At 38.7% G+C, this 144,179-nt stretch overlaps 7 protein-coding genes and 1 non-coding gene across 14 annotated transcripts; 3 read left to right on the top strand and 5 right to left on the bottom strand.

Moving 5' to 3' along the window:
* Positions 1 to 27,708: 27,708 nt before the first annotated feature.
* LOC133797647 (methionine aminopeptidase 1A) lies at positions 27,709 to 32,184 on the top strand. 2 transcript variants are annotated; one of them, XM_062235620.1, is made up of 17 exons: positions 27,709 to 27,854; positions 27,996 to 28,100; positions 28,491 to 28,541; positions 28,681 to 28,866; positions 29,165 to 29,240; positions 29,527 to 29,574; positions 29,673 to 29,717; positions 29,950 to 30,049; positions 30,147 to 30,198; positions 30,290 to 30,331; positions 30,605 to 30,666; positions 30,786 to 30,884; positions 31,007 to 31,080; positions 31,179 to 31,248; positions 31,385 to 31,450; positions 31,636 to 31,724; positions 31,822 to 32,184. In XM_062235620.1, the coding sequence occupies exons 2-17, from the start codon at positions 28,045 to 28,047 to the stop codon at positions 31,897 to 31,899; spliced, it is 1,194 nt and encodes a 397-aa protein (XP_062091604.1). In that variant the 5' UTR covers positions 27,709 to 27,854; positions 27,996 to 28,044; the 3' UTR covers positions 31,900 to 32,184. The 2 variants fall into 2 exon arrangements, with proteins under 2 accessions (XP_062091604.1, XP_062091605.1); XM_062235621.1 differs by having other exon boundaries at positions 27,741 to 27,854; positions 27,988 to 28,100.
* A 460-nt stretch (positions 32,185 to 32,644) lies between these two features.
* Positions 32,645 to 40,132, bottom strand: LOC133797648 (tubulin-folding cofactor D). The gene is made up of 17 exons (XM_062235622.1): positions 39,827 to 40,132; positions 38,767 to 39,314; positions 38,252 to 38,354; positions 37,864 to 38,040; positions 37,437 to 37,628; positions 37,095 to 37,211; positions 36,867 to 36,971; positions 36,446 to 36,616; positions 36,144 to 36,359; positions 35,814 to 36,012; positions 35,256 to 35,461; positions 34,947 to 35,171; positions 34,290 to 34,859; positions 33,927 to 34,196; positions 33,795 to 33,839; positions 33,501 to 33,689; positions 32,645 to 33,292 (listed from the first exon to the last, which is right to left on the bottom strand). Exons 1-17 carry the CDS (start codon positions 40,034 to 40,036, stop codon positions 33,005 to 33,007), a joined length of 3,831 nt encoding a protein of 1,276 aa, XP_062091606.1. The 5' UTR covers positions 40,037 to 40,132; the 3' UTR covers positions 32,645 to 33,004.
* Positions 40,133 to 40,171: 39 nt separating this feature from the next.
* On the bottom strand, positions 40,172 to 40,244 carry TRNAE-CUC (transfer RNA glutamic acid (anticodon CUC)). Its single transcript has one exon. It is a non-coding gene; the product is annotated as a tRNA-Glu (tRNA).
* Positions 40,245 to 43,248: 3,004 nt separating this feature from the next.
* LOC133795549 (uncharacterized) lies at positions 43,249 to 50,481 on the top strand. Its single transcript, XM_062233001.1, has 5 exons — positions 43,249 to 44,898; positions 44,992 to 45,083; positions 45,174 to 45,387; positions 50,254 to 50,350; positions 50,459 to 50,481. The coding sequence occupies exons 1-5, from the start codon at positions 43,249 to 43,251 to the stop codon at positions 50,479 to 50,481; spliced, it is 2,076 nt and encodes a 691-aa protein (XP_062088985.1).
* A 1,302-nt stretch (positions 50,482 to 51,783) lies between these two features.
* Positions 51,784 to 57,165, bottom strand: LOC133795550 (uncharacterized). Its single transcript, XM_062233002.1, has 12 exons — positions 56,968 to 57,165; positions 56,653 to 56,778; positions 55,966 to 56,178; positions 54,714 to 55,532; positions 54,370 to 54,635; positions 54,198 to 54,264; positions 53,796 to 54,107; positions 53,322 to 53,687; positions 52,910 to 53,208; positions 52,706 to 52,829; positions 52,063 to 52,580; positions 51,784 to 51,952 (listed from the first exon to the last, which is right to left on the bottom strand). The coding sequence occupies exons 1-12, from the start codon at positions 57,163 to 57,165 to the stop codon at positions 51,784 to 51,786; spliced, it is 3,477 nt and encodes a 1,158-aa protein (XP_062088986.1).
* Positions 57,166 to 71,913: 14,748 nt separating this feature from the next.
* Positions 71,914 to 72,857, bottom strand: LOC133797650 (pectinesterase inhibitor 11-like). The gene has a single exon (XM_062235630.1). The coding sequence runs from the start codon at positions 72,725 to 72,727 to the stop codon at positions 72,068 to 72,070; it is 660 nt and encodes a 219-aa protein (XP_062091614.1). The 5' UTR covers positions 72,728 to 72,857; the 3' UTR covers positions 71,914 to 72,067.
* A 665-nt stretch (positions 72,858 to 73,522) lies between these two features.
* LOC133797649 (protein GRAVITROPIC IN THE LIGHT 1) lies at positions 73,523 to 76,639 on the bottom strand. 6 transcript variants are annotated; one of them, XM_062235626.1, is made up of 3 exons: positions 76,423 to 76,639; positions 75,615 to 75,671; positions 73,523 to 74,964 (listed from the first exon to the last, which is right to left on the bottom strand). In XM_062235626.1, exon 3 carries the CDS (start codon positions 74,960 to 74,962, stop codon positions 73,694 to 73,696), a length of 1,269 nt encoding a protein of 422 aa, XP_062091610.1. In that variant the 5' UTR covers positions 74,963 to 74,964; positions 75,615 to 75,671; positions 76,423 to 76,639; the 3' UTR covers positions 73,523 to 73,693. The 6 variants fall into 6 exon arrangements, with proteins under 6 accessions (XP_062091610.1, XP_062091607.1, XP_062091611.1 ...); XM_062235623.1 differs by having other exon boundaries at positions 73,523 to 75,027; XM_062235627.1 differs by having other exon boundaries at positions 73,523 to 75,037.
* A 1,903-nt stretch (positions 76,640 to 78,542) lies between these two features.
* On the top strand, positions 78,543 to 81,553 carry LOC133797651 (arginase 1, mitochondrial). The gene is made up of 6 exons (XM_062235631.1): positions 78,543 to 79,020; positions 79,126 to 79,285; positions 79,429 to 79,562; positions 79,787 to 79,996; positions 80,714 to 80,824; positions 80,911 to 81,553. Exons 1-6 carry the CDS (start codon positions 78,874 to 78,876, stop codon positions 81,169 to 81,171), a joined length of 1,023 nt encoding a protein of 340 aa, XP_062091615.1. The 5' UTR covers positions 78,543 to 78,873; the 3' UTR covers positions 81,172 to 81,553.
* Positions 81,554 to 144,179: the final 62,626 nt, after the last annotated feature.

A 144,179-nucleotide genomic window follows, 5' to 3' on the forward strand; every position in this document is an offset into this window, starting at 1 on the left:
AGAGAGAAGACGAAGAAAAAAAATACGATAAAAGAGAGAGAAGATCACAACGAAGAAGAAGGAGGATTGTAGGAGACGAAAATCACAAGGAAAAATAAAAGATAAGAAAAGGACGAAAAACTTCCTGTAATTGAAGAATACGAAAAGAAGAACATCCATGGAGTTTTGTAAATATAGAGTGCGAAAACCTGCAGTTGAACGAACCTCTTGGACTCTAGACAACCCAGGTCGTCATTTCTTTACATGCCATAAGATGCAGGTAAGTTTCTAGCTTTAATTTTTTTTTTTTTTTAACAAGAGAATAATTCTATTATTCAAAACCAACAGATACAAAACAGAAACAAAACAAAAGCTACTAAGACAAAGAGAACAGCAGCAAAAGAAACTGCCGCTGAACTCAAGGAGAAGCAGCTACCAGCCCTCTACAATATTGATCAAATAACTGTCCATTTTGCTAGCTCTAGGAAGACCCAAACCCAAGATTCTACATTTAACAACTTTCCTAATTTCAGAACTAACACTACTGGTAGTATAGCAAGCTAACTCAAATATACAATTGTTTCTGTTTTTCCAAATGAAATACAAAGTAGCTGCAAGAACAGCATTGATAATCTGATGCTTCAGACCTCGTGTAGCAGAAAGGCACCAATTCTGGAGCTCCACCTGAGAAGCCGGCCACTTAAAGACCCCAAGCCAGCTGCTAATTTCCCCAAAAAGCCTTCGGGAAAAGAGACAGTCCAAAAAGAGGTGACTATGTGATTCCAAGACCAGATCACAAACTGGGCAAATAGAGGATATGATAGGAATGAAGCGGCTCAAATGATCTCTGGTCGGCAATTGAGAGTTAAAAATCTGCCAATAGATAAATCTATGCTTGGCCACAATGAGTTTATTCCAAACCGTTTCTGCATATATAACTCTTTGAGCAGAAAACATGGACGAATAAAACTTCTTAACTCTAAATTTCCCTCCCTTTTCAGCAAGCTGCAAAGAATGATAGTCAGTGGACTGCCTAACTTTGAGAAGCTTCTTGAAGTACCAACTCATATCTTGCTTAACAGGAATACTCCATATAGTATGATTTTTAAGATAAATGGAATTAATCCATTTAACCCAAAGACAATCTTGCTTACTAGAAGAGGCCCAAATATACTTAGCCATCACAGCTACATTCCACTTCTTGCCTTCACGAAAGCCAATACCACCCAAATTTTTCGAAAGACACACCTTCTCCCAAGACGGGAGATGAAACTTACTCCTATTACCTCTTGAACCCCAAAGGAAATCACGACAACATTTATCAATAGCAGCTGTGACTTTGGAAGGCAGAATGAAGATGCTCATCCAAAAGTTCCGAATACCAAGCAGCACTGAATGAATAAGCTGAGCCCGCCCTGCAAAGGAAAGGTTCCTACTCGCCCAGCAGTTAAGATTCTTGTGCAATTTGTCCAAAATCACCCCACAATCAGCAGCCTGCCATTTAGTAGGCCTAAGATGAACACCTAAGTACTTCAAAGGGAAAGTACCTTCATCCATTTGCATAAGATCAAGAATCTTACGTTTAGCTTCATCTTTAACGCCTCCAAAGAAAATATTAGATTTAGATTTATTCGTTGAGAGACCTGATGAATCACAGAATCTCTTGAAGGCATCATGAATGAATCTCACCGAGTTAAAGTTACCTTTACAAAAAAGGATCAAATCATTTGCAAAGCAAAGGTTAGTTAATCTAAGCTGCTTGCACAAAGGGTGGAATCCGAAACCTTTTTTACCAGTGTTGTGAGCCAAAAGTCTAGTTAGGTACTCCATTATTAACACAAATAACAGAGGCGAAATAGGATCACCTTGACGAAGACCTTTTTCCCCTTTAAACGACCCCTGAATCCTACCATTCATGAGAAGGCTGTACCTCGTACCTTCAAGACAAATCATGATCCAATTAATAAATCTAGCAGGGAAACAGAGGCTCTTAAGCAACTTCTCAACAAAGAGCCAATCAACGGTATCATAGGCTTTGCTGAGATCAATCTTCATGATGCACCGAGCTGAAATATTCTTCCTAGTATACCCTTTTAAGAGGTCCTGAAAAATCATGATATTATGAGCAAGGTTCCTATTCTTTATAAAGGCCCCTTGGTTGCTATGAACTAGGAAAGGAAGCACCTCCGAAATCCTAGTACAAAGCAACTTCGAAATACACTTATAAAGGGTATTACAACACGCAATTGGCCTGTAATCACTAGCAGATTTAGGGTCAGCAACCTTAGGGATGAGAGAGATCACCGTTTCATTCAAGGACTTAGGTAAGAAACCATCCTGGAAAAAGCCTAAGACAGCATGCGATATTTCTTCTCCAATGAGACCCCAAAGACCCTTGAAAAAACCTGAACCAAAACCGTCCAATCCAGGACTTTTGGAGGAATGAATGCTAAACATAGCCTTTCTAACATCTCTCTTACTGAAGGGTCTCAATAATCTCACTTGTTGCTCCACTGAAAGAATATTACCCTGGTACATACACTCTAGATCCAGCTCCATGGTAACTGAGCTCCTCCTCCCCATAAATTGCTCAAAATGGGACAAGAAATGATTAACAACTTTCCCATAGTCATCTTCAGTTTTGTCACCAGAAATATAGGATGTAATTCTGTTTTCAAGCCTTCTTTTCCTCATAACAGCATGAAAGTACTTAGAATTCTCATCACTAAAGACCACCCAGTTAACCTTACTCTGTTGCTTAAGGAAACAGGAATATCGTTTCTGTTTGATAAAGAAACTCTGCTGAGCTTGACTAACAGCTAACTGCACTGAAAGATCAGAAGGATTAGTTGCTAAGGCCTCCTGAACCGAACTAAGCTCCTCCTTGGCAAGCTTATAATCCAACACAACATCACCTACCTCCTCCCTGTTAAATCGTTTCAGCACATGTTTCACTCTCAATAGTTTCTTAACTATCTGATTAAGACCCCCTACCGGACCAGGCAAAGAATTCCAGCTACCCATGACTGCCTCTTTAAATCTACTGAAATGAAGCCAGTGATTGCAGAACCTAAATGGCTTGATTCCAACTTTGTTAACCTCCTGGTTTTTTATAATACAATAACTGTGATCAGAGACAAAATCCCATTTAAAACAAGCTTCCGTCTTAGGAAATAAATCCAGCCAAGCTTCATTAGTAAACACCCTATCAAGTTTAGAAAAGATCCGGTCTCCTAACTCTTGCTTATTGGACCACGTATAGTGCGCACCCGAGCATTGAAATTCTTCCACTTGGCCTAAAGCCAGCCAATCTTGAGCATCAACAATATCTTTAGCTAAAATCTGACGACCTCCATTCCTATCCTGAAAGCTAAACATTGCATTGAAGTCCCCAAAAATGATCCAAGGAGAATTCGGATGCCCAATGTTAGCAAGTTTGTCCCAAAGAGATATCCTATCTACCATAGAGTTGCTTCCATACACTACCGTAGCAAGGAACATATCCTTTTGCCCACTGACTTTGACTCTACAATGGACAAGTTGGGGGTCCTCAAACAAAATATCCACCTGCACAAACTTAGCTTGCCATATAATCAATATCCTTCCAGAGATAATGGAACTAGAAAAATAGTCCCAATTGTGACAATTATTCCCAAAAACTTCTTGAATCTTCTCATGCTTCACCTTCGTTTCAAAAAAAGCTCCAAACCCAACCTTGTTCTCCTTACAAACATCTAAGATAGCCATTTGCTTATCTTTTTTATTCATACCCCTCACATTCCACCCTATCAAATTACAAACTTCCATCAAGCTAAGGAGGAAAAATTAGTAACCATAGTCCCTCCCCCTGTTTCCTGTAAAACAGCATAACCATTACTAACAATAGCCTTGCTAGGATCTACCACTGTCTTGTTAAGAGAAGCCACAACCTGTTTAGACCCACGTCTTTTAGGAGTAGACCAGGTACCACCAGTATATGTTTTACTAGATTCAACGAGCTGAGTTGTTCTATGTAAATTCTGTGCGTTATTATTCACCTTCAACTCAATACTCTTATGTAATGGCTCATCCCTTCCTTCCTCATCCGGAACTGCACTGAAAGGTTTACTGTGAACTAAACTAGCAGCACCAGAATCTTGCTGTTTAGCACTTTCAATACCATTATCTATTTGCTCAGATTTGTCTACTTTAACATCAGTTATTTTCTTCATCCAAATACCTCATTTCCCCTTGTTACAATCAGCCACAATATGCCCTAATTGAGCACAAGCAGCACACTTAGATGGGAGCCATTCATACTCAACCGATTGCTCAACTAACTGACCTCGTTCATTGATAAAAGCAATGCTCTTAGGAGGATGATCTGAAATCTCCATGTCAACCAATACCCGAGCATATTTCACCATATCTCTGCTCTGAGTCACCTTGTCCACCATAATAGGTTTGCCAATAGTACTCACCAAAGCACTAAGGCTCTTCTTACCCCAATATTGCAATCCCAACCCATTCAAGCGAATCCAAACCGGGACAGATTTGACCATTCTAACCGAATCCAAATCTGTAGTCCAAGGGCGAAGTACGACTGGTTTTCTATCAAAGTGAATAACCCCTGTTTCCAAAATCAGGTCTCGAGTGGTCTCATCCCTGAAGTTAACCAAAGTAAAGCCTGAGTGCATACGCACAATCTTTTCAATCCCCAGATTTCCCCAAATACGTTTGATGAAACCCTCAAAAACTCGAAAAGGAGGGTTGGCACCTAGAACGATACAGACAATGGCATTCCTCCAGAATGACACCTCGACCTCCACCTCTTCCAGATCAAGCCTAGCTACAACCTGGTCCCCCAACTTTCATAGGTTCAGAAAAATCCAGTCTAGTCGAAGGAGTGCGAACCTGGTTCGATTTGAATTTACTCCAAACTTCTTTAGCAGAGTTCTGAAAGACTTTACCCTCAACCTCCTCCGCCCAATTCACTGTTCGAGATGAAGATCGAATTGTATATCCTTCATCAACCTCCTCAACTCCACGGTCAAACTCTAACTCTGCACATGGTTCATGAAATTCCTCAGCAATGACCGTCTCAACCGTCGTATCAGCATGCGAAGAAAGGACCTCCACTGTAGATTCATCGGAAACCACCGCCGGCTTCAATATAACTTTCCTCCTCTGCCCCATGGGAAGAGAGAGAGAAATATCACACGCCTTAAAATTTACTTTCTAGCTTTAATTTGTGTTAATTATTTTGCCCCATTTTTTCTTTCATCTGTGTTTTTTTGTTTTAAATTTTTCCCTAAGTTTGCTTAGAGAAAAAATTGCAGGATTCAGGAGGTTGAAATTTCTTCAAATGGATTGATTCCCCCATGTGTGCAAGGTCTATTGAAGTGATTCCCAGACTTTTGAAGAAAATACGCGATTTAGAGAGTAAAATCCATGCTTTAGAGAGGGGAATAATTGATGAACTTTGTGAAGAAGTTGATTCATTTTGCCAAAGTTGTGCTGAGAGTAGTAAATTGATTGAATTATCTTGTGAACAATTTGGTTTTTGGAGAAAATATGGAAAAAGAACAATTATGATTTCTTTGCTTGTTTTGTTTCTGTGTTGGTATGTATTTTAAGGTAAAATTGAGATTTTTGTAAAATGTATAGACTTTGTCCCTAATAAAACTTCAGCAATTACCTATTAACTTTGTTGTTATGCATTTTCATTAGTACTCATATATTTATCAAGTATATATTTTAGAATTTAGTTTTTTAATTAAGTATGTAATATATATTGATATGTTTAATAATATAGATGTTGAATTTAATATTATATATGCATGTAAGTACTTACGATTATATATCCATGTTGCCAAAACTTGAGACGACAGCATGTTGAACATCTGATGCAAACATTTGGAAGGGAAAAGCTCCAACTATATTTGGAGTTATAGCCAATTGTGGACAACGGTGGAACAAATCCAATACAATATATGAGAGGTGAATAAGTACATATAATAAACTTAGTCATTGTGAATGATCAATATGGCCATTTTTAGAGGTCAAGGGAAGAATAAAAAAGTATAATCGATATAAACCCTATCAAACAAGAACAATAGATCAAGATCAACAAACATAAATTGTATATGTTTTCATACATAGAACATGTATATTTGTTCTTTTAGATTGCTCAAAAAGGTATTCTTTTAGATTGCTCAAAAAGGTAGACATTACAGAGACTAAGTTCTCAAAACATTGTTCACCTAGACAAGTAATTAAAGAATAAAAAATATAGTACTCTCCTCACATTAAAATATATAAAACCAGCCCTATACTCTCCTCTCAAAAGATTGTTCAATTCTATTGACATCATAATAGAGAAAAACCAACACTGAATAACTCGATACAGTTGTCCAAAGCACATCAAAAAATACATATGAACACAAATTCAGTTAGGAGTATTGCTTGGTTGACTAGTTGAAGAAGCCTCCCTGGCTCTTTGCCTCTTAAGTCTTTCCTTCCTTTTTTATGGTATCCACTTTCGGAGTTTTTGCAAGGGGGTCTGCCCCGCTTCTTCGCTTGTGTAGCCTAAATAATAAAAGCAGTAGTATGAATTGCAACACATAGCCAAACACAAAAATATGTTAAAAACAAGCATTACAAGTTTACCTTTGCTGTGTTTTGACTTGTACAAGAAATTTTGTTATGTCCTTCACCACCACATTTACTACAATGCATTTTTTATCCATGTCTGTTAGATTTTGTGGCACCAGCAGAGGGCTCATCTACCTCCCTCTTCCTATACTTTTTTGGTCTACCAGGAAGTTTGTATTCGGGAGGTGGAAGGATTGGAGCATTGCTTGAAGATGGCCATTTATCCGGACTTGGCATAGGTTGCACAACCCCTTCCTATGCATGTATGAAGCTTTCTTTCTTGTAGTAGTCATGCACATAGTCTAGCATATTGATCCCTCTTTTCCAAATGGCTGCCACTGCATGACTACAAGGCAAAACATTCAACTCAAACTTCCTACAAGTGCATGTGAGAGCAATTAGGTCTACCACAAAGGACCCATAAGTCTCGTGAGTAACCTGAAAGTTAAATGCATCTGATCTATTTGTGTGACATTTTTTTGCGACCTCTTTCTTTTTCTCAAGGAGATCCCATATCCACTTGCTAATCCCATCTCTCCATTTTTTGACGCTTTCCCTCTTTTTTGCAAAATCTAACCATCAACCAGAATCTAATCTTCTCTGGGAGTGTGACAACAGCCTTGTCTCTAGCTTCAAGTATAGCGGACTTGAAACTCTCACACATATTGTTTAACACCATATCACATTTCACAGAGTCATCGAAATGTGATCTTGTCCATTCAGATGCATTCTTAGCCATTAACCAGTTATATGCACTATCATTAACATCCTTAATTGCTTTCATGCATTTCACAAACTCTTCTTTAGTGGAAGCTCGAGCAGCTGCCCATAACAACTGCTTTAACAATAAACCAGAAAAATCTTTCTTAAAATTTGAATGCATGTGGCTCACACAATATCTCACATGTGCCCCATCCCACAAAGATTTCATGGCATTCTCCAACCATTTCTTCCTATCACTCGTTAATGTGAATTTTGATGGATTTTCAACTTGTAAATCTTCCTTTTATATCTCCACAAACCACTTCCATGTCTCTGTGTTCTCCTTCTCCACTATTGCATAAGCTATGGGGAACAATGAGTTCTCCCCATCCACTCCTACAGCTGCAAGCAATACACCCTTACAATATCCTTTAAGGAAACACCCATCCAAGCCTATCAAAGGCCTACACCCTTTTACGAATCCATCCTTGCATGCCTTCAAACATATGTAAACTCTCTGAAAGTACCTCTTACCACCTCTCATGGTGGTCTTCAACAAAGTTGTGCTACCTAAAATAATAAATGTAATGAATTATGACTCTTAAAAACCAAAATAACACTGAAACGCAGAATATTAAATACCCAAACTCAGCAAGGTTACATACCTGGATTAGTTGCCAAAATCTGCTTATAGTAGTCCTCTACAATAGCAAATTGGTCTCTAACACTTCCTTCAAGTATCTTAATAGCTTCTTTCTTTGCTCTGTAAAAATTCCATTCATAAATGTAAGAGTATTTGGTTGTGCAAGTCAACTGTTTCCATTGCTTGTATGACATATCCGGATTCGTCTTGAATTGTTCTAAAAAATTATTTGCTAACCACCCTCCAGTAACGTGTCTATTTTTGAACACCAGGCTCATGAATGCTCATCTACAAGTGTGTTTATCCTGAATGTGCTCTTATCATTAAGTACGCGTGTAACGACCCAAATTCAGTGTTAAGGCTTAAGGGCCTGGAGTAGTATGCCTGGAGGGCATAATGGGATTTTGTGTGTGTGTGTCTTTAATGAGCTTAATGCATGATTACGATTTATTGCACGTTATATGACTATTTGATTATTTGAGATGCACGACTATGTGAATTAGTATGCATATAGACCTGATTGTCTTAGAATGAGCATGATTGTAATTTGGCCATTTTAGAGTACAACTGTGATAATTGTATTATGTAATCGTGCCATGTGAGTGTGATGTTATTATCATGATGCACGCATCGAGACGGTCCTAGCGAGCCAGTTAGTCTAAAGTCACAACGGGATATTGTACCCGGCTCGGGAGGAACCTAGGGGTACTTCGGGAATCTTATAAGTGAGTTGAGAATGAGTGGTTAGTTATTGGTAATTGGGTAACCTGGGTAACCATTTGTAACTGCTTTGGGTAACAAGTTTTAAGATAAAAAGTGATAGAATTGAAATAGAAGTGAAATGACTTAAGTGCCCTTGAAGGTTAGTTAGGAAGGATTATTAGGAAGGGGTAAATCGGTCTTTTGGCAAGGCAAATAGACAAGTTTCAGCTGGGTATATGGGGTGTACAGTTCGGGCATTGGGTCACTTGAGGCTTTGATAAAATTAGAAGAGAAGGAAAAGAAGAGGAGAGAAAGGCTAGGGCAAGAAGAAGAAAGAAGAAGAGGTGTAGAAGGAGCTGAAGTGGGAGCTTGGGAGGAGATCAAGGAAACTTTTAGGGTGGATTCTACTCTTGAGGTAAGGATCTTATGCATATTTAAGTTTGTTTTCTGTGTTTATGTGAGGAATTTAATGCTTGAGTTAAGATTTTCATGGGTTTTGGTTTGAGTTGCTGAATTTGAGATCAAAGGTGTGGATCTTGGGTGTGTTGATGTTTTGATCTTGATCCTAGTGTTTATAGGGTGTTAGATTGTTCATATGAAGTTTGGATTTGAGTTTTGGGGTTTAGGTATTGGTTTGGGGTGATTTGGAGAGGTTGAAGCTCGGGAAAACGCGAAGGAAAAACCCAGAATTCTGGGCTGCGAAGGCGTGCCGCGGCACAGGTTTTTCGTGCCGCGGCGAGGGAGCCCCTGACTGATGGGTGTCGCGGCACAAGAAAGTTGTGCCGCGGCACAAGGCCATTTTCAGGATAGCTTTTTTGGCAATTTTAGGCCTTAGCTCCGGGGGTTCGGGGGATGTCTCCGGGGTGTTGTTTTAAGGTTTTAGAGGTCCCGGGAGTACGGGATTGGTCCCGGGAAGTGGTTTTGGGCTTGGTTAGTATTAAAAGTGTTTTATGTGTGTTGTGACTAGGATTTCGGAGAGGCTCGTGCTAGTGGACCGTGCTCGTGATCGTGGTGCATCGGAAAGCACGGAATACAGGTAAGAAAACCGTAACACCCGAGATTAGGGCATAGGCCCACTGTGTGATTGCAGGGCACGGCCCTAGATTGTATTGTGTGCGAATGTGTAATCTTAGATAAATTATTGTATGTTCGAATGGTTATTTCTGAATGTGTTATATGTGTGATTGTAATGGATTGAACGGCTAAGGCCGAGAGCGACGTAGGCCGGGTACAGCAGCGGGGCCGGAAGTAACGCTCAGCACATGGGATGCTATAGCGAGGGTGGGACCCAAGGGATACATGAGTTATCCTACGGTAATGACCGAGACCCCAAGCTTTGGTAAGGCCTCTGGGGCGGCATGGTCGTGCTTGTTTAAATTGATGAATTTCCTATTTATTAGTGAATTATGCCAGTGATATTATTTGCATATGTTATGTGCTATTTGGGTTTTCTTGCTGGGCTTCGGCTCACGGGTGCTCCGTGTGGCAGGTAAAAGCAAGGAGTCAGTCAACCGGCCATGAGTATGGAGAGCGTGGGGGCGGCGCGTACATGTTCGGCCTGCCCGCCCGACTGCTTTGGTTGGGGGCATTTTGTAAATGGCTGTATTGATCCATTCTTTTGATAGTTAACCTGGTGTAAATCTATTTTTGAGTTGTAAATATTTTGTAAACCTTATTTTGGGATCCCAGATGTTTTATACTTAACGTTTTCAATGAAGTTAAACATTTTAAAAGAATACAGCCTTAAATTCTGATTTATCCACACTTTTGGTTTTAGAAGCCACTTAGAGTCAGTCAAAAGCACGATTTCTAGTTTAAACTCACTATGTAACAGCTCTAAGGTAGTAGGGCGTTACAACGCGTGCATACAATATCCATGGACATCCTTTTCCGTTGCACTTGCCTCTCAATTTTTTACTATTATTGAAGACATAGTTGTACTCCCTTTCAGATTGCATGAAGTATGTTTGGATTGCTTCTCTCAACAATTCCACCGAAGCGAACTCCATCTTAAGCACAAATTTGACATTTTCCATGTGCACCTTAGGGTTGAATTCCCTATGCTTTTGGGAAGGACCATTGCCATCATCATCACTTGGTAAACTTTGTAGTTCATCTTTAGAATTGAAACCAACACTTTCTTCATCACCATCTGCGCACTCTTCAACTACACTAATCCACCATTGAGTGGGGTCATTATACTAATAATTTTCCTCATCCCCATTTCCATTGTCACCCTCATACTCTTCTTCTCTCAACTCAAACGCTTCATCTTCATTCACAACTTCATCCCTTTGCTCACCAACTCCTTCTTTCTCAAAACCCCTCACCAACCCTCTCTGACTCATACTCATGCTCTAAATGAATATCATTTACATCTTCATTTAGATCAAAAAAGGCTTCGGGTAGTGTATTATATTGGGGAGTGGGGTCTGTAAATGGAATCTCTATGTCTTGTTCCTCATATGTACTTGGGGCAGCATGGTCAATATCTATTATGGTGGGATCCTTCTCTCTTAATGGCTCCAAAACAGGTAGGCCCTCCTCAACAAGTGTTTCTTCAATGACCTCATCAGGGAGAACTAAATAAATATCAACTATTCTATTACCCCTCATTTTTTCTAGAACCTCAATAAAATTCAACATTGACTTGTCTCTGTAACGCCCTACTTCCTTAGAGTCATTACTAAGTGAGTTTAAAAACGTGCATTCAACTCGCTAATCGAGGTTTTAGAATAAATAGTGTAATTAAGCCATAAACAGAGGAAAAACTTTAGAAATAATTATATTTCATTGAAAATCATAAAAGTTTGACACCTGGGATCCCAAAATACAGTTAGAAACATTTACATCATATAAATCGAACCAAGTCGACTAAACGACAAAATCTAAGTTTATTACAACCATCTCCCAAAATCCTCTGGCTGTGGCAGCCAGGCAAGCCCAACATGTACACGCCGCCTCACGCCTGCTACACTCATGGTCGGTTGGCTTTCTCCTTACCCTTACCTGCACCACAGAGCATCTGTGAGCCGAAGCCCAGCAAGAAAACCCACAAACAAATAACATATGCAAAATATACACCAAGCATATAAACAGGCCATCAATAGGCTAAACACATACGGCCTAGCCATCCCAGGCGTTTACCAAGTCCTGGGTTTGCGGTCCACACCGTGAGGATATCCCTGGTATCCTTTTAGGGACTACCCTGGCAACTCGCACTCCACGTGCTCAATGCTGCTCCTGGCCCTTGCCGTACTCGGCCTTGCACTCAACATGCCTAACGCCATTCCCAGCCTTTTGCCGCTATCGGCCCCTGCCGACCCCGGTCTACACCGTTTCCGGCTCCTGCCGATCATTCACACAATTGCATTCATAGCATAACAAACATGTATTGAATACTAACCAATTCAATCAAAGGGCTACGCCCTGCAATCTAAACACATTGGGCTCAGCCCTGCATACAAGCTCTATGGGAACAAGTGTAACGCCCCAACTCCAGGGACTGCTATAGTGCACATTGCAAACAGTGCTAAACTCGCTAGTCGAGTAGTTTGGTCATAAACGTGTAACTAAGCATGATTAGCAGTTTAGGGGTTAAAAACTTTGGTTAGGGTATAACGTTTCACTAGAACGTTTACTGTATACATTGGGATCCCAAAAATATAATTTCAGAGTTTATTACAAGAAAGTGTTTACAACAGGCCGTTCTAAGCGGCAAAACAGGGTTCAGCCCTAGTTCCACTTTCAAACCTCGCCCAAGTATTGGTCGAGCAGCTGCATATGTACACATCATCACCTAAGCCCTCCAACTCAAGGATGGCCCAGCTTCATTTTGCCTTTACCTGCACCACAAAGCACCCGTGAGCCGAAGCCCAGCAAGAAAACTCATATGCTCATAAACAGTCATATCATGATATCAAATCATATCTGGCATGCCTAGCACTCATAGCTCTAATCAGCACGCAAATGAATTCAAACAGATGCTGGGGTATCCAGAATAAGAAGTCCTGGCCTTCTGATTGGAGGACTATCAAGTCAATCCTAATCAGATGAGTGTCGCAACACTTGAGGTTCCGATAAACCACGTTGAGTGACCGACAAGCGAGTCACTAACTCAAGTGGAAGGATGGCTGTTGGGTAAGCCTCTAACCTTCAACAGGTTCTGGTAAACCATACTGAGTGACTGACAAGCAAGTCACTAATTCATATGGAAGGCTGGCTGTTGGGTAAGCCTCTAACCTTCAACAGGTACTGGTAAACCATGCTGAGTGACCAACAAGCAAGTCACTGGGGCCTCAGTGCCCAAAGCCATGCATATGATGATCAAAATGATCATACAGAGCTCATAGCTCTGATCAGATGAGTGAATATCACTTTGAGGTCCTGGTAAACCATACTGAGTGACTGACAACCAAGTCACTAGGGGCCCAGTGCCCATAGCCGTGTAACAACACTGTTACCTAGGCTTTCCTGCAATGGTTCTAAATGACTAGCCCTTGGCTAGATAAATGCTTGTTTATATTCATCGAACTTGAGGTCGGTCCTGCATTAATGCTCTTTGAGTCATTCAATGCAGAGGGTCGATTAGGTCCAATCGACATAGCTTGCACTAAACACACTGGGGTTGTCATGACTAGTGAGTTAGCACAACGTGACCAGTGCCCAGTACCATTGCCGAACCTGACTAGTGAGTCACGGCTTCACAGTTGATACTAACACCTTTGCCAATTCTGACTAATGAGTCAGCCCTGTGTGACCAGTGCCCAGTACCACTGCCGAACCTGACTAATGAGTCACAGCTTCACAGTTGATACTAGCACCTTTGCCAAACCTGACTAATTAGTCAGTACCATGCCCAGGTAAGCAATGCTATCAATGTGTATCATATGCCAATTATCCAAGAACAGGGCATTCAGCATGCTTACTAAATAGTTGCTAGCGTAATTATGATCATGCACAAACTCAGAGACTCAAGCCCTGACCAATCTCATATTCATCATTCATGGCATGCCCTAATCACATGTTTCTCGTGCATCACATGCATCACACTTAATCATCCAGCATGCCTCAATAATAATCATATGCAAATGGGCAAGATTGCCAAGCATTCATTATGCTATCAATGTTCACATTCAATATCCAGCATGCATCAATCATAGCCATGCATGTCACATATGGGGTGCAGTTTTCTTACCTTGGGTTCGAGCAAGAATTAATAAAAGATACGACCTTTGAGAACGATCAGTCCTTTGGTCCTTTAACGGTCACTTGGTCATAACCAATTATGGGATTCCATCAATAAAATGAATAATAAAAGGTTCCCAAACCAAAACCTAGCCTCCGGGACCTCAAACACTACTCAACCGAGTAGTAGGTTCAACCCCGAGGCCTTAGGCTTGAATCCCCAAACTAAAAACACTATTCTGGCCAAAATTTCCTTAAGGGCCGTGGCCCTCCCCTGCTGCGCCGCGGCACGCCCTCCACACAGAGAGGGCCTCCCTGCCAGACGCTAAGGGTCGCGGCGCACCACAGCTGCTGTAACGCCCTGGCTACCCCAGAATAGTTACGGTGAACGGTGGACCGGAAATTTGACTCATTGCCTGAGTCCTTTGGTCAAAAACGTGCTCTAAGTGTGATTAACAGGTTAAGGTACAAAACCAATAAAAAAGAAATGGAGATTTTATTACAAACTGCTCTGCAGAGCTAAACAAAACATTTACAAGTGGTTCTCAGTACAAAATGGTCACTATAGTTGTAAAGTTACAGTTCCGCCGACCTAAGCGGCAAAAATAGGGTAAACCCCGTAGTTCCTCTAAGAACACATTGGCCGTGGTGGTCAAGCGGCCGCATATGTACACAACACCACATCAGCTCTCCACTCAAGGCTAGGTGAGCTTCTCTTTCCCTTTAGCTGCACCACATAGCACCCATGATCCAAAGCTCAGCAAGAAAACATAATACTTTTCATAACATCATCAAATGATTATCATTATAATCACACTGAGCATAAAGCTTTCAAACAAATGGATAACACATGATTTTAGCGGGAGAGTGGCTGTTAAGTAAGCCACTAGCCTCCAAGCTCTCTTTTTCAGCGAGAGAGTGGCTGCTAGGTAAGCCACCAGCCTCCAAGCTCTGTTTTGTAGCGGAAGAGTGGCTGATGGGTAAGCCACTAGCCTTCAAGCTCTCTTTTCTAGCGGAAGAGTGGCTGCTAGGTAAACCACTAGCCTTCAAGCTCTGTTTGTTCATCGACCCTCAGGGTCGGTCAGGCATTAATGCTCCTTGAGTCATTCAATGCTAGCAGTCGATTAGATCTAATCTCTGTTGGCTTGCGTGATTCACGCTAAGGCCGTTCTGACAAGTAAGTCGGCGCTTCCTGACCTGTGTCCAGTAACACTGCCGAGCCTGACAAATAAGTCACAGCCTCACAGCTGATACTAACACTTTTGTCGATTCTGTATTCAATCCATGTCCAGATTTATACAATCAACATGCCTCACAAATATCCATGCATGTCACACTTGGGTGCAGTTTTCTTACCTTTGATTCGAGCTAGAATGAGCAAAAGAACAACCTTTGAGAACAGTTTAGCTTTTAGTCCTTTAGCGGTTACCTAATCACAACACATTTGGGATACCATCAATAATCAAGATAATCAAGGGTTCTCAAACCATTATCTAACCTCCAAGAGATCAATCCAAACTAATCCAAGTATCAAGGACACTCCCGAGGCCTAAAACTAGGTTTCCGGGGTCAAAACGAGCAAACGGGGCGAAAACAGGGCAAGGGCTGCGGCCCTAGCACTTTGAGCTGCGGCCCCCAGAATTTCCAAAGGCAAGCGCCGCGGCGCCCCACACAAGGGCCGCAGCGCCCAGCGAAACACAAAGGCCACCTGCTTCATCCAAGAAGGGCCGCGGCACCACAAGAACAGGGCCGCGGCGCTCCACCCTGGGCCATTCCCAACCGCGTTTCTAATACTTCAAAGCCTCCAAAATCATCCCTAAACATTCCCCAATCATCAAAACAAAGTTCCCAAGCTTCCCCATGCATCAAAACCCTCAAAACCCACGGCTCGAACGAACCGAAAACTCAAGAATTCACAAATTCAATTCAAAGCTTAGAAACTCGGAAAAACTCAAAACTTAAACTTCGATTACCTTCAATTGGGTTGTTTTCCGTCGAATCCTTCGGTTAAGAAGCTTCTAATCTTCCCTAGGATCTCTATGCCTCGATCCTCACTTGATTCTAACTCCTAGAACTCAAGATTTCGTCAAAAAGGCTTAAACGGTAAAACGAACTTTGAAAAGGGAGAACGGAAGGTTTTCTTATCGTATGTTCTATCTGATAAGCTACTTAAACCTTAAGTAACCTCAAATAAAACCTAATGCTCGGGGTCCCGAAAACACCCCCGGGGACATTATAGTCAAAACCTCCAAAATTTCACCCTGATCTCAAATATTCCCAATTTATCATCAAATGAACATTTCCATTACCCCAAAATTGACCCCATTATGGTAAAACCGCTAATCCACTAAAAATAACCGTCTCATGTCAAATAGCTCGAATATATCTCCATAATAATGGAATCTCATTCACAAATCACATCATGCACCCAAATACACAAATTACCCTCAACGGGCCAAATTATCATCATACCCCTGTAATTGTAAATATGGACTCATATGCATGCATTTCACATCATATCATAATATAATCAACATATACATGCATTTAATCAATTAATAACATAATTAAGCAAGTATGGCCCTCCCGGCCTACAATTCATGCCGCTAAACTCATCGGAGAATTCGGGGCATTACAGCTGCGCCGCGGCGCCCAGCCCAGATTAGCCAAAACTCAGCACACGAACTCAATTTTTCCCCTGTGTTTTTCCTCTCAAACCAGCCCTTCAAATCAACCCAAAACCTCCTCCAAACACTCATTTAAACCTCCAAACATCACCCATAACTCACCCTCATCAAAACCCAAACTTGTCATCAATCAAAACCTCTTCAAATCCACATTTCCATCAAGAAATCAAAAACTGAAAAACTAAAGAGAAAAACAGAGCATCACCTGAATTCAAGACTAAAACTCACCTCAAAACCAGCTTTGAACCTTCCTCAACAGCTGAACTAAGTCCACAACCTCAGCCTTCAACTAAGAACACCAAAGTGAACTAAGAACACCAAAGCAGAAAATGGAGAGAAGTAACGTACGGGAAGGAGGAGGGATATCTCTGTTTTTGTTCTGTTTCCACAGCCTTCCAAACCCCAAAGCTGATATAAATCCTTAAGGTCAAAAGACCATAATGCCCCTAGGCCAATTTAAAAGCTTCTAAACACTCCCAAGGGTAATTTCGTCATTTCCAACTTATACCGTTAATTATAATTAACGCTCTCCAATTCCCGCTAATCTCAACATTCTCAAATGCCAATAAATCACACCCCATTACCCTTTAATTCCCGGTAATGTTCTAATCATCAAAATGACCCCGAGACTCACCCCGAGCCTCGAACTAAATCCCGTTATGACTAGACCGAAAACGTGCATCTCATGATCGTCTCATGTCGAATGGCTCGAACCAATCCACATATAATGTGGTAAAATTATAATTCACCCATATGCATAAAATTACACAATTACGCCCCCAACGGCCAAATTACCAAAATGCCCTTGCATTTAAAATATGAGGCCATATGCATGCATTCACCATCATATAATAATATAATTCGCATAAACATGCATATAATCATTAAATACCATAATAAATCAATTATGGCCCTCCCGGCCTCCTAATCAAGGTCCTCAACCTTATTAGGAAATTTGGGGCATTACAACTATCCCCTCCTTACAGAAATTTTGTCCTCAAAATTTATCTGATCAGTCCGGAATATGAATTTCCGCACAACTGATTCCAATTTCCCCAAGTCATTCTCTCGACTTCACTGTTTCTTCAACATACCTTAAATCAAGGTATACTTTGTTCCTGAGAATCTCATAACTCAATTCATGAGTTCTTTCAACCCATGTCCACTGCATGGAAATACATAGCACAATGTACAACCATCAGAACCAAAACTATGGTCCAACAAAAGATAATCTGACCAGTCCTATTCAAGACTCAAATCAAACCACCATACCAATCTAGGCTCAACTTGCCTTTACTCATTATTCATTTCCACGGTAATTCTTTTCAACTCAATAACACTTCCCCATTTAATCTGAGAAGTGAGCATTCAAGCTCCAACCTCTAATAAACTCAAACACTTCCCACAAGCACCGCGGCTAACGTCAAAACAGAGGCTAGCACCCCACTGCCACCCACACGGGCCGCAGTGCGCATCACCAAGCGCCGCGGCGCGCCTCAAGCATCTCTGCCTCCCATGGCCGCGCGCGCACACGGGTTGCGGCCCTATCCTCCAAACCCAGAAATCTTCATCTTTTCCTGCATTTTTTCTCAACCCAATTCATCCTATAACCAAGCTAACAGTTCCAGATAATCAACACAAAGTTTCTAGCCCAGTTTCAACATTAAAACCCATCAAAGCCTGCTCCAACAACTCAACTAAAATACCTAAGAACAGATCAACTTCTACTCACATGCATAACCCAAAAACATAGTTGAAATTCAAACTTAATTCCCATGGCTAGAGCTTACCTTTGCTGAGTTTTGATTCAGAGTTGTCTCCCCTAAGTTACAGCTTCAATTCCTCAACCTCCAAGCCCTGGTTTTCTGGTTAGAGTCTCCTAAGCACAGCTCCAATCCTTAGTTCTTGACTATCTTCCTTCCCTTGCCTATTTCCTTGAGTTTATCTTAGAGAGTAAAGAAGAAGGAGTTTAGAAACTATCCTCAGCTGGGAAGGGAACATGTAAGTCGGTTTCTAAATATTCTAAACAATTCCAAGTTTTGTTTTATTCAGCTTAATCTTAAAGGTTACCTCAAGGCTCGGGGTACCAAAACGTCCCCGAGGGCAAAATGGTAAATTTCCCCAATATCCCCTCCTAGACATGCTATCCTCAAATATATCTTCAAATATTTATTTTCATAACCCGATAACCCCATAATATATCTAATACCCAAATTACCCCTCGACTCGCCCCGAGTCGGATTCTCAACCCCGTTGTGACTTCCTGGCTAACCGCTCCCCAAGACTGTCTTGGATCGTGCTGCACAGTCATATCACATATATATAGCATTATCACATATATACCCCTAATATCCAGGCGGGGCCCACATGCACATTTAACTAAACTAAACATGCATCATTATCATATATACACGTTAATTCATATATCAACATATTAAATCATTTATTGCCCTCCAGGCACACTAATCAAGGCCCTAAGCCTGATTAGCAAATTCGGGTTGTTACAGTCTCCATACAACATAAATCCAAAATTCAGATCATTTTCAAGTGGTTTATATAGAAAACCAAAAGGATATTTGTACCCCAAACTCTTACCCATTCTCTCCAATTGAACACTAAGCATATCACAAACACAGTAATCAAAGTATGAAACTCTCCCCCCTTCATATTTCTTATCACCAAATTGATTAACAAATTTTCCCCCATGATGTAAACAAACAAAAAACATATTTAAATCCTTCCCTAAAATACATATACAATAAAAAGCAACAAATTTCACTACATCAAAAACAATAATGCATTCCAATAAAGTGAAGAACAACCATTAATCATTGACCCACAATTTTTAAACCAAGAAAATATAACTTCTTTTATTAAACAATACAAAATAAGATGAGAACATCACTCACCATAATCAGGTAAGTTTTCTCCTTCGAATCTTATAATCATTGTGCTTCCTCTACTCTGAATTCCTGGGTAGTCGGCGTTTATTTGCCGGCGTCTCAGGGTCTTCGTCGGCGTCTCTGGTGGGTGGTGTTCGTGTCGCCGGCGTCTCTGGTGGGTCTTCGTCGGCATCTCAGATGAGTCTTCATCGGCATCTCAGGGTCTTCATCGGCATCTCAAGGGGTTCTTCATTGGGGTTCAAAATTATTTTCTAGGTAATCGGTGTCTCAAGAACGTCTTTTTCTTCGTCTTCTCTCTCTCTCTGATGTTATTTTCTTTTTCTTTTTCTTTTTCAGTTTTTTATTTTAAATGCTTTAATAATAATATAATTAGTTATATTTTTAAATATATTGAGATGGTTTTAAAATACTTTATTTGTTTTATTTTAATTTACAACTTGACTAATTTTGGAGTGTCACTTGTCCTCTTATATGTCAAAACTAACCTCTAACTATGGGTACTAACGGAATGCCAGAAAAAAAAATTAATGGTTGTGTACTTTTGCCACCAAAATATTAGTTTAGGTATTTAAGTGTTAGTAATTTGAAAGTTTGGGTATTTTAGCCGCAAATTTCCCAATAAAAAATCATAAAATAGAGTGCCATATCATTCAAATTATAACGTGAGGAAAATCTCTTCCATTCTCAATATATTATTCCTCCCTTACTATAGGTCATGAGTGCTCTAGAGTAGTTATATGTCTCCAAATTAAGTTCTCTATCCAAGACTTGTTTTGAGTAATTTAGTCAAATTAATAACTAATTAATTAATTGATTACATTTCTTTGTTTTAATAATTGCTTATTCAACATCAAAAGAAAAAAAAATGGGATTCAAAACAGCTAACACAAATTTTGCAATGGCTTGTATTATGAGAAACAAAATTAATAGTAGAAGATAAACGAAAATCATGCATGCACTTATGTTCGAATTATCCTTAATGAATGGGATAATTATGATTAGATATGGTAATTCATATAGGGCATTTTCCTCTAGCAGTTGTAGAAATAATTAACCTACTTTCTGAGTAACAAAAGTTCTAATTAACTAGTGTGCAAAATTGACCTTAATACTATACCTGTGGAAAAATAGATATAGTTTGAAGGGGCCACTTCGGTGTAGCCACTTGTTCGGCTGCACTGGAACAACCATTTTTTATTTTTTACACTTTGATAGTTTTTTTTCTAATTATTTTATACACGATGATGTGTATTGTAGTCATTTAAGACATCTTGCTAATTTTCAAGAAATTTCGAATAATTTACAGTACCGAAAACAAGGTTCAAACAGTTGAATTTTACGTACATATACAAAAAAATAAGAAAGTGTGCAACACGCTGCTTGAATCTTATTTTCGGTACTGTAAATTATTTAAGAATTTTTTAAAAATTTATAAATATCTTAAATGACTACAATGTACACTATCATATAAACAAAATTAAATTATAACTATTTAAATATCGAAAATAACTCAAAAACAAAAGCAGGTTGTACCGGTGCCGTACTTAGCAGGCCCCATAGTTTGAAATGTACTTACATTTTTCTAAAAGTTCAAAATATAGAAATTTCAAAGGGACTACTCTACACCTTCTTAGATATTTCCCTTTGAATTTTCTTTATATTGAACTTTATTGACTTCGATCGTCTTCATATGATTGAGACAATTGCTTTCTCATCAAGTTATCTCTTCTTTCTGATCAAGAAATCTTCAGCTTATATATAGAGCCGAACACTAGACAGTGTTTCATCAATAGACTTTATTAAATATTAGAATCATATATATATATATATATTTATATATAATCACTTGGCTTGGAACTTGTTGCGAGAGCGAGACTACAAAAGAGAAGAGAGAATGGGTGATCACAAGAATACTAAGAAAGTCCAGGAAAGCAGCCATACCTCCACTTCAAAATTCGAGTCGTTTGTATCGTTTTTCAATGGAACGACAACTAAAAATGTGAAGACTAGTGGCAGAGAAGATGCGTCGGTGCCGGAGGCTATGATAGCCACCGCAACAAAATACTTGTCCTCAAAAGTGCGTTTTAATTAGTTAAAGCTGGCTATCTAAGCTTTTTCAGTTCAAAATTTTGTTAATTAATTAGTTTCAATGCTACTTATTTACTAGCTTCATAATTAATATTAAGTTTTTTGTAACATACAAAAACAATCATGTAATGAAATTTTATTTTTTGGATTAAAACTACCATTGTGATGAATATGTATACAAGTATGTATGTTTTAGAGAAATTGGTTTTATATACCAAAACAAGCAAAAATATTAAATTTGAAAGTTTGGGTGTGAATATTGGTACTATTTTATTTTAAGTAAATGGGATTATATTTATTTTTTACCTTGTGTTTTGTCTTACAATCTATTTAGATATTTCGTCTTGACAAATTATTTTTTAGACATTGTGTTTTTGTAAAATGGTTCAAATAGACTTTTAAATTTGATTTTGATCAAAAAAATTTTTTTAACTATAATCACAAATAACTCACAACAAATGACAATTATTCTGCTTAACAATTGTGTTGTTATATTCAAATTTTTTCATCAAAATCGAATTTAGAGATCTATTTGAAATATTTTACAAAACACAATGTTCAAAAAGTAATTTGTCAAAACATAAGATCCAAACACGTAATGTGATAATATAGAGTCGAAACTTTCAAAACATAGAAACTTTTAAGTTATTCATTAAAAATTCCAAGTTTCCTTTGATTAAATATAAATCTTTAGAGTTTCTTTTCAAAATACTCTAAATAAAATTTAAAAACTAAAGCTAAAATTAACAAAATTGAACAAATATATGATAAAAAAAAGTTTACATTTACTAATCACTCCAAAATCTAAAATCCAAAATTAAAAACAACATTTCAAATCACCAACAAATATCATTTAGGTTTTGTTTAGATCTTAGACTTTACCAAGGAAAAAATCTGTTAAAAAAAGTAGAAAAAAGATTAAAGATAATATTTTCTTAATTTTTTTAAATATATTTACAATTTTTTTAAATTTATAAAATTATACTATATTTAAGTTTTATTTATTCTGAAAAATAAATTCTCAATTTTTTTTTGTTTGAATCCAAACTGGTGAAAAGTAAAAAATTTTGGAATTCATTTTTTTCCGTTCTAAAATTCAATGTCTAAATAGAATGTTAAAGTTTAAGATATTGTTCAACCTCGATCTATCAGAGTTTGGGTGGTAGATTTTCAATTGCAATTAGGTCAAAACTCGTCACCTAAGTCGAAGCTTGCACGATTGGGTTGAAGCTTCTTGTGCATTTGCGCTTGGGTTAAAGCTCATCGTATGTGTTTAGTTTCCATCTTGCCCTTAAATCTAGCCATCATTGTCTTGCCCAGCTACCTTCTCGTGTCGCCTGTAACGTCCCAAATTACCTAATAAGACTTAGGGCTTTGATTAGGGGGTCAGAATAATAATTTATGAAAATTATATGCTTATGTGATATATATGTGTGTAATTATGTGATTATGTGAATTATATGATAATATGACTAGATATGCATGTTAAGATGTATTAAATATGCATGTGGACCTGTTTCTTATTAGAATAACAATTTTCGTAATTTGGTCTGTTATGAGTATATTTGATATAAATGTGATATATGTGTGAGACCACATTATTATGTGTATATATTTGGGTTACTCGACACGAGACGATCCTAGGGAGCAAATTAGCGAGAAAGACACAACGGGACCTAATACCCGACTCGGAGTATGTCAAGGGGGTATTTTGGGATTCTAGCACATTATTAGGCTATAGGGTAACGGGAATAAATACTCGAGGATATATTTGGAGTTAGTGAGAATAGGAGGGGATATCAGAGATTTTGACCATTTTGCCATCGGTGACGTTTTTGGGTACGCCAAACCTTGGGAATTGCTTAAGGTTACTTGAACCTTAAGTAAACCACATAAAAGAAAATACAAACACTCAGCTCTCTCTTTCTCTCCCAACCGACTCTCTCACTCTCTCTCAACTTTTGGTGTGGATTTCTTGGGGAATTGAAGGCTTGAATCTAAGATTGGGTTGACTGCAGCTAGAGGATCATTTAAACACAGCTGAGATAAGCTTTAGTTCCTGTTAAGTTGAATTCTGTCATGATTTTCTAGAGTTCTTGAGGTGTTCTTGAGCTTTGTGGCTCAAGTGGTTGATTGTGAGTTTTGGTGAGTTTTTAGTCAAGTTTTAGGTTGGGTTTTATTGCTGGTATTATGCTGATACTATTCGGAGGATTTAATTATGGTTCTAGGAATTATTTGGGAGGATTTTGGTGGGTTTTTAACTAAGGAAAAACAAAGGAATTCTGGGTTCGTAGGGTCGCGCCGCGGCCCTGTTCTTGGGGCGCCGCAACCCATGTGAACCTAGAGCCAGGTGGGGTTTCTGTCTCAGAGGGGTGCAGCGACTGTTAGGGGCAAGTCGCGGCCTGTGTATGGATTTCCAGACAAAGGGCCTTCTGTTCTGGGAGGTGCGCCGCGACCCTTAGGGGCAAGTCGCGACCTGCCTGGGCACTTTGGCCACCTTAGGTCTTGAGTAATGGGAACTCAAACCTAAGGGCTCAGGATCAAATCTACTACCCGATTTAGTAGAATTCGACGTCCCGAAGGCTAGGACTCGATCCAGAAGCCTTTATTTGCTCGTTATTGACAGATCCTATATTATGGTTGTGACTAGGTTGTCACTAGGGGCTTGGAACCACGATCGTGCTCGATGGTCATTCTTATTATACTTTGCACTCGGACCTGAGGTAAGAAAACTGCACCCAATATGTGATATATGTGATTAGGGCTTGACCCGTTGTTGATTATAACTATGAATAGGGCTCGGCCCCTGGGAATGAACGTGATTTAAGTTATGCTTGAATACTTTGTGTCTGGATAATTGTTTAATGAATTCTTGCCTTGTTTGCATAGTTAGGGCTCGACCCCGTTAAGAAACATAATTATTACTGTGTTTGTGTTTGATTGGTTAAGATACCATGATTTATATGTATGCATACTTGTATTGCTTGAAGTATGCTTATCTGTATCTGTATTTGATTGTCTGGTTATCTCAATGTCTGATTAAAGCCTTGATTTATTAGTCAAGGGCGGCAATAGTGCACTATGCGTTGGTCGAGAGGCTTAGGCCCAATCAGGGATGTACTATTACGTTGGCCGACCCTGTGGTCGTTGGAAAACAAAGCGCTTGGCTAGCTCTATGGCTAGTTACTCAAAGCTAAGGGCAAGGGCCCTAGGTGACTCTATGGTCACATAGCTAGGGCATAGGTCCCCGGGTTGGCTCTATAATCAATTATTCAGGGCAGCGGACCCCATTATGATCCAATGATCATTTACTTGTATTTGTTTGCATGCACGAGTTGGTTATTACTATTGGGCATGCTAGATATGTATTTACTGTTCATGCTCATGTTTAAGTTTTCTTGTTGAGTCTTGACTCACAGGTGCTATGTGGTGCAGGTAAGGGAAAAGGAAAGCTAAATCAGCCATGAGTAGGAGAGCTTCGGTGGCGGTGTGTACATATGCGGTTGCTCGTCCACCATAGCTGAGGATATCTCCGAGGAACTAGGGTTGTATCCCTTATTTTGTCGCTTAGGCCGGCTGGTTGTAACTTTTGATTTATATATACCCTTTTAAACACCTGTTTGTAACATTTTTGGATCTCATGTATGTATGAAACTTTTAAATGAAAATTCAACAGTTTATTTGACCAAAATTTTTAATCCTAACTCTTGACATTAACCCTAGTTACATGTTTATAACAAAATAACTTGATTAGCAAGTCTCACACCATTTAAAGTACACAACGTAACAATCTTGGATTAAGAGGACGTTACATCGCCCCTCTCTCGTCTTGCCTATTATCACGTTGCGCCTCTCTTCTCCCTCATTAACTCTAGCAAAAATATACAATTTAGATTTTATAAAACATAAATCTGTCATTGGAATTTTTTAAAACAAAAGGTCATATCGTCTAAAATTTAGCTAAAACATAGAAGACCAAAATAATATTTATTCTTAATTTTATTAAACAAGACTTAATATGATTTTAAATTGATGACAATTTCTTTTGCTATTTTTTCAATTAGCTCATTTCATCTTTGTAGTAAGTTGATAGTGTTATTTTGTATAGATTACTTTTTACCAAAGTAATTATTAAAGTTGATTAAAACCAAGTATATAAACATACAATTTTATTTCATATTTCATGTTTTCCACGTGCATATAAATATTAGTCACGCGTGCAACATGTTTGAACTTAGTTTTCGGTACTGTAAACTATTCAGAATTTTCTGAAAATTTGCAGATGCTCTAAATAGCTACAATATACATGGTCATAAAAAAAATCGCGCCGAAAATTGTTCATCGGTCGAGAACACTGAGAGCCCTACCGGTAGGACTTAAAGTAAAGCCCCTATATGAGAATTCCCCTATATATTTATATATATTTGGGTCAACTCTTAATGGTTACTACACATGGATGATTACTTTAATATTAATCATTGGATTAAGATCAATAGTCTATATTTATAGTTGTTAATTAATATTTCTAAAAATACATTTTGATTTTTTTAAATTTTTGGAAGGGTTACCTGATGAAAAACGTGTATTTATTATGAAAATATAATATTTAAAAATTTTCATTTTTCAAATGCATATCAATTTCTAAATATGACTCGTGTCTCTCATTGGTTGGAAACAACATTAATTATGACAAAAAAAATAACTAAATTCGAAATTAATGTAGAAAAAAATATTTACATGGTGATGACTTGCTATACCAAATCATTATGTTGTCACATCATCATAATTGTTAGTATTCATCTATGTGTAATAACCATTGAGAAGTCTTCCATATATATTTATATAAAAAGAAAAAAACAACTGTTATTTAAATATATATGTATAATAGAATGAATTATAGTTTTATAGGATATATAAATATTTATATCAATAATCTTTATATATATGGCATATAAACACAATTTATAGATATATATATTTACATGACTTCATGACATATATATAAAATATAATAATATTTAAAAAGAAATTAATAATAGAAATAAAATAAGAGAAAAAGTTATAGTGTAGACAGTAGTATACATGCATCAATTATTTTTAGTTTCCAATGTATCTCACAATTTCCTTTGGTGAATTTGATAAAGAAAAAAAAGCTTCAATCACTTGATAAAAAACAAACTATCACACAAATTTATAAAATAAAAAAAATGATATGTATACATTTATTATTTTTAAATAAATATGATTTAATTATTTAAATTATCATAAAATATCTTTAAAATATCATATTTTTATTTATTTATTTTTATTTAAGTTTATGTTTGTTTTAGTTTTTGAATTTGGCAGTGACAAAAAAAAATTATATATATTATATGTTTAATATAATATTAAGTTTAAGTTTAATTAAATTTTATTTAAGTTATAAAATATCTGATTTTGTTATTTTTAAATAATAATCATTGTAAAATATCTCAAAATATCTTATTTTAATTTGTTTAATTATTTATTTATTTAATTTTATTTAAATTTAAGTCATGTTTACAATCTACCGTTAAATATAAGAATATTATGTTTAATATAAAAATATTTCGTTAAAATTAAAGAAAAAAATAAAAAAAACAGTTAAAACCAAGAATTTCCGTTATCTAAACATTTTTTATATATAAGAGATATGACTTGCAAGTTTTTTATTTGTTTAGTTTAGAAATAAGAATATTAAGGATTAGTCTTAACAAAAATTAATCTGTATGGATTATTTATAGATTTATTTATTTTAATTTTTAAGATTTTAATTTATTTCAATTATATTTAAATATTTTTCATTTTTCATTTTAGAAACTATTTTAAAATTTTATATCAATTTTATAAATAAAATTTTGCCATGTATTCCAAATTAGCTTTTTTAGTTAAGGGTGAGAAAGTGATGATGCAACAAAACATAAATGAAAAGAACTAATTTTGTCAAAATATTTTATAAGAATTTTAATTACAATAATGTTCTTAAAAAATATTTGGAACTTTTGTGTTGCCAATCATCAATTTTTTTTATCTTGTTTTTCTAACACCAAACACAAATAATTATTTTTCTCAAAGTTTCAAATTGACCCCTTCAAAAAAAGTTTCAAAATGATCAAGTACAAATTTAATTATTTTAAACAAAATAATATTGATTATGTAATATTGACTTGGTAAAAAAAAAGAATTTTTTAAATAAAAGACTTTTTTTTTTCTTTCCTTCCAAGAATTACCTCCTAAGTCTTTCCCTCTCATAAACCCTAGTTCATCACCCCTTTGCGTCTCTGTCGCTCTCTGCCTTTGTCTAATACTCAGGTAATCATATTCAGAAGTTTCTCGTGAGGTTTTGCCCCCAAAGTCTTTAGTTGTCACAGATGTAAAGCTGCAATTTTTGGCTCTTTAATGGCTATTCAACTGATTGATTGATTGTTTTATTTTCTGAATTGAGCCACACAGGACAGGTCCATAGAAAAGAGGGAAGTTAGCTGTGGCCGGTGGTTCAGATATGGCTGAACTATCTTCTTTGTCATGTGTTCAGTGTGGCAAACCTGCCCACCTTCAGTATGTAATTTTTTCATATTTTGAGCTTTAGAATAGTCTGTCTGGTACTAATAGTTTTGGACTGAATGAGATACATTTCATTTTTAAAAACTTCAAATATCATTTTTTTGTTGGAATTTTTGGTTTGCCTTTGTATCATTTGGGTTAATATTCCTGACTTGTTAATAATAATTACTATCTTGTATGAAATTGCAAAAGTATTGCATAATAGACTTGATGACCTTTCTATTTCTTTTTCATGATTCCTAGGACATAGCTCTCACAAGTTTTGGTTATTGTCTAATTGACTTTTAGCCATTTGGTTAGTTTTAGAGAAGGGACCAATCAATTATCAGGTCATGCTTAAACGTTTGCTATGTTTTTTAAAATTAAGTTTGCTTTTATTTGCAGATGTCCTAAATGCGTGGAATTGAAGCTTCCTCGTGATGGTGCTTCTTTTTGGTTTGTATTATGCGTTAATTTATTACTTATGTGCTAGAAAATATAATTAATTTTGGTGGGATTTAAACTATCCCAATTGTGCTTTACCCAAATGCTAGAACTGTAGAGAATATATTGATGGAATTGTGTATCTTAACAGTACTCAAGATTGTTTCAAAGCTTCTTGGAGCTCTCATAAATCAGTGCATTTGAAGGCGAAGCTATCCTCGTTAGGGGCTGGTGCAACTGGTGATCAAAAGTCTGGTGCAGCTAATGAAGGTTGGCTATATTGCTTAAAGAAAGGACAAGCTCGAACTCCAAAACTTCCCTATTTTGATTGGACAGGGTATTTATCTAGGATTTTTTTGCCATGTATTCAGGTTGATTCACATTTAACATTTGTGTTTATTTAGGCCTGATGCTAAATTTAAGTTAAAAGGTATCAACTTGACTGCATTCTGGCTTAAAGATTTATTTAGTTTGGTGGGCTAAAGTGCTAGAGTTCATAAAGACCTTATTATATTTTCTCCATTGAAATTTGATGTATCAGGATGCAGTTGGATAATCTTAATCTTTTTCTTTATTTTTTATTGGATGTTTCACACTTCCTCTTTCTTATTTTGAAGCCTTTTGATTTCATGTAGGACTCTAAGGCCATATCCTATATCTAGTAAGCGAATTGTACCTACACAAATCGATGTACCTGATTGGGCAAGTGATGTAAGTTAAAAAATCATCTTTATTTCGCTTCCAATCATCAAATTAATTTAATTGCTAAGCATGGATTGTTTAGATTTGTGGATATTTTGAGAGACAGTTAGTAGCCTTTGTCATTGGCTGATTATTACAAGTTCAGTGGAACGTTAAAACTTAATTCCACTATTTCAATTATTACTGCATCAATCTTCTGCTCATTCCAACCCCCTTATCCATTATTTTCTTAATTTCTATTCTCATGTTGTAACAGTCTTTTATTTTATTTTATTTTTCTTTTCCTTACTTGTAGGGAATTCCAAAAATTGAGCCCAACAGTGATCTGCAGCATGTTGTTGAGGTAAGCTTCTGATTAAAACCATTTGGACAAAGTTTAATTCTTCTCTACTTTTTTGTTTATAATTGGAAATCACTAATTGACTTTTGCTCATTTTGAAGATCAAAACTCCAGATCAAATTAAGAGAATGCGAGAAACATGTCGAGTAAGCACTCAAGTCCAAACTGCATTTTTAATTGATTATGGTATAGGAAAGATTGTACACTGCATTCTCATTAGCATTGGTTTTTATTGTCCAAAAATAAAAATTAATAATGTTAAAAGAAAGGGTATTTCTTTTGATAAAGAAAATTAAGTGAATAGTGGGAATTTTTGCTTTGGCACCAAATGCTATTTAGCCTACAGATTTGTAACTTTCTTTTTCTTATTATCCTTAGATTGCAAGGGAGGTTTTGGACGCAGCTGCCCGAGTAATACAACCTGGTATCACCACTGATGAAATTGACAGAGTGGTCCACGATGCAACTATTGCTGCTGGTATTTAACACAAGCTTTTCATTAAGGACTAAGGAGTATATCATTGGTTTACTGGTCCATTTTTTGGTTTAATTGTTTTGGATTTACCTCACTGCAGGAGGATATCCATCTCCGCTCAATTATCATTTCTTCCCAAAGTCTTGCTGCACGTAGGCACTCTTATATGTGTACATTAATTACAATTTTGGTGAAGTGTATTGGTACTGAAGTAAATGTACTTGCTCTCTCTATTTGTTGCAGGTCAGTTAATGAAGTAATTTGCCACGGAATTCCAGATGCCAGGTTTTTGTTATACTCACTTATTAATTTGTACTTTTGGCCTTTTCCTTTTTTACTATAGTTTTGTGCACTCGTTCTTTTTCCCTACCCCTGGATTCTACACGCAACAAATCAGACTTTACATTAATCCATAGTTACTTCCTTCAATTATTTCTACTACAATTTATGCCCTTTTTAAAGTCACTTAGTGATTAGCTTGTACATAATATTGACTATCAATGTCTGCAATGAGCCTGAATGTGATTTTACTGAATATCTGCTCCATAATTACATCAGGAAATTGGAGGATGGTGATATTGTGAATGTGGATGTGACAGTGTACTATAATGGGGTTCACGGTAAGACTTTGTTTTTTAGAATCTTCATTAGCTATACAACTTAAATGATGCCCCCAACAACTTATTTTCCTTTAATTTTACCTAAAATCCAACCCAAAATTATTTGATTCTTAATGCAGGTGATCTAAATGAAACCTTCTTTGTGGGAAATGTTGATGAGGAGTCTAAAAAACTAGTCCAGGTCACATATGAGTGCTTGGAAAAAGCCATATCTATTGGTACGAATTGAACAAAAATATGTGATACTTCAACTTTAAGAAGCCGCTTTTTCTCTTTGCAGAGTCAACTGTCATGGTTTTTAATGGAGATTTTTTGTGATCATGTTCTTCTTTAAATGCAGTTAAACCTGGAGTGAGATTTCGCGAAGTAGGTGAAGTCATCAATCGCCATGCTTCTATGTCAGGGTTCTCTGTGGTAATATTCTATTTCAGTGCAAGCGTACACCAACTTCACTTTTATGTAAGGGCTGATAATGTTAAATGACCATTTTGCCTGCCTTTATGAAACATTAGGTGAAGTCATATTGTGGTCATGGCATTGGAGATCTCTTTCATTGTGCGCCAAATATTCCTCATTATGCTAGTATCCTTAACAAAGTGGTTCTTTTTCAATCATGTTTGGTTTACTATGTTTCTTTTCGAAGACAAATACAGCTGCTTTAAGTGTATATGTGCATGCGATAAATATTCGTCTCATTGCTTGCCTTAACCCCAAGTAGGAAATAAAGCAGTTGGTGTTATGAAGGCAGGACAGACATTTACAATTGAACCAATGATCAATGCAGGTACGTACTGCAATTTTTTTTATAACAAAAGTTGTATTAATTAGAGAGGATAGGGTATCATCTGTCCATATAGCCACCCAAATCTTAACTACATCCCAAATGTTTTCCACATCTTCTTCTACATCATTAAAGTATGAGGTTATTGGATTGGATCAATTTCAATAGTTAATGAAGTTTCTATATAGGAATTTGGCGTGATCGGATGTGGCCTGATGGGTGGACTGCAGTTACAGCCGATGGTAAACGTAGCGCTCAATTTGAACACACTCTTTTGGTAAGTTTTTCTTTCCCCCTCCTAAAGTGGTGAACTTGCATTCGGGTCGAGATGTCTGTTTTGTATATATTTATTGATTTTTCCATTTTGTGGGCAGGTTACCGAGACAGGAGTAGAGGTTCTCACAGCGCGGTTGCCTTCCTCCCCGAATGTGTACCCTTGGCTAAATGCATAGTTGCTGCTGCTTTGGTTTTTGGTGAATATAGGCAGGAAGGGTAAGAGATGTAAGGTAGGGACCCTTTGGGAGAAGTACACAGCAACAATAACAGATAAAGATTTCTGTCGTGACCATTGCCTGCTTTGGTGGATGATAATGTTATTGTAACCTATTAGAAAAGCCTTCTTCAATTTTGGTTTTGAGATGAAAGTGTGACCGATATTCTTATTATAATTTCATTATTTTTGGAAGAATAATGTTCCTGTGTTTTTGTCAAATAAAGTACACAATTTAATGGGCGAACTTTAATGACTGCGCAATTGCAATGTTCACGCTTGTAAAAATATGTTTGCCAATGTTTATATTATCTTCCAATGAAATTCAGGTAGAGTAATTGGCTCATAAGCAGTGTATAGTATTATGCAACAATGTCAATCTAGGGTTGATTATTAGAAATTAGAGCATCAACAATAAATAGTGTCGTAATGTCATATTTTAACATTTTGAGAAAAGCTTGCTCTGTCAAAAATTTGCCAAATTTGGTATACTAGATCTAGATATGGGAATATTCATATATTTTATTTATTTGAAATAGAAAATTAATGAGATAAAAAGATAATTTTAAAAAAGACTCAAGTCAACATTAATGAGTTTGAATTTTAATTCAAATAAAACTTAAAAAATAATTGTGCATTTTGGTTTGGAACACAATGCTGTATCAGATTCAACACTTTTTGGAGATGTTCTCAAAACAAAAATGGCCGAAGGTTGTGAGGTATTATAAATTCTTTTTATCAGAAATTATGCAATACATTTAGCACTTCACAAATTAAATTGGTATGGTCTGAAGATTTTCAAAACTCAAACGTCCCAGCACTCTTGAACTCGAGGAGATATGTTTCATTAGCTTAAACTAATCAAAGCTGGACTCAAAACTGACTCAGACATTCCCATCCCCCTTTTTCTTTAATCTTCCATCATTTTCACAACTATTATGCTTTAACACTACCAAAAACTTGTCCAATTCAAACAACAAAACTCAGATTCAACTTCAAGTGGTATGTGTATAATTTTAAACAAAGGGTTGAGCTAAAAACAAGGAACAGTTAATTGTTTAAAGACACTAGAACCCAGAAGACCCTACCAATGAAGAATATGATGCATTTTCATCAGTAGCTGTGGGCTTCTTCTCACTGTTCTTTTTGGGTCCTCCACTCAACTTTCGAAGAAGCTCAGCTTCAAGACCGGCCATATCATACAACTCTAACCTTTCAAGCCTTGATGCTTCCATGTCACCATCCCAACACGTTTCTGAAATTATTTCAAGAGCCTTCTCAATCTTGTCCTCATTCACAAGATTCCCGTTTTGCAGGAGCACAAGGTACACTTGTTCAGCAGCAGCTTTCCTTATCTAGATTGACACCAAAAATAATAATAATTAGAACCATGTAGCAATTCAGGGATGACAAGCAAAGACCACTTTGCCGGGTATTAATGGCAAAGAGTTGAGAGAGCAAGAATGGAGGTAACATAACTGGGTGACATGAAAATACCACTTCTTATAAAGGGGCAGAAAGTGGGTTTTATCTTATTAGTTGTAGATTGCAAGTAATACTGACCTTAGGATACCGGTGACCTAAGAAGCTGAGAAGATGAGAGAAGGCCCGAACATTTGTGGGGCTTTCTAAAGTAGAAGCTATGTACCCAAGAATTGCAATGCCTGCATATAACTTGGAGAAATCCCTTGAACCCTTTAATTCATCTTCAAGAGAATCCAATACACCAGCAAGAAAAACCGTGGTATGAGCCTGTAAATTATCCAGAAAAGTAAAAGATTGTAAGTACTAATAAAGATAAAAGATTAATACAGATTCAATAATATATTTTAAAAAGTGAAAAATATAATAACCAACCTCCATATTCAGAAATATTTTATTGCTGAAGAGAATCTCAATGGTCTGCAATACAGAACAAAATTTCATCAAAATCAAGATGTTTCACAAGGAGAATAATTTTACATTGAACAGAATTTTAAATGATTCTACCTTTAATGTAGGTACAATGACTCTGTCACATTTTCTGTAATGCTGGAGTACCCAAAGCATGTCAGTTGATAGCATATACTCTCTAGAATTTTTCTCATCCTCGTTTCCAATTTCAACAGCTTGAAGATAATCCAACAATGCTGAGAGAGATGCCTTCCTCAATGACTCTTGTAAGCCACCAATAGAGATTACTAGACCAGACAGTACTAACCTGCTATAACAACTGAACTGAAGCAATTGGACAAAGCGTGGATATGAAAAAGAGGGTACCTACAAACAATGAGTCAAGTATAAACGTTTTGCTTTTGCTAACTCAAAGAAGTTAATTCATAAAAGTACTGACAAAATAGCATATATGCTCACCGTCCATTTTAAGTCGGTTTTCTCGGGAACAATTCCTTCCAGCTTTTCCCTGTAAGGTATATGTGGGATATGAACTATCTTACAATACAAAATCCTCTGGAGAACCTTAGCAGCCACTTCTCTTAGTTTATCCATTTTCTCAACAGCTTGCTTACATATTCCCCCAACAACAGAAGTTGCAAGGATTGCATCAAAAATTGAAGTTGACTGATTATTCTCAACCACATCGCTGTTAAGAAGCTCTGATGAAGACTCAACCTCACCTGAAATTCCAGTAAAACCAACAGAAGCTCTTTTACAGAGTATGTAAGTACATCTCTCAAGGCCATCCATGGAAGCCTCACGAACCCATGAGCCCACATCACCTCTGTTATCAACGGAATAGTCATCAAGAGCTTTCAATAAACTTGTCATCACTTCATTTTTTATCACGAGTATCAAATCCATTTCATCCTCCCGTGAAGGCCTACCACCATCAATATTTTTGTCTTGAGTTAATTTTTCACAAACTGATACAAGTCCTTTGACAGCATTTACTCGTGCCTCAGCATCTCTATCATCAGGATTATCCTGCAAAAAAGATCCAATCATGACACTCAATCAACAATTTGCTCATGGAAAGGAGAAATTTTTTACTATAATCAAAATTCATCACACCTCAATTGCGCAACAACTACAGAGCTTTTTAAGGACATCCTTCCACTTCCTGGCCAAAAGTTCATATGGCAAAACACCTATTGCCAAAGCTGATCCTCTTCTCACAGCCACATTTTGATCAGCCAATAGTAGAAGATACTTAGATATTATATCACTAGGACCTCCGATATCATGAGCAACTAGGTATGCTAGAACAAACTCTTTTAGAGCTTTCACAGCAGCATCCTATACAATGTATTGTAGAAGTGAAAAAACAGATTAGCAAATTTGTTTGTGACTGAAGAACAACTTGGATCTAAGGAAAGGCACCTGAATCTGAGAATTAGGATGTCTTAAATTCTCATTTAGAGTCTCAAGCAAACTCTTCTTTATCTTTTCTGTTAATGACAAACGAACTAAAGATATACATTCAATGAATCGTGAAACAGCTAAACGCATAATCTCTCCACCCTTTCCACGATATAAGCGTGCTTTCTCAATAGCCGGAACAACAGCAGCAACACGTTTCTGTTTTTCTGAACAAGACAAGTTGAGTAAAATCACAGTTCAGATCTAGTGCATCACAAGGATCACAAGCTCAAAGGATACATGAAGATACATTTCTATTAACAGTTAAAAATATAAGAAGTTTCCGGTATACAATGTATTCAAGTAATGACAATAACTGACATTCTGACACGGTTTAGTGTTTTGAATTCTATCTTCCCCACACATATAAATGGAAATGAAAACAATTACATACCTCTCACCTTATCTCACAAACTGAAACTTCAAGGACCCAAACTATAACTTTTAGACTAATACAAATTATAAGTTTCACTGGTTTTGCTAATCATCTAATAGTTTAAAGAAGGCAGGATCACTAACCAGAAGAAAGAGCATAACCACATTGATGTAGTGCCGAAACAAGTTCCCCAACAGCCAATGTTGCCCCATGACGCATGCACAGGTCAGTTGAGAGAGTACAAGGAATTAGTGTTTCCAAAACGGAGTCCGCAAAATACACTGGATCATACTTGACAAGAGCAAAAAGGGCCTCTGCTGCAAGTTCTCTCAAACCTTTATCCTGATTAAATTAGGTCAACTGTTCTTAAAATTTCCAAAGAAAAAAATAACTGATGCAGAAACATATCTTAACAAAAAGCAATAATAAAATAAAATAGTTTTTTAAAATAAAGAACTTAAGTTGGAGCCTACCCAGTGACAGATCTTGTTATATAGTAGCTCCTCTGCAAACGGATAAGGATAACCCTCAAATTGAGCAATAAAGACAGCAACATGAGTGTAGGAGTGTACTCGGGAAGAAAGTGAAAAATAATCTGCAGTGTTTACAATGTCAATGCCATGTGGGTAATTCCCCTGTCTTCCAACATTCTCCTGAAAAGCAGCTGCTGCTGCTCTTCGACAGTTCACCTGACACATCATAGCTCAAAAACTTCACACAGGTGACGCATAAGTAGCAACTAAATCCATGGCTTAAATAAATAATAAAATTGCACCTCACGGTCATAGCAGGCCACTGTCAAAAGGTGTGGTGCAAGCTGGTCCAAAATGCTCCTCATATCTGAGTGATAATATGCACGACCAAAAGCCCAACAAACATAAGCTGCAGCATCACGTACATGAGAGCCAACACTATGTGGACCCCTACGTATATCATAATGCAGTGCCTGTTCGAAAGATTTATCCATCATTAGTGCTTAAATCTACCAAGCAACATCCAAACACTCAAGCCTAATGAAACTAAAGGAGAAGAGAACAAGCATTTATAAGTAGATATTTTGTTTGGAAGATAAGTTATACAATCCGAACAAAAATTACAAATTTACTTCTACATGGTTCAAAATAAGGTTATAAACACAGTAGCACACTACACTAAATATTATAGATGTATAGAGATGAAACACATTTCAATACAACCTTCACAACAACAGGTACGACTTTGGGAAGACTGGCTGGCAACAGCAATCCTCTACGTGCCAATTCAGCCAAAGCTAAGCAACCTCCATGCCAAGAACCATCACCCTGGAAATTTATGATGTGAGAGGAAAAATTCATGGTACAAAGTTGGCAACACTCGGCCATTTTACAGAAACAGTAGGTAGAATCATATAGCAAATTAGCTGTAGTACAAATGCATTAGTGTACCTCGCCAGGCGAAAATAACTCCAAGACAGATGAGAGCACCTCCTCTGAGAGGGCAGATGTAAGACGTGAAGTAATACGGCCTATACCCTTTGCAGCAGACCAACGCACTACAGTATCCTACATTATATAACCAACAACAGCAAAATCAAATATATAGTTAATGTGGAGTTTCACATTAAACCTTACATCATGGATAAGCACCCCTCAGCGACAACCAACAACAAATTAACATTAGAAAAAAAGAGAAGAAAGAAGTCATATTTAGGAATTTATGACAGAACATAAATACTTCTTATAGAGAAGTAACCAAGCTCTTAACAAGACCTAGCCCAATAGACATACCGTGTCTCTCAAACCAGTAAGTAACATCTCAATGATTTCTTCAACAATTTCTGGAACATCTATATCTTCATCCTGCAGGCAGCTTGAAGTTTTATCTGAGCCACAATCAGCAACATTCATGCCATAACTGTGTTGATCATTTTCCCTGGATACAGATAAAGATACATTTTCTCCTAATGAGGTGGTTTTGCTCTGCATTTCAAACATATTAAAAGTTGGGATGGTAACAGAGTAATAATTTGTGAAACATGAAGTAGAAAAAGCAAACAACAATTGCACTTAAGGAATACCATTGCATATACTATAAGCATCAAAAAGAAAATCATTGCATATACAATAAGCATCAAAAAGAATATCATTGCATATACCATAAGCATCAAAACAAGAGCTAAAAAAGTAACTGACAGAAAGATTGAGCATCTCTAACCACATAACGCCATGAAGGTATACGGTGAGGGAGACAAATAAACCCAATCCGCTGAGTTAACTTCATCAAATATTTGCGAAGCAAAGGACTTCGCGCTGCATTACTTGACTTGATCAACAATGAGGTATCATCCCAAACTTTAGCAATCACATCAACCAAGAGTTTCCGTCCACCACCCTGTCTATTATAGATCATACATAAGATATACAAAACTAAGGGATTAAGGCAGTTAACCAAACAGCAGTACTAAGCCATTAAAAAATTAACGAATTCAAATTTGTAATGCCTAGAAAGGACTATTAAAGATATGTTAATGTATCCATAAGTGCTACTAGAAACAAAAGCGAAATTTTTAATAATAAAATGATACTCCATCCAAAACTCATACCTTGAAAAGGGCAGTCAGTGCTTCTACAGCTCCAAGTAACCGGAAGTGATCCACAGCATCATCTATAACAGAAGACAGGACTTCATGTGTCCAATCAACAAAGCTGAAAAAGAAATCATAAAATAGGACAGGTAAGTCTAAGCAGTATGAAAATTAGTTTGGACACAAGCAAGCACGTAATTTACAAGGTAATATTAAACAATTGATGCAATCAGACATTAAAGAAACTGCTATATTTTCCTAGAAACTGGCTATTAAACTGATATCAACATGTGAAATGTGTCGCCTGAACTTCACTAGATTTTGTGGGGGAAAAAAATCATTCTACCATATTAGTCACAAGGTTTAGTTGCGTTACAGGTTTCTTTTAAATCAGTTGTGGGAAGAAAAATAAAGTGACTCCTGTTTAAAGAAACCTATAAACAAAGAAATGAAACGGTGGTTTAAAACAAAATCACAGTGTGAATCAGTATTATCAGCTAGTAAGTAGCATAAAATGAGTGCAATTTAAAAACCTGGAAAAGGCCTTCGGCATATCAGGACGAGTTAAAAGTTTAGAGAGCACAAGAGCAGATATAGAGCGCATAGGGCCAGCATTTGACAAATAATCCTTGGAAAACCCTATAATCTTCAAAACCAAAGGAGCTGGTTCATGTTCACCAAGATTAGTGTTGCTTGTTATGCTCGTATCAACAGTGGAGATATCAAATGGAACCAAGACCAGTATTGAGAGCCACAAAAGCATCACACATTTAGCTTCCATCTCTCCGGTACTTTCCTGCCGGAGAGACGACACAGATTTTGTATAATGACACTTCTCCAAGAGAGAAACTGCGAGTTCCAAGTCCGAAACTTGATGCGGGAAGAACCTGATTACAGCCTTGTATCCACAGACTGTGACCAGAGAATAAAGAATAATGCATATTGGCTTAATAACTTCAAGAATTTCATCAGAAGCTACACCTAGCTCAATCGTTTTAGAACGAACAATAAACATCAGAGGGGAAACTATGGTCTCCAAGTAAGGCTCCAGTAGCTGCCCCTGTTCTTGATACTTGTCCATCTGCATTTAAAAATGCAAACTTTTCAACACGTTGCATAACTGCAGCCTGCAGACTTAAGATATCAAATTTTTGTCCATATTAACAGGCTACTTGAATACGTGATTGGAGAGTCTTCATTTCTGATATTCAAAGATTGAAACTGTTCTGTTGCTTCCATTGATAAAACACGATACAGAAAGAAATGGGATTGTATACGAGCGTTTAGATAGATTTTATTACACCGTTAACCCACATACGTTTGCTACCATCTAAAATAAATATATAAATTCTAAATTATTTCAAAAACATTGTGCAAATGGATCTAGGCACAAATTTCACAACTCTATCCTGTTAGTGGTACTAAACCAGACATGTTAAGCTCTGAATATAAAATACAAGCAAATGGGTACATTATATATCACGAAACAAGAACGTCGCCATTTCAGCTTGAAGTAAGTAAATTTAGGTCCGATACTGAAAACGACAAATGCAAACGGAACAATCTAGAGAGATAGAGAGAAAGAGAGAGTACAATGGATCGGATCTTCTGAGGAGTGGCGGGATCGGAGACGCGTCCATCAGAAACGATCCCGTTTAAGAGGGATTTAACGAGCTCCCATTCTAAAAGAAAATACTTCTGCACCACCCTCTCCTTGGAACCGTGCTCGTCGTCTTCCTCTTCCACTGGTAACCCATCTAATTCCTCCTTTTGCCTTGTGGTGTCTTCCGCCATGGCAGCCATTTTCGAGGAGAGCGAGAGAGAGAATAGGAGTTAGTGAAAACTGTGTGACTGAGAGCTTTCAATTCCCGCCTTGGTACCAAAATTACGATCCATAGTGGGGTCCAAAATGATGTGAAAAGAAATAAAAAGTTAAAATTCCGTTGCCGGGACTTGAACCCGGGTCTTTCGGGTGAGAGCCGAATATCCTAACCAACTAGACTACAACGGAGATTGATATAGGTTTATTCAATTATTATTTTGTTTCAAAATAGATGAGAATATACAAATTTCATGCCGTTTACAAACAAAAATTTATTTTCCTCCCCAATACTTGAATAACTTGAGAGTTTGTAATGTTGTAGATTTTATATTAGGGATTTTTTTATAAATACAGAAATATAAAAAGTTTCATTTATTTTTACGGTGTTTTAATAATTACTGCATATATTCATAATCTAAAATTTTTAATTCAAAAATACGACTTCTTCTTCTCAAAGATGACAACTGATATTTGCGGCAACTTGATCTTCGATCTTCAACAACAAATTGCTCCGTCAAATCTAAATCACCATAGCAACCAAATTCAAATTGGAATTTAAAAAAAAAAAATCAACAAAATCTGAGATCTAATACCAAACGTGATTCTGCTCCTCTACTCCAGCCGAGACCAAAGCTCTCCTCCACAGCAACCATGGGTATTCCAGCCACAGCAGCTGAAGAGAACTGAAATTGCACAAATCAATCAATATAAGAAACAATGGGTATTCTGTAATCTTTAATTAATTTTGTTTTAGTTTTTCTTTTCTTTTTTAATTTTTATTAACTTTTTATAATCTCTTTAATGGTTCAATTTTGCATTTCAGATTCTACAGAGAAAGTCGCAAAAATAATCTAATATCAAAATTTAGGAGGTGCTACAATCCATTTATAGGTACTATATTGTTATTCAATAAAATTTGAGCAACCAAAATTAATTGTTCTTTATTAATATCAGAATCTCACTTGAATTCAGATGTAATTTCTTTTGAAAGTTTGTGGGTTTTACTTAGTTGTTGCATTTTTGGGTTGCACTATGTTAGAAAGCAATATTTTCTTCTTTGTTTTGATTAATTGGAAGTTATGATGCTCTGTTCTTACTGATATGTCTTTTTTTTTTACATTTCAGGTTGCATTTAGTTGCTAATGGTTGTTTAGAATATAGTGGTGAATTTTAATCAACTAAAATATAGTTTCAGCAAAAGGTAAGTTGCATATAAGAATATTGAAAGTTGAATTAAGTTGCAAAGAACTCTATTTATTATTTATATATTCTTAGAGTTTCTATTTCAATTATATAGTTCCATCTTCATTCGAGCAACAACACAATGTGAGCTCTATTTGCAATTAGAAATTGCTCCCATCATATCCAAATCAACAAGATAATCACACTTGTTCAATCCTGTAAATTCCAATTAAAAATACAAAAGATCCATCAAATCTAGGTGGCATTAAGTCTCAGTAAGCAAAGGTATGTTGCTTAATATAATTAATTTTGAATAATTAGTTTTTTAAGTTACTATATGTTGCATTTTGTTGCAGGGGGCTGTTTTATAATTTGTAAATAATAGGGTTGTTTTATAATTTGCATTTGGTTGTTATAAGTTGCATTAGTTGTTGTGTTGCATTTTAGATTGCACTTAATTCCTACGTCTTGAATGCAACCCATTGCACTTGGACTAGCCATGTGTTGCTTTAGGTTGCATTCATAATTCATTTAGATAACTCGCATTAGGAGTTGCAGTGGATTGCGCTTGGACTAGCCATGTGTTGCTTTCGGTTGCATGTGGTTGCATTCGTAATTCAGTTGGATAACTCGCATTAGGAGTTGCAGTGGGTTGCACTTGGACTAGCCATGTGTTGCTTTAGGTTGCATGAGGTTGCATTCATAATTCATTTAGATAACTCGCATTAGGAGTTGCAGTGGGTTGCACTTGGACTTGCCATGTGTTGCTTTCGGTTGCATTCGTAATTCATTTGGATAACTGGCATTAGGAGTTGCAGTGGGTTGCACTTGGACTAGCCATGTGTTGCTTTAGGTTGCATGAGGTTGCATTCATAATTCATTTAGATAACTCGCATTAGGAGTTGCAGTGGATTGCGCTTGGACTAGCCATGTGTTGCTTTTGGTTGCATGTGGTTGCATTCGTATTTCATTTGGATTATTGGCATTAGGAGTTGCAATGGGTTGCGCTTGAACTTTCCATATGTTGCTTTAGGTTGCATGAGGTTGCATTCATATTTCATTTGGATAACTCACATTAGGAGTTGCAATAGGTTGCACTTGGACTAGCCATGTATTGCTTTCGGTTGCACATGGTTGCATTCGTAATTCAGTTGGATAACTGACATTAGGAGTTGCAGTGGGTTGCACTTGGACTAGCCATGTGTTGCTTTAGGTTGCATTCATAATTCATTTAGATAACTCGCATTAGGAGTTGCAGTGGGTTGCGCTTGGACTAGCCATGTGTTGCTTTCGGTTGAATGTGGTTGCATTCGTAATTCAGTTGGATAACTCGCATTAGGAGTTGCAATGGGTTGCACTTGGACTAGTCATGTGTTGCTTTCGGTCGCATGAGGTTGCATTTTAGGTTGTTATATGTTGCATTTGGTTGCATTAGTTGTTGTGTTGCTTTAAGTTGTATTGGGTTTTGCATTTTAAGTTGAATTGGGCATGCATTGGGGTCGACCTTGCATTTAGTCTTTATGGGGTTGCAGTAGACTTAAGGTGATATATTTTGCATTTGGTTTCATATATTTGTTTTATAATTTGCTAATAATTAGGTTAATGTAGTTGAAGTGGTTTGTTGTGTTACATTTGAAATTGCAGTCCATGGTTAGATAGAGTTATAGTAGGTTGCATGGGCTTGAAGCTGAGATTGCAGTGAATTCCTTTGAAAATGCTTTAGGATTCTTAGGATATTGTTTTGGGTTCTTTACCATAATAATAAAAAAGAATATGCACTTCATTTGTCGTTTATTAGGTTAATTTGGTTGCAGGAAATGGATAGCATTGCAATTGTAATGCAACACAGTGGGCAATGGGATGAAAACAGAAGAAACTACATCAACTTTGAAGTTTGTGGTTTACTCATTCCAAATAGTTGTACCTACAACAACTTGGTTGGAATAATATGTGAACAATTGAAGTTGCAACCAGAATCAACAGTTTTAAAAATCGAGTATCAAGTTAGAGAATGATACCTACTTTCAAAATTGTTGATGATTCACAATTGATGTTCTACATGGACTTGAAGAAAAAGGAAACAGATTTAACAAAATATCCATTGTGCCTCACAACTGAGATCAATTCAATTAGGCAATCATTCTTCTCAAATAGGAGTACAACAACACATAATCAACTGTATGATGAAGTTGCACAAGCAGAAGAAGAGGCATCAAATTCAGATGATGAACTAGTTCTTGATTGTGGTGCCAAAGAAGTTGTAGACTTTATTGATTATGCAAACTCGGTCTCCAACCAAATTATAGAAATGCTAGACAAAAGAAATGATGAAGAAGAAGTGATTGACATTGATGAAGATTTGGTAATCAACAACAAGCACCACCAAGAGATTTCTTTGTCTCAAATCTACAAAGACAAAGATACTTTGAAGACAGTATTGAGCCACTATGCAATCAGCAATCATTTCCAATATTGTGTGCAAAAGTCTTGCAAAAATGAGTATTTTGTTGCTTGCCTTGACAAAAATTGCAAGTGGATGTTACGAGCTTCAAGGAATGGAAACACAAATCAATTCATAATTAGAAGGTTCAGCCACATTCACACATGTGCATTGGAAATAAGATTAAAAAACCAACGTCAGCCAACCTTGACAATCATTGCAGATATGATCAAGCACAAGTTCACAGACATCAAAACAAAGTACACAGCTGCAGATATTGTTAGGGACTTGAAACATGATCATGAAGTGCAAGTCAAATACAGCAAAGCTTGGAGGTCTAGAGAAAAAGCTATTGAAAAAGTGAGAGGTAAAGCAGCTGAATCTTATGCAGAATTGCCTAGCTATTTGTATATGTTGCATCACACAAATATAGGATCATATATTGAACTAAAAGCAGATGAAGATGGCAAGTTTTTATATGATTTTGTAGCATTGAATGCTTCAATTAAAGGCTGGAACTATTGCGTACCTGTTGTAATAGTTGATGGGACTTTTTTAAAATCAGCATATGGAGGGACATTACTGGTTGCAGCCACTCAAGATGCAGAAGGTAGAATCTTCCCCCTAGCATTTTGTGTAGTTGATTCAGAGAATGATGATTCTTGGGAGTGGTTTTTTGAGAATTTCAAAAAAGCTTATGGTGTAAGAGAATGCATGAGCATTGTATTTGATCGACATGAAAGCATCATAAAAGCAACCAACACAGTGTACCCAGAAGTACCACATGGGGCTTGCACCTTCCATCTGCTAAAAAACATGAAAAGCAAGTTCAAGAAGAACTCAAAAAAGTTCAAGGATACATTTTTCGCAGCTGCAAATGCATACACTGTCAAAAAGTTTGAGTACCACATGAGAGAACTTGATATGATTGACAACAGGCTACAACCTTACCTACAAAATATTGGCTACAACAGATGGGCAAGAGTTCATTCACCACACAATAGATACTCAAACATGACATCGAACATTGCAGAATCCTTGAATTCTGCAATCGTAGCAGTAAGAGAGCTACCAATTTGTACAATGCTAGAGTGTTTACGAGGTTTGGTTCAACAATGGAGTTGGACTAACAGGAAGATAGCAAATGCAACCTCCACCAAGTTGACTGAGAAGCATGAAGGGATCTTGAATGACAACTACATCTACTCATTGAAGTTGACGGTATTATTTTAAATTTCAGTTACATTTTTTTATTTATAGTTCTTATTTGACTACACATACAACAACAACAATGTTACATTGGGAAAAAAATAGGTGCACCCAACAAATCATATTTTGTACGAAGTTCGTGATGATGTCAAGAAATCAATAGTTGATCTCAACTCAAGAACTTGCACATGCAACAGGTTTAGATACATAACTCAATTGGTTACTTAAAGATTTAATATGGTTTCATAATGAAATTCATTTAATGAAATACATAATTGATTCAACAGGTTTCAGATGGATCAACTTCCTTGTGCCCATGCAATTGCTATTCTTAAAGAAATGAATCAAGACCGATATCAATATTGTTCTCCATATTATAGCAAGGAAGCCATGGTTGCAACCTATCAAGAAATTGTATACCCAATTGGCAATGAAGACACTTGGAAAATACCTGAACATATCAAAGCTGTGAAAGTACACCCTCCAGAAGGAAGAATAAGGGTAGGCAGACCAAAGAAAAGAAGATGCAAAGCTGCATGGGAGAAAAACAAAAAATAAAAAAAGCAAAACAAATGCGGAAGTTGTGGTCAATATGGACTGTAACGCCCTGGATAACCAAGACCGTTACACTGTGTGTTTAAAATAGTGCAAGACTTGCTAATCAAGTCATTTAAGCAAAGTGTGAATTCAATGTCATCAACAGATTAGGAATAAAAGATTTTGGTCACAAACAGGCTATTTTCATTAAAAATGATAGTTTAACACATGGAAACTCAAAACAGGATTTAGACGTCTTAGTTACAACAAATTCCAAGAGTTACAAATAATTCGAGCCACTCTAATGGCAAAATATACATTTTAGGTTTCCGTTCCTGTACAAATCATCGACCGTGGCGGCCGAGCAGCTGACAATGTACACCTCGTCCCCAGAGCTCTCCAACTCATGGTTGATTCAGCCTACCCTTGCCTTTACCTGCACCACGTAGCACCCGTGAGCCGAGGCCCAGCAAGAAAGCATGATAACATAGCAAGATCAACATCATCTATCAAATATTTCACAATGCACAACCAGGAATTCACCATTTCATAACATTTATCCAATCAGTGATATCACACAACAGATTAATAGTTTGTCATCCAAACAGCCAACAAATCACGTCCATAACATCATATTCACAGTCATAATCAACAGTTCATCACATCATCAAATGATATTTAGGGTCAGCGCCCTTAGTCGCACCCTCTATTTAATACACTGTCTTCGACTCTCTTGGGCCGCCCCCAGTGTAATACTCACTGACTCCGGCCAGCTCAACCGAGCTCAGTGATATATAAGCTGCCTCAGCTACCAGTGGCCGAGCCGCGCCCTGTGCGCAAATATTGATTCCGACACTCTTAGGCCCGTTATCGCATGTCCCATGGCATAATAATACCATCTCATGACATGATATACAAGTGTAGGGAGCTCTTAGTCCCATCGTGTCCACATGGTTAATCACATTCACATAACAATGCATACAAACATAGGGAACACTTAGTCCCAACCTAGCCACATAATCAGGTGCAGCTTTCTTACCTTTGGCTTTCAAACGAGCTAGTTATAAGCGATGCTCCTTGAGCGCGATCCAATCCCCGAGCCCTAGCTTAGCACCTAGTCACAACCAAGATAAAGGATACCATTAACAATCTTAAATGATCTTCTAAACCAAGTTCTAGTCATCGGAACATTGAACTTCACCAAATATGGTAAAAGACTCAACCCCGAGCACCCTAGGTTAAATTCCCAAGCCTAAATTCCCAAAATCCCTTAAGTGCCGCGGCATGGGCCATCCATGTCGCGGCATGGCCCCTGACAGAACCCTCCATGGGCACAAAAACAGGTAAGGGCCGCGGCATTGCTTGGACCATGCCGCGGCCCGCCCTCCTTCCTCAGCGTGCAACAACTTCGAAGGGCCGCGGCTCACCACGAACCATGCCGCGGCCCGACCCTTCGAACCCAGAAAAAACCACCATGTTCAATCTCTAAAACTCACCTTAAGCCATCTCAAAGCCCCCAACTCAAAACCAATTAATAATAACAACATTAGAATGATTTAGACAACACAACCCAACCAAGAATCCAGTCTAAGACTCACCAAAATCCCAATTCCAACCTCTGAAATTTCAAACCCACAGAGCTCAAAACCAGCCATGAAAACTCTCAAATTCAACCATCAAACTTCAAATTAATCCTTACCTCAGCTGTAGAATCGTTTCCCCAAGAGTCCCCTGACCTATCTTCAAAGTTTCAAGCCTCAATTTCCACCTTAAACACCAAAATCACAGATATTTAAAACTCAACCATTTCTCTAAATTCCTAACCTTAGAAACGAAAATTCAAAGCTTACCTTGATTCTATCTCAGTCCTTGATTAGTTCCTCAAGCTATTCCTCTGGTTCAGCCCTTCAATTCCCCCAAGTTTCAGTCAATTTCCCCCTTGAAAATCAAGGTTTTGCCTTTGCTAAGAGAGAGAACAGAGAGAAGGAGAGAAAGGTCGGTTTAAACTTGTGTCTACTGTTTCCTAACATATTCCTTAAGTCGTTCCTTAAGTTATCAGACTAATTCCAAGGCTTGGGGTACCGGGAACGTCCCCGAGGGCAAAATAGTAAAATTCCCCAATACTCTCGCCTAAACATTCTAACCTCAAATATATCTCCATATATTTATTTTCATCACCCGATATTCCAAATCACTACACGATACCTGAAGTACCCCTGACTTGCCCAAAGTCAAGCATTAAGCCCCGTTGTGACTTTTCTGCTATCTAGCTCCCTAGGATCGCCCCAAGTCACCGGCTGCATATTTATCCACATAATAATGTGATTCTCACATATTTCACATATATATATATATATCTACCTATCCACATAATAATGTGGTCTCAACATGTAGAGTCCAAGAACTTTACTTAGCTAGTTATTTAGTAGTATTATAGTATGTTTAGTATTATCTTTGTAACTGTGGATTTTTGGTTCAGACCGGGAATTATTTGGACACTCATAGTAGTACTTATAAATTTTCTAAGTTTAATCTATAGTTTAAGAATATTTAGTATAACCTAAGGTTTGATCAATGTGACTGATATTAATGATCATATTTATTATATTATAAGGTTTAGACATCAACCAATAGGATTTTAAGCACATGTTATGAATGGTTATTAAGGATTAAGTATTTTTTAGGATTAAAATTAATAAGGAGTAAAGTTTGAATGTTATAGGGTCAGTCAGCAGCTTTGAAAACGTTGAGGGCTTAGTCAAGGCTGTTTACTCCATTCAAACTTAGCTAAAAATGTGTAATTTCGTGTTTAAATATTCAGCGTGTGCCGATATATCGCAGCTATAGGGGGCGATATGTCGCAACACGTAGATACGGAAAACACGAAACGATGCACGGTCGCCTCGGGCATACTGGCCCAGGCGATATATCGCCTACAGGGGGCGATATATCGCCTCCTCCAGCATGAATTCAAACTCTTTTGAATTCTTTTCCTTTCAGCCATTCAAACTTCTTCAAAAGTCCAGCATCTTTTGAACGAGTCTTCAGCCTTTGCTGAACGATTATTCAAATGATTTTCACCTAAAAAGCCATTATTTTTATTCAAGTAAAATCAAGATACTTTCATTCCCAAACTCTATAAATAGGACCTAGTACCCAGCCATTTCTTCACCTTTTACTCTAAGTTCAGAAGCTGCTAGTGTTAAGTGAGTGTGAGAGTTTAAACACCTGGTTTGGGAAAATCATAAGCTTAAACATCATAAGCTTATCAAACACTTTGGGAAGTGAGGTTCGTTAGTATTTCGGTTGTGGTTAGATTGATCTTGCCAGTCTTTGAGGTAACCAAAACTCTAGTTCATTTCTGTATTATGTTATTTTCTTTCTCATAGTCTTCTACTCAATCTCTAACCTTAATCTCTATTTTGGTTAGGGAATCTAAGTTCTTGAGCACATAAGTTTCGGTAAGCATGTCCCTCAAATGGTTTAGTCTTCTCATTTCCTTTTCATCTCTTTCCTTCTTTCAACTCACTCTTGTTCATTATGGTTTTAGGAGTGTTCCAAAAGTCCCAACTCAGTCCATTATATCCCGGTAACTTTGGTAAGGAAAATAGGCTAGAATCTATATGTTTATGTTTATGTTATCTTATGTGTTATGTTATGATATGTTATGAATATGTTATAAATGTGTTTGTTGTAGGCTTGGGCTTATGCCCTATTTGACTAACAAGACCCCAAAAAGATTGTGGGCATATGCCTATTTAGCTGGTAGGACCCCACTAATCTCATGGGCATAAGCTTGTTTAGTCTATGGGACCCCAAGTAGTAATGGCCATTATAATAAGTGTATTATGTGTTATGATATATCTTTACGTTATTATGAAATTGATTTGTATGACTATGTGTTAGATTTTTCCTTGCCGGGCATTAGGCTCATTCCTTTCTGTTTATGTGCAGGAAATAAGCTTTAGAGGCGGAAAGATTCGTGACGCTTAGAGGATGTGTATCGATGGTGAATGGAGTCAAGGGGCCGAGCGTTATTTGATTCGAGGATGTAGTCTCATTTTAATTTTTATGGTTTTATATGTATTTTCTGCATTTTCTTATGTAATTCTTTTCATTTAAATCATGTTTTGTTTTTGTAAAGACAATGGGATCCCAAATCCTTCTTAGTATTCTATTTATTTGTAAGTAACTCTTATTTTTAACAAGTTACTCAATAAAATTATGGTATTTTCGTAAAAATGTAAGTTTTATGTATAGTTTCGTTAATGGTCCAAATAGTCTAGATTAGTGGGTCATTACACAACAATTTATCACACACAATTACGTTTATGCCCTAACGGGCCAAAATTACGATTAAGCCCTTACCAGTCGAGCAGGGCCCGCATGCTCACCCAATACTCATAAACATGCCTTCTCACACTATTGATTCACATAACCTCCAATTATGCCCTCCCGGCACACTAATCAAGGTCCTTAAGCCTTATTAGTAATTTTGGGTCGTTACATGGACATAATAGAAAGACTTGCAGAAACCGTCCAATAAGGAATTAGATACTAACTGCATCCTAGAATAAAATATCGAAGACTGATACATATTCAGTCATTATTGCTTTATTTAAAAAAAAAAACAAAGAAATTGTTTTGGTACAAAACTAAGATGATACAAATCAATATGCATTGTTGATTTCGTAGATCTAGACAATTTTATTGGATCATTTTCTTTATGTGTTTACTGATTTGCTTAAGATATTTGATCAATTTGCAAATAAGAAATTTAAAGATTACTTTACATCTGAGGTTGTTGATGGTTGCATTGAGTTGCATTAGGTTGCATTTTGTTATATTGGGTATGTGTTTGATGTTGAAGGGAGTTACAATGACTTTGTAATTGAGGTTGCAATAGGTTGTAGTGGGTTGCATTGGGGTATGTTACGCTTGCATTAGTTTCAATGAGCGTGTATATAAGGTTGCAGATGGTTGCATTGGGCTTGTATGTAAGATTCCATTTGTAATTGCATACGGGTTACTTTAGGTTGCATTAAGAATTGCATTTAGTTGCATTTGGTTGCATAGAGGTAACTCAAGCTTTCTATGTGTTGGTTTAGGTTGCATGTGGTTGCATTCGTAATTCATATGGATAACTCACAGTAGGAGTTGCAGTAAGTTGCAGTGGGTTGCAGTTGGTTGCACTTGGTCTAGCCATGTGTTGCTCTCGGTTGCATGTGGTTGCATTCATAATTCATAAGGATAACTCACATTAGGAGTTGCATTGGGTTGCACTTGGACTAGCCTTATGTTGGTTTAGGTTGCATGTGGTTGCATTCGTAATTCATATGGATAACTCACAGTAGGAGTTGCAGTAAGTTGCAGTGGGTTGCAGTTGGTTGCACTTGGTCTAGCCATGTGTTGCTCTCGGTTGCATGTGGTTGCGTTCGTAATTCATAAGGATAACTCACATTAGGAGTTGCATTGGGTTGGCAGTGGGTTGCAGTTGGTTGCACTTGGTCTTGCCATGTGTTGCTCTCGGTTGCATGTGGTTGCATTCGTAATTCATAAGGATAACTCACATTAGGAGTTGCATTGGGTTGCACTTGGTCTAGCCATGTGTTGCTCTCGGTTGCATGTGGTTGCGTTCGTAATTCATAAGGATAACTCACATTAGGAGTTGCATTGGGTTGGCAGTTGGTTGCACTTGGTCTAGCTATGTGTTGCTATCGGTTGCATGTGGTTGCATTCGTAATTCATAAGGATAACTCACATTAGGAGTTGCATTGGGTTGCACTTGGACTAGCCTTATGTTGGTTTAGGTTGCATGTGGTTGCATTCGTAATTCATATGGATAACTCACAGTAGGAGTTGCAGTAAGTTGCAGTGGGTTGCAGTTGGTTGCACTTGGTCTAGCCATGTGTTTCTCTCGGTTGCATGTGGTTGCATTCGTAATTCATAAGGATAACTCACATTAGGAGTTGCATTGGGTTACACTTGGACTAGCCTTATGTTGGTTTAGGTTGCATGTGGTTGCATTCGTAATTCATATGGATAACTCACATTAAGAGTTGCAGTGGGTTGCAGTGGGTTGCAATGAGTTGCAGTGAGAGACTAAAGTGATTCAAAAGTACAGATACACAAAAAAGAATAACATTTGAATCTCTAACTTGCTTAAGATATCTGATCAATTGACAAATAAGAAATCTAAAGTTACTTTAGATATTATAAACACGATCCTTCTAAAAAAAACCTAAAAAAAACTAATAAATGTCTACATCATAAACAAAACTAAGAAACATATTTGTCTTTATCCTTTCTTGTTTCCTTTTTCTTCTTTGCTTGAGCCTTGCGAGGTGCAACATACCGACCTTAATACTCAGACTCACTCTCATATCCATAAATTTCCTTTGCCTTTGCATATGAATAAAACAAAAAGGCAAGCCTAGATCTATGAGTTTCAACATCAAAAGTAGATGTTGGAATATCCTTATCTTGAACAAAGTACTCCGCAAATGAGAACATGTGAATGCCACTATCACTGCATAAAGACACATAGGATAAACCAAATAAATTAGAATATGAAAACAAAATAGGAAAAAAGAGCCATGACCAAAATGAAGAAAAAAACATAGAAAACATAAAACTCACCAAGACAACCCACATGGCAAATCATCATCCAGCACTACATCAAAAGCAGAACTCGTTGACTTCCCAGCATAAGCCTCAGATGAGAAATCTATGTCTGTTCGGTCATAAAATCCAGTGATATACAAATAATGAGGAAGCAAAATACGAAACGACTTTACTGCTTTTAAAGCAATGTGGTCCTTGTTATCACATGTCAATGTATTATATACATACATTGACCTATCTTTAAGTGATAATCTGCACAACAACCAATGTTTTTCCTTCATAACCAAGATAGGAAATAAGACATGATCAACCATAGACCAAGAAATGTTGCAAGGCAAGGCATAGCCCATGATAACTTCTGCAACATATTGATTACAATTCAACGCCCCAAAATCACGTTTCCAACTTAGAAATGTCTCATAGATAGAATTGATTCTGGTCTGGAAATGAGAATCAGTTGTGATAAACTTGATAGTACAATTGACACAGTACTTTGCCTTCTTCCTCAAATAATAAAAAAACACATCAACATGCTGCACAATAAAATCAAGACAAATCAATATTATAGAAATTAGAACAACAAAACAAAGCTAATGTATAAAAAATAACCATAAAAAAAAGTCAACCAAAAATAACAGCAGTACACATTAGCACTTACTGTTTTAAAGAGATTTTTGCCACTATATTGAAGGGTATGGAACCATGTCTTTTGGAAAATCACATCTACACCGAGTTGTAGACCAGGGATAATGAGGTTGTCTTCCTTTGAATACATTTTCACCCTGAAAAAGCACAATACAAAAAAAACACTATTGAAAACATGTAAAATTTAAAACAAAATGAATAACTTGAAGACTCTTACTTGTTCTTGGCTATCATTCCATAATCAAGCCATTTGTTGAAATCTTGGGATAACTCATAGTCTGGCAATTCTCCAATTTTGTCATCCAATGGGCAAAACCCTTTGATAATCTTAATATCTCCACCAGATTTTGCCTCACTACTTTGAGCAGAAGTAGAATCAAAATTCTGCACAAATGGAGATTGCAAGTAGAAAGGCAGCTTGATTGTTCTTCTTGGCAAAATAGGAGTAACATATCCCAAGTTACTCCCACCACTACCAACATATAGAACAATAGCAGTGCAATGAGGAGTAGATTCCTATGAATAAAAAATAAATATAAAAAAATAAGAACACAGTAACAAAAACAAAACAAAATAAAACATTTGAAGGAAAAAAACAAAATATATATTTTGAATAAAAGAAATACTACCTTCGGAGTCTTGATTGCTTTTACAGCATTAATAGCATTTTGCATAGCCTCCTCCAATGCTGTGTCAGACAAACTATCAAAAGAACACTGGGATGAAATAGTTCCTGCAACCTGTGCAACCTCGTTGACATCCTCTGCAACCTTTGCTAATTCTGCAACCTCTGGAAGATCAGGTGCAACTTCAGGAAGATTAGGTGCAACCTCAGTTTCTAATTCTGCAACATTTGAAAAATGAGATGCAACGTCTTTATCAATCTCTCCAACAGCTGTGGTGACATTTTCAACCTCGGTTGCAAAATCTGCAACCCCCAAAATCTTAGGTGCAACTTGATGTGAACTGTCAACATCATCAGAAAAATCAACAACCTACAAAGAAAAAAAAACATCTTAGAAATGAGATCATAAACATAATACATGAAAAAAAACAAGTAATATATATTTTTCATTTTAAAAAAATAAAAAAATAACACTTACATTATCATCTTCATTGTGCCCACTACTAACATCTTTGACTCCACTAGGGCATGCAATATAAGAATGATCTTCTTTTTCTCTATCTTTACTATTTTTGTCTTCTCCAACAGGATCATCATCTTCATCTTCATCATCATCATGATCAAAACCATCATTTTCTTCATCAGACTCACCCTCATCCTCATCCTCTTCATCATCAGACTTTTCCTCAATGACACAATCAGTGGCAACCTCTTCCTCCTTATCACCAACATTAGATTCATCATGCATTGCCTTAATTCTTCTTTCAATATCATCATGGGAACTTTCACCCTAAACAATAACCAGATAAACAATAAAAAATATAAGCAACATACAATAATATAATGTAAAAAAAGATTACAAAAAAATATAGACCAGTACCTGTTTTCCCAAAATATGGGAAAGAATAAGGTCATGCAGCTTTAAAATGGATGAGTCAAAATGAGATCTTAATCCATTAAAAATTGTATTTATAGAAGCAACATCAGAAACAAGAACCTAGTGACTTGTTTCTAATCTTGACAGCTGGGCTTGCATTTCACGTAGAGAGAACTGAGGCATAGAAGATGAGGAAGCACCTGCGAATGATCGAGGAGGAGGGTTCACAAAATCATCATCACTAACATTAGCAATTGGAAAAACATTTGCTGCAACTCTAACAGAATGAGGTGCAACTCCAGAACCAGATGCTGCAACTCTAGCACCAGCATTAGCAGCAAGGTTGCCATCAACTTCCAACTGCTTGCCTTTTGGAAATAATTCTTCCAAGTGAAGTTTTTTCCTTTCCTTGGAAGTTGGAGTGATATTTCGAAGTTGGAGCTATAAAAGAACAAAAAGTTGTCAATATATATAATATCAAACAAAAAAATATGTAAGAAACAAATAAATAAATTATACCTCAGCACAACTCATTGATAAAGTATAAGATACTTTATCAAACTTAATATTTTCGCTATTTGTCCAATTGATGATGCGTGGGATAGATCCAACATTGAGATGACAAAAGTTGCCATTCAAATATGGGTAACACTCGTAAAACCATACTTGAAAGGCATATGGAAATCCATATAGCCTGTAAAAATTATCTTTATTTTTCTTTCCAACATTTTTCTTCAATGACTCAATGGTAACCTTAAAAACTTCCTTACCCCAAGGAAACTGACCAAATTCCCCACTATCTAAAATATCAAAGTCAGCTTGGGGAATGACAACATCCAAGGAAGAGGAGCTAAGCAAAAAGATGTGCAGCAAGTAGATGTTGGACAGCTTCACTGCATCCGCATCATTCTTCCACCCTTTATTAAATAAAATCTCACGCACATTTTCCTTAGTTACCTTTTTGATACCTTTATAATAGGTGTTAAGGAAACTATTGCTTGGCCTAGCATATTCTTGCTTGTCATGTGATCCAACACAACAAATGCCCGTGACTAGTGCAAACTCCTCTATCCCAAACCGAAGTTTCATACCAGCTACACCAATCCAAATCTCATGAGGGTTGGGTTGTTTCAACTCCCTAAGCAGTAAATTATGAATTAGCTGATACTGCATGACAAAGGATGGCAAGGATAGAAAATTCCCAAAACAAGAATCAGCGAAATCAGAAATTTGTTTTGGAGATAACAACTGATGAAGAGCAGTAATCTGGTTGTGCTTGATTATGGCATGACATTTTGCTCGATTATGATTTTCAGGAGGAACAATGTATTGCATACCCTGCAAAATAAGCACAGGAAAATAATGAAAATAAAATAAAACTATAGAATAATGAGCCACAATAAATCATGCTACCACTAAGAAAAGCATGTAATCATATTTAAGCAAAAACAACAACATGCAACCTTAAACACAACATGATGCAACCTTAAACACATAATAATTACATGTTACCACAATCAACTAGATATAATAAACTAGATGCAATCTCATGATGCCACAATTTACTAGATTCAACCACATGCAGCCGCAACCAAGCGCAACCAATATCAACCTGTTGTAACCTAATGCAACTTTAAACATAATCTGATGCAACCAGCCGCAACCTAATGCAACCAATATCATTTTGTTGCAACCTAAATAACACAATATTTAAACAGAACTGAATAAAAATATAATATAAAATGAATGAATAATGAAATTGAAAATATACCTGTGGCGGTGGAATTATATGATCAGCATTTGCCAATTTTGGCTTTTTTTGTTTAGTAGTCTTTTTACCTTCAACCTGACCACTCAATGGTCTCTTCTTATTATCTTTTTTTATATTTTGAGGGCTGTTTTTTGAATAAGCAGGAGAACCAGAGGAAGACGAAAATCTGGTATGGACCATGATTGATAAGCCCAACCTTATGCAAGAATGCAACTTATAACACAAAGAAGAATAATGAAATAAACTCAATATACCATGTTGCGGGGAACAAATTTCATCTCAAAATAGAATAGTCAAAGTAAAATTAGTTAAAAGTTATTTAAGTCGGTTATAACTGTCCCATGATCAATAGCCAGAGTTACAAACTCTAAAAAGATTAAAATTATCAGAAACAATATAGATCAGTAATAAGATGCTCTCTTTATAAGAATAGAAGTGGAGAGAGCTTAGACACTTACGCCAAGATCATACCAGGATCATAACAACGAGGTTGTTTAATCAGAAAATGGCAGCTGAAAAGTGAAAATACGTGAACTTTATGTCAACAGTACTATTCTATAGTCCTAAATTTCTTTCAAGTGCCTAATAACATGAACTCCAAGTTCAATGCAATCTACTCGAGAGCATAATATATGCTGACTACTCATGCATCTTTTTTAAGAAATCTTCAGTAAAGCAGTAGCATACCACAGATGGTTGCCCCTTGAAGAGTCTTAACATTGTAGGTGGAGGAGATGTTTTGGGAATGGCCACTGTTACACCATAAACAGCTGGAACAAATGAACGCATGTGACTTACAGCAGAAACAAAGCCCTGAAAGAAACAAAAAATCAAAACATATTAAATTTAAAATGAAAGCAACCTATACACTAGTAGGAAATAGGCCATCAGATATATAATAAAAATTTTCCCATCCTTCAGTAGGATGTAAGCTAAAAATAACTCCTCCGTCTCCTAGAATTGTGTGACTAGCACAACATGAACAGAGAAACAGTCTAATACAGTATGACAAAGCTTTAGTCCCATAATTAAAATCACAAAACAAATAGATTTTTTGCCATGGTCCTTTCTCTCAAGCCTAGCCTGATGTCTGTAAGGTCTAACATTGAATAAAAAGCACAAATGTAAAGTCATCTTTATTGCAGTACAAATCAATTGTGGTGAAGATAGTTCAGCCACTTGATACTTGCACCACTGCATGGCTCTATTTCCCCAAAAAAATAGGTATAAACGAAAAATGTTGAAACTGTAGTCTAGATTCAAAACTTGAGTATAATACGTGAACTTTGAAACTCTAAGAGGGAGGAGCCCAGAAATCGTTTTAGTGTAGACCATTACTGTTATAATTCTTTAGCTTTTGAACATTTTAAATTGCCTATATATGGTAAGGTAAAGTTCATTGAGACATTTGATCAAACATGTAGTGGACCATAAACTAAATAAACTATAACATTGATTTTCATTAAAACAAAACCACAAATCATATGAAACAGATAACCCAAATTATTACCATATGCATGTATACAAAGAAACTGTTTATAAAATACAATACAATAAACACTCACGAAGCCGTAGCTGAAGATTGAGCCCTCACGAGATTTGCTAGGAACTTGGCAACAGTGGTAGGAATTTGAGGAACTGAAGAAACAGCTGGGGATTGGGAAGAACCGTCGGAGGAATAGAAGAACAATCGGAGAAGAAAATGAAAAAAAAAAATAGAAGTTGAATGAGAAAACTAAAATAAAAGCAAAAGGAAAAACAGTTTTAATGAGAAAACCGTATAAATGAAATATAATAATAAACTTTTACCTAAAAATAGAAAAAAGAAAGTATAAAAATGAAAAGCAAAAAAATTCACCGTAAAAATAAAAAAGTACTTAAAAAAACGGTATATATGGTAATTTCCCTTTATATTATTTGTGTTATTGCATTATCATTAAAAGGTATAGATACATTAATTTAAGAAAATAATATTATTTTAGTATTATTTTACAAAATCATTTCGATCATTTTTTTACGTGATGACTTTTAGATATAGTGTCGAGTATGTTAAATAAGGTATTGTTGTAAAATTATAACTATGCTTCCAAGTGCATAAGTCTTAAAAGTAATAAAGTGATCTATAGATCTATGTTGTACTATAAGAACTAATAGCAAGGAAATAAAGAGAAGTTTAAGTAAATATGAAAAAAAGTAGGTGAGTTTTTATATTTATGGATAAAAATAAATGCTACAAAATATAGTGAATTTTGTAAAATAAAGAAGTTCAAAACATGAGAATTCCATAAAATATAAAAAATAGATTACAATGGGTTATTTGGTATCCTATTTGGATCCAATTTTATGTTTTTAAATACTTAAAATTAGTGAAACTCATTATAATTAGTTATTGGTAGTTTGTTTTTTAAAATCAAATGTAAGTGAGTATCCCAAATTTATAAAGGAAAAGAGAAAACGATAAAATTACGCTTTCTGAGTTTTGTATAATTCCTTACTAAAAACCCTAAAACCAATTTATTTTCTTCTTCTCATTCTCTTTGCGCCTCTTCTCTTGTCAAAACCTGAGGGCTTCTCCTTCTCTCAACAAAACCAGAGACCTTCTCTTTCTCAAGCCTACTTGTCCTCTCCCATTAACCAGATGTCTTCTCCTTCTCTCAACAAAACCAAAGGCGTACTTGTGCTCTAGATCTACTTGTCCTCTCCCATTAACACAAGGTATCACTAATTTTTTCTCGTAATATATATGTAAAATTTGGTCTGATTTGTGTAAAATCTGTTATAGTTTATGTGTTAAATCTGGTATGGCTTATACTTGTGCATCTTTTACTACTGTATTTCCCAACTTTTATGTTCTGTTTGCATAAAATGACTTCTTAGAAAGATTGTGGCTTCGATTCCTACACTTGCAATCTCTCATAGACATGTCAAACTGAAAATGCAGATTGCAATACATTTAAATATATATATATATATGGTCTCACACATATGTCTCATAAGCAGTCCCAAGAGGTAGGGGTGAGCATCGGTCGGTTTGGGCGGTTTTTTCATAACATAAACTCAAGAATTCGGTTTTCGGTCCGGATTGGTGCAATCCAAAAACCGACTGACCAAACCAGTTAAAAGAAAAAACCGACCAAACCGAATTTCTTATTTTTTTTTTTAATTTAAATTTTTTTTTTTTTAAAGTTTTAGTTAAAAAACTAAATTTTTTGGATTGTTGGAATCCATTTTTGTGCATTTTTAAAACATAAATATATAGAACATAATTTCATTTTTTTTATTTTTATTTAATAATTAATAATTATATAATATTATATTATTATATATTATATTGTTCGGTCGGTTTCGGTTCCGCCGGTCGGTCCGGACAAAATTTTCAAACCGACTGAACAGTGGCGGTTTTTTCGGTTTTCGGTGTTCGGTTTAATCTTTTTCGGTTTTTTCGGTATTCGGAAGGTCGGTGTATACGGTTTTTCGGATTTTATGCTCAGCCCTACCAAGAGGTAATAGTCATTTTTTGGGACTTGACAGCATGGGTGGATATATGTCATTTTAATCACGTCAGCCTTGACTGAAAGGCAATCTAATACAACACAGAAAACTAACAAGAAGGAGATGAAGCACGAATTTCTGAGACACCAGAGTTGAATTTCAATCAAGCTTATATGACCCAAATGAAAAATATCAAAGATGACATTGCTGGACAAATGTGGCTTAGTTATAACAACAATGCTTAGATAATTGAAAAAAAATGTAACTTTAATTTAGAAAAAAATCAAAATTAGTGACAATGCAATATTATTATGAATTTAATAAATGCATTATTATTAAATTTTAATTTTGATTTATCAATATTATTAATTTTTACTTAATAATTAAATCTATTTGATAAATCAAAATTTAATATCATACAAAGTATATATATATATATATATAAAATATATAAAATTAAAATAATTTTCAGATTTAGTTGAACCAATCACATATTTTGTTTATGTTATATTTTCAAATTTACTACCAATCACAAATTCATTTTTTTTAAATTAAAAAATAGTTTACAAACAATCACATTTTCAGAAACATATTTTCAGTAACTAAATTCAGATTTTCATTTCAAAATCACAATTTTAGAAAACTCAGTTTTTTAATCGCGAATCAATCAGACCATACATCTCTCACAACATATCTTTGCATTTTCTCATTTCTTCCTCTCTTCCTCTTATCGTTGGAGATGGGGGCTGTGTCACTGTCGGAAGGCAAAGGTGGTGTCGCCGGCGGAGGGCTGAGAAGAAGAAACCAAGTGAAGGAGGAGATATGGAGAATGTAAAAAATAAAAAGATAAGTTATGAGAAAATGAGATAATTTTGTATTTAATGAAATTCTCATGTTTTTTACTTTTTCTTTCAATTAAAATTTACTATATTTTATCATTTATTTTTTATCCGTAAATACAAAAACTAACTTTCAATATTTATGTAAAATTCTCGATAAAATATAAGTATATATAAAAAAAGAAACTCATATTGCTAAAGCTTGTTACCCATTTGGGAAAGGGAAATTTCACTATTCATGCATAATAGTGGGTATAATTACTAAATAATACCAGCACTAATAAATTTTTCAAATTAGTGCTAAACTTTTAAGAAGTACCAAAAATACCCCTCTTATTTTTTTTCCACTCAAATTTTTCCCCACACAAACTCTCTCATTCTCTCAGTCTCTCAATCCTGAAACCTCTTTCATTTTTTCCCAAACCCAAACCGCAGAAATTCTCTCATTTTTTCCCAAACACAATCCGAAGGAAACCCAAAAACCCCCAAAAACGAAGGAAACTGTCGATCTCAGGCTCTATTTTATCTTCTCCAGCATCGGCTGTCGAACCCATCGAGCCAACGGCGACAAAGAAGCTCGAAACCTACGTCGTCGAACCCATCAATCGAACCCATTTCTCATTAAGGTATATTCTTGAACCCTCGTGATATTTTTGTTGTTTTGATTCTTTTGAATCTGGTGGTGTGGAATAGGTATGGTAGTTCTTTGGTCTGGGTTGCTCAATGGTTTTTTCTGGGTTTGAACCAGTAGCTCGATAGGTTCGATGAAGGTTCGATAGAAGCTCGATGTTATCCATGGTAATTTATGAAACTAGCTCGATAGGCTCGATTATGGTTCGATAGTAGGCTCGATAGGGTAGTATGAATGGTTCGATGGTGGATCGATAATTGCTCGATGGATGATAACTCTACAAAATAGAGTTATTTTACCACTTTTTATGTGCTAATTGTTGCTTAATTCTTGAGTTTTTAAATAATTTATTAAGTTTTTAAGTAATTTTGAATTTATTAGTCTTATCATGATTTTATATACTTTTGTGTGTTTTTATAATTATTTTGTTGTAAAATATTGTAGTTAATTATTTGAATTATTATTGTTAAGTTAGTGGTAAAAAAAAAATGTTGTATTATTGAACTTAAATGTAAAATATAATTAAGTTATAATTAATACTTTCAAATAATTAAATTGATTTATTTTTTAATTGAAAATATTGTATTATGATTTATTTTATATTTATTTTGTAGGGAATTTATGCTCTTGAAAAGCAATGAAAATGATGAAAAAAGATGGCATTTTTGTGAAGAATGGCAAAGGAATTTGGCATTTTTCCCTTAGGCCCACATGCTTAGGCCCAAGCCCAACATCAACCAGCCCTTGAAGATGTCCCAGCCAAGCTTCTCCACCAAAGCAGTCCCTGCCTTCCCTCCAGCCTTCACTCACGCCTGGGCCTTTTTTTTTGGTTAATTCCCAGCAAGCTGCTCCATTTTGCATCAACACTTCAGCATTGCACCCAGCACATCACGCCTGGCACCCAAAGCAGCCACTCAGTCCACCATCTGTCACAGCCGTATGCCACACAGCTGCTCCCCACGCCCAATTCTGCCCCAAGCCTGCCAAAACAACCAGCCACTTTGCCTCTAATTTCTTGTCCCCTATATTCAAAAATGCCAATTTTTTACCACACTTTCTACATATTTTACCCCAAAACATAATTATTACACCCTATAATTTACCCCTATTTGCCATATTATAATTAATTAAATTAATTTAATCAATTTAATTATTTTAAATTGATTATTTTAATTCCCATTTTTTGGCTATAAATAAGGGAGTTAGGGTGTCCATTTGAGGGGGAGGTTACTATACCATAATTTCTACACATTCAAAACCTCTCAATTTTCTTCTTCTTCTTCTTCTTCTTCTTTTTATTATTTTCTATGTATTTTTAGAGGAAATTTTGGGGGTTTCTCCTCCAAATTTTCCTATTTATGTTTGTAATTTTTAGTTTGTATTTGCTATTCTAGTTATGTGTTTCTAATCTTTTTAAGATTATTAAGGTGATGATGAAACAATTTGTAACTAGATAGTATTTATTTTGTATGTTGATTTCCCATTTTGTGCAACAAAGTTTATGGAATTTTCTTCTTCAAATATCTTCTTTCATCTTAAATATCATGTATTTTGGATTGTTAGTACATATTTACACTTTGTTATTCATTAGTGCTAAAACATAATATTCTTTGTGTAAGATGTGTCATTAATTTGTACACATCCATGCTTAGAACAAAAATATTATGTTTGACCTTATAAATAATATTCATTGATTTATTTGTTATTTCATTAGATTGATTTACACTAAATGCTTTGAAATTATAACTTTGAAAAGTGAAGAAAAATCTTATCTTTTTAGAAATAATTTGTGCTTAAAATTATAAATCTATTTAGAAAATGATAGTTTGATTTATTTTAACTATCACCAAAACTTGGGAATCAATGTACTTATAAATATTATTTAACTTACATTTTGTGGATTCTAATCCTTAATAATCTTATTTTAACATCTTGTTTACAATTATTAATTTATGTTTATATATTGTCTTTTATTTATTTATATATATTGTCTTTAATTTCTTTATTAGTATCTTATATTTTATTTTTATTATACAAAAATCTCATCAATCTTTAGAACTAGGTTAGAATTTATTAATTTTGGTTTAAAATAGTTTCTCTTTTTCGATTTTAGTCAACTCCTTTGGGTTCGATCTCGTGCTTACACGAACACTATATTCCATATACGATTCGTGCGCTTGCGAGTATAAATATTTAAACATACCCGTTTTGGGTCCATCAATGGATATGTGGTATTAGGTTAAAAGGGCTCGATAGGTTCGATAGAAGCTCGATGTTATCCATGGGTAATATATGAAAACTAGCTCGATAGGCTCGATTATGGTTCGATAGTGGGCTCGATATGGTAGTTTGAATGGTTCGATGGTGGATCGATAAGAGCTCGATGGATCTGTGGTATTAGGTTAAAAGGGCTCGATAGGTTCGATAAGGGTTCGACAATAGGCTCGATGGATCTGTGGTATTAATAAATAGGGCTCGACAGGTTCGATAATGGTTCAATAATAGGCTTAATGATTATTTATGTAGACATATTTTTCTTAGTTCGATAAGCTCGACATTGGCTCGATAGTGTATGTTTCAGCTCGATTATAGCTCGATGTTTTTGATGAAATTATTTTGAATTTTTTCCTAATTATGTTTAACATTTTGTTTTCTTACCAATTTTTTTTTCATGTGTTGTTGCAGATGCCTAAGTTGCTTGTTCCGTTCGGTGATCACTTTCCTGGTCGAGTGACATATCGGGGTAGTAGTACTTTAAATCACATTAAGACCAGGTTTTTGGAGCTCGGGCTGCTTGAAAGGGCTAAGGAATCCCCTTTCAAGCAGTTCTTTTTGGCTTCAGAGTTTAATTTCTCTGGAGTCTTGGTGCATCAACTGTTGCTAAGGAAAATCGCCAGCAACAACGAAGATGAGGTGCATTTTTTCTTGGGGTCGAAGTCTTGTAGATTCGGCATGGGAGAGTTTGCCCTGGTGACTAGGTTGGATTTCAGTGCCTTCCCGTCACCAGAAGAGTTGGAAGGGCGTAATCTCAGCAACCGGTTGATAAAGGAGTATTTCAACGATGCTGAGAAAGTAAAGCTCTCACAGGTGGACCATGCTTTCAAGACTTGTACGGTTGTGGAAGATATGTACAAGCTTGGTCTATGTCTGTTTGTTGAGGGGGGTTCTAAATGCCATTGAGGGCAAGTTGCACATTTGGCGAGATATTCTAAAAATTGTTGAGAATGTAGAGTACTTCTTCAGCTATCCATGGGGGAAGTACTCTTATAGGAGGCTATTGCATTCTTGTAAGAAGGACATGGTGAAGCAAAAGGCCAACAATGATGCCAAGAAGAATGACAAGCTGCAGCAAGAGTCCAAGTACAGTATGTATGGTTATGCCCCGGCCTTACAGTACTGGCCATATGAGGCTATCCAACAGCTTGCGGTGGAGCTTGTTGTGAGCTTGGGAAACATGTTCCTGAGGATGCTTAGTTGGTCGCATCGGAGGAACAAGGATTTCACCAAGTCCGGCATCGCACCAATATTATTGAAGAAGAATGTAAGTTGTTATTTTTTTTTTTTTTTATCTATATGCTTATCTTTTATCATTATTTGAGTTAACCAAATGTTTTATGTTGTTTGCAGTTAATTGTTCTTTCGATGTTGAAGCCTCGGCCAGTAGAAAAAGACTATTACTTGTCTTTGACTGAGGAAGATCTTCCCCTTTATCCTGGGCTTGACTAGATTTCTAGGAGACTGATGAGGAGGAGGATGCGACTTTTGAGAAAATCATAGAGATAGTTTCTCAGGCAGCCGAGGCAGCCAAGATATTTTTTGATGCTGCCCCAGGGGAGGAGGTTGCAGGTCCCACCCCTCCTATTGCCCCAGCCTCAGCCCCAGCCCCAGCCTCAACCTTTGCCCCAACATCAGCCCCAGCCTCAGCGTCAGCCCCAACATCAACATCAACCCCAACACCAGCCTCAGCCTCAGCCCCTGAGCTCGCCGACTTGATTGAGCGGTTGGACAGAGTCGAGGGTCGACAGGAGACCCTCCTGAAGAACCAGTCAGTGATCTTGGACGTAGACAGTCAGATCCTGACATTTATTAAGGAGAAACCGAGGGGCTCCAATGAAGATTCAGACTCAGAGTCATTGGATATTCCGCTAGACTATGTTGATGATCCAACGACACCTCCTACCATCATTGTGACACCTGATGCTGAGACTCCGAGAGTCATTATTGTCAACCCTGAGGATGTTGCTGGGGTTCAGTTTCAGAGGGCTAGACACCAAAGACGCAAGCCAGATTGGTTTGAGGACTATACCGATCCCACAAGGAAAAGACTTCGCACTGATGCAGCTGCACCAGCAGAGGAGGCTACACAAAAGGCTACACATGTGCTGGACCCTCTCAAGAAGCCAGATCCCAAACAATATTGGACAATGTGCAAGTGGCTACTTGGAGACATGCCCAACAAGACCCCGCGGGATGTAAAGATTGGGAGTCACGGTCCAGCGTGGTTTCTGACGTTGAAGACACCCCAGTCGTGGCTCAATGATGGGGTAAGCCATTTATACCTAATTATGGACTGTTTTCAATTTTACATGTTTTGTTTTTACTAACTCGATATGAGCTCGATGATAGATCGATATGAGTTCGATAGGAGTTTGATAGGAGTTTACAGGATCGATGTGAGCTCGATGGAGCTCGATAGGGATATTAAAATAGGGTTATTCTTTACTGTTTCAGATTGGCTCGATATGAGTTCGATAGGGATGTTAAAATAGGGTTGTTCTTTATTGTTTCAGATTGGCTCGATGTGAGCTCAATATGAGTTCGATAGGGGTTCGATAGGGATGTTAAAATAGGGTTGTTCTTTATTGTTTCAGATTGGCTCGATGTGAGCTCGATATGAGTTCGATAGAAGTTCGATAGGGATGTTAAAATAGGGTTGTTCTTTATTGTTTCAGATTGGCTCGATGTGAGCTCGATATGAGTTCGATAGAAGTTCGATATGGATGTTAAAATAGAGTTGTTCTTTACTGTTTCAGACTGGCTCGATATGAGCTCAATAGTAGTTCGATATGAGCTCGATGGAGCTCGACAGCAGCAATTTATGATGGTCTTTGCTAATTTTTTTATCGTACTCTCTTTGCAGCATATTGATGCGGCAGAACACATGCTTCGTATGCGTCGCAAGTATTTTCCCAATATATATCGACAGAATGCAGTTGTGATGAACAATTATTTCTCACAAGTGATACCTGCCCGATATGATCTGTACAACAAAACAGCCGACAAAACAAAGTATTCTTGGGATGCTGACATTATGTCCATGTTGACCGGCATCGAGCAGCAGTTTCTGGCATATTGGGGAGGAGTTGAGGATGTATATTGGTGTCAGAACTATGGACAACAACATTGGTTTGCCATTGAGGCTTCCATTTCTAGTTGGACTCTGACTGTTTACGATTCGGACAACTCGGTGATTAGTGACGCAAAGCTTGAGGATATTATGAGTCCATGGTGCTTTATGCTTCCTTCTCTGTTAATGCAGAGTAAACTGTTTACTTATAGCTTGATGTTGAAGATTCCATCAATAGGAAAGAGGCCGCATCAGTTCACATGGCGTCGCAGACAGAAACACGAGCTCCCTCAGTCAAAGAGAAGGTAACAAACATCATCTTCATACTAATTTTGTTTCTAACTAAATTTATAGTAATGTGCACTTAATATTTACTTTTTTTTTTTTTTTACAGTGGGGATTGTGGTGTGTATGTTGTCAAGTATATTGAGCATCTAATGGTCAGTCTTCCATTGGAAACTATCTGCGATGAAAATATGGAGGTGTTCAGGAACAAGTGGACCGCAGACTTGTGGTATCAAAATTTGTTACCTTGATGATTGTATATATACAAGGTCTTTACATGTACAATTTGTTGTTCACATTTTTTTATAACTTTCATGGGCTGGACCACAGACTTGTGGTATCAAAATTTGTTACCTTAATGATTGTATATATACATGGTCTTTACATGTACAATTTCTTGTTCACATTTTTTTATAACTTTCATGGGCTGTTATCGAGCTAATATCAAGCTATATCGAACTGTTATTGAATTATCAAAATTTGTTACCTTCATGATAATCTTGTATACGGGGGTCTTTACATGTACAGTTTCAAATTGTTATCATTTTTTTTATAACTTTCATGGGCTGTTATCGAGCTAATATCAAGCAATATCATTTTCATATCGAACCATTAACATAACTTTTAAGAAAAATAAAATAAAAAGAGTTTATTAATACAACAAGTTCAAATGGGAAAAAAGAGTTTAAAGCCTAGCTTTGCATGTAGCCCTGTTGTGGCCAAGACCACCACACATGCTACACTTGCGCTCTTTGCGAATGATTTCTCCATTCGATGGAGTGCGGTTTGTCTTCCTTCTTCCCACCTTATTCTTCTTCGGTCGACCAACTGGTTGTTTTTCAACGGGAACCCCAACTTGTATTTTCTCTATGTTCTCGGGAACTTCCCAATCATCCTCGTTGCCAGTTAGGTAAATTGTTTCTTTGTAAGACTCCCTCCACATCTCAGTAGTGTAATATGGTGAACACAGTGAGTAAATGTTGACACTGCACAACATGGCCGCAGCCACACCATGAACACATGGGTAACCCATTATTTGAAACTGACCACAAGAGCATGATTTGGTCATCAAATTCACCTCACCATCACCTTCTGGGTCTACCACATGAAATTCAAACTGTCCAAGAGGATGGACTTTCAAGTACCTTGCATCATCCGCAATGCCTGAGACATCTTTCTCATATGTTGTTGCTAATTTGGATGTGCACTTCTCTACCTCCTCACGACGCGCAACAAACCATGACTGAATTGTGAAACGAATAAATTCCACAAAAGTAGTGACTGGGAAGGTTCTTGCGTCTTCGGTTTTGTTGTTGAAACTTTCAGCATAGTTGCTTGTCATTACCTTGTATCGATTCCCAGGAAAGTATGCACGAGTCCACTTATCGAAGCCAATACCCTCGAGATATTGAGCTATGGCAGGATCCATTTGCTTTATATTGTTGAAGAACCTGTGAAATTTTGACTTCCGAAATGCATATGCCGCATTCCACATCTCCTTGTGACAGTGATTGGTCTTGAACTTAGTGATTACATTCATACTTATGTGATGGTAGCATGCACCGTGGTAGGCATCAGAGAAGACCAACTCAAGAGCATGAATAATGCTAGCATGCCTATCTGATACAAAAGATAGATTATCAACAACTCCAATGGCTTCCTTCAATTTCATCATGAAATACTTCCAAGAAGCATGATTCTCACTGTCAATAATCGCAAATGCAATTGGATAAATGTGGTTATTCGTATCCAATGCGACAACACACAACATGTGACCACCGTACCTTGACTTCAAGAAAGTGTTGTCCACACATATAACAGGACGGCATGATGTAAATCCCCTTCTACAAACTCCGAGTGAGAAGAAACAGTAAAGAAAGCGACCGTCATCTGTGACAAAATCAGTAATTGTACCTGGATTCTTTTGCTGCAACATGTACAGGTAAGAAGGTAACTTGGAGTACGATTCTTTAGGTGTCCCCCTGACATAACCGAGTGCATTCTCTCTGCATCTCCAAGCCTTTATATAACTCATATCGATCCCAAAATTATTCTTCATATCCTCCTTTATGCTATTTGGTGGATAGCTAGTGCCATCAGTAGCATATTTGTTCTTGATAAGGTGCCCAATGACAGAAGGTGCTGCTTGACGGTGGTCTTTTTGTCGCAATTCTAGTGAGCAAGTATGTACACTATTATAAACAGTGATCTCAAACATCTCCGATCGCGCTACTTTTTTCCCTCTTATTCTCCAACCACAATCAGGATCCTTGCAGGTGATATACAACATATCAGTACCCGACTTCTTAACCATAAACTCAAAATTATTCTTCATTGCAAAGAGAGCCGCTTTGGTTTTCAATTCCATCTTGTTCTCAAAAGTCTTCCCAAGATGTAATTCCCCCAACACTACACCGGATGAGGGTGATTCAGAACGACTACAAGCTATGATATCTTCTTTTGTAAACATGGGAGCACTCCATTTTTTGTGATCTTTTGTTGAACATATTAAAATGTCCCCTGTATAGTTATATTCTGTTCAACCAGGACGACTAGAGCTGGTGCCAGGTGTTCGACGTCCTTGACTTAGTGGGTCCGTCCGTGCAATATGACGTATTGATTGTTCTTGTGCTTCTTCTACTTGCAAATGTTCAACTAATAGATCATCATCCACTGAATTGTCTCCTAAGTCTCATTGTGTTCAGCTACCGGATCGTCATTCACATAGGGGTTATACTCATACTGGTTGTCCCTCAGGTCACCAATAGGAAATCCTAAAGTACTGGCTGCTCCCTCAGGTCCGGGAGTGGATTATGGGTCTGCAATGACAATCTTTTTAACATGAGTGACACACAAGGCCAACCTTTCTTTAGATGTTACTCCTAAGAATGCACGGACACCAAGATCACTTTCAACATGAACGGGTGTAAACGGTTGGTCGCCGCAAGTGTAAGGAACCTCCAATTTCAACTCATACATCTGTTTATCAACTTTAAGTTCCTTGTGCAATATGTCAAGAGGTTGCAAGTACGTTACAGTATCCTCCATCGGTATCACCATGCATTGAGGGTCCTTGAAAATCCACTTATTCCCTTGTAATTCCCAAACACCATTGTAGGATACAAAAACGTAGACAATAGAGCCTGTGTTGGAAAAAAAAAAACATTAACATTGTCAGGAAAACTGTCATTTTTTCAGAAATACATTAAAAAAGAACATTATCGAGCTTTATCGAGTTAGCATCGAGCTCTTATCGAGTTAGCATCGAGCTACCATTTCTCAAAACCGAACATAAAACCTAACCAAACCCTCCATCGAACCCTATCGAGCTCATATCGAGAAAACCTAAACCTATCGAGCTCAAATATTGTAGGGTCCAATCGAACCCTTATCGAGTTTCCATTGAGCACAATCGAGCACTAAAACCCAAACCTATCGAGCTCACATCGAGCTACATCGAGCTCTTACAAGACCTTCTTCTACATACCATCGAGCTCATATCGAACCGTTATCGAGCTGCTATCGAGCAAAAAAGTTGCAGAAAACCCAGAAAAACACAAATCGCGGAATCTCTCAAAAAATCCCAAAAAATACACCAATATAGGCTCAGATCTGTTCAAAATAGTAAAAAAAAATGTAAACAAATAATATCAAACACATAAAATGTAAAACCTTATTACCCATGGTTTTTCTCCTCAAAAAACTCTCAAAATAGATGTTGCATTTGATATTAACGTCTTCACAGATACAATGGAGATGACTAACAATGATTTTGACAAGAAAATTATACAAAACTGTAGGTTTTATGGATGATTTCGTGAGAATAAGAGAAAGAGAGGGAGGAGAGTGGAAGAGAAGGTTTTGTGATTTTTTGATATAATGGGAGGGGTATTTTGGGTATGAGAGAAATGTTTAGCATTAAATTGAAAATATTATTAATGTTGGGATTTTTTGGTAATATTAGGCATTATTAGACATAAATAATGAAAATTTGGTATGATCAATTTAAACTACTTTATTTGATGAAATATCTAAACCGAACACCTGTCGTACTACTTCTCCGCTCTCTTTTCTTACGTTTTACATTATATTTTTTTATTATCATGGATTTGCTAAATTATTGTAAGCATCCTTCGAAGGAAAAAGAACAAAGTTGCACTATTGAGCTACTTTCAAGCAATGAGCCTTACACTACATTATCTTTTATAGAGTACATCATTTTTCAAAGTTAGGAGGAAGCCCATTACATAGCTATTATATAGGTCCTTGAATATTCAACCAATATATCTCTATCATAGAAGATAAATATGACTTTGGTCATGTAAAACTTGATTACTTTGCTGCTAACTCTCACAATGACCTGAGCTTTTTAAGTGGAAGGTCACCATCAAAGATGTGGAGGCAAAAATACTATTATGAATTATGATAGTGGTATTAGTGGAGTTCCATTGTCAAACATTTCCAAAGAATAATTGGTTGATTACTCTTACTTGGTTTGAGTTTGGTGTTGTGAAGGAAAAAAAGTATGATACATACTTATAATTTATATGTTATAGATAAGATCAAAATAAAAAATTTGAAGAGAAATGAGAAAGATTAAAGAGTGAATTATCCATCATTATATATAAGATTAGCCAAAACTTGTTTAATTCCTTATCAAAACACATGAATGGATTAGAAAGAGAATTTTTTTGTTTCTTGTATACTTTTTTGGACCCTGTATTTTGTCTCATTACCTGTTTGTACCCTGTGTTTTGACAAATTACTTTTTGGACCCTATATTTTGTAAAATAGTTAAAATAGAACCATAAATTTAATTTTGATGAAAAAAAATTGAATATAACAACACAGTTTTTAAGCAGAATAATTTTATTTTTGTTCTGAATTATTAGTTTGGTAAATTATTTGTGATTTTAGTTGAGAAAACATTGACCAAAATCGAGTTTATGATTCTATTTCGTTACAAAACATAGAGTCTAAAAAGTAATTTATCAAAACACAAAGTCAAAACAAGTATTGCGACAAAATCCAAAGTCAAGAAAAAATATAAACTCTATTTTCTATTCTTTAAAGCTAGATTGTTATATGAATATTGAAAAGAAAGTCTCGTATTGAAGATACATATGAAGCAACTTTACTTCATCGCTAATAGAGTGCAAACATATTGGTCACTGGTGAAAGATAATACGGATTCTTTTTCTCCTCTAAAAATGGTCTTTAAATAATTGAAATCTATATATCACCAACCATGTGACCCCATATGGTTAAATAGTACTTAACAGCTTTGTCTACGGTGAAGAATCTCCTACAGAAGCTGATCTCGCGGACATAAATTTAGTATAACAAAATCCAACTAAACTCAATAAATATATATTACATTAAAAACCGTCACCAAATTAATTAAGAGAAAAAGTATTCATCCTTAAGAACATAACAGATTAATTTAGAGCTAGTTAGTATAGACTTATACTATGGCTTATAGTAAGTTCATCGATCAAAAGCAAAATACTAAGGCTTCTTGGGGGAACCAGGGACTCGATACCTTACAACAAAGTGGTGAAACAAGGACAGGGCGTTTCCAGTGACCTGAGCCACATTCAACACCTTTGCCTTAACCGTAGCCTTCATCCTACTCATTCTCACGCCCCCAGGAAACTCATCAAGGCAAGTGGTCGCATCCGTCAAAGCAGACCCAACCCAAGTCTCCATATTACTTATGTGCCAAACGACGTCGTCTCTGGACGGCGACGGCGTCGCTTCCTCACGACCCAGTTGGCGGAGCTCCTTGATAGACATGCTGAGCTGGTCCACGCTCATGTCTATTTGTTCTAGGCAGTCTTTCACGGCTTGGTATTCTTGGTCCTTCTTGGCCTTGAGCGGCTTGGACACTTGGAGAAGGAAGGCCCTTGTGTGTTGCGCCCGGTGCTGACTCGCCAACAAGGCGTAGTGGACTAGTTTGCGAGGGCTTAGTATGGTAGCGTTAGCGCCGTGGATGTATGCAGTCAGGCTTCGGATGCAGAGGTCCGGGTACTCGGTGATCTGACATGATACTTCGATGTAGGCCCGAGTCCGGGAACGCCTAGGGGCTGGTGGCTGGGCTGTGGTCGAAGTACAAAAGAGGATGAGGAAGGTTGAAACCAAGGACAAGGAACGCCTAAGCTCCACCATGGATTTGTTTTTGGTAGTTTTAACTTTATAAACATTTATTGTAAATTTGAGCTGTGTGATGAGAAAACTATATATACAATAGTGAAGTTCTCACTGCTCACAAGGGTCTTATTTTATTTTTCGAAAGAGAGAGAGACCTTATCGTGCGTTGTACGTGCACTAAGTTAAAATAATCCTCCGGTTGACTATAGAATGAAAAGTATTTTTTTTATTTGTTGTGTAAGATTTGGACCATATCAGAATAGATAGACACGGATGGACCAGAGCTAAATAGTAGTATAGCTGCTTTGCTTTGGTTTGGAGTGATATTGGAATCTTGACTCGAAAGAAAATGCTTATCTGGGACATTATTTAGTTATGTTTAGCTGCATACCAACATTTGTAGACCTTCGTGGGATGGGCAGGAGCACGTGTTGACTTATATCCTCGTGAGGACAGTATATAGATTAACTAGTATAGTATGATCCCTTGATCAATAAACAATTAAACATTGCTTAGCTTGTATAATCCTTACAATTGTGGTTTTCGGATTCTATGGACCAAGATTTAAAAGTCTTGTGATACATATCACGTACAATGAAAGTCGCAACACCGCCAAAGATCATGACAAGATAAAGTAGCATTTTAGCGAAACAAGCCAGCCAGCTTATTCAAAGTCCACCTTTACCTTAATCTTCAGTAAAGATTTGTACAACTCACCTTTCTTTTTGGGGTTAAAGGTTGGCATTGGCTGAAAGTAGAGTAAAAGGTACTGCATATGTAGCTTTCAAACTGGAAAGCAAATGAATCAAAATATAAGATAGAATGAAGTAGATATATAAAACAATCCTTCCATCTCACAAACAGGACAGGAATAAAAGTTACAGATTACACAACCAGCAGCTACGAGATGTTACAGTAAAAGAAACAAAACAGTAGTAAACACACCAAGTACACGTTTGCATTTGACATTGTAAGGTTGGGAAGTTATTCAGCAACCTTCATGCCCGAGAGATATACTCGACTCTGAATCACACTCCCACCAATCGAGAAACCAGGCATAACCATGAGTCCCACCTTAGGTTTTGGGTCATTTTCATCTATTATCAAATTCTTCACAACACTTTCCATATAAACCTCGGAGAATTCACTTCCTCTCTTCACTTGGAAGACCTTAACACTGGGATCAAAAGAATAAGCCAACCTATGCAAAAGCCAGACTGCCTTGGCCAGTTTTAGAAATGCCTGGTAGAAAGGAGTCCTTGGATGCCCGCCTCCCGTGACATAATTCCGTTGATCCATGTTCCCAAAAAAAGAAGCCTCCATCTTCTGGTGAACCACTACTAGGTATTTGCTCCGGCAAAACCTCCCAAACACCGAATCTGGACTTTGACCAAGCATGTCAAGTGGATCCATCTCCCTTAATGCAAGAAATTGGTTGAAGAAGCTGTCCTTTGTGAGAGTAAGATCATCTACTTTCATGGCAAAGCTTTCCTGCTGAAAGCCACTGAACATTTGTTGGCAAATATTGGATTCAAATGCATATTTCTTGTGAGCCCTTTTCGCATAAACAACATTGGGTTCAATTGAGTTAGCTGCAGCATCGAGGTCCCACCCCGCAGCTTTCATCATGTTGATCAACGGTTTAGAAAAATCATGAATAGCTTTAAAGGTAGCTTCTACGTATGACATGAAAAGATCAGGAGTTAGATCCACATGGAAAAATCCATTCTCATCTGCCGAACCTTCAGAATCTTTTGACAACAATCCCCTGAGCTTGAGATTCTTTTCCAGCTTTACTCGCTTCTGGTTTGCCTCCTCAATTTGCCGTTGCATCTGAAGGATCTCAGAATCTTTATTCTGAATTTCAGACTGGAACTTCTTAACCATAACCTCATAGGTCTTCAGCAGGCTCTGTTGTTCTTGGATCTCAGCAGCCAATCGAGAATCCTGTGGTGAAACACATACTGGCTTGGGATTGTTCTCTCTGTAAAAGTGTTTGAGTTCAGACAAGTTCTTCAGTTCAGATATTACAAGCTTATCGGCAGTTTGAATTTTATCAGGGTTGTAAGGAGTATGAGCTGCTTGAAGTTGGATGTAAGCTGACTTCAGGGAAGAAATGTTGGTAAAAATCTTGGATATCAGGGCCTCGACAGCTTCTGGGTTCTGATTCATAGCCTCTTCCATTGGTTGTGGGTGAACCTTCTGGCTGTTGCTCTCACGAAGTTGGGAATCCTTTGCTCCAGTGGGTAGCATAGCTGCTACCAAGTTGGTGGTGGTTAAATAGACCTCTTCTAGATAAAGAACCAATACTACAAGAGCTGGAAATACCTAATGAAATATTAGTGGCATCTTCTACTAGTCAACGGAAGGCTCTTAATAATGCAATAATCTAGGAATAAGATGTAACTGTTAATTTTCAAATTTCGGAATATGATGTAACTGTTAATTTTCAAATTTGAATCACACCAACCCAGGAAAAACCACTTATGAACATGGACACAAGCAAAGTTAACCTCAGGACAAGGTATACATACCTTTCTGGTAATGTTCAAAAAATAAATTCGAAAGAAGTCCCAAAATCCAGCCAGACAAAAGAAAATAAAATCAATCTATTATCTATGCTATAACAAGGCCCGCAGCCTGCTATACATTCATAAAGTTAAGAATGAATACAAGGTTACAAATTTCCAGTCGTTCTAATGAAATAAATCCTCATCTCAATTTGATTAGGTGGTTTATCCAAAAAAAAAAATACAAGACAATACACAACATTTAAATACTCGGCTTTTCAGATTAGCAAAACCAAAACATTTGTAATAAAACTTGAAAATAGCAGTAATTAGATCAACTAACAATACCCAAATCATATACAGCAAAAAAAAGGAAAGAAGCATGAGCTGCTTACCTATATGATCCACATATCTGCCACTGTCTACACCCAGCTATCATAATACCCTTCAATCTAAAACGCACAAAGAAATCAGTTACAGAATTAGTATGACAGAAAAATTGACAATTATCAACACACAATTCATTGCAAAAACATTAGAGATAATTCAACATATATCTTTGAGCTTGATCCAGGTAACATCTTATTCCTTATAACTCAACAGAATAGTCTTTCTTACACGTAATGCATTTTGAGGGATATTGCAAAATGAGCTTTAAAAAAACTTTTACCAAAAACATTATTGGCATGTAACCTTGTCTCACACACGCAAACCCAAAAACTATGGTCGAAATCGCAGACTAAAAAATAATAATCACAAAAGCCATTGCCAAACTCCCACAATGCATCAATTTATAGATATAAAAAAAATCATATATTTAAGACAAAATATCCCAGATCAAAACCCCCCTAAAATGATATATAATTATATAAACATTTCAGCTTATATCGTTGAAGAGGATAACGCACAAGTGATAGCTGCTGGAGACAGGGATTCAAGACGAGATGGGAACAAAGTGAGATTAAAGGCAAAAATAAAACCCTAACTCGGCAAACAGTGGAATTGGTCTAAATTGACTCAATCTCCAAGGGAGAATATGAGAAGATGAGTACCTGGAATGCAAATTCAGGAAGAAACTAGGGAATCTTACGAGAGAACTCCCCATGAATGAATCATCAAGCAACGTACATAAACGAATAAATAAATGTATACATATAGTGTATATGTAGATATAGTTATAGAGAGGAAAGAACCAAACTGAACCTTGAAAAGAGTAGAGGAAAGTTTTCTGAGTGGTAGTGAGGCGAGAAGAGAGAAGTTATAGAGGGTTGGAGAAATGTTGGTGTGTCCGCGACGCGAGGCGGTGACGACGGTGGGCTTGAGCTTGACTGTTAAGGTTGGTAGGCGAGTTTTCGATTTGGAAAAATTAAACAAAATGAATCGATGACTTGGGTCAGATCGGGTACGATCCCGGCACGCCAATAATTTTGTTTGTTCCATTATTATTTATTAGATTTTTTTTATTTTATTTTAAGGAAAGTAAATTTATTTATAAAGTAATTTTTTTTATATTTATTTAACATCGTCCTTCCATAGTAAAAGGGTACGTTTCAAATCTCCTCTATTTTAATTTAAGTAATACAAAAGCTACATTGTTGTTATGAAAAGAACATATTCTTAACTTACTCGTACAAATAATGTAAATTTCTTAATATCGTGATTATATGGTATTTTTAAGGAGTGTTTTGGGAGTTCGTTAGAGTTTGGTACGTGAAAATCATCACTAGAAAACTCGTTAGCAAATTTCAATTTTCATTGTTTTTTATTACATGTTAAATATTGTGTACATCATTTTAGTTAAAAAATTGTTAATGACATAACTTCCAACTCAACATAACTCACAATCTCGCCACAATCAAAGGAGACAACAACACCATAATCACCACCACACATAAATTAACAATTCTACTATTTGAGGTACAAATCTATATGTATATAAACATTAGGGGTAGCAATTTGGGTTGGGTTACGACACCATGACATGACACGACACGATACGAAAATAAATGAGTTTGGGTGACACGTTTATTAATCGTGTTCGTGGTCCTGTTTGAGTTTTTGACATGTTTAATAATCGTGTCGTGTTCATGTTTACCTTAATCGTGTCGTATCATAATCGTGTTGACCCGTTTAATAATTGTGTCATGTCAACACGATAATACGAATAATTATCATAGGTTTTATGATTTTTTCATATAGTTATGATTAATTGTGTCAATTTCATATTGTGTCATGACATATTAATCGTGTTACCGTGTCGTGTTGAACCGTTTAATAATCGTGTCGTGTTTTTGACACGTTTAATAATCATATCGTGTTCGTATTTACCTTAATCGTGTCGATATGAATCTGACACGTTTACACAAATTATCAACCTTAATAAATATGTATAAATTTTGCTTTGGTTTCGGTTTGAACGAATAGCCTCTATTTATAAAGCTAAAGGGACCACCAGACAAAACAAATGGTGGTCCAAATTCCATTATTCATTCATTCAAGCACAGCAAATGAAAAAAAAAAAAAAATTGCTATATATTAAATTATTTGCCTATGAATTTCATTTTATGGCAACACAGTAATGATCATAACGTCGTCCACCAGTTCCTCGTGCTGCCTTAAACTACCAAAAAAATTGGTCTTCATAAAAGAAATCGACTTTTTTGTGTGTAAGATATATATATAATAACAGGTCATTTACTCTTTATGTTAGACTAGTTTTTGGTTATTGTTTGTGCAATGTCGAGACCTTTAAAAAGTTAGATGAATTAATGGGTTTCACAATTATTCCTACCAACAAGACATTATTAGCCATATTTATTTGTTTAACTAACGAGAGTCGTGAAATCGACTTTATACGAAAGCCATAAGTACTTTTAGTTGGTATTTTTCATAATTGGACGCGCACTACACGTTTTTTTTTTATGTATAATTACTGATACTAATCTAATTTCCTTTAAAACAAAGTCAAGTAATATACTAGGCCCATTAAGCAGAACAGAATCAGGCCCATAATGACGGGCTTCAAATGGGCCGGGCCCCATTCAATTCCTCGTTGCCTTGAAATGCGCGACGCAGCGCAGTGCAGCGCATTATCTCTGAACATTCCGTACACGTCAGACAGATAGAAACTTACATACGCATTGTAGCGCGTGACATCATTCGCCACTTTTCGGGACTCGTAAGTTCGTCTGATCTAATTGTTATTAGAGTCAGCAACGAACAGACGAGAACGTCATCTGTCTTATCTCTCCTAAAACTCACTATCGCCACTCCAAAACCACCGTGTACAGTCCTTAAAAGACAAAATTACCCATTCAATCTCAGCCTTATGCATGGGTATTTTCGTCATTTGCTACATTGAAAGAAGTGATTAAGCCAAAAGCTCTCCTTTTTGTACAGTGACAAAATAATTCGGAAGAAGACAGCTCTGCCTATGCATGGTAGCATTTACCTACCAAGACAAACCATTTTTCTCCTATAGAAACGCTTCGTGACCAACTACCCATTTCAGTTCTCGTTCTCAGTCTTACAGAGTGAAACGTTTTTTCTTTTTTGGGTTTGGGAAACTTGAATATTCGACCAAACGAAACGTGTTTAACTCGAAGCGTTTCTTAGCTTTCTGCTGTTGTGAAAGCGGTTTTGGCGAGTAGAGAGATGGTGGTATCAAAGATATGGAGGAGAGGAGCTCATTACTTGCAGAAACGGAACGCCACAAGTGTTCCTGCTGATTTGTTGGAAAAGGGCCAGAATCGCGTTATCGATGCTTCTCTAACTCTCATTCGCGAGAGGGCAAAGCTCAAGGTAACATTTATATAAAATTTTATGTTTGATAATGAAAATTTTGAGATGGGTTTCTTAAGGCAAGCAGCAGAGTGAGTGATTTATGTGTCAAATTTTGTTTATTAGGGAGAATTAGTGCGTGCTTTAGGGGGTGCTGTAGCATCGGCTTCTCTTCTAGGAGTTCCGCTTGGACATAACTCGTCGTTTTTACAAGGGCCTGCTTTTGCTCCTCCTCGCATTAGAGAGGCCATCTGGTGTGGTAGCACAAACTCAGCTACCGAAGAAGGTAATAACTAATAACCCCTTTCAGCTGCTTAAGCTAAAATTTGATTTTTGTATTGACCCAAATGAATCTAGTGTAGTTCAATGCCCCCTTCTTTCTGGGGGGTTGGGTGATGTATTTTGATGCTCTATATTGTGGCAATTCAGGAAAAGAATTGAAAGATCCGAGGGTACTAACTGATGTGGGTGACGTTCCTGTTCAAGAAATTCGTGACTGTGGTGTGGACGACGACAGATTGATGAGTGTTGTTAGTGAGTCTGTCAAGCTTGTGATGGAAGAGGTAATGTTGGTGTTAGGAACAGTAAGGAGTGTAATCAAATAAGTAGAATCAATATCTGTCTTTATTCTGTAATGAATGACTCGCCAATGGGGGATTATATGATCATGTTTCTTTGCCCAAATTTTGTTATGGAAGATAAACTAGTATGATGGAAAAGTGGGTTTTTAGTTTAGTTTGGTAGATAAATGATGAATCTTGAAATTATGTCTATACTTTTTTTACAGAGTCCATTGCGTCCATTAGTGTTAGGTGGTGACCACTCAATTTCATTCCCTGTTGTAAGAGCTGTCTCTGAGAAGCTTGGGGGACCTGTGGACATTCTTCATTTTGACGCACATCCAGATATCTATCATGCTTTCGAAGGGAACAAATATTCACATGCATCATCTTTTGCCCGAATCATGGAGGGTGGTTATGCTCGGCGTCTTTTGCAGGTGAAATTTGATACTTTTCAAATGTTCCATATACTTGCGTTATCATTAGTTAAGCTATTAAGCTATTGTTTAGAACTGTTGAAGGTATAAATTAATTGCTATAATTGATTATGTCTTTGTCTCATTCATTTCCAGTAAGCTAACATAGCTAAATTTTTTACTTCTGTTTAAAGTAATCCCTTGAAGAATGATCATCGGCAGAGAACTTGAAACATTTTATTGCCAAAGCCAGAATTTTTTTTAAGAGGGCTAATTTTGTGTTTTAAAATTTTTAGGGGGGCTTTATTTCTATTTTTCTTAAAATTTTAAGTTAAAACATTTTTTTTATTGATTTAATATACAAAATATAATGGGGTAAATGAAATTAGGGAGGGCCTCAAGTGTAGCTCCAGCACTGTTGGCTGGTAGTTTTGGCATGCATATTGCTAAGAGAGCTGGATAATATTCTTTGAACGATTGAAACTGCAAGGTTTGATTAGTAGTTGGATGGTGATCAGATTAGTTGCACCTAACATTTTCTCCTTATACTTTTTGCCTGGTAGAAAAGGAATGCATAATGCAAAACTATGTAATGAAAGAAATTTACTCCGGAAGTAAACATTTCTATTTTTTATCCAAAGAAATAAAGGCATTGTATATCTTGTGAATAGAGTGACTCTGTAATGGAGTTCCCTAGTTTTTATTATTCTCAAGGCAAGTTCATTTCTGATTCTTCAGGTGGGAATTAGATCAATAACATCCGAAGGGCGTGAACAAGGCAAAAAATTTGGTGTTGAGCAGTATGAAATGCGAACTTTCTCAAGAGATCGTCCTTTTCTGGAAAATCTGGTATCTCTCTCTTCATTCCAGATTAGATTACAACTACAAATGACAGTATACTAGATTACAACTCTTAATATGTATTCCTTTGACAGAAACTGGGGGAAGGTGTGAAGGGTGTTTACGTTTCAATAGATGTAGATTCTCTTGACCCTGCTTTTGCTCCCGGAGTGTCTCACATCGAGCCTGGCGGTCTGTCTTTTCGTGACATTCTCAACATTCTCCACAACCTCAAAGGCGATGTTGTTGCAGCAGATGTGGTGGAATTCAATCCACAACGAGACACTGTTGATGGGATGACAGCAATGGTTGCTGCTAAGCTGGTGAGAGAATTGACTGCAAAGATATCAAAATAAGAGATGCCTTCACAGACTAATTGCACAAGGGAGTAGAGACACACACGAATGCAGTCTATAAAACAGAGACTCAACTTAGTATTTGCCCAATTCTCACCTTTTTTATATTTTAGGCTTGGGCTATTTTGATTTTACGGGTTAGCCATTTCATTGTTGTGTTCATCTTATACTTGAATAAAAGAGACATTTTTGCTTTAGCTCAGTTAGTGTGGAGAGATAACCTTTAAAAGAATCCTAAAAGTAATTAGGAGTGTTGGTTGATTGAAAACTGCGCTTGCAAAATCACAACTTTACACTGATTTGTGCGTAATATGGAGAAACTTAATCAAATGTACCTTTCATTTTTAATTAAGTTCTATTCGTTTTCACGGTTTGAGTTTGAGATTTGTGTTGATTGATTGATTTTTTTTCTTTTGTGTGCTAAAATTAAAAATTCTCAAGCATAATACAATGATAATTGTTTCAATATGCAACAACCAGTCATGTGCAGTGGTGAACCGAGGGACAATAATAATTGTCTCCAGTATACAAAATATATACAATTAAAAAATGATTGAAACTATAATGCTGTAAATATATAAATAAGGGGTAAAATATAAATATTTTGTAAAAAAATTGAATAAATAAATTTAGCCAAAGCCTAAATGAAAATGTGGATAATAAGACATGTTCATCTCCATGTCACGTGGAATTATTGAAACTAAACAAAGTATATGAGCAAGTTATAGTTAATTTATGAGGAGATGTTAGCATATCTTTTATATTCAGCTTGTTATTTTTTGGACTCGGTGATAATATAAAGTATATATTTTGTAAAGTGACGATATGTTTAATCAACCAATCACCTTCTGATTGTTATTCTTTATACTTATGGATAATATAAAGCGTATGATATATAAATCGACGACATGTATAATCAATCAATCACTTTTCTGTTTGTTATTCTTTTTACTTACTAAGAATAATATGAGTTTTTAAATTGGAACTCTAATCTTATTTCTAAATTATCTTTATTCTTTCATTTGTAATACGGTATCAGAGCTAAGTTAAATTTTCACTTACTCTTAGAGCAGCTCCAACCTATCAATATATATGCTCCTAAGAGCATCAGCAACCGAACGCCAACACCATGGGGTTGTTGTGCATAAATGCCTCCAACCGAACGGCATATATTACCCCATTTAGCCGTGTCAACAGTGCCACGACATATATGTCGTGCACTATTCACACGACAAAAGCTTTTTTGTTAATATATAGATCATATTTTTTTAAAAGATAAATATATTTATATCATATATATATAAACATATGAGTATTATTTGGGTCTATATTTTATGTTGTGTTTTTTAAATTATTTATTTTTTTGGTCACCGAGGGTATCAGGGGCCCCACCCCCACTAATCCCTCGAGGCCCTGGTGCCAAGCGGTATTACCACCACTTGAGCGACGCCAGCAAGCCCTGAGGCTCATCGATTGGTCGATGACTCACTCAATTGGACCGCCAGCACATCGCTTCAGCCGGAGATTGCCCCAGTGGCCCCAAGAAGGTAAATGACTGCGCGGCGGATCGAACCTGGGGTGGGTAAGACCCTCAAGTACGCCCTAACTAACTGAGCCACCCCTTGGGGTTGTGTTTTTTAAATTATAAATACACATATAATTTAATTTTTAAATAAAATTTCAAATATTTCATAATTAATTTTTTATATAATTTATTTTAATTTGTGTATGAAAATTCTTACTCTACACTATAAGAAAATAAGTATCAGAAAATTAGTTTAATTTAATTAATATTTCAAGGGTGTGTTATGTATTAGAGTTAATTGAATGTATTTTATTTTAGTAGTGTAATATTTAAATAGAAAAATGTAATGTGGTATTATAATTTTCAAATTTTAATATTTATGAAATAAGTTTCATGTAATTAATAATAACATTTTTACTTAATTGATTAATTAAATAAATAAATGATAAGATAATATAATATAATAATGAAAATAATATTCTATTTTATTAAAAAGTAATATAATAATAAATAATATATTTTTTGGTGTAATTTTTAGTGTTGTGGTTTAAATAAAAAAAAAATATGGTACTAAGATTTTTTAATTTTAGTGTTGGTGCAACACCATATATAATATTATGGGTTAAAGATGTCCTGAACTATTATAAGGAGCCAAAGTAAAAAAAATTGATTCAACCACACATATATTGTGGCTCTCAAAATTGGTAAATATAAAGGGGGCTCCCTAGTTTTTAAAAAAATATATATATTATTTCAAAAAAGTTACTTTATCCCATTAATATTTTAATCTTTTTTTACACAATAATTTAATATATTTAAAATTAAACTTTTACTATTAACATTTATGCCAACCAGCTCTCACCAACGATTACATTTTTTAAAGACCAACAACTTTTTTTTTTTTTTTTAAATAAAAGAAAGCAACACCCTTTTTTTTTTTTTTTGGAAAAGCAACGCTCTTTTTTAAGTCTATATAGTGTAGTGTTTTGTACAAATTTGACAGGGAATTTACTTTTTTGGTATCCTATATTTTTGTAAAGTATTATTTTAGTATCTTTTGTTTTCAATAATGCTTATATAGTACCCTGTATTTTAAAATTATACATATTTGATATTCTAGACTCAGATTTGATAGATAAAATTTTGTCAATATGATCAAACTGTCATCAGTTATATATAATTAAGTAATTAAATTTAAATTTGGAACTTACATAATTGATAACAGTTTGATTAAATTGGTAAAATTTTATTAATTAAATTTGAGTTTAGGATACCAAATATGTACGATTTTAAAATACATGGTACCATATAAGCATTATTGAAAACAGATGGTATCAAAATAATACTTTGCAAAAACACAGGATACCAAATGGTTACCTACCCAATTTTATATTACTTTTTCAAAGATACTTTTAAACTTTTGTGCTCTTTTTTTTTTTATTGTTATTACAATAATGTATTCTCAAAACTAATCAAACTACGCTAATTTTCTCAATGAAAATATCATGGATTTTTCTAGCCAACCCACACTATCTCAAATTTCTACTCAAATTGAGTCTTCAGCGAAGAAAGTTCAATGGGTCCGCAATTTTTCTGTTGAAGAAGACTCTCTTCTCGTTTGCGCATGGCTCAACATTAGTATTGATGCTATATAAGGTAATGATATTAAATCTACGAAATATTGGCAAAGAATTTGTGATTACTTTCATAAATACAAAACTTTTTGTGACCATAATACATACATTGCCATGCAACAAGACAATTATTTTACTTCTAATGCATACAATCAATACTTCCCAACATTCCAAGAAATCCACGAGCAGTATTAACCTGCAACAATCTATCAATATCAACAGTATTCAGTGATCTCAAATATGTATCCCCAAACACTGTGATAAGTGCTTTGACAAATTTTCTCAAACTTTCAATTGCAGTGCTTTCACCAATTCACGCATATTCATCCACAAATTTTTTTGCTACCCCATAAGCAAGCATCCTAAAAGCAACTTAATTTTTTTGAAGTGGTGATAGACCTACAATTCCACAAGCATCTGTTCTTTGCACAAAGTATGAATCATAAGCTTCCATGGCATGTTGGATTCGAACAACCAGTGATCGATTCATTAGAAATATTCTCCGTTTATTACCAAATGTTGGTGTTTCTGCAAAATAATCATGATAAAGTATTTCATTACCTTCAACTCTACCACGATGAATAATAGCACGACCTACAATAGATCCACGATGACGTTATGCTCGACTCTCATTTGTCATTTCTTCTTCTTCAGCCATCACCATTGTCAATAATAGAAGATCATCACCACTATCATTATCAAAAAACATTTTAGCTGATCGACTACAATCCGTAACTATTTATGATTTATTTTGTAGATAAACAAATTTTTGACAGATAAATCTATAAAGTTTAGATGGACAAGTATGAGATATGAAATAGTCTTATTTATAGGAAAAAAATAGCTATTAGAAATATAGTCGTTGGAAATATAGCAGCTAGAAATATAGTTGTTGGAAATATGGATGGAAAACTCAAAGACTTAATCAGTGACTTATGAGCTCAGAAGAACTTGTAGAAATTTGAAGGAAAATTGCAAGTGAACAATAGAATAAACTTGTATATTGCTTTTAGAATAGTCTGGTATTACATCATTTTTCCAACCCCCTAGCTTGAGGGGTGGAGGTCTATTTATAGCTTGGCTTTAATGGCCTCTGATACAAGGTGGTCCCAGGGGACAAGAAGGTACTTGGGTACACTTCCATGGTAGTGGCATAGGTCATGGTGGAACAGAAGATCGTGGTGTCGATGCTTGTTTGTGGTCAAAGACATGCAGGTCATGCCACCACTCTTCGTACCTCCACTACTTATCAGGGACGGATGTCAGAGGTTGGCTGAGAAGGACCACGCCAGGTACCTTGCGCGTACGACCACTACTTGTCTGGCGTGGGGATAGGGTCTGCCATCTGTGGTTTTCAGGGTCGTACCTCCATACGCATTTCATACCTGGAGTAGACAAGGTTAACCACTTGTTCGTGCGTCCCTCACGTGTACGCACTCTTCTGGTCATGCGCGGGTTTCCATCCTCTTAGTGCTTCCTATTCTCTTACCCCTTATACGTTGAAGTCTTTTCGGGTCCTCATGAAAGTTAATACCCCCAAGAGAGTGGAAGGAAAGATCCTCCCGAGGCCTGTGGTGCGAGGTCCCTGCGCGCGAGACGGAGCCGTGGTGCGCGGGGCTGCTGCGCGCGAGATGCTGTGGCGCGAGGCAGAGTCGTGAGGCGCGGACCTGGGGCACGAGATGGTGTCTCGCGAGGCGCTGGCGCCCAGCATGGGCACCTGAGCGAGGTGAGGTGTGCCTCGCTATGCAAGGCCTTAGTGTCACGGCAGATGGACTGGGCAGCCAAGGCAAGCCTCGCTATGCGAGGCCCTTGTGCCCGACACGGACAAGCCATCCCTCATTTTCGAGGAATTTTGACGACTTGGGAAGCCATTATTAGGGTGTTGCATAGGAGACCTTCATATATTGAGGTCTATCCCTGTGACTTGAAGTGGGGTGTTCAAAGGGACAATTTCCCGTGTTCACACCTTCTGTCTCTATCACGTACTTGGTGCCTTCGGTGTCCCTTAGTCTCTTACTTCACTAAGTGACCAGACTTTTTTTCCTTGGTTGATTTTTGGCATCCACACTTTCCCCCCAGTCTATAGGGAGGCCTTTAGGCATTCTTGTAGACTTTTTTCTTTCTTTTTCTCTCTCTCATTTTTTTTATGCCATCTTTTTTACATTCATGGTGCAAGTGATTTTCTCCATTTACAAGATATGGAAAAACATATTTCATGAGTGGCGATTTTTAGCACTCCTTTGAAGTTCAATTAACGCCAATCATTCTGTTGACCCTCGTTTTGGTCAACTGACACGGAATCAAATATTTGATGTAACAGAAGGTATTGAAGTAGATCTAATGGAAAAAACAATAAATGACACAAAGATATTATAATGGTTTGGCCTCAAGAATTGGTAATGACCTACGTCCACTTAAGCTATTATTGATATTTAATCTCAAAGGAGTGATCGAAGAACTAGGGTTCTCCGAGTTTCACAAACCTTAGAGAAATGAACAATACAATCCTAAGATAATAGCTCTAATTCTCTTGTAAAGTATGAACCCAAATCAGCCCAAAAAGTCCCTTCCTTGAGCTATTTCTCTTTATTTATAGGCTCAAGGAAGATTACATAAATTTGTTACAGATATTCTTTCCTAACTAATCGGATATTCAGGAATCATGGGAGATAATCTCATATATGATCATAATTGCATAAGATCTTCTCCAAATATCCGGAGTATACGACTTGGCTAGTCGTATATAACATTCAATTGTTACGTCAGGGGAATCTCACTGGTCGATAGTTGAACAGAACCTTGCCAGGTGTCAGCCACGTGTCAAAAATGTCTACCACGTCATCCACGCCTATTCTTTGGATAACATTTGCCCCCAAGTTTATTTATTGCGACCAGCAATAATTAAACTTAGGAAAACAACCTTTCATATGCCCCACAAAATCTGTCAGAGCCCTCATGCGTTTTTGAAAACCGTGACCTAATCACATCTAATCAAGCCTTTTCAGTTTTCAAGAAACCACCTCGACGGCTGTTACACTCCCCCATGCTTCGTGTTTACCGAGTTTTTCGGCAACTATAATTATGAAAGATAAGAGAGCTTAAAGAGAAAGGATTTAGAAAATGCAAGCAACGTTTTTACGTGGTTGGGGCGTTAATGAGCCTTAGTCCATGAGTCAATTGTATTAGAGCTTAGAGAGCTTTTGACAATGGAGTTTTCTGCAAGTTTGAGCAGAGTAATCGCTTACCAGCAAAACCTGGGGATCCCCCCTACTGTGCACAACTGGAACTATTTATAGGCAGTCTTGTGCAATGGGCTTGGGCTGGACTAATCCTGGCCCAATAGAGATGTAATCATAGTTTGCTCGCTAATGGAGCCATAATACAAAGGATTGAAACATACAACATATATTAACCAAGGCCCATTGGGCCAGCCCAAACATGATCACATTATAAGACTCGCGACAAATAGTTGCTTCAGTCTGGGTGTTACGGTCTACGAGGAAGATTCGGGGGACAAGATCTGTCAGTGTAGTGGCGGCACTGTTTCCCAGGAATAGTGTACGCTCCATGCGTAACTTCTTGTTCATAGTTGAGGAGACCAACTTCTGTGTTTCTCGGGGACCTGTCAGCTTCAGGGAAGACCAAACTTTCCCTATTCGGACACCGTGTCCAGGTTCATTTACTGATGGCCCGGTTCATTCTCGATAGGGACACCTTGTCCGGGTTCATTTACTGATGGCCCGATTCATTCTGGACGGGGGATACCTTGTCCGGGTTCATTTACTGATGGCCTGGTTCATTCTGGACAGGGACACCTTGTCCGGGTTCATTTACTGATGGCTCGGTTCATTCTGGATGGGGACACCTTGTCCAGATTCATTTACTGATGGCCCGGTTCATTCTGGACAGGGACACCTTTTCCGGGTTCATTTACTGATGGCCCGGTTCATTCTGGATGGGGACACCTTGTCCGGGTTCATTTACTGATGGCCCGATTTATTCTGGACGGGGACACCTTGTCCGGGTTCATTTACTGATGGCTCGGTTCATTCTAGACAGGGACACCTTGTTCGGGTTCATTTACTGATGACCCGGTTCATTCTAGACAAGGTCTATTAGGACTTTCTTCTTCCTTGTTCATTGGGCTCAGGATGGGCCTGGATCTCTTTGAGGGAGCCCATGCACCCATCATGTCATGCCACGCGTCCCGGGGGAAAACAAGGATAACACTTCGAAAAAGGGAAAGTCATGATTGCTTCTTTTTGTTATACTTCGGCTTCTATAAGTAACCCCGTCACCCCCCTTATAATCTTTTACTCACCATTTTCTGTCAAGAACTCTCAAGAGTTCCATTCCCGAATTCAGAGCTTCGAAGGTCTCAGACGTCCTGCCGATGATCCTACAGACCCAAAGCTTCTATTTTTCAGAGTCTCCAACCTTCATCCAGGTAATTTTCTTCGTCTTTTAAACTCTTTGAGATGCCATGCATACTGCTTTTGAGTTATGAGACTTTTCGTGTTCTTGAGTAGAGATTTGTGAGGATTTTGTATATACCGTTGATTCTTGATAGGGCAGTGTACTTTTCATTTATATAAGTTAGGAATTAGTTTGATAGTCAGGATCATAGGTTTAGGGCGTAAAATCGACGTAAAAATTCGATTTTTAGGCTAGTTGAAAAACTGGGTTTTTCCCGCCCCTTAGGAGTTGAAAAAGCTTCTTTTTAGAAAACCTTTTACTTTCCTTTTTGATCCGTTTTTCAAACTGCTAGCATAAAACTTAGTGTTCGGTCTGCTGGTCGATAGACGCGAGCAACGTTATTCTCACTTTCAACATAAGTTCCCAGGCTGTTCGTCTTATCTCCTCCTTTGTCTGTTTGCAGTTCATATGCAAGACCCGTGGGGGGGGGGGGGGGGGAGAAAGACCTATCGACGACGATCTCTTAGTTCAACTACTTGAAGACGAAGAACAACCTTCGATTCTAATACCAGACATTCCTTTTCCTAGTTTCAACCCAAAATATGGCTAGCACCAAAACTAAAGCTCGAAAAAGAAAAACTCCCAACACCTCTCGTCAGCCTACTGTTGATGCTCCCTCGACCAGTGGTCGAGACGAAAATATTCTTGACCCAAATGTGCAAAGGCATGCCCGCCCTCGACACGCTACTCAGCCGGAAGTCGGGTGGCATGTTGTCGCTGGGAGTAGAGTGACGATCAGGATGATCGCCAACTACTTAAATAAATACAATCTGACAGGGGTGACCCTAGTCAAACCTAACCTCGACCAAAGGGCTAATCTACCTGGGGGTTCTTACAGCGCCTGGTTGCGGTTTCATATTGAAGCAGGTGCCATTTTGCCTCTTCACGCATTCTTTCAGGGGGTGGCCAACTACTTCGGAGTTGCCCCCTTCCAAATTACCCCAAACAGATATAGAATGATCGCTGCACTCTATATCCTGTATAGCCATAAAAATTGGCCCGCGCTGTCGCCACATGAGGTCAACTTCCTGTTTGACCTCAAATATAACCCCAACCAAGAAGGCACGGGGCTCTTCCATCTTTGTCATCAGGAAACCGAGCGCACTTTCCTAACTGTCACCACCCATATCTCCAACGTGGGAAGGTACTAACAGGAGTACTTCCTTACGCTGACCTGGTCGCATACAACTTGGCTTTCACACGAGGAGAGGAGGTAAAATTTTCACGTCGCTGGCTTCTTCACTTAGTGTTTTTCTGCCACAATGTCTTGAACTTTCAATGTGTTTCAAGCCCATGGTTGCGACCAAACCCAACTCCGGGGATGGAGTCAAGGGCGACACTCTTAGCCAGCATGCCAGATGCTGAGAAGAGTGTCAAAAATTTAGTTACAGAGGCTAACCTTAGGTTGGCTGGCCTCTGGGACCCTCAACCATCGACGAGTGGGCCTTCGACGGATAATGTTCACGCCGAAGTGGAACCCGAACAGCAACTCCAAGCGTCTCCTCTGCGGAGGAGACCAACTGGGGTTACAATCAGGGAACCTGCCGATACTCACCGAACGGAGAGGCCCTTGGCTCCCAAGGGAAAAGGAAAGCAAAAGGCTGCCGAGCCTACCGAACTCTCTGACGACTCGTCGGATGATAACAGTACATTAATTTTGCTTTTAAACCATTTGCCAATTCCCTGTCATCTGTTCGACAGGGACGACAACTTTAAGAATGCTCCCATCTTAAATTCAGATTTCTTCCAGGCAATAGGTAGTTCGGTAAATAATGTAGCGACCAATAGTTGTAGCGCGGGTACTTTACTTGTAATCATTTTACTTTCATTCTTTTGCCCTGTGTGACCATTTCATCTTACTGTTCGCGTTGTTTCCTTTTGTGCAGATATGGACTCCGAGGATGTGTTCGAGCATTATAGGGCTGCTGCCACCTCTTCGGGCCAAAAGAAGGACAACAAGAGGGCTCGAGGGGAGAGCAGCAAGGCTGCTTCAAAGAAGGCATGATCCGACAATCCTCCGGCTACAGCCCCTTTGAAGGAGAACTCACCACCTCTAACCTGAGCAGCCGGCCTCAACTTTCGTCGACCAGCAGCCTTCTCCTAAGGCTCCTAGCAGCCAGACATTGCACACTCCGCCCGAAGGCTCCCTGCCCAGGCTCGTGGTCAGTTCTGCCAGGGAGAGAATATACAAGCTCTCCAAGCATAAACGCAGCCAGGCAGCTATTACTGAAACTGCCTCTATGGAAGCTGATCAAGTTCTCAATAGAGGGCTGAACGAGATAGTTAGCGTAAGTCAACTCCTGCTGATGTAACATTTATTTTTGATTCCCTGCCCTTACTTTATCTTATTCTATCTGACTTCAGGGACTGCTGACCATAACCGCTGGCTGGCGCCATACTGGGGCGTTGGTGTCTCGGGGCAGGAATTTCGATACCAGGCTCACCGAGGCTAAGCAAGCACTCGAAGCTAAAAACAACGAGCTTGCTAAACAAAATGGAGAGTTGCTCGGGGAGAAGACGGAGCTGTCCAAGCAGAAAGATGAACTGCTCGAGGACAAAGCTACTCTGACCAAGGAGCTGCTGGAAACCTGGGACGCCCTGAGGAAAGCCAACGAATCCAGGGAAAATTTCAAGGAAAGCACCAAGCTCAACTATCAAGAAGCTGCACAGCTCGAGCTTGATCTGATCGCCAGCAGGCAGGAGGCAGACAAACTTGGAAAACGAGTGTAGGAGCTTGAGGAGACTAGGGCCAAGGATTTGAAGAAGTATAAGGAAGCCACTCATCTCTGCTTCTACAAATTCTGGAAGCATAACCGGGAGGCTAACTTCAACTATCTGTCTGAACGCTTGAGGAGGACTCTAATGACGCAGTGCGCCATTTGTCTGGAAGAAGAAGAGAAGGCATGAGTGCCTGCTTCCCCAGAGATTTCCCTGGCAGTAGGGATAGACGGTGCAGATGCTGAAGCTGGCCCAACCGTCAACCAAGCCGCTCCTCAAGACCCTCCAGCTCCTTAATCTTCTTTTTTCTTTCTTTTATCTCAACTACACGACCCATAGGTCGTATTGTAAAGACAATTTATTTTTATTGCTGCAAGGGCAGCCATTTTACTTTTATTTGAACAGTTACATCCGAGCAGTACTGCTCGCGGTGTAAAAGGATTCCCTTGACATTATAATATTTCTGCTTTATTATAACATCTGTTCGCATGACCGAATCTAGCATAGTACTTTGGCTTGATTTAACAAAATATAAAATTTGAAAAATACTCTAAGTACCGTAGTATGCTTTCACTTATTTTGTTCGTGTGTTTACATACCTCTTGGTGTGCTTTGCTATCGATGTGCCTTATATGCCCCCCAAGTGATCGAGGAGCTTTAGGTCCTTGGTCACTTGCCTTGACCACGACCTGTATGAACATTACTGCTCGGTATAAAATGTAAAACTTATAATATAGCAAAACAACACACGTAATGAACAAAAACTTGTAAAAAAAATTACAAAGTTTGGCAAGAATGACTGGCTGCGCACAATCCCTTATATTTCTCGTATTTAAATGGACTAAACATGTCTTTACGAGTGATCTTTAAAAGATCTTACACTTATAAGCGATCAGTCATATAACATGACTAACCCTTTTTCAAAACTTGTAAAAAGTAAAAATTAATACAAGAAGGATTGTTTATTGATAGTATTTGCGCAGGTGTTCTCCATTCCAATAACGCGGAACGAGATCTCCGTTTAAGCGTGCAAGTTTATAGGTGCCTGGATGAAGGACTTCTTCAATCTGATAAGGTCCTTCCCAATTTGGTCCAAGTACTCCAGCAGCTGGGTCGCGAGTGTTTAAGAAAACTCTTCGAAGCACTAAGTCTCCGACGTTGAATTTTATCTCTTTTACTTTGGAGTTGAAATATCGAGTGACTTTTTGCTGGTACGCAGCTACTCAGAGTTGGGCTTTTTCTCGTGTCTCCTCGATCAAGTCTAGGGACTCCGTCAACAGTTGGCTGTTCTGATCTTGGTCATATGTGAGTCTACGATGCAAGGGCGGATCTAACTCGACAGGCAACATAGCTTCATACCCATATGCTAAGGAAAATGGGGTATGACCTATTGTTGTTCGGTGAGACGTTCTATACGACCAGAGTACTTTAGGCAGCTCATCTGGCCATGCTCATTTAGCTTCCTCGAGCCTTTTCTTCAGGGTATCCTTCAATGTCTTATTTACTGCTTCGACTTGCCCATTTTCTTGTGGATGAGCAACTGAAGAAAAGCTCTTGGTGATCCCATGCCTCTCGTAGAAGTCTGTGAATAGGTCGCTGTCGAACTGGGTGCCATTGTCTGAGAAAATCTTCCAGGGCAATCCATATCGACAAATAATGTTCCTGATGACAAAGTCAAGCACTTTCTTTGTCGTTATGGTAGCGAGGGGCTCAACTTCGGCCCATTTGGTGAAGTAGTCGACTGCGACGACTGCGTATTTTACTCCACCTTTTCCTGTTGGCAAGGACCCGATTAAGTCTATACCCCATACTGCGAAAGGTCACAGACTTTGCATCTACTTTAACTTATTAGGAGCTGCGCGTGGGATCTTAGAAAACCTCTGACACTTATCACACTTTCGCACAAACTCCATCGAGTCTTCGTTCATGGTCGGCCAGAAATAACCCTGCCTCAGAATCTTCTTTGATAAGCTCTGCCCCCCAGCGTGATCTCCACAAAAGCCTTCATGTACCTCCTTCATCAGTTCTTTAGCCTTTTTCAACTTTACCAGCATGTCATCCACGTATACCTCCATGTTTACTCTGATTAATTCCTTAAACATGTGGTTAACTAGTCGCTGGTAAGTTGCACCAGCGTTTATCAGTCCGAAGGGCATTACTTTGTAACAGTATAACCCTGTATCGGTCCGGAAGCTAGTGTGTGTAATGCCCCGAATTCTCCGATGAGTTTAACGGCATGAATAGTAGGTCGGGAGGGCCATACTTGATTAATTATGTTATTAATCGATTAAATGCATGTATATGTTGATTATATTATGATATGATGTGAAATGCATGCATATGAGTCCATATTTACAATTACAGGGGTATGATGATAATTTGGCCCGTTGAGGGTAATTTGTGTATTTGGGTGCATAACTTGATTTGTGAATGAGATTCTATTATTATGGAGATATATTCGAGCTAAGCAACATGAGACGGTTATTTTTAGTGGATTAGCGGTTTTACCATAATGGGGTCAATTTTGGGGTAATAGAAATGTTCATTTGATGATGATTGGGAATATTTGAGATCAGGGTGAAATTTTGGAGGTTTTGACTATAATGTCCCCGGGGGTGTTTTCGGGACCCCGAGCATTAGGTTTTATTTGAGGTTACTTAAGGTTGAAGTAGCTTATCAGATAGAACATACGATAGAAAACCTTCCGTTCTTCCTTTTCAAAGTTCGTTTTACCGTTTGAGCCTTTTTGACGAAATCTTGAGTTCTAGGAGTCGGAATCGAGTGAGGATTGAGGCATAGCGATCCTAGGGAAGATTAGAAGCTTCTTAACCGAAGGATTCGACGGAAAACAACCCAATTGAAGGTAATCGAAGTTTAAGTTTTGAGTTTTTCCGAGTTTCTAAGCTTTGAATTGATTTTGTGAATTGTCGAGTTTTCGGTTCGTTCGAGCCTTGGGTTTTGAGGGTTTTGATGCATGGGGAAGCTTGGGAACTTTGTCTTTATGATTGGGGAATGTTTAGGGATGATTTTGGAGGCTTTGGAGTGTTAGAAACGCGGTTGGGAATGGCCCAGGGTGGAGTGCCGCGGCCCTGTTCTTGAGGTGCCGCGGCCCTTCTTTGAAGAAGCAGGTGGAGGCCTTGTGCCTGCTGGGCGCCACGGCCCTTGATGAAGGGCGCCGCGGCCCTAGCCTCTGGGAACCCTGGGGGCCGCGGCCCAAGGTGCTAGGGCCGCAGCCCTTGCCCTGTTTTCGCCCCGTTTGCTCGTTTTGACCCCGGAAACCTAGTTTTAGGCCTCGGGAGTGTCCTTGCTACCTGGATTAGCTTGGATTGATCTCTTGGAGGTTAAATAATGGTTTGAGACCCTTGATTATCTTGATTATTAATGGTATCCCAAATGTGTTGTGATTAGGTAACCGCTAAAGGACTAAAAGCTAAACTGTTCTCAGAGGTTGTTCTTTTGCTCATTCTAGCTCGAATCAAAGGTAAGAAAACTGCACTCAAAGTGTGACATGCATGGATATTTGTGAGGCATGTTGATTGTATAAATATGGACATGGATTGAATACAGAATCGACAAAAGTGTTAGTATCAGCTGTGAGGCTGTGACTTACTTGTCAGGCTCGGCAGTGTTACTGGACACAGGTCAGGAAGCGCTGACTTACTTGTCAGAACGGCCTTAGCGTGAATCACGCAAGCCAACAGAGATTAGATCTAATCGACTACTAGCATTGAATGACTCAAGGAGCATTAATGCCTGACCGACCCTGAGGGTCGATGAACAAACAGAGCTTGAAGGCTAGTGGCCTACCCATCAACCACTCTTCCGCTACAAAACAGAGCTTGGAGGCTGGTGGCTTACCTAGCAGCCACTCTCCCGCTAGAAAAGAGAGCTTGGAGGCTAGTGGCTTACCCATCAGCCACTCTCCCGCTAGAAAAGAGAGCTTGGAGGCTAGTGGCTTACTCAACAGCCATTCTCCCGCTAAAATCATGTGATGTTCATTTGCTTGTTTGAAAGCTTTATGTTCAGTATGATTATAATGATAATCATTTGATAATGTTTATGAGAAATGTTATGTTTTCTTGCTGGGCTTTGGCTCATGGGTGCTATGTGGTGCAGGTAAAGGGAAAGAAAAGCTCACCTAGCCTTGAGTGGAGAGCTGATGTGGTGTTGTGTACATATGCGGCCGCTTGACCACCACGGCCAAGGCGTTCTCAGAGGAACTAGGGGGTTTACCCTATTTTTGCCGCTTAGGTCGGCGGGATTGTAAATTTCAAACACTAGTGACCATTTTGTACTGAGAACCTCTTGTAAATTTTTTGTTTAGCTCTGCAGAGCAGTTTGTAATAAAATCTCCATTTCCTTTTTATTGGTTTTGTACCTTAACCTGTTAATCATACTTAGAGCACGTTTTTGACCAAAGGACTCAGGCAATGAGTCAAATTTCCGGTCCACCGTTCACCGTAACTGTTCTGGGGTAGCCAGGGCGTTACAGTGTGATCCTCGTCAGGGGGATGCATACTGATCTGATTGTATCCTAAGTATGCATCCATGAAAGAGAGGATCTCATGTCCTGCAGTTGCATCGACCAGCTGGTCGATCCTTGGGAGTGGGAAGAAATCCTTTGGGCAGGCTTTATTAAGGTCTATGAAATCCACACAGGTTCGCCATTTGCCGTTAGGCTTGGGAACCAGTACTGGATTAGAGACCCATGATGGATAAAACGCCACCTTGATGAACCCATTCTCCTTTAGTTTTTCAACTTCTTCTTTTAAGGCTTTCGATCTGTCTTTATCGAGCAGCCTTCTTTTCTGTTGCACGGGTGGAAAGCTTTTGTCGACATTCAGAACATGGCTGATGACTGCAGGATCTATCCCAGCCATGTCTTTATGTGACCAGGCAAAATCTTCTTGGTTCTTCTTTAAAAATTCCACCAGTGCGCGCTTTGTTGTTGCTTCCAAATTTTTGCCGACCTTTACAACTCTGGTCGGAAACTCTTCATCAAGTTGGACCTTCTCAAGGTCCTCGACAGGTCCTACATCTTTTTCAAAATCCCCAAAGTGAGGATCTAAGTCTCTATCCTCACTTTGGGAAACACCCTATTCGGTGACTTCATTACCTGATTGGGCTTGTGTATCAATGGCCATCTGCAACCTTTCTGGGGGAGCGCTCCTCGACATTCCCTTCTTGGCCTTAGTAATTGAGGCATTATAGCACTCCCTTGCTTCCCTCTGATTTCCCAACACGCGTCCTACCCCTGCGTCAGTTGGGAATTTCATGGCCAGGTGCCATATTGAGGTGACGGCCCGAAGGTCAACCAGTATAGGTCTTCCGATCACAGCATTGTAAGCCGAAGGACAATCAACTACTATGAAAGTAGTGAGTAATGTCCTAGTAGCAGGTGCTATACCTGCTGTTACCGGAAGTCTGATTGACCCTGTTAGAGCGAGTCCCTCACCGGACAAATCGTAAATTGTTTGGTTGCAGGGTTCCAAGTCCTTGACGGAAAATTTCATGTGTTCGAGTGAAGATTTATACAAGATGTCGATTGAACTTCCAGTATCGACCAGCACTCTCTTTACCATCATGTTGGAAATTTGAACATCCACGACCAGCGGATCGGAATGCGAGAACCGGACATGCCGGGCGTCGCTATCAGAGAAGGTTATTTCACCGTCCTCTGATCGAGCCTTCTTTGATGCCCGGTCCTCCACAGTCATCATCTCGATGTCCTGGTCATGGGGTAGGGTCCGAGCATATCGTTCCATTGCCTTTCCGCTGTTTCCCGCAAGGTACGGGCCATCGCAGAAGGTGAGTAAAGTGCCAGCTACGGGATCAGGCTGCAGAGGTGGCGAGCGTTGGCATGCAGGCGCCTGCTCATTGCCACCTGGATCCTCTCGTTGGGAAGTCCCAAGGCCCGTACGTATCTCCTCAAGTGTCCTTGTCTAATAAGGAACTCGATTTCATCTTTCAGCTGGTTGCACTCGTTCGTATCGTGTCCGTAGTCGTTATGAAAATGACAGAACTTGGTTGTATCTCTTTTTGACATATCTTTTCGAATGGGAGTGGGTTTTTATAAGGTACACTAGAACTCGTTGCCTGATACACCTCCGCTCGAGACTCGATGAGGGCAGTGTAGTTAGTGAACCTTGGTTCATAACGGTTGCCCTTAGCGCGCTTGTTCTCGGAGGTAGAAGGTTCATTATGGGGCCTCTTTCCCCCATTCTTACCATTGCTGTTCTCGTTGCCCTTGCTGCTAGGTTTTGTCCCATTGGTGGCCTTGGCAGATCTTCTTTAGGCCCCTTGTTCTTTGCTGGCAACTTGCCTTCGTTGGCAATCGCGTCCTCAAGCTTGATGTATCGATCAGCCCGATCTAAAAGCTCTTTGGTATTTTTAACCCCATGCTTCTTGAGGCTATTCCAGAGGGGCGTATGGCGCCTAACTCCTGCAGTTAGGGCCATCATTTTGCCTTCATCGCCCACAGTCTTGGCTCCTACTGCGGCATGCATAAAGCGCTGAACATACTCCTTCAAAGGCTCCCCCTCCTTCTGGCGTATCTCGACCAGTTGGTTTGCTTCAGTTGGGTGCACACGACCCGCATATAATTTTCCGTAAAATTCTTTTACGAACATCTCCCAAGATACAATACTTGCAGGAGGGAACTTAAAGAACCACTCCTGTGCAGCATCAGAAAGTGTTGCAGGGAAGACCTTGCACTGAGCGTCTTCGGACACCTTCTGAATGTCCATCTGTATCTCAAATTTGTTAACATGGTATACCGGGTCACCATACCCGTCAAATTTTGGAAGTGTGGGCATCTTAAACTTACTGGGAGTCTCTACCACAGCTATCCTCTGAACAAAAAGAGTGCCTATTCTCCTGTCGTACTCAATATGAGACGTTCTTCCCCCAACCAGCTGTTGCATTGCTTGGTTCAAGGCATCTATCTGGGCTTGCATGGCTTCAAGAATCGTTGGGGCCTCTGCTGCCGGGGGAATGTACTCGTCGTGCCATTCCCAGCGATCGTTGAGTAAATCCTTTAAGTCTTCGTCTCATAGCCGTTGCTCGCTTGCTCCGAGCTGGTTAAAGGCGTTGTTCTGTCTGGGATGCCCCCAGCATTACGTCTTGCTTGCTGGTCTTCTGCCTCCACCTCTCTCTTCATTTCTCCGACCAGTGTTCCCTCTGCCTGAGTCGGCCTCGTTGTAGCCATGGCCATCTCTGAACATCGATTACTTATGGTGGGACTGACTGTTCCCTCGGTTTCTTCCTCGGGCTGGAACTTCCCGAGCATTAGGGGGAGGCCTGCGCTGGTCGGTAGGTCCCCATGCATTATCATGCCGTGGAGGGCCTCTGACCGCAGAATTTATCTCTGAGTTCCTTCTGTTTCCAGAAGGACGTTGTCCATTGCTCGGTGGGTTTGGCTCTTCACCCCCATGGCGTCTAGGACTACGGGGCTGCTGCCCGGCCCTATTCTGCCTTGGCTGTGGGGGAATGCCTCGACCAACCTGGGATGGAGGTTGCATCTCAGGATCCCTTGGTGGGACATCATCCTGAGGCATTGGTGGCTGCTCGGGCCTTTGTGGGCTCGTTGGCTGGATCAGAGGGCTAGAACTGGGACCCCTTTGAGGTGGCCCATTCGAGGGTTGATCAGGCTATGAGGCAGGTACAGCCTGATTCCTAGCCAATTGCAGGGCTGCTTCGAGGGCTGTCATGGCCTCCCTCTGACGATGGTCCATCTCCGCCTGTCTTTCACTCAGCTCTTGGCGCTGACGCTCTATCTCTTGCTGCTGTCGCGCCATAATCTCTGCGGCACTTTCTTGACTGGCCCTCAGATTGGCCAATTCATCTTGCATTACCCCCAGGGTATTTCTCAGCGTTTCGAAGTCCAGTTCCTCCTCATCAAATTCCAAGTGTGGCTCATTCTCAGCCCTGTTCGGAGGAGGAGGTTGAGATGGTGCAGCGCCAGCTGCCTGCCCAGTCTTCTTTGTTGTTTTTGCCATTAATGCTTCAACAATGTTGAGTTCAACTCTCAGTGAAAGCACCAGAATGTTGACCCTCGTTTTGGTCAACTGACACGGAGTCAAATATTTGATGTGACAGAAGGTAGTTAAGCAGATCTAATGGAAAAAACAGTAAATGACACAAAGATATTATAGTGGTTCGGCCCCAAGAATTGGTAATGACCTACGTCCACTTAAGCTATTATTGATATTTAATCTCAAAGTAGTGATCGAAGAACTAGGGTTCTCCGAGTTTCACAAACCTTAGAGAGATGAATAATACAATCCTAAGATAATAGCTCTAATTCTCTTGTAAAGTATGAACTAAAATTAGCCCAAAAAGTCCCTTCCTTGAGCTATTTCTCTTTATTTATAGGCTCAAGGAAGATTACATAAATTTGTTACAGATATTCTTTCCTAATTAATCAGATATTCAGGAATCATGGGAGATAATCTCGGATATGATCATAATTGCATAAGATCTTCTCCAAATATACGGAGTATACGACCTGGCTGGTCGTATATAACATTCAACTATTACGTCAGGGGAATCTCACCGGTCGATAGTTGAACAGAACCTTGCCAGGTGTCAGCCACGTGTCAAAAATGTATGCCACGTTATCCACGCCTATTATTTGGATAACAAATTCTTTTATATAGATCCCAAGGGGGTCATTGTTGTACAAATTTCAGCCCGCAGGAAGAAGATTGAGGCACTCTACCTGAAGAGCCAAATATTTCAGAGTGAAGAGCACTTTAGCCATCCTTCCTTGTAACCCCCTCGTCTTGTTGGCTTTTCTTTATTACCAATAGGTCGATTTGACTAGGAAGTCTATCAGTACTCGTCCATTGATTGATACCCTTTAAGTATAAGTGATGTCGACAAAAGATCTACCTTTGGGCGGGGCGAAGAATGATCGGCTTATTGCCAAGATTCGAGGACTTGAGAAGCAGTTTGTTGAGGCCATACACAAGATAAGAGTTGTTGTAGAGAAGACTTCATCTCCGTCTAAGAGTAAGAAAAGAGCGGAAGCTAAAGTTCTTGTATGCAACAAAATCTTGGCTCCGACTCCTCTTCATTCGGTGACCGTGATGTTGCTAAGGTTGTCGACTGGAGTGCTCGCGATAGGCAACCATGAAGTTTTTTCTTGCCTCATCTTTTGGCCCCATGTGTGAATAACTTCTTTATTTTTATTTTTATTTGGTTGTAATGTTGCTTGACTTATTTTGCCTGAGAGGTTTTTCCGGATTTCGTGTTTTCTTCATGAGGAACTTTTAACGAGTCCCGCAACATCTTATGCTTATCTTGTGACAGAACATTACCATGCGCCCTTATGCACGCGGGTCTCTTACTAGCACCCATTTATTTTGAAAAGGTTCCATTTGGGACCTCTCTACTGCATGTGATTCATGTCTGTTGGTGCACCTTGACTACTTGTAAGGATATGTTGGCCCCTTGGGCTCTCGCTATCCTTTTATATATTTTTACGTGCGTGTTTTATTTTTTGCGAGAAGCGTCCTTCTCGTCATTAGGCATAGTACTATTTTTGCAAGCGTCTTCTTTGAAACCCTTTTTTTATTTTTGGGGCGATCTCCCCTCGGGTCGAGACCTTTATAGGGAGATGATCCTTGTGAAACCTTGCGAACACCTATTTTCAAGGCCCTTTTTCCCTTGGTAAGGCGACTCAGTCGATCTAGACTTGGGGATCTCTTTGGGTTCCCCTTTCGTCTTCTACGATGTGGTCCCTTTGTAGGATAGGTTTGTTCGTGAAGAGGTCATTTTTTAGGGACCTTTTGACTTTTTTAGATTCTATAAGGGTAGCTAGTCCTAATAGATTCAAATGTTGTCTCATAAGGTTCACCCCTCTCACATATATGTATCATAAGTACTTATATATATATGTCACAAGGCAAGACGCCTGTTTCGCACTTGGCCAAGCACCTGTGGAGGCTCCTGAGGCTAGGTGCCTATTTTGCACATGGATAGGTGCATGTTGACACTCACAAGGCTGGATGCCTGTTGAGGTTCGCGAGCTAGGCACCTATTTTGCACATGGCTAGGTGCCTGTTGAGGTCGGGTATAATACCTCCTAAGTGGTTTGTGGGATCTTCTTGTCAAGTACTTTGTTTTTTGTTCTCTCCGATATGCTTTGACAATTCCAGATCTCTGGAATCAGCTGGACGACTTATTTGGATCTTACTAGCTCCTTCTTTGAAGCCTTTTTGTAGACTTCTTCCAATTTTAAACTTGATCGGCGACTCTTTTCTCACGACGTTCTCTTCTACACAAAATCTTCAGACGTATTTCTAGAAGGGTGATTGGAAGGAGGTTTGCTTCCCTCAACACACAAGATCTTAGGGCCCTCTTCCACACATAAATACTTATGTGCTCTTTTGAAGAAGTCATCTAGGTTTGTAACCTCTCTCTTGAGCATGTTACCCCATAACTTGCTTCCTGGATGAACTCCGGCTCTAACAGCCATCTTGAGCTCCGCTTTAGTTGAACTTACCAACTTTGTTGCTTCCATATTAAACCTATGGATATAGCTCTTCAGACTTTCATTCTCGCCTTGTTTTATGTTAGCGAGGCTGGTAATTGGCATAATGTAATCGCAGACTGCATGGTGTTGCTGAAGAAATTCACCAGAGAATTGCTGCCATGACTTGATTGTTCCTGGCCTTAACCTCTTGAACCACTTGTACGCAACTCCTTTAAGTGTTACGACAAAGCAATGGCACTTTGCTCTTTTGTTGACCCCCCTTAACATCATCAAGTTATTGAAGGAGTCTAAGTGATACTTTGGGTTTGTAGTACCGTCGTACGGAGTCATGCGAGGCTCTTTGAAGCTAGTGGAGAGTTGTTCAACCTGGATCTCCCTTGTGAAGGGTGACTCGTAGTCGAACTCTTCATCGATAATGTGCCCCCAGACGCTGTGACGATCTCGCTCTTTCGAAGACTCCTCATCTCAATGTCCAGCTTCTGTCGCCTCCTATTCAAGGGGTCTCTCGGCTCAATAGGGTTTTCCTTTCTCTTCTCTTTGCCCCTCGAAGGGGCTATAGGAGGTGTCGTCCTTACATATGACCTCTCCCCATTGAGCTTTTCTCTTAGTGATAACTCTACAAAATAGAGTTATTTTACCACATATTTTATACTAATTGTTGCTTAGTCTTTGATTTTTTAAGTAACTTATTAAGTTTTTAAGTAATTTTTAATTTATTAGTCCTATTGTAATTTTTTAGATTTTTTTTAATGTTTTTATAGATATTTTATTATAATATGTTGTAGTTTAATTATTTGAATTTAATATTGTTAAGTTATGAGAAAAAAGATGCAAATGTGGAATTTAAATGTTAAATATAAATTAAGTTATAATTAATATTTTCAAAGAATTAACTTGATTTATTTTATAGTTGAAAATATTTTGTTTTAACTTAATTTGTGTTTATTTTTTGTAGATAATTTGTTGCATTTTTTCTCTTGAAAAGTTATAAGTGAATTTTAGATTCACTTATTAGTGTCATTTTATATCTAATTTGTAGGTGTCTAGGTTGCTTTGTTTGGTTTTATGCTTGTGTTGTGTATGTGTAGGGTCCAAGGAGAAGTGGTGCAAAGTTCGAGGGGCAACAACGCCCGGATCCGTACGGAAAGTTTAAATTGTGATTTTTGAAGGGCAAAATAGGTCTTTTTGGAGGGGATATAAAAGGAAAAGTATAATTAGGGCTCTAATTACGTTTTGGAGGAGATTAGACCTGGGATTACATGCTTGGAAAGGAAAAAGGAGGCTAGAATTCATCAACATCACTATCATTACTGTAACGCCCCAACTCCAGGGACCGCTACAGTGCACATTGCAAACAGTGCTAAACTCGCTAATCGAGTCGTTTGGCCATAAACGTGTAACTAAGTGTGATTAGCGGTTTAGGGGTTAAAAACTTTGGTTAAGATATAACGTTTCACTAGAACGTTTACTGTATACATTGGGATCCCAAAAAATATAATTTCAGAGTTCATTACAAAAGAATATTTACAACAGGCCATTCTAAGCGGCAAAACAAGGTTCAGCCCTAGTTCCACTTTCAAACCTCGCCCAAGTATTGGTCGAGCAGTTGCACATGTACACGTCATCACCTAAGCTCTCCAACTCAAGGATGGTCCAGCTTCCTTTTGCCTTTACCTGCACCACAAAGCACCCGTGAGCCGAAGCCCAGCAAGAAAACTCATATGCTCACAAACAGTCATATCATGATATCAAATCATATCTGGCATGCCTAGCACTCATAGCTCTATTCAGCATGCAAATAAACTCAAACAGATGCTGGGGTATCCAGGATAAGAAATCCTGGCCTTCTGATTGGAGGACTATCAAGTCAATCCTAATCAGATGAGTGTCGTAACACTAGAGGTTCTGATAAACCATGATGAGTGACCGACAAGCGAGTCACTAACTCAAGTGGAAGGGTGGCTGTTGGGTAAGCCTCTAACCTTCGATAGGTTCTGGTAAACCATACTGAGTGACTGACAAACGAGTCACTAACTCAAGTGGAAGGGTGGCTGTTGGGTAAGCCTCTAACCTTCGGTAGGTTCTGGTAAACCATACTGAGTGACTGACAAGCAAGTCACTAATTCAAGTGGAAGGCTGGCTGTTGGGTAAGCCTCTAACCTTCATCAGGTTCTGGTAAACCATGTTGAGTGACCAACAAGCAAGTCACTGGGGCCTCAGTGCCCAAAGCCATGCATATGACGATCAAAATGATCATACAGAGCTCATAGCTCTGATCAGATGAGTGAATATCACTTTGAGGTCCTGGTAAACCATACTGAGTGACTGACAACCAAGTCACTAGGGGCCCAGTGCCCATTTCCCGCAATGGCTCTACATGACTAGCCTTTGGCTACATAAATGCTTGTTTATATTCATCGAACTTGAGGTCGGTCCTGCATTAATGCTCCTTGAGTCATTCAATGCAGAGGGTCGATTAGGTCCAATCGACATAGCTTGCACTACTCACTAGGGTTGTCATGACTAGTGAGTTAGCACAATGTGACCAGTGCCCAGTACCACTGCCGAACCTGACTAATAAGTCACAGCTTCACAGTTGATACTAGCACCTTTGCCATTTCTGACTAATTAGTCAGAGCCATGCATGAGTAAGCAATGCTTTCGATGAGTATCATATGCCAATTATCCAAGAATAGGGCATTCAACATGCTTACTAAACAGTTGCTAGCATATTTATGATCATGCACAAACGCAGAGACTCAAGCTCTGACCAATCTCATATTCATCATTCACGGCATGCCCTAATCACATGTTTCTCGTGCATCACATGCATCACACTTAATCATCCAGCATGCCTCAACAATAATCATATGCAAATGGGCAAGATTGTCAAGCATTCATTATGCTATCAATGTTTACATTTAAACATCCAACATGCATCAATCATAGCCATGCATGTCACATATGGGGTGCAGTTCTCTTACCTTGGGTCCAAGCACAGGTTACCAACAAACGAGCCACAAGAATGATCCTGATTCCAAGCCTCTAGTGTTAACCTAGTCACAACCACAATATAAAACCTCATCAAAATGAGTAAATAAATACTTCCAAACCCAACCCAAGCCTCCGAGACATCGAATCCCACTCAACTAGGTAGTAGGATCGATCCCAGGCCCTTAGAGCTAAGTTTCCATCACAAAAACACACTTTTGGGCAATTTTTCCCTTAAGGGCCGCGACCCTACATGGCCATGCCGCGGCCCGCCCCCCTGGCAGAGCCTCCTCCATCATCTTCAAGCTAGGGCCGCGGCGCCCAAGAACAGGGCCGCGGCCCAACCTCGCACCAGCCACTTTTCTTCGTTTTTCCATTTTAAAACCTTCCAAAAACCCATCCAAACATTTCCAAATCATCAAATCAAAGTTCCCAAACTCCCCAATGGTCCAAAACCACCAAAACCCAAGGCTCAAACAAACTAAAAACTCAACGATTCACAAAATCCAATTAAATCTTAAAAACTTTTAAAAACTTAAAACTTAAACTTGAATTACCTTCGATTGAGTTGTTTCCAACTAAATCCTCCGGTTAATAAGCGTCTAATTCTCCTTAGGATTGCTATGCCTCGATCCTTGCTTGATTCCGAGTCCTAGAACTCAAGTTATCTTCGAAAATGTGATCGGGAACGAAAAGGGAACTTTAGGGAGAGAGAACGTACAGAACGTTCTTTTTATTTTCTTAAAAGGTTACTTCAAGCTTAAGTAGCTTCCAATAAAACCTAATGCTTGGGGTCCCGAAAACACCCTCGGGGACATTATAGTCAAAACTTCCAGAATTTCCCCCTGATCTTACTAACTCCCAATTTATCACCAAATATTAATTCCCATTACCCAATAACCCGGTAATGCTCTAAATACCCCTTGACTTATTCTGAGTCAAGCTTAAATCCCGTTGTGACTTTCCCACTAGCTTACCTCCTAGGATTGTCTTGTGCTGGGTAGCCCTGGCATAACCAAATAATAACAAAGCACCACGCCCATTTCACATATATGCCAAAAATGCCCGAGATGGCCAAAATATGAAAATCACCCAATTAATCACAAATGGGTTCACATGCATATTTAATACACCTAAACATGCATATTATCATTAAATAGCATAATAAATCAATTATGGCCCTCCCGGCCTCCTAATCAAGGCCCTAAACCTTATTAGGAAATTTGGGGCATTATAATTACATCTAGTTTCTTTCTTCCTCCTTTTACTTTAGTTTTTAATTATGAACAATTACATTGTTATTGTGTTTAAGTTTGTAATGGAGAACTAAACTCCTTTTGTGCTAGAGTATTAGATGAATCTATTTTGATTATTGAATCTAGAAATCTATTTGGAAAATGATAGTTTAACTTATTTAACTATCACTAAAACTTGGGAATCAATATACTAATAAGTATTATTAAACTTACATTTTGTGGATTCTAGTATCTTAATAATATTTTCTTTTAACACTTATTTTCAAATCATTATTGGTTTATTTTTATTCTCTTAAATAACTTTATTTTCATTCTTTTATTTTATGTTCATAACATTAAAACTCATCAATCTTTGGAGCTAGGTTAGAATTTATTAATTTTGGTTTAAAATAGTTTTCTTTTTTATTTTAGACAACTCCTTTGGGTTCGATCTTGTGCTTACATGAACACTACATTTCATATACGATTCGTGCGCTTGCGAGTATAAATTTTTAAAACATACCCGTTTTGGGTCCATCAAGTTTTTGGCGCCGTTGCCGGAGAGTTTCAAGATGAAAAGAAACAAAATTTATCTCAAGGTTAGTAAATTCTTCTACTAGTTATTTTAATTTTTGTACTTAAAGAAAACTATATATACAAAAATACAAAAAAAAATTATATATTTATATAAAGACTAAAAAAATAAAAATTGGGACGGTTCTACCACATTAGCAATGAATTTATCTCAAGGTTAGTAAATTCTTCTACTAGTTATTCAGTTCCTGTATTCATGGCTAAGAACAACAAAAGTGGTAGTCGAAGCAAGCACATCGACATAAAATACTTAGCCGTGAGAGAACGTGTTAAAGAAAATAAAGTGGTCATTCAACACATTAGCATTGAATTGATGATTGCTGATCCTATGACGAAAGGCTTGCCACCTCATAAATTCAAGGATCATGTAGTGAACATGGGACTTGGTTCCCTTATGTAAATCTATTGTACAAACTGAAGTTATTATCAATGAAACTCGTATTTTGTTGTTTCTTCATATTTATGCGCATCTTAATTTTATTTGAGAAATTTTTATCTTCATAGGACCTGAATAAACATAAGGTTTATTCGTTTAAGTACATAGCCACATAAATTACATTGTTATATAATAAATATATTGTAATACATGGAAGATAATACTCGTCATAAAAAGATGACCTATCGCCATGATTCATGTGTTTATTATCTAACTAGGATAATCATCGGGCTTAAGTAATACATTAATTTAAATGCTGACCAAGTGAGAGAATGTTAGAATATTTATTTATATGGTATATAAAATCAATTTGTTACAACTAATTGATTTAATATATTAAAGTCAATATTTAATTTATTGACAAAATATTCTAATTAATGGTCAACATTATTTGTTACCTGATTTTGTTGTTACTCGATTTTTCATATCCCAACTGATTGAGAAAATATCTCAATCTGTGGCAGAGACTCTGATGGTAGGTCTCACTCTATAAATATAGAGTACCGGTCCCCAAGCTCACTTCTCATTCTGACTATCAAAATTCCATCTAAAAGAGTTAGTGAGAGCTTGGAAGGTTGTGTACTCGTTCTAACTTCTGTTTCTTTTCTTTTGTAGATCTAAAGCTAGATCGAGGTTATCAATTGCAATGGTGGGAGGTATATAATATTCGATCCTCTCTTCATATATGTTCAATCTATATATATCAATTCCGCCTACATGTATAGAATTGTTCATATGCCTATATTTCATTTTAATCTAACATTTGGTATCAGTCGCCATAATTATCTCTGCCTTGTTAATTTTATATGCATATATATATATATATAGATATACTTATTTGCTTTATATATGCCTTTATATTCATATTCATATATATGTATATTTCGTTTTAGTTGACCATATTCATAACAATTTTTAAAAAAAAATTTTGATCGAGAGTTTTAATGCCTCAAATTTTTTGAATTTTTGTTTCAAAACTAATTTTCAATATAAGTACCATTAGAATTCCTTTAGAATATTCTTTCTAATGATCTATGTTTCCAAATCAAGTTTTGAGAATCCAAAATCAGTTTTGAAACCTTCATGTACCCGATAATGGCCAAAAGTTTTCTTTGTTATTATAGATCGATTTTTATTTGTTTTTAAAGCAATCAAACGCCATGAATCTCTTTAGACATTGTTTTAGATTCATTATGGGCAAAAATCTATGAATTTGGACGTGAAAATCGTTGTTTTCCATCGGGTTTTCGTTCGGACCCGTTTATGGCTGAATTTTTATTTTTTATTTTTTTGATATTAATGTTTGATTTTAAGTTGTTTTTCATGAAAAATAATCCCATGAATATCTTCTTAGAAGGTTTTCTAATTGAGCTGGGCTTTAAAATCTTGAAAATCGACGTCAAAATGGGGTTTTTAGTAGGGTTTGTGAATCGGGTTGCATGACCCGCTTTCAGAAAAACAGGTCAAAATGACCCGAATTGGCTGAAGAAGATGACCATGGTTTTTGCTGCAGAAAATGACTCGTCGTTTTGGTTTTTGCTGTAGAAAACGACCCGTCGTTTGACGGGTCCTACGATGCCAAACTGGGGAAAACGACACCCTGCTGCAGAAAAATGACTCGTCGTTTTACGGGTCATACGACACTTCTAAGGGGAAAACGACATGTCATTTTCCCCATGGCAGTTTAAAAAAAATTAAGAAAATTTTCAAAAAATTACATTTTTGATTTATTTTGGGATTTTATTATTTTCTTGATTTTAATGCTTATTTAGACAATCAATTTCATTTTTAATTCTTTTGCCAATTTAATTAAAACATATAATTTTAGTATGTTATATATATGGAAATTAATTAAAATGTGCAATTACTTGATTTGGTGATATATTTTCATTATTCAGGCCATATTAAGTAATTGTGCTATTTTAAGAATGTAATTATATTTTTATTTTACAATTAAGTTTGTGCAATTATTTTATTAATTCACCAAATCAATAAATGATTTTACTGTCTTATTTAGCATGAATTTTTCTGCCATTAAGTATTTATATGGAATTATTGTATTTATTTTTCGTACAAATATTTAATTATGCTAATTTGTATGATTATTTTGTTTTATTATTAATATAATTATCTTTAATTTTATATGTATGACTTTATAATTTTAAAATACATTATATATATTCCATTATTGTGCTAGAAATATTTAGATTATATTCAAACATTAAGATATGTTGAATAATATTTAGCACATTAATCTTCATAATTTATTCATAAAATATTCATAAAACATTTAGGGTGAATAATTCATAAACAATTTTGTGGTTGACATAAGAACGCATGAAACTGAGACAAATGCTCAATCTAGAACGGTTTTTAATGATCTTCGGATGACCACACTAGGAGTATTACTCTCTGTGATTGCCTATTATGTTATAACGAAATTGTTCTTAGGTCTTCCTAGAGCCTAAAACATAATGTCTAGTGAACCATATAATTTTAAATAATTAAGAAGTAGCCACAACATCTTTAATTATATAAAATTATATATTAATTTGAAAGGATCACATAATGGACATAAATTGTGATTGATTAAATAGATATAATAATTTTACCCCACAGGGATTTTATTACATTTATATAATTAATTAGGGTAATATATTAAATTAATTTTCTGAATTTACCCACAGGAGTTATGAAAATTAATTTAATAGTTTTATCATAAAGTTTAATAAAGATAGAAGTATCAAACATTAATTTATCCCAAATAATTCGTTTAAATAATCTATCATCCTATACATCTAATTTTATTAAATTAAAAATTTAGCCCACAGGCAATTTTTGTTTATAAAATTTCATTCTTCAGCATGTTATACATTGGTAAAACATGACTTCATTAATCCTCAATCTTCAAAATCTAAGTTTGCAATCCTATTCATGCAGCTTCTTTATCATCCTCAAGTTTCATTGAAATCCTTACCGAAATTCCTAAGCTTAGAGTTGATAATTTCAAAATATGGAAAGAACGAGTTCTTCTTCATTTAGGCTGCGCCGACATGGGCTACGCAATAAGGAAGGACGAACCTGCTCCAATCACTGCGACTAGCACTGCTGCTGAGATCGCACTATATGAAAAATGGGAGCGATCCAATCGCCTCAGCATCATGTCAATTATGTCCAAGATCCCTCTGGGAATGCGTGGATCGGTGGAGCAACCTGAGAAAGTCAAAGACTTGATCAAACTGATCGATGAGTAGTTCGACACTTCGGACAAACCACTTTACAACAACATCATCCACCAGTTCTCATCCACAAAACTCACTGGTGTCAAAGGAGTTAGAGAACATATTTCAAAGATGAGGGACATTTCTGCTCAACTGAAGAAACTCGATGTAGTCATTCCTGAAACCTTCCTGGTCCACTACATCCTTAACAATCTTCCACCTCAATACGGGCCTTTCAAGATTTCCTACAACACACATAAGAACAAATGGAGTATCAATGAACTGATAACCATGTGTGCTCAAGAAGAAGCAAGGCTCCTGCAGGAACAAGGTGAAAGTGCTCACATGGCCACCCGAGGCAAGAAATGCAAACCATCCAAGAAGGACAAGAGGAAAAATAAAGTGCCTCCCCAAGGCGAAATAAAGAAGGATTCCATCAAGTGTTTCTTTTGCAAAAAGAAGGGACATGCGAAAAAGGAATGCGCCAAGTTCAAGAAATGGATGGACGACAACAGTAATCCAATTTCATTCATATGTTATGAATCTAATATGGCTAATGTTAATATTAACACATAGTAGATTGATTCTGGATCAACAATTCACATTTCAATTTCCTTGGAGGGTTTACAAAACCTAAGGAAGCCAGTGAGAAGTGAGCAAAGCATCTTATCTGGAAACAAGATGGGCTCACATGTGGAGGCTATTGGAACGTGCCATTTAGTTTTAAGTAGCGGTTTTTTTTTAAAAGTTAGAAAAGACATTTTATGTACCAAGTTTCTCTAGAAACTTGATTTCCATTTCAAGACTTGTACCTTTTGGTTTTTCCTTTATATTTTCAGAAAAATCTTTTAATTTATATAATAAATATGAATGTGTTGGAAATGGTATTTTGTCTGATGGTTTTTATTGCCTTAATTTACAAAACAATACCGCTTATAATACTGTGCACGTTCACGTTGGCAATAAAAGATGTGTTATGAATGAGAATTCCTCTACATTATGGCACCGGAGATTGGGACATATCTCCATTGATAGAATTAAAAGATTAGTGAAAGATGGGGTACTCAATACCTTAGATTTTACTGATTTTGATGCTTGTGTGGATTGCATTAAGGGAAAGCATATCTCCAAGTCTAAGAAAAGTGGTGTCCATAGGAGTTCCGACCTATTAGAAATCATACATACTGATATATGTAGTCCAGACATGGACTCATATGGTCATAAATACTTCATCTCTTTCATAGATGATTACTCACGCTACATGTATATCTACTTACTTCATAACAAAAACGAAGTGTTAGATGTCTTTAAGATATTTAAAGCTGAAGTAGAGAAACAATGCAACAAGCAAATTAAGATAGTGAGATCAGATAGAGGTGGAGAATATTATGGTAGATACACTGAAGATGGACAAGCACCTGGTCCTTTTGCAAAGTTTCTTCAATAAAATGGGATTGTTGCCCAATATACCATGCCCGGTACACCTGAGCAAAATGGTGTTGCAGAAAGGAGAAACCGAACATTGATGGACATTGTAATGCCCAAAATTTCCTAATAAGGTTTTGGACCTTGATTAGGAGGCTGGGAGGGCCATAATTGATTTATTATGATATTTAATGATTATATGCATGTTTATGTGAATTATATTATTATATGATGGTAAATGCATGCATATGGGTTCAATTTTAATTATAAGGGCATTTTGGTAATTTGGCCCGTTGAGGGCGTGATTGTGTATTTTCATGCATGTGGGTGAATTATAAATAATACCACATTATATGTGGATTGGTTCGAGCCATTCGGCATGAGACGATCATGGAATGCAAGTTTTTGGTCTAGTCATAATGAGATTAAGTTCGGGGCTCGGAGTGAGTCTCGGGGTAATTTGGTGATTAGAACGTTGCCGGGAATTAAAGGGTAACGGGATATGAATTATTGGTGTTTGAGAATATTGAGAATAACGGGAATTGGAGAGTGTTAATTATAATTAACGAGATAGGCAGGAAAGGACGATTATACCCTTGGGATGACTTTAGAAGCCTTTATTTGACCTAGGGGCAATATGGTCATTTGGCAAAGGATATGTATCATTTAAAGGCTGTAGAAAATGTATGAAAAAAAACAGAGCATCATCATCCTCATCTCTCTTTCTCTCCCGTACCTATTCCTCCTCCTTCTTCCTTTTGATTTTTGAGAGCCAATTTGAGGTAGCAAGCTAGGAGAGAAAGGCTTGAGGGTTTAGGACCTTGGTTCAATCATTGAAGGATATCTAAATCAAGCTTGAGGTAAGGAATTCATCCATGAAAACAAGCCATACTCTGTTTTTCTTTATAGTTTTCAGCTTATAGTTTTGATGTGGATAGTTGGGAATTAAGGGATGTTTTTGTGTAAAATTGATTGGGTTTTGATGAGGGTGTGATGTAGATGAAGTTTAGGGGTTGAATTGGATGTTTGGGTGATGTTTGGGATTGGTTTGGAGGGTTGGTTTTAAGAGAAATCGCAAGGAAGAAGAACCAGAAAGTTTCTGGTCTGTAATTGGCGCAGCAGCGCTAGGCAGGGCAGAGAGCTGGGCTCTCTGACTTGGAAATAGCGTAGCAGCGCCATTTAATAGGGCTGCAGCGCTGGTCCATTTTTCAGCAAGCCTATTTTAGGGCTCAGAATGACTTTTAAGGATCGGGGTTTGGTTCCTTTGCCCCGTTTGAGTATATTAAGATTCCTGAGAGTGCGGGATGGATTCCGGGAGTGTGGTTTTAGATTATAAACCTTTTTATGATTTATTTTATTGATGGGATTCCATATTTGGTTATGACTAGGTGACCGCTAAAGGACCAAAGGATTGATCGTTCTCAAGGGTCGTTCTTTTACTAATTCTTGCTCGAACCCGAGGTAAGAAAACTGCACCCCATATGTGACATGCATGGTTATGTTTGATGCATGTTGGATGTTTAAATGTAAACATTGATAGCAACTCGAATGCTTAGCAATCTTGCTCATTTGCATATGATTATTATTGAGGCATGCTGGATGATTAAGTGTGATGCATGAGATGCACGAGAAACATGCGATTAGGGCATGCCATGAATATTGACTGTGAGATTGATCAGAGCTTGAGTCTCTGTGCTTGTGCATGATCATAATTATGCTAGCAACTGTTAAGTAAGCATGCTGAATGCCCTACGTTAGAATATTCGACATATGACATCTGTTTGGTGGCAATGCTTACTTATGCATGGTACTGACTCATTAGTCGGAATTGGCAAAGGTGTTAGTATCAATTGTGAAGCTGTGACTCATTAGTAAGGTTCGGCAGTGGTACTGGGCACTAGTCACACAATGCTGACTCATAAGTCAGGACAGCCTTAGCATGTTCCACGCAAGCCAACAAAGATTAGATCTAATAGACATCTGCATTCAATGACTCAAATGAGCATTAATGCCGGACCGACCTTAAGTTCGATGAATATTAAAAAGCGCTTGTCTAGCCAAAGGCTAGTCATTTAGAGCCAGGGCCAGTGAGTCCCGTGACTGTTATGTCACATGGCTATGGGTGCCGAGCCCGTGTGACTTACCCATCAGTCACCCATCTAATAAGAGCCATTGTAGGAAAGCCTAGGTAACGGTTTTGTTACATGGCTATGGGCACCGGCCCCACAGTGACGTGCTTGTCAGTCACTCATTATGGTTTAACAGAACCTCAAAGTGATATTCACTCATTTGATCAGAGCTATAAGCTCTGTATGATCATTTTGATCATCATATGCATGGCTTTGGGTGCTGAGCCCCGTAGTGACTTGGTTGCTGGTCACTCAGTATGGTTTACTAGAACCTCAAGTGTTAAAACACTCATCTGATTAGAGTTGACTTGATTGTCCTCCAATCAGAAGGGCAGGATTTCTTATCCTGGATACCCCAGCACTGTTTGAATTCATTTGCATGCTTGAATAAAGCTATGTTTGCTAGGCATGCCAGATATGATTTGATATCATGATAGAACTGTTTATGAGCATATGAGTTTTCTTGCTGGGCTTCGGCTCACGGGTGCTATGTGGTGCAGGTAAAGGCAAAAGAAAGCTGGACCATCCTTGAGTTGGAGAGCTTAGGTGATGACGTGTACATATGCAGCTGTTCGACCAATACCTGGCCGAGGTTTGAAAGAGGAACTAGGGCTAAACCCTGTTTTGCCGCTTAGATCGGCTGGTTGTAAATATTTTGTTGTAATAAACCTTTAAATTATATTTTTGGGATCCCAATGTATATAGTAAACGTTCTAATGAAACGTTATATCTTAACCAAAAAATTTAATCCCTAAACCGCTAATCATACTTAGTTACACGTTTATGGCCAAATGACTCGATTAGCGAGTTTAGCACTGTTTACAATGTGCACCGTAACGGTCCCTGGAGTTGGGGCGTTACAGACATGGTGCAGAGTATGCTTAGCAGCAACCCTGAACTTCCTAAATCCTTGTGGACTGAAGCTCTAAAGACATCCGTGTACATATTAAATCGAGTTCCAACCAAGGGAGTCTCCACAACTCCTTTTGAATTATGGAAAGGTTGGAAACCGAGTTTGCAACATTTACGCATTTGGGGATGCCCATCTGAAGTTAGGGTATACAATCCACAAGAAAAGAAACTGGACCCAAGGACCATAAGTGGATACTTTATTGGATACGCTGAAAGGTCTTAAGGTTACAAGTTTTATTGTCCATCTCATAGCACTAGGATTGTGGAATCAAGGAATGCAAAATTTCTTGAAAATGCCTTGATTAGTGGGAGTGATCAATCCAAGGACTTAGGTTCTGAGAAAGATCCTTCAAAACCCTCCACCTCAAGAGCAAGATTGATTGTTATTGATAACACCCCTGCAGTCCAAATGGATGTTCAACCACCACAACCAATTGTTGAAGATCCACAAGTCAATGATGAAGTTCAAATGGATCAAGTTGTTCAAGAGTTGCCTATAATTGTTGAACAACAAGCTGAACCACCTGCTCCCCAAGAGCCTACTGGTGTAGCCTTAAGAAGATCCACTAGGACAACAAAATCAGGGATACCTAGTGATTACATTGTGTATTTGCAAGAATCTGACTACAATATTGGAGCCGAAAATGATCCAGAAACATTTTCACAAGCTATGAATAGCAAAGAATCAGAACTGTGGTACAATGCCATGAATGAAGAAATGAATTCTATGAAGAGCAACGGAGTCTAGGATCTTGTTGAGTTGCCTAATGGGGCGAGGGTTATTGGGTGTAAATGGGTCTTCAAAACAAAGAATGACTCATTAGGCAATATTGAGAGATACAAAGCGAGACTTGTTGCTAAGGGATTCACTCAAAAAGAAGGATTTGACTACACGGAGACCTTTTCTACGGTATCTAAGAAAGATTCCCTCAGAGTGATCCTGGCATTAGTTGCTCATTTTGATTTAGAGCTGCAACAGATGGATGTGAAAACTGCTTTCCTAAATGGTGACCTAGAGGAGATGGTATACATGAAACAACCAGAAGGATTCTCCTCTAGTGATGGTGAGCATTTGGTGTGCAAGCTTAAGAAGTCCACTTATGGTTTAAAACAAGAATCCTGCCAATGGTATTTAAAATTCCATGATGTCATCTCTTCTTTTGAATTTGAAGAAAATGTCATGGATAAATGTATATACCAGAAGAGTAAGATTTGTTTTCTTGTTTTATATGTGGACGATATTCTTCCTGCAACCAATGATAAGGGCAGGCTACATGAGGTGAAACAATTTCTCTTGAAGAACTTTGAGAAGAAGGATATGGGTGATGTGTCTTATGTCATTGGCATTAAGATCCATTGAGATAGATTCAAAGGTATCTTAGGCCTATCTCAAGAAACCAACATTAACAAAGTTTTAGAGAGATTTCAGATGAAAGATTGTTCACCAAGTGTTGCTCCTATTGTTAAGGGTGATAAATTAAATTTGAGCCAGCGTCCAAAGAATGATTTTGAAAAGGAAGAAATGAAGAACATCTCATATACTTCTGCTGTTGGAAGCTTAATGTATGCTCAGGTGTGTACAAGACTCGACATTGCCTTTGCTGTCGGAATGCTAGGAAGATTTCAGAGTAACCCGGGGTTAGACCACTGGAAAGCTGCAAAGAAGGTTATGAGGTACCTTCAAGGTACTAAGGATTACAAACTCATGTTCAGACGAACCGACAACCTGGAAGTAGTTGGCTACTCAGATTCAGACTTTGCTGGTTATACTGATTCACGTAAATCAACCTCTGGTTACGTGTTTATGTTTGCTGGTGGAGCTATATCATGGAGGAGTAACAAACAAACCTTGACTGCTACTTCTACTATGTAAGTCGAGTTCATTTCGTGTTTTGAGGCTACATCGTGTATGGCTAAAGAGTTTCATTTCAGGCCTTAGAGTTGTAGATTCCATATCTAGGCCATTGAGAATGTTCGGCGACAATTCAGCTGCTGTATTCATGGCTAAGAACAACAAAAGTGGTAGTCGAAGCAAGCACATCGACATAAAGTACTTAGCCGTGAGAGAACGTGTTAAAGAAAATAAAGTGGTCATTCAACACATTAGCACTGAGTTGATGATTGCTGATCCTATGACGAAAGGCTTGCCACCTCAGAAATTCAAGGATCATGTAGTGAACATGGGACTTGGTTCCCTTATGTAAATTTATTGTACAAGGTGAAGTTATTATCAATGAAGCTCTTATTTTGTTGTTTTCTCATATTTATGCGCATCTTAATTTTATTTGAGAAATTTTTATCTTCATAGGACCTGAATAAACATAAGGTTTATTCGTTTAAGTACATAGCCACATAAATTATATTGTTATATAAAAAATATATTGTAATACATAGAAGATAATACTCATCATAAAAAGATGACCTATTGCCATGATTCATGTGTTTATTATCTAACTAGGATAATCGTCGGGCTTAAGTAATACATTAATTTAAATGCTGACTAAGTGGGAGAATGTTAGAATATTTATTTATATGGTATATAAAATCAATTTTTTACAACTAATTGATTTAATATATTAAAGTCAATATTTAATTTATTGACAAAATATTCTAATTAATGGTCAACATTATTTGTTACCTGATTTTGTTGTTACTCAAATTTTCATATCCCAACTGATTGAGAAAATATCTCAATCTGTGGCAGAGACTCTGATGATAGGTCTTACTCTATAAATATAGAGTACCGTTCTCCAAGCTCACTGCTCATTCTGACTATCAGTAACTCCATCTAAAAGAGTTAGTGAGAGCTTGGAAGGCTATGTACTCGTTCTAACTTCTGTTTCTTTTCTTTTGTAGATCTAAAGCTAGATCGAGGTTATCAATTGTAATGGCTGGAGGTATATAATATTCGATCCTCTCTTCGTATATGTTCAATCTATATATATATATCAATTTCGCCTACATGTATAGAATTGTTCATATGCCTATATTTCATTTTTATCTAACATCTTTTACTCTCTTGACGTTGCACCACGATTAGGTACGACCATTCTAAACTCTCACATCTTGTAACTTTTAATTTATATTTATATGTTGACACATTGAGGACAATGTTTAAATTAAATTTGGGGGTATTAAGTTTATATGATTATTATCATTTTGCCTTGTTTTTATTGTTTATGTTTCGTGTTAATTTTTATTTTATTGTGTGTTTGTGTGGTATGTTAAAAAAAACAAAAACAAAAACAAAAACAAAAACAAAAACTTTATTAATTTTTGTGTTTGTTGAAAAAAAAATATTTATATTGTTGTCTTATTAAAAAAAAAATTTAATTGTTCATTTTCATAAAATTTTAAAAAAAATGGTGATATTTTTCATTTTCAATGATAAAAATCTTGATTGAGTTTGAGTTTAGTTCTCTTATATATATGAATAATTTTTAAGCTTTGTTTTTAATTATAGGGTCAATTTTGCTTATAACAAAAATTACATTTTTCATAACAAGAACACTCTTATTTCCTATAAGTTTAAGTGAAAAATAATTTTAATGAAAAACTTTTTTTTAAAAGCGAAATTGACAATTTAATTAATTATATAAGCTTAACTTTTATTCATAATAATTTTTTAGATTTTTTTTCATTGTGCAATTTTTGAGAAAATCTTTTTTATATCACCAATAATAATAAAAAAAATGTGTATATTTTAATTTTTCTTTTGCTTGAGGACTAGCAAAACTTTAAGTTTGGGGGTGTGATAACTCTACAAAATAGAGTTATTTTACCACATTTTTTATACTAATTGTTGCTTAGTCTTTGAGTTTTTAAGTAACTTATTAAGTTTTTAAGTAATTTTTAATTTATTAGTCCTATTGTAATTTTTTAGATTTTTTTTATGTTTTTATAGATATTTTATTATAATATGTTGTAGTTTAATTATTTGAAATTAATATTGTTAAGTTAGGAGTAAAAAGATACAAATGTAGAACTTAAATGTTAAATATAAATTAAGTTATAATTAATATTTTCAAAGAATTAATTTGATTTATTTTATAGTTGAAAATATTTTGTATTTAACTTAATTTATGTTTATTTTTTGTAAAGAATTTGTTGCATTTTTTCTCTTGAAAAACAAGTAAAATGAAGAAAAAAATGAATGACATTTTCAAGGAAAAGAATAGGGAAGTTGGCATTTTCCCCACATGGCCCAGCTGCCCCTTCAGTTCGGCCCAGCTGTCCACTCCATCAGCTGTCCACTCCATCACCTTCCAGGCCACACGCCCAGCCCTTTGCACTCCAGCCGTGGCCCATGCCTACTTCCAGCAGCTTTAGGAGCCAACTCCACGAAGCCAACACTTCTCCAGCCCGTTTCCACCCCATTCGGCCCAGCTATTCCAGCCGAACTGCCTTCCCAGCTGCACCACCAAAGCAGTCAATGCCCAACCAGCTTCCCTTCGGCCCAACAGAGAAGCCCAATCTGCCTGGCCCAATTCGGCCCAGCTGTTCCAGCCGAGCACTTCCAACAGCCACCTTCATAGCTGTTATTTTTCTTGAACCCATAAAATGCAAATGGTCCCTTTGTACTTTGGTCTAAAAATGCTACATTTTTACCCAACTTCTCTACACATTTTACCAAAAAATCATTACACCCTATAATTTACCCCTATTTGCCATATTATTATTTATTTAATTAATTTAAATTGATTATTTTAATAATCTCATTTTGGCTATAAAAAAAAGTATTCAAGACCATTTTGGGGTGCTTAATTTTTTGTTACCATCTTCTTTCTACCATTCTCTCTTCCATTTTGGGTTTTTCAAGAGCATTTTCAAGTATCATTTATTTTGTAATTTCTATTCTAGTTATGTGCTTCTAATCTTTTTCATAAGATTATTAAGATCATGATGAAGCAACTTGTAACTAGATAATATTTATGTTGTATGTTGATTTCCCTTGTAATGCAACAATGTTTATGGATTTTTCTTCTTCATATATGTCTTTCATCTTTAATATCTCATATTTTAGATTGTTAGATAATATGCACTTTGTTCTTCAATTTGCAAAACATAATATTCTTTGTGTAAGATGTGTCTTTAAATTGTACACATCAAATGCTTAGAACAAAAATATTATGTTTTGCCTTATAAATAATGTTATTTGATTTTTTGTTGTTTCATTAGGTTGATTCACATTAAATACTTTGAAATTATACTTTTTTAAAAGTGAAGAAAAATCCTATCTTTTTAGAAGTAATTTGTGCTTAAAATTAGAAATCTATTTGGAAAATGATAGTTTAACTTATTTAACTATCACTAAAACTTGGGAATCAATATACTAATAAGTATTATTAAACTTACTGTACACCCTGGTTTTCCCACGGGCTGATTAGCAGGTCGAGCCTCGGACTAATCATGGTTAGTCCGTAAATTTCCTCAGGCCGGGGCTCCTGTTTTCGAGGTCGTACTCTATTAGCTCGAGTTATCCTCAAGGACTCACCAATGTTGCCCAAGACTGGTGGAAGGAGTCTGAAGGCCGAAGGTCGGGTCAAGGGAGAAGCTCGTGGTACGAGCTGCTCATGGATCTCTGACCTTTTGTAAAGTCAACACACGCAAGATAAACGTGCATATATCTGACATCACATGTCCGATATCTCCCTGACTTCTCGGACACGCAGTAGGAACATGCGTATTCAGACACCCACGGCTGGAGTGGGCCGTGCGGCCCATTATTTCCTTACCTATCGATTTGACCATACTTATGTGTCAGGTTTAGGAATTAATCATGAATGTCACAGAGTTGATATGACAAATAATAAGGTCACGGGATGACCTCCTTACCAACTTCCAGGTGCCTTCTCCTATAAATATGGAGACCCTGGGAGTTGATAGGGGTTGGAAAAAATAGTCTCTGGAGAGATATATGTAACCAAATACCCAGAATAGATCAATAATATTGACTAGTGGAGTAGAAGGATTTTAACCTTTGAACCACTTAAAAAACGTGTCTTGAGTCACCAAGTTCATCCTCTAAGATTTCATATCTGTGACGGTTCTACTTTCAGCACTAATCACTTTCTCTTCTTCTCTTAATTACCTGTTGGCGAAGAACCGCGTCAACAGTTTGGTGCTTTCATTGAGAGCAAGTTCAATTAGTGCTGCCACAAACATCCAACTATGGTGACCACTCGATCCAGGCATGGCAACGAAACAGAGCAGCAGGAGGGGCAGGAGGCCCACCAAATTGACATCCCTGATGAACAAATTCCTGAAGTCCAACAGAGGCTAGGAAAGCAGCCGGCGGGCCAAGACGACACTGGTAGCTCAGCGCCCTGGCCACCTAATCCGAACCCGTGTTATTATACGGCGGTGGAGATGGAGAATGCTCAACTGAGGAGCCAGTTAGCAGCAGCCGGTCGGAAAATCCAGGATATTCTGGCCCGACTACCCCCTCTCACAACCAACGTTAACGTTGGAGAGAGGCAAGGTGAGGTGAGGCTCCTAAGTCTCACTGGGGTAATCTGTAATGCCCCAAATTTTCTAATAAGGTTTAAGACCTTGATTAGGAGGCCGGGAGGGCCATAATTGATTTATTATAGTATTTAATGGTTATATGCATGTTTATGTGAATTATATTATTATATGATGGTGAATGCATGCATATAAGCTCATATGTTAACTATGAGGGTAATTTGGTAATTTGGCCACTGTGGGCGTAATTGTATATTTTGGGTGCATGATTGAGATTAATTAATCTAGCCACATTATAATGTGGATTGGTTCGGGCTATTCGACATGAGACGATCATGAGATGTAAGTGTTCGGTCTAGTCATAACGGGTTTAAGTTCGGGGCTCGGGGTGAGTCTCAGGGTGAATTTAATGATTAGAGCGTTACCGGGAATTAAAGGGTAACGGGATATGATTTATTGGTATTTGGGAATATTGAGAATAGTGGGAATTGGAGAGCGTTAATTATAATTAACGAGATAGGTGGTAAAGGACGATTTTACCCTTGGGAGTGCTTAGAAGCCTTTAAAAGACCTAGGGGCATTTAGGTCATTTGACTTGGATATGCATGAGGTTTAGAAGACTGTAGAAGGTAGAGTAAAACAGAGTATATCTTCTCTTTCTTCCTTCCATCCCGTACAAGCTTTCTCTCTCACCTTTCTTTGAGTTTTGAGAGCCCAAATCAAGAAGTTAAGCTTGGAAATCAAAGGTGGCAGCTAGGGAACCTGTAACAACCATCAAATGGGATTCAAAGCTGTGTTTGAGGTGAGTTCTAGCCAATGAATTCAGGTGTGCTCTGTTTTTTTAAGCTTTGGTTTTTAGTTGTGAATCTATTGTAGAAAACTTGGATTTATGGAAGTTTAGTTGACGTTTAACTTGGGTTTTGATGTGGGTGAGTTGTTGATGATGTATGGAGGTTTAAATGGGTGTTTGGGAGAGGTTTTAGGTTGATTTGTAGGACTGGTTTGGGAGGAAAAACACAGGGGAAAAACTGAGTCGCGTGCTGGATTTTGCCTGGACTGGGCTGGGTGCCGCGGCACAGCTTTTGCGTGCCGCGACCCATGCGCGTCTGGCAGATGGGGTTTGGAGGCGTGCCGCGGCACAACTTTTGGGGGCCGCGGCCCATAAGGCCAAATTTGCTAAAAAGTGGTTTTTAGCTTAGGGATTCTTACCATAGGCCTCGGGGTTGGACCTAGTACCCGGTTGGGTAGTATTTGAGGTCTTGGGGGCTGGGATTTGGTTTGGGAACCCTCAGTTATCATTTTTATTAATGATACCTTATATTTGGTTATGACTAGGTGACCGCTAAAGGACTAAAAGTTGATCGTTCTCAAGGGTCGTACTTTTAATCGTTCTAGCTCGGCTTTGAGGTAAGAAAACTGCACCCTGTGTATATGTATGACATGCATGGCTGTTATTGATGCATGTTGGTTGATTATTATGTATGACATGCATGGCTATTCTTGATGCATGTTGGTTGACTATTAAATGTGACATGCATGGCTGTTATTGGTGCATGTTGGATTGCTGGATATATGACGTATGATGCCTGAGAAACATGTGATTAAAACATGCTTTGTATACTGGGTATGATATTGTTCAGAGCTTGAGCCTCTGTGGTTGTGCATGGTCCTAACTGTACTGGTATCTGTTAGTAAGCATGCTAAATACCTTGTTTATGGATATTGAACATGTGATATATGATTGGTGGCATGTCTTACTTGTGATCGACACTGACTAGTCAGGGACCGACTCTAAAGTTGATGATCACGCATTGAATGGCTCTATGGCATTAATGCGGGACCGACCCTAAGGTCGAAGAACTATTAAGCGCTTGCCTGGTCTATGACCAGATGACTATAGCCAAGGTATATGACCCCGGTGACCGTTTGTCACATGGCTAAGGGACGTTGTCCATAGTTTCGACTCTAGAGTCGTGAGGAAGGTTATGTTGGTGACTAATCACCTTGCACCTGTCCTAATCAAGCTTAAGTCAAGAATTATGCATTGAATGGCTCTATGGCATTAATGCCAGACCGACCCTAAGGTCGAAGAACTATTAAGCGCTTGCCTGGTCTACGACCAGATGTTTATGGCCAAGGTATATGACCCCGGTGACTGTTGTCACATGGCCAAGGGACGCTGTCCGTTGCACGACTCTAGAGTCGGGAGGAAGGTTATGTTGGTGACCATTCACCATGCACCTGTCCTAATCAAACTTATGAAAGGATCACTTGTCAGTTAAGCCTTGGCGACCCTATCTTCATATGGCTAGAAGGAGCGATGCTCATTATTGTGACTTTTGGCTATTGTCATCTATTCGCTTGGACTAATAGTCCTGAATGGTTATTATGATCGTTGTTGATATTATATCATGCTTTATTGGGTTTTCTTGCTGGGCTTCGGCTCACGGGTGCTACGTGGTGCAGGTAAAGGCAAGAGGAAGCTAGACCTTCCTTGAGTTGGAGAGCTTAGGTGATGATGTGTACATATGCAGCTGCTCGTCCGCCACGGCCGAGGTTTAAAGTGGAACTAGGGTTGAACCCTGTTTTGCCGCTTAGAACGGCCTGTTGTAAATATTTTCTGTAATAGACTCTGAAATTATATTTTCGGGATCCCAATGTATAAATTAAACGTTCTAGTGAAACGTTACATCTTAACCAAAATGTTTAATCCTTAAACCGCTAATCATACTTAGTTCACGATTTTGGCCAAATGACTCGATTAGCGAGTTTAGCACTGTTTACAAGGCACACCGTAACGGTCCCTGGAGTTTGGGGCGTTACATAATCGGCCCAGGCATAGCCGGTCGGATAGTCCTCATGCAGCCAACTCCACCCCTTCATCGCACCATCAAGAGGCAAACTTCAAGGAAATGCCTAGGGTCGGACAACAGCAATACAGCCGTTCGGTCAGGACGTCAACTCCTAGTTCTCAACCTTCCTCGAGAACGCCCAGGAGAGCTCGAGGAAACTCCCGAAGGAGATCCGGGGAGAGCCAGCGGCGTCAGCCCGTCCCAGAAGACCGTCCTGCGCCTCGTCCAGCTCGCCCAGGGCGGGAGCAGCAAGCTGGCAGGGCCGAAAGGCCCCCACCAAATTTGATCCATCCAGACGGAACTAGGATCGCCTCCCCAGTCAGGCATCCTCCTTCTCCAATCAGATATCCGTCTCCTTAGCCCGTCCGAGACATCCCGGCTTACGGGAGTAGTAGGAGAGACCCACCATCAGCGGGACCTTCCCGGCGTAGCAGGGCGCCTGAAGAAAGCTCAGGTCCTCACCACCAAAGGCGGACTCCAAGCCTGTCCGACAGGAGTCATTGGACCGCCAACCACCGGAATGATCTCTCCGGAGGAGACCTGCATCAGCGACTGAGTTCGGCACAGAGCCACCAGACCACCCAGGGAGGCGACCTTCGAGATCGCCTCAACTCTCACAGAGAGGATCGAGCTAGAGGTGGTAGCCCGGCCCGTTCGGCGGGAGTCCGATCCGAAGTACGTAACGGAGGGAATGTCCCAAATAACCTATCTCAAGGTAGGAGGGGCAACAACCCACCTAATATGTACAATGGGTCCGGAGCTGTGGAACAACCCCGGAATAACCCAGGATCTCAGGACCAAACCCTCGAGCGCCTAACTCAGATGGAGGAACTGATGAGAAAGCTCCTATCAGAAAAAGAAAAAGACGAATATGATTCGGGTGATGAAATGGAACTCTTCGCCCCCAATATAGCAGCGATGGCATACCCATCTGGTTTCCGTATGCCCCACTTGTCAAAGTTCAACGGGGACGGGGACCCGTCGGACCATTTAGGGATGTTCAACACCCTAATGATGGCCCATAACATTGGCCCGGAGCTGCGTTGCTTGATCTTCCCTTCCACACTGATCGGACCTGCCAGGCAGTGGTTCAAGCAGAGTAAAAGGCAGTCAATCAGCTCCTGGAAGACTTTCTCAGCTGACTTAAAAAGGGCGTTCCGCGCCTCCCAGGCCGCCCGAGTCCAAGCCGATTCCCTAGCTAACGTGAGACGCTGAAAGCCTACTTGAGCAGATTCGCGAATGTTGCTGCTCAAGCCAGAGACGCAGATGATAGCTCCAAGCTCATGGCCATGAGAACCAGAATCCTCGTCAGGGGAGACCTGTGGAAAGATATCCAAAGGAAAGGAGTCAGCTCGGTTAACGAATTCCTTAACAGAGCCCAAGAGTGGATAAACTTAGAAGAAGCTGAAGCTTCAGCCGCGGGGACCAGCCAGGTTCCCGAGAAGTTCGCTGGAACGGGGACAGAGATCGTGGTGACGATCCCCGAGATCACGCAGAACAACCAGCTCGGTGGTGGCAAAAGGAAGGGAAATGGTGAAAACAGCGAGCACGGTCAAAAGAAGAATAAGTCTGTGGATAAATTCAAGCCCGTGTTCACAACATATACCGAGCTCACCCAGTCCAAGGAAAGTATCTTCCTGGCCAACGCTGCTCGGGTCCCCTGGAAGAGGCCGGAGCCATTGAAACACCACAAAGGAAAGAGAGACACTTCAAAATTTTGCCGTTTTCATAACGACGTCGGCCATAATACCGACGATTGCAGGCATCTAAAAGATGAGATAGAAACTCTCATCCGAGCAGGCCCCTTGGCGCAATATTCGCGAAACAGGGTCCCAGCGGGTCGACCCGCTCCAGAAGTCCCAGCCAGTCAGCCCGGGCCTCGGGTAGATCAGGACGTCCCTCCTCCCGTGGTCGAGGGAGAGATATCCACCATCTCTGGAGGACCGCACATGGCTGGCACGAGCAGAGGCGCCCAGAAGAGGTATGTGAATGAATTAAAGGCTCACAACGGAGCGGAGTTCGTCCCGGAGCAGTGTCAGTCAAAACAGCAGCGGTTAGAGAAGCAACCGATTACTTTTACGGAGGAAGACGCATGCCATGTCCAATTCCCCCATAATGATCCCCTGGTCGTAGTAGTCCAGCTCGCCAACCGGAGAGTGAGGAGAGTGTTGGTGGACAACGGAAGCTCGGTGAACCTCCTGTTCCGATCCACCTTAGAAACGATGGGTCTAACTGTCGCCGAGCTAAAGGCGACCTCCATGATGCTATATGGTTTTTCGGGAGAAGGGTCGGCAGCGATAGGGACGATCGAGCTGGTGATCACCCTAGGAGAAGAATCTCAGACAGTCTCCAAGCTACTTGAGTTCGTGGTCATTGACTGCTCCGCTGCCTACAACGCCATTTTGGGCCGACCTACGCTCATAGCTTTCGAGGCCATCACTTCCATTCGACACCTCGCCGTGAAGTTCCCTACTTCAACAGGAATCTGTACCATCAAGGGCGATCAGCTCGCTGCCAGGGAATGCTACAGCATTTCCATGAAGGGAAAGTTTAAACCCGGGCAGCTGGCAATGGCCATTCAGGGCGAGGAGGAATCTCAGGGACCCTTGGCGGCTCCTGAGATTGAAAAACCTCAGAATCCAGAAGAGGAAAAGATCGCCTTGAGTGAGGACATTGACCCCCGAGTTGGCGAGGACAGATCCGAGCTCCAGGCTATTGAGGAGCTCGAGGAGGTGAACATTGATAAACAAAATCCATCACGGACGGTTAAGCTTGGGAAGAACCTCTGCAGCAAGAGAAAGGCGGAGCTGATTACGTTTCTGAAGAATAACTTGGACGTATTCGCATGGTCCCACGAGGACATGGTGGGGATCAGCCCGAGTGTCATCATGCACACGCTCCATCTGGATAAAAGCGTTCCTGCCAAGTCTCAAAAGCAAAGGCGTTTAGGAACAACCCGAGCTGAAGCCCTAGAAGAAGAAGTGGCCCGGCTCAAAAAGTGTGGCTTTATCCGCGAAGCCAAATTTGCAATTTGGGTCGCCAACCCCGTTCTAGTTCCAAAGCCCAACGGGAAATGGCGGACTTGCATTGACTTCTTCGACCTGAATAAAGCTTGCCCCAAGGATTGCTTTCCATTGCCAAGGATCGATCAGCTGGTGGATGCTACGGCGGGGCACGAGCTCATGTCCTTCATGGACGCGTACTCAGGCTACAATCAGATCGCCATGAATCCGGCAGACCAAGAACATACCAGCTTCATGACCCCAACGAATGTCTATTGCTATAAGGTCATGCCATTTGGCCTGAAGAATGCCGAAGCTACCTACCAGAGGCTAGTAAACAGAATGTTCGTGGACCAGATCGGAAAGAACATGGAAGTGTATGTTGATGACATGCTTGTCAAGTCAAAGACTGCCGACAACCATGTTTCCGACCTGGAAGAATGTTTTAAAATACTACGGGAATACGGCATGAGGCTTAATCCTCAGAAATGCACGTTTGGCGTCGCATCGGGGAAATTCCTGGGGTTCCTAGTCAATACCCGAGGAATCAAGGCGAACCCCGACAAAATCAGGTCACTGCTCGAGCTTCCTTCCCCCAGGTCGCGGAAAGATGTCCAAGGCCTCACAGGAAGAGTGGCAGCACTCAATCGGTTCATTTCCAAGTCGACCGACAAGTGTTTGCCCTTCTACAACCTGCCCCGGGGAAACAAGAAGTTTGAGTGGACAGTAGAGTGTGAAAGCGCATTCCTCGACCTGAAGGCACATCTGGCCGAGCCGCCCGTGCTATCCAAGCCCAGGGCAGGAGAGCCTCTTTTCCTCTACTTGGCAGTCACTGAGGATGCAGCTAGCGCCGTGCTGGTACGAGAAGAGGACCAAGTTCAAAAGCCAGTCTACTACATCAGCAAGAGACTCCTCGGAGCAGAATCACGGTACCCACTGATGGAAAAATTGGCGTTTTTCCTAATCACAGCCTCGCGAAAGCTCAGACCGTATTTCCAGTCCCACTCAGTACACGTCATGACCGATCAGCCTCTAAGGCAGGTTTTGCAAAAGCCTGAGGCATCGGGACGTTTGTTAAAGTGGGCGGTCGAACTCAGTCAGTTCGAGATTTTCTATACTCCACGAACTGCCATAAAAAGTCAGGCATTGGCTGACTTCGTGGCGGAGTGCACGGGATTCCAGGAGGATCCATCGGAAGGCCTACTTCAAGTCGCCTCGCCGCATTCGTCGTGGAAGATCTTCGTTGATGGTTCATCCAACGAGAACGGCTCCGGGGCCGGAATCATTCTAATATCCCCCGAGGGACATAGATTCCACTCGGCGCTAAGGTTCGGGTTTAAGGCATCTAACAACGAGGCAGAGTGCGAAGCTTTGTTAGCTGGGCTGAGGGTAGCTAAGGAGTTAAAGGCGAGCTCCGTCCAGTGCTTCAGTGACTCCCAGCTCATGGTAAACCAGGTTCTGGGCGAATATCAGGCGCGGGGACCCAAGATGGCCGCCTATTTGGCAAAGGTAAAATCCGAACTGTCGGCATTCGAGCGAGGATCGATCGAGCAGATACCTCGAGAACAGAACGCCAACGCAGATGCCTTCGCCAAACTCGCCACCTCGGGAGAGACGGAAACCCTGGGGTTGGTGCCAATAGAATTCTTGAAAGAACCAAGTATAGAAGGAGATCGGGCAGAGGTCGAGATGATTGATGCTAGGCCGACCTGGATGACGCTCGTCATTGAGTATCTCACCGAGGGCAAGTTGCCCGAGGGACGTAACGATGCGCGACGAATCTTGTATCAAGCTCTGAGGTATACGCTGGTCGATGGTGTGTTGTACCGACGTGGACATTCCCTGCCTCTCCTCCGGTGCGTTCATCCAGGTGAGGCAGGGAATGTCCACGTCGGCGATTTGGTCCTAAGGAGAGTTTTCCTGGCCGGGAAAGATCCCAAAGATGGAGTCTTGGGACCGAACTGGGAAGGACCATACCAGGTCATTGAGATCATCAAGGAAGGAACTTATAAGTTAACTCGACTTGATGGAGGGGCAGTCCCGCGGACTTGGAACGCCATCCACTTGAAGAAATATTATCAATGACCCACTTGTAAGGCCTGGAAGGCCACTCTTTATGTATTAATAAAAATCAAGTTTTTCTTGTTATTTGCAAGTGTAATCTTAAAGTAACCACGAAAGACCATTTCCCAGTTACTTGAGGGGGCATATGGTACCTGGATATAACCAGGTCTCCTTAACGACTTAGATGTTGATTCTTATCTATGTATAAGGGTTAACGCGAACTAAGTCCTATCCTGGTTTTAACCGGGTCATAAAACTTAGAAGTTAACTTAAATTTATTGATCGTGGTTCTTCTTAAAGAAGCTCGAGATATGGATAAAAGTTGACACGAACTAAGTTTTCAAAATAAGCTCCTGGTTTTAACCGGGTCATAAAACTTAGAAGTTAACTTAAATTTATTGATCGTGGTTCTTCTTAAAGAAGCCCGAGATATGGATAAAAGTTGACACGAACTAAGTTTTCAAAATAAGCTCCTGGTTTTAACCGAGTCATAAAACTTAGAAGTTAACTTAAATTTATTGATCGTGGTTCTTCTTAAAGAAGCTCGAGATATGGATAAAAGTTGACGCGAACTAAGTTTTCAAAATAAGCTCCTGGTTTTAACCGGGTCATAAAACTTAGAAGTTAACTTAAATTTATTGATCGTGGTTCTTCTTAAAGAAGCTCGAGATATGGATAAAAGTTGACGCGAACTAAGTTTTCAAAATAAGCTCCTGGTTTTAACCGGGTCATAAAACTTAGAAGTTAACGTAAATTTATGGATCGTGGTTCTTCTTAAAGAAGCTCGGGATATAAATAACGGTTAACACAAACTAAGTTTATCAAAAAAAATATATGTGTATTGTAGCCAAGAGCATGAAGAAAGACATAAGTTAAAATTGCAAGGCAAATTGTCTCGAGGTAAAAATACCTCGTGCTAAGGATTACACAAAATACTTCAAAATAAAAAGGAGAAGAAAAAGCGCCCTAAACCCCGTCAGTCGGCCCCTTGGAGGTCGCGGTCTCACCCTGCTCCGCCGCGCCAGAGGCTTCCCCAGTCTCCGAGGGCGGCACCTCTTTGTCAAGGCGGGCTTGGAACTTCACCAACAAGCGCGCCCAGAGACTCGGCGGGATGAAAGAGAAGTCAGCCTCCGGGTTGTGGGCCCAGCAACTATAGAACAGTTCCTGCATGGACTGTTCCGAGGTGGTCTGTAACGACCCAAATTCACTAATAAGGCTTAAGGGCCTTGATTAGTGTGCCAGGAGGGCATGATGGGAATTATGTGTGATTTTTGTGATTAAGATGCATGATTATGATTTTAAGCATGTTATATGACTATGTGTATTATGTTATGTGATAATTATGATATGTGAATAGTACCATGTGGGTGCGGTGATTTCAATGTGACGCACGTGCCGAGACGGTCCTAGCGAGCTAGATAATGGTAACTGGTGATTTGGTAACTTGTGTAGCTGTTAGTAACCATAGAGAGTAACAGGTTTTGTTGGATAAGTGGTAAAACTGTAAAGTAGGTAAAAGACAAGTGTACCCTTGAGGTTTAGTCAGAAAAGGATATTTGAGGAAGGCTAAAAAGATCTTTTGGCAGTGGTATAGATGTCTTTGGCTGAGGGAAAAGGATATGTACGATTCATTTATGCTAAGTATAACTGAAATTAAGACTTGGAAGGCTAGAAAGATCAAGAAGGGAAGGGAGAATCAAGAACCTAGAAGGCAAAGTGGAGGAGGAGCTGAACTGAGTTCTTTGAGGCTAGTGTAGGGCTTAAGGGTGAGGAATCAAGCATATAGCAAGGTTTATACTGAGGTAAGGAATTGGTTCCTGTTTTGTTAAGTTCTGAATTTGGTTTTTGAAAGAATTGAGAGATAGCCATGGTTTGTCTTGCATGGAATTCAGCTGGCTTGTTAAGGTGGAATTCAGCTCAAGCTTGGATTGGAGGAAGCTCAAGTCGAATTTCTGATTGAGGTAAGGGTATTAAGTAGGTTTGCAATTTCGTAGCTGTTATGGTTTAAGGATTTAGAGGACTGGTTTGTATTTTTCTCAAGTTTTAGCTTAAGTGTTAGAGTCTGAATTTAAGTGTGAATTTCTGTGGGTGATTGTGTGGTTGAGCTGGATTATAGTGTTTATAGGTTGTTGGTTGGTCTATGTGGGGTTTTAAATAGGTTTTGGGGCTTGGGTATGAAGTTGGGATGATTTGGAGTGATTTGGGTTCGGGGAAAACGCAGGGGAAAAACCCAGAATTCTGGGCTCGTGATGGAGCGCCGCGGCGCTGTTCTAGCGCGCCGCGGCGCAAGGTTGTTTCTGGGCATGATGGGGTTTCTGACTTGCTGGGCGCCGCGGCTCAAACTTACTGGGCGCCGCGGCCCTACAGGGCTGCGCCGCGGCGCTAGGCCAATTTCAGGATGTTGGAATTTGCAATTTTAAGCTTTTGCTTCGGGGGTTCGGGGAATGTCTTCGGTGCGTCGTTTTAGGGTTTTGGGGGTTCCGAGAGTATGGGATTGGCTCTGGGGAGGTAGCTTTGGATTGATTAGTGACAAAAGATGTTTCATTTGTGTTGTGATTAGGACTTTGGAGAGGCTCGGGGTAGAGGACTGTGCTCGTGGCTTCGTGGCAGCGGAAATCAGTAAATTGAAAGGTAAGAAAACTGCACCCGAATGTATGGTTGCGAATGGGACTAAGTGCTCCCGAGAGTTGTATTGTGTCATCGTTGGTATTATGCCAAGGGACACGTATAAGCGGTCTAAGAGTACCGTTCATGATTTTAGCGCACGGGGCGCGAATTGGCCACTAGGAGCCAGAAACAATAAGATAACAGAGGGAGCAGCCTGTGAGCGCTAGCCCTGGTTATCATCTGTGCATTACGTATTATGAGTTGAGATGTTTAGTATGTGGTATACTTGAATGATGATATTCTTGAATTTATGAGATGCTATATGAGTAAATGACTTGATTGCTAGTTGTTCATGCTCTGTTATTGCTGTGTTTTCTTGCTGGGCCTTGGCTCACGGGTGCTTCGTGGTGCAGGTAAGGGCAAGGGCAAGCTGGACCAGGCCTGAGGTGGAGAGCTCCGAGGTGTAATGTACATAGCCAGCCGTTCGATCACCACGGTCGAGGAGGGTGTCAGGACAGAGATTACCTAACAGCTCGTTTTTGCCTTAGTATGGCCAGTCAATGTATTTAAACTTTGTAACTTTTGTATATGGCTTTTAAATTGTCAATTTTGGGATCCCCTGTACATAAACAATGTTTAGTAATGAAAACGTAACTTTTGAGACCAAAATACTTTTAACCCTAGTTCCTCTACTATTCCAGTAACACGCTTTTACTTTAATGACTTGATTAGCAAGTCTGGCACTTTATAAACACACAGTGTAACGGTCTTGGCTATCCAGGGCGTTACATGGTCCATTCGGCTTCAAGAGCGGCCTGGGCCTCGGTCTTCGCTGCCTCGAGGTCTGATCGCGAGGTGGCAAGGGATGCCTCAAGCTCCTGGACCTTCGAGCGGGTCCTCTCTAACTCGGCCTTCGAGGTCGCCAGCGCATCTTTCGCCGCCTGAGCCTCCTGAAGAGCGGCCTGGTGCTCAGCCCTCATCTCCTCGAGCTGAGCCCTGGTCCTGGTGATGCCTCGATGTACGGCAGTGATGCCCTGCGAGAAATGAAAGATAAATTGGCTAAGTAGAAAAATAAGGCGGTGTGTGAGGGGTAAAGCCTTAAAAGAATGGGGCAGCTTACCGTTAGGGTCATGTCCATCGAAGACTCTATTACGTGGACCGGGCTCATTATCTCAATAGCCCAGAGCTCCTTCTCTTTGAACTTGTAGAAATGGTTTATGGCGTAGCTCGCCGACTCGTACACCGTCCCCCAGAAGGCTTCTGGGATCTTCTCCAGATCCTGGGGATCGACCGGGATGCGTACGCCGGGGGCCACTACAGCCGGAGTCCCGACCTCCACTCCCACGTCCTGGGTAGCTGATGGAGATCTCTGGGGCGGCGGGGGCATGTGTCCTGCTCTGGGAGCAGGAAGAATTGCCCCCTCGACCTGGGATGATGGGGTTTTTTCCTTCTCCTTTGCCGGAGATTTAGTGGAGCCCCCAGCCGTGCTCTTGGACCCTCGAAGCCTTTTCAATCTTGGCCCTGCTGGGGGATTCCCCCCGAAGTCTATGCCCCGCAGGCTGTCCTCGGGCTGAGACATCTCTTCTGCCAAAAAAAAAAGCATGGTTATTACAAGTTAGCAATCAGGCAGAAATAAAAACAAGAGGTTAAAGGCAAAAAGTATGCGAATACTAAGGGAGCCCTACCCCCCGAGCTGGAAGAACCTAAGACAATTATTTCCCGAACAGGCGCAAGTTCTGGGTCTGGTTCTGATTCGGGGCTAGACTCTTCTACATACTGCCTAAGCCTCAGAGCATAGATATCTCTCTGGAGTGATGGCCATGTGCGTAAGTTGGTCCCATACTCCTCAAAAATGATCGACCTAAAAGCTAGGGTGTTATCTACTACTACGGTACCCCTAGGCCGGCTATCTTGGTGATCCAGCACGAGCCGGTCAACACAATGGAGCAGGAGTGTGTTCAGGTCCGGGTTCCTTCGGTGATGATGGACGATCTGCCTAGGATTGAACCTAACCAGCCGGGGGTCCGCAGTGGCCCTATCTACATTCTTAAGCAAATAAGTGTTACCTTGACCGGAAGGACCCGCGGCTGCTCCAGATTGGATCCTCTCCTCGTCCATCCCCTGGGCGACCTCCAAGGCCCTCTTCCTATTCCTCACGAGCGGAACTTCAGCCGCCTCGTCCTCCTCGTCTTCCTCTGCCGCGATCTCCTCCACGATGATAGGTCTGTTGTCGCGGGCTGGGGGCGGCCCCCGGGGCCTCTTCAGGTTCAGAGTCTGATTTGGGAAAATCAGTTTGCAGAACACCATCGTCTCGTCTATCACGAGCACGCGATAGTCCTTTTCACTGGGGGGCAAGCCCGCCAGTGTTTCATATTGACCCCCGAGGGTCACAGACTTTTCGGTCCTCGCGTAGATGGCTGCAAGATTGGCTGGAATCAGAATGGAATACGGGAGGAGCTAAAATAAAATAACACTTAAAAGGCGAGCTAAGATCAGGGTTCACTTATGAGGACGGTTGAAGTAGTGGTGCTCGCAGTTCCGGAACCCAGTTGACATGAAGAACTGGTCCTTGAAGTCATTTGGATGGCTTGGCAGCTCGATGACCGCCGCCGTATTAGGAAAACGGGTTAAATAGTAGAACCCGTCGCCTCGCCCCCGCTGGTCCGGGCTGGCTTTTAGGCAAAAGAAGTATAAAATATCCGCAGGAGTGGGGACCTCCCACTCCTGCTTCTTGAATAAGTACCTCAACCCTGCCAGCAGATGGTAGGAGTTGGGGGGGAGCTGAAATGGGGTCAACCCCACATAGTTCAGGAAATCAGCGAAATACTGATCCAGGGGAAGGAAGGCCCCTGCCTTGAAGTGTTCACCGCTCCAGGCCGCGAACGATTCATCGAGCGGCGTGCAGCTCCGCTCGCCCTCCGCAGCAGGTCGGGCAATAACGGAGGCTTTCCCCAGTGGAATGTGAAGGGTTGTGGGGAAGTCTAAAAGCCCCTATTGTGGTCTTCTATATATGACGTCATATACCACGAGCAGGAGCTTGGGGGGCAGATGTACGCCCTGGTTTTCCCACGGGCTGATTAGCAGGTCGAGCCTCGGACTAATCATGGTTAGTCCGTAAATTTCCTCAGGCCAGGGCTCCTGTTTTCGAGGTCGTACTCTATTAGCTCGAGGTATCCTCAAGGACTCGCCAATGTTGCCCAAGACTGGTGGAAGGAGTCTGAAGGCCGAAGGTCGGGTCAAGGGAGAAGCTCGTGGTACGAGCTGCTCATGGATCTCTGACCCTTTGTAAAGTCAACACACGCAAGATAAACGTGCATATATCTGACATCACGTGTCCGATATCTCCCTGACTTCTCGGACACGCAGCAGGAACGTGCGTATTCAGACACCCACGACTGGAGTGGGCCGTGCGGCCCATTATCTCCTTACCTATCGATTTGACCATACTTATGTGTCAGGTTTAGGAATTAATCATGAATTTCACAGAGTTGATATGACAAATAATAAGGTCACGGGATGACCTCCTTACCAACTTCCAGGTGCCTTCTCCTATAAATATGGAGACCCTGGGAGTTGATAGGGGTTGGAAAAAATAGTCTCTGGAGAGATATATGTAACCAAATACCCAGAATAGATCAATAATATTGACTAGTGGAGTAGAAGGATTTTAACCTTTGAACCACTTAAAAACGTGTCTTGAGTCACCAAGTTCATCCTCTAAGATTTCATATCTGTGACGGTTCTACTTTCAGCACTAATCCCTTTCTCTTCTTCTCTTAATTACCTGTTGGCGAAGAACTGCGTCAACACTTACATTTTGTGGATTCTAGTATCTTAATAATCTTTTCTTTTAACACTTATCTTCAAATGATTATTGGTTTATTTTTATTCTCTTAAATAGCTTTATTTCCAATCTTTTATTTTATGTTCATAACATTAAAACTCATCAATCTTTGGAGCTAGGTTAGAATTTATTAATTTTGGTTTAAAATAGTTTTCTTTTTTATTTTAGACAACTCCTTTGTGTTTGATCTTGTGCTTACACGAACACTATATTCCATATACGATTCGTGCGCTTGCAAGTATAAATTTTTAAAACATACTCATTTTGGGTCCATCACTTAGGCCAGGCGGCGCCTCTTTTGAGGTGACTTCGGCTTTGTTCTTACGACTATCGCCGTCCCTTCCCCTTTGCTCCTGGGGGTACTTCGCTGGCTTAGGTCCCTCATGGTACTTTGTCTAGGGAGTGTTGCTGGTGGAAAGTCGGGTTCTCCCATCGTCTACGGGGACAGTGGTTCCCTGATAACTCTACAAAATAGAGTTATTTTACCACTTTTTATGTATTAATTGTTGCTTAATTCTTGAGTTTTTAATTGATTTATTAAGTTTTAAAGTAATTTTGAATTTATTGGGTTTATTTTGATTTTATATATTTTTGTATGTTTTTATAGTTATTTTGTTGTAAAATGTTGTAATTAATTATTTGAATTATTGTTGTTTAGTTTGAGGTAAAAAATATTGTATTATTGAAATTAAATATTAAATATAAATTAAGTTATAATTAATATTTTCAAAGAATTAAATTGATTTATTTTATAGTTGAAAATATGTTATTATGATTTATTTTGTAGGGAATTTATGGCATTTTTTGGCTTTGAAAAGTAAGGAAAAGAAAGAAAGGAAGAAGATGGCATTTTTCCAAGTGCACATACCTCCAAGGCCCAAAGAGGCCTCCCCAGCCCAGCTGTTGCTCCTGGGCCGCCCACTGTGACAATCAAAATCCTGTGATCCGTAAGAGGAAAGACCGGGTAAGCTGTGCAATCCCACACCGCCTGGGGAAGGTCAAGTGTGATGATTCTAAGACTGTGTAGGTATGAGACTACACAGTTGAAGAAGGCTTAAATGGATTGATGGGTACTACCTATATCAAGAAGGTGCATCTTTTTTTCGGTAGCCCATCACTTGAGAACTCCAAAGTTAAGTGTGCTTGACCTGGGGTAATCTAGGGATGGATGACCTCCTGGGAAGTTTTCCCAGGAAGTGTGTGAACAAGGACAAAGCACGCTGGAAATACTCGTGCTGGTTTGTAGGGCCAGTTGTCATTCCAGAAAGCGTCCATAGTGACGTAGGGCGTCACACCCACCATCTCCGGCCCCCTCCAGCACCAGGCCCACAAGCCTCATAAAGCTCCATGCCACCCTCACCAGCCCGCCTGGCTCACTAAGGCCAGCCCACGCCAGGCCCACGGAGCCATCCTCCTCCACGCCTTCAGCAGCTCCTCCAGGCCCACTACCCCCTTGCACCCTACTCACCCAAGCCCCAACCAAGCCCATGCCTCTCAGCTGCCTCCCAATGCCAACCAGCGGCCCCTGGTCCAGCCACCTTCCTCAGCTGCTTTTTCCCCTTTTTGAGCCCAACAAATCCTTTTGTCCCCTTATGTCCAAAAATACCATTTTTACCCAAATTTTTCTACATATTTTACCAAAAAATCATCATTACACCCTATAATTTACTTATTATTAATTTAATCAATTTAATTAATTTAAATTAATTATTTTAATACTCTCATTTTGACTATAAATATGGAATTTTCAAGACCATTTGGGTGTGCTTAATTTTAGGGGAGGTTACACTACAATTCTACACTTTCAAGACCTCTCTATTCTCTTCATCTTCTTCTTCTTTTTGGTTAATTTTCTATGTATTTTTAGAGGAACAATTTGGGGGTTTTCCTCCAAATTTTCCTAGTTATGTATGTAATTTTTTGGTTTGTATTTTCTATACTAGTTATGAGTTTCTAATCTTTTAAGATTATTAAGGTGATGTTGAAACAATATGTAACTAGATAGTATTTATGTTGTATGTTGATTTCCCATTTTGTGCAATAAAGTTTATGGATTTTCTTTTTCAAATATATTCTTTCATCTTAAATATCATGTATTTTTGGTTGTTAGCACATATTTACACTTTGTTCTTCATTAGTGCAAAAACATAATATTATTTGTGTAAGATGTGTCATTAAATTGTACACATCCAATGCTTAGAACAAAAATATTATGTTTTGCCTTATAAATAATATTCATTGGTTTATTTGTTATTTCATTATATTGATTTACACTAAATGCTTTGAAATTATAATTTTAACAGTGAAGATAAATCCTATATTTTTATAAAAACTTGTGCTTAAATAGAATATCTAATTTGAATAAGTGATGGTTTGATTAATTTCTACTATTACTAAAACTTGGAAATCAATGTACTTGTAAATATTATTGAACTTATATTTTGTGGATTCTATTATCTTAATAATCTTTCTTCTACCATCTTGTTTACAATTATTAATTTAGTTATATATATTGTCTTTAATATCTTTATTATTATCTTTTATTTTATTTTTATTGTTAAAAATTCTCATCAATCTTTGGAGCCAAGTTAAAATTTAGTAATTTTGGTTTAAAATAGTTTTCTTTTCGATTTTAGACAACTCCTTTGGGTTCGACATCCTTGCTTACACAATTACTATTCTATATGAACGATTCGTGCACTTGCGATTTATAAATATTTAAAACATACCCGTTTTGGGTCTATCATTCCCCCTCTTTCACGCTCTTTCTCTTTGTGCTTTGGAAGGGGTAGGCTCAACTTTCCTTGCAGAAGGCCGTTTAAAACCTCCTGGATGTTTTCTAGTGTTGTTTCCAGCCTTCGATTCTTTTCGTGTAACTCGCGAATCTCGTCCTCATAGAAGCAAGTCCTTGAGCTGGAATTCATCGAGTGCACTCGAGGACTCTTGCCTGGCCTGTGTGTCGAGGGACCCGTGTCTTGGTGGCCAGAGTGTGGTGCCACCAAGGGCCGAGGATGTGGATGCACTGGCGGCTCTGAATGACATCTGTCGGGCCGGACAGCCGGGGATGATGCTTCCTTCTCCTCCCTTGGGGGAGAGCGTTCCTTCGGCATATCTCTATGCTTAGGCGGAGGAGGGTCTTTCCTGGAAGCCCTCAGTTGTTCTCCGTCCAAGTGAACCTCATCATCTTGTAGTTGTTGTAAACGTTTTGAACGCCTTGGCATTTTTCCTTGCTGGAAGTGATGAAAGAACGTTGGCTTGATGCTTGTTATTCCCACAGACGGCGCCAAACTGTTGACAGCAGAAACTCTTCAACGAAATATGGATGGAAAACTCAAAGACTTAATCAATGACTTATGAACTCAAAAGACCTTGTAAAAATTTGAAAGAAAATTGCAAGTGAACAATAGAAGAACTTGTATATTGCTCTTAGAATAGTCTGGTATTACATCATTTTTCCAACCCCTAGCTTTACGGGTGGAGGTCTATTTATAGCCTCACTCTAATTGTAATGCCCCGAATTCTCCGATGTGTTTAACGGCATGAATAGTTGGCCGGGAGGGCCATACTTGATTAATTATATTATTAATTGATTAAATGCATGTATATGTTGATTATATTATAATATGATGTGAAATGCATGCATGAGAGTCCATATTTCTAATTACAGAGGTGTGATGATAATTTGGCCCATTGAGGGTAATTTGTGTATTTGGGTGCATGATGTGATTTGTGAATGAGATTCCATTATTATGGAGATATATTCGAGCTATTCGGCATGAGACGGTCATTTTTAGTGGATTAGCGGTTTTGTCATAACGGGGTCAATTTTGGGGTGATAGAAATGTCTATTTGATGATAAATTGGGAATATTTGAGATCAGGGTGAAATTCTGGAGGTTTTGACTATAATATCCTCGGGGGTGTTTTCGGGATCCCGAGCATTAGGTTTTATTTGAGGTTACTTAAGCTTGAAGTAGCTTATCAGATAGAACATACGATAGAAAACCTCTCGTTCCCTTTCGTTAGTTCATTTTCGCCACCCGGAGCATATTTGACGAAATCTTGAGTTCTAGGAGTCGGAATCGAGTGAGGATCGAGGCATAGTAATCCTAGGAAAGATTAGAAGCTTCTTAACCAAAGGATTTGACGGAAAACAACCCAATTGAAGGTAATCGAAGTTTAAGTTTTGAGTTTTTCCGAGTTTCTAAGCTTTGAATTGATTTTGTGAATTGTTGAGTTTTCGATTCGTTTGAACCTTGGGTTTTGATGCATGGGGAAGCTTGGGAACTTTGTTTTGATGAATGGGGAATGTTTAGGTATGATTTTGGAGGCTTTGGAGTGTTAAAAACGCGGTTGGGAATGGCCCAGGGTGAAAGGCCGCGACCCTGTTCTTGGGGCGCCGCGGCCCTGCCTTGAAGAAGCAGGTGGAAAATTTGTGCTTGTTGGGCGCCGCGGCCCTTGCCTCAGATAACCCTGGGGGCCGCGGCCCAAGGTGCTAGGGCCGCAGCCCTTGCCCTGTTTTCGCCCCGTTTGCTCGTTTTGACCCCGGGAACCTAGTTTTAGGCCTCGGGAGTGTCCTTACTACTTGGATTAGTTTGGATTGATCTCTTGGAGGCTAGATAATGGTTTGAGAACCCTTGATTATCATGATTGTTGATGGTATCCTATATGTGTTATGATTAGGTAACCGTTAAAGGACTAAAAGCTAAACCGTTCTCAAGGGTCGTTCTTTTGTTGAATCTAGCTCGAATCAAATGTAAGAAAACTGTACCCCAAGTGTGACATGCATGGATATTTATGAGGCATGTGTTGGATTAGCTTCACAGGATCTTTATTTATTTTCATGTATATCTAATATTAAAAAAATTAATACGAGATAGCCTAAAACATGTTTCTAAAATTGAATTCAAAGAGAAACAAAAAATATAATACTTACAGTATACGCAGCGGAATTAAGAGTCATTCCTTCAGTTTCTCTAACTCTTGTATCCTTTCTGTCGCAGAGTATTATCAAGAAACTGAACCGATCTTCTATTTTCTTCACGATCTTCCAATGTATCCTTAGAACCACCTAGACTAGTGTGGGCAATTCTCAACACATGAGATAGATATAGAGAGAAGAAGAGAAAATAACAAAGTGGCTTAGAAAAGGACTTGTGTTTAAAGATAATATAAAACTATCAGAAAATATGACTTGTGACTTATCAAACTTCTTCCACTGACCTCTCTCTAAGCACTCCTTTTATAGACTCAATTAGGCCATTTAATTTAATTAAAAATTCAATAAAATAATAGTCATTTTGAAGCCCTAGGTTGAAATTATCATGGGCTATAGGCCCGTGAAATTTCCCATTTGATTATAAGCCCATTGGACTTAAAATCAAGGCATGTATTATTTTCTATTGATTTAATTAATTAAATAATTATTTAAATCCTTTATCAAATTAATTATTTATAATTTGAACCTTGATTTAAACTTATTTATTAATTTAGATACTAATTTATCTTAATTAATAAATCTGCCATAATTTCTCTTTTCTTCTCAAAATTACACAACTCTGTGAAACTATCCAAAATTGACTTGGTCAACTTTGATAATTCTAATTGATGATTAAATTAATTAATTGAGACTATCTAGATGATTTTATCCAAGGTACAATGGGGACCATGGGCCTATGAAATCAAGCTCCAATAAGTTATCATAAATCTAACAAATAAATTTACTAACTTATTAATTCCTCGTGACTCCACTATAGACTCGAAATTGCACTCTTGAATTCATAGAATGCTCTATAACAAATATAGATACGCTATTAATTATCCATTGTTACAACCATAATTGTCACTCAATCCACTATAGACGGTCTACAATGAGATAGGACTAAAATACCGTTTTACCCCTCATTGTATTTTATCCTTAAAACACTTAGTTCCTTGTAAATGATATTTCAGTAAACTAATTTAATTACTGAAATGAGATCTCTATCATTTATCACCTTGAACCAAACTAAAAGGAAACAATCGTTTCACTTCTTCATCAGAAGCTATAGATGTTCATATCTATGATTAACACTCCCACTCAATTATACTACCGAGTTCCCAAGATGTAAGTATGGGCTAGTCCGTAGGGTAAGCTGGTAACGAACAAGTCAAAGAACTCAAATAATACAATCAGTTAGAATACTAACCACTCAGAATTGAGATTGAATTGACCTATGGCCAACTATATGATATGACTAGAATAGATAATAACGGTATGTTTACTTATCTTATCAACTGTTAATATCGGTCATGTCCGATGTAACAAATACATCTGATCTTATCTACTTTGCTAATGTTCTGGAAAGAACATAACATTGTAATGTGTAAGTAGATCATATCGTAGATTGGCAAGTCAGTGTAAATATGGTGCACTGACTAATCTTAGGACTAACTTATTGTGAACATATAATCATATTTATATTCCACTGTGATTACGTCACTATAAATAAGATTAGCTATATGCTCGGGATTTAATAGAAGTTTATATTAAACAAATAATCATGAAAATAAAACATGTGAGCAAAGTGATTGACCAAGTCAAAAAATGATTTCTATTCTTTTATTGATAATAAAATGAGATTACAAAGAATTTGGGTTTTAATTAGGGCATAAAACCCCAACAGCATGTTGGTTGTATAAATATGGACATGAATTGATTGTGGTATACTTAGCATATGTTGCTCACTTGTGCATGGTACTGACTTATTAGTCAGATTTGGCAAAGGTGCTAGTATCAACTGTGAAGCTGTGACTTATTAGTCAGGTTCGGCGGTGGTACTGGGCACTGGTCACGTTGCACTGACTTATTAGTCAGAATTGCTTTAGCGAGTATCACGCAAGCCAACAGGGATTAGATCTAATTGACTATCAGCATTGAATGACTCAATGAGCATTAATGCCAGACCGACCTCGAGGGTCGATGAATGAAATAAGCGCTTGGAGGCTAGTGGTTTACCTAGCAGCCACTCTCCCACTTGAAACAGTGACAAGCTTGTCAGTCACTCAATATGGTTTACCAGAACATGTTGGAGACTAGTGGCTTACCTAGCAGCCACTCTCCCATTTGGATTAGTGACTTGCTTGTCAGTCACTCAGTATGGTTTATCAGGACCTCATGTGATGTTCACTCATTTGTTTGAAAGCTTTATGCTCAGTGTGATTATAATGATAATCATTTGAAAATATTCATGTAAAGTGTTATGTTTTCTTGCTGGGCTTTGGCTCCTGGGTGCTATGTGGTGCAGGTAAAGGGAAAGAAAAGCTCACCTAGCCTTGAGTGGAGAGCTTAGGTGGTGATGTGTACATATGCGGCCGCTTGACCACCACGGCTAAGGAGTTCTCAGAGGAACTAGGGGGTTTACCCTAATTTTGCCGCTTAGGTCGGCGGGATTGTAAAATGAAAACTGTAGTGACCATTTTGTACTGAGAACGACTTGTAAACGTTTTGATTAGCTCTGCAGAGCAGTTTGTAGTGAAATTATCCATTTCCTTTTTATTGGTTTCATACCTTAGCCTGTTAATTACACTTAGAGCACGTTTTTGACCAAAGGACTCGGGTAACGAGTCAAATTTCCGGTCCACCATTCACCGTAACTGTTCTGGGGTAACCAGGGCGTTACACTAATGGCCTCTGATACAAGGTGGTCCCAGGGGACAAGAAGGTACTTGGGTACACTGCCATGGTAGTGGCATAGGTCGTGGTGGAACAGAAGATCGTGGTGTCGATGCTTGTTTGTGGTCAGAGACATGCAGGTCATGCCACCACTCCTCGTACCTCCACTACTTGCCAAGGACGGATGTCAGAGGTTGGCTGAGAAGGACCACATCAGGTACCTTGCGCGTACAACCACAACTTGTCTGGCGTGGGGATAGGGTCTGCCATCTGTGGTTTTTAGGGTCGTACCTCCATACGCATGTCATACATGGAGTAGACAAGGTTAACCACTTGTCCGCGCGTCCCTCACGTGTACGCACTCTTCTGGTCATGCACGGGTTTCCATCCTCTTAGTGCTTCCTATTCTCTTACCTCTTATACGTTGAAGTCTTTTCGGGTCCTCGTGAAAATTAATACCCCCAAGAGAGTGGAAGGAAAGATCCTCCCGAGGCCTGTGGTGCGAGGTCCCTACGCGTGAGGCGGAGCAGTAGTGCGCGGGGCTGCTGCACGCGAGACGTTGTGGCGTGAGGTCCTTGTGCGCGAGGCAGAGCCGTGGTGCGTGGGGCTACTGTGCGTGAGACGCTGTGGCGCGAGGCCCCTGCGCGCAGGGCTGAGTCGTGGTGCGCGGGGCTGCTGCGCCCGAGATGCTGTGGCACGAGGCCCCTGCGTGCGAGGCGGAGTCGTG

This window comes from Humulus lupulus, chromosome 8 (genome assembly GCF_963169125.1).
Source record: "Humulus lupulus chromosome 8, drHumLupu1.1, whole genome shotgun sequence".
Taxonomy (NCBI): Eukaryota; Viridiplantae; Streptophyta; class Magnoliopsida; order Rosales; family Cannabaceae; genus Humulus; species Humulus lupulus.

Excerpts from the sequence above, each read along its gene's own strand:
- LOC133797647 (XM_062235620.1), top strand. The coding sequence starts at position 28,045 with ATGGCTGAACTATCTTCTTTGTCATGTGTTCAGTGTGGCAAACCTGCC. Across the intron at positions 29,575-29,672 it reads ATCTGCAGCATGTTGTTGAG|ATCAAAACTCCAGATCAAAT; the intron begins GTAAGCTTCTGA and ends CTCATTTTGAAG. Across the intron at positions 30,332-30,604 it reads CACGGAATTCCAGATGCCAG|GAAATTGGAGGATGGTGATA; the intron begins GTTTTTGTTATA and ends TAATTACATCAG.
- LOC133797648 (XM_062235622.1), bottom strand. The coding sequence starts at position 40,036 with ATGGCTGCCATGGCGGAAGACACCACAAGGCAAAAGGAGGAATTAGAT. Across the intron at positions 38,355-38,766 it reads ATGCCGAAGGCCTTTTCCAG|CTTTGTTGATTGGACACATG; the intron begins GTTTTTAAATTG and ends TTTCTTTTTCAG. Across the intron at positions 33,840-33,926 it reads TCATTGTACCTACATTAAAG|ACCATTGAGATTCTCTTCAG; the intron begins GTAGAATCATTT and ends TCTGTATTGCAG.
- LOC133795549 (XM_062233001.1), top strand. The coding sequence starts at position 43,249 with ATGATACCTACTTTCAAAATTGTTGATGATTCACAATTGATGTTCTAC. Across the intron at positions 44,899-44,991 it reads TCTACTCATTGAAGTTGACG|GTGCACCCAACAAATCATAT; the intron begins GTATTATTTTAA and ends GGAAAAAAATAG. Across the intron at positions 45,084-45,173 it reads AGAACTTGCACATGCAACAG|GTTTCAGATGGATCAACTTC; the intron begins GTTTAGATACAT and ends TTGATTCAACAG.
- LOC133795550 (XM_062233002.1), bottom strand. The coding sequence starts at position 57,165 with ATGCAGTGGTGCAAGTATCAAGTGGCTGAACTATCTTCACCACAATTG. Across the intron at positions 54,265-54,369 it reads TCCTCATCTTCTATGCCTCA|ATCTCATTTTGACTCATCCA; the intron begins GTTCTCTCTACG and ends TAATGGATTAAG. Across the intron at positions 52,581-52,705 it reads GCAAAAATCTCTTTAAAACA|CATGTTGATGTGTTTTTTTA; the intron begins GTAAGTGCTAAT and ends TTTATTGTGCAG.
- LOC133797650 (XM_062235630.1), bottom strand. The coding sequence starts at position 72,727 with ATGGTGGAGCTTAGGCGTTCCTTGTCCTTGGTTTCAACCTTCCTCATC.
- LOC133797649 (XM_062235626.1), bottom strand. The coding sequence starts at position 74,962 with ATGCTACCCACTGGAGCAAAGGATTCCCAACTTCGTGAGAGCAACAGC.
- LOC133797651 (XM_062235631.1), top strand. The coding sequence starts at position 78,874 with ATGGTGGTATCAAAGATATGGAGGAGAGGAGCTCATTACTTGCAGAAA. Across the intron at positions 79,563-79,786 it reads TCAAGCTTGTGATGGAAGAG|AGTCCATTGCGTCCATTAGT; the intron begins GTAATGTTGGTG and ends CTTTTTTTACAG. Across the intron at positions 80,825-80,910 it reads GTCCTTTTCTGGAAAATCTG|AAACTGGGGGAAGGTGTGAA; the intron begins GTATCTCTCTCT and ends TTCCTTTGACAG.